This window comes from Desmodus rotundus, chromosome 6 (genome assembly GCF_022682495.2).
Source record: "Desmodus rotundus isolate HL8 chromosome 6, HLdesRot8A.1, whole genome shotgun sequence".
NCBI classification, from domain to species: Eukaryota; Metazoa; Chordata; class Mammalia; order Chiroptera; family Phyllostomidae; genus Desmodus; species Desmodus rotundus.
The window spans coordinates 64064332-64172539 of record NC_071392.1 but is presented as its reverse complement, the minus strand read 5'-3'; the positions used below and the strand labels follow the sequence as shown (position 1 = coordinate 64172539).

Below are 108208 nucleotides of genomic sequence, written 5' to 3'. Positions count from 1 at the left end.
TTTCTGTCCTTCTGATATTGTGTGCTTAAGTTAGGATAACTCTCTCTGACATTAAAGCTTAAGTTGTTAAAAAATATGTATAATTTGAGAATTTTTAAACATCTTATAATAATTTTATTTATACATTCTATATAAAAAACACATTTGAGGTAATTTCTCATGGTAGACTTTTAAATAAAATTTAGAATACCTAACTTAAAAATACTGCTGTTGGCTTTTATATTATCTGAAAAGTCTAAGGATGGTTTCAGTGAGTAGAACTCTGAAGTTATCTGCTGTGTGATCTTGGACAAGGTACTATATTTATCTGAATCTCCATTTCTTCATCTGTCAGTTGAAATAATGCATCACTCATTTAATGTAGAATTAAATGAGTTCCCCATGTAAAGCTTCTAACAGCGGCTAAAGTGTTAGTTTCCTCTTCCTTCCTGAGAAGCTGGTTCTATTACCAGGAAGACCCAAGTTGGGGGACTTCCCCTCTTCAGTTCTTGTTTTGCTCATTGGAATTCAGGCAAGAGACAAAAAGTATAGTGGAAATAAGGCAGCAAGTTTATGAAATACACTTGAGCACAAAGCTGCAAGTGGACACCCAGCTAGCCTGAGTGCCCTGCCCATTGGGGTTTTAGGGGTTATATGCCTGCATCCAGCCTCCAGGCTCCCCCTCCTCCTCCTGGCCTTGGGATTAACACAGAGCTTCAAAAGCTTCCTTTCCTAAATAGTGGAAATAATGTGCACAGAATTTCAAAAGCTCCTACCTCCTGCACTTATCATGGTCTTTCATGTGACCTTTGGAACATGTAGCAGTCTTATCTGCCAAGCAGGAATGCTGAGTTAATGGGTGAGGCATGTCTTCCTCCCCCTTGCTGCCTTGGTTGTCTGTCTCTCCCGCCTAACATTTCCCCCTCAAGTGACACCATCCAAATGCCTTTGGGGTGCCGAAGGTCAGTCTTCCATGTCTACTTCATGCTAATTAGGCTTGCAGAGCTGGTTCTGGGACAGTATCACTTGTTCCTTCTCTGGGCAGGTAATGGTTAGGGTTTTTAACCCCTGATCTAGAGTGTTAAGAGGTATGCCTCAATATTCTGATCAGAAGGCCATTTGTAGGCAAATTGTTCCCAGCCTGGAAAACACAAAATGGACTAGGATATTAAAAATACAAGGTCCAAAAAGGAGTAAAAGAAGTAAGGAAGCCAGTGAGGTCCTATAGTATTGAGTAATGGGCCAATTTGATGGGAAGTATATAGAGTTATATCTTGTCTTAATGCTATTTTAAGTGCTTCTACTAGAAGTAAAGCTGCTCCTGCTATTACCCTGAAGCAGTGTGGCCAGCCTCAGGCCACAGCATCTAATTCTTTTGAATCATAACCTATAGGCCTCTTAGTGGATCCTAAGGTCTGAGTCAGGAACCCTAATGTTATTCTCTGTTTTTCATTAACATATAGTTGGAAAGATTTCTCCAAATCTGGTGGACTTAGTGCTGGTGTCCATGTAACAGCTTCTTGTAGTTGCTCAAGAGCCCTTTGTTGTTTACTTTTCCAATACAAGTTAGTTGACCCTTGTTGAGTACTTTCTTTTAAGGCTGGTCTTTTCTCCAGATCCTAAAATCTGTAATATGCAATATCCATATCCAGTCAATTCTATGAATGTTCAGAGCTGTTTCTGAGTGATGAATTCAAGGAGGCCTAATATGGCCTGTATCCTATTTGAGGGTAACATTCTTTTTCCAGGGGTTAACATAAGGCCTAAATATTCTACTTTTTGTTACGGTATCTAAGCCTTATCCTTGGATCTCTTATACCCCAACTGCCAGAAAATTTAGGGTCTGTATTACATGTTTATGGCCCAGTTCCTATGTAGGGGAACAGATTAGGAGGTCATGTATGTATTGTATTACCTGCCCACTCCCCTCAACTGATAGGCCCCTTAAGTGTTCTGCCAATGCCTGTCAAAATAAATGAGAGCTATTCCCAAATCCTTCTGGGAGGACAGTCCCCTTTGGTTGTTGCTTAAGTCCCTGTGAATCTGTCCATTCCAAAGCAAATAGAAATTGACAAGCTGGGTCTAAGGGAATGCAGAAGAAGGCATCTTTTAAATCCAGCACATAAAACTATTGGGTTTGGGAAGGAATGTGTCCCAAGATAGTAGAAGGGTTAGGCACCACTGGATGTATAGGGATGACAGCCTCATTAGGTCTGTCCTTAGGTCTTGAACTAATCTACGGGTCCCATCTTTCTTCTTAATAGGTCAAATGGGAGTGTTAACGGGAGAATTATAAGCTACTAACAAGCCATGATCTAGGAGTGTAGCCCTAGAAGGGCTATTTGCTGTAGCCCTTCTCTGGTCTCTGAATTTATGGGGTATTGCCCTCTATTAGAAAAACTGGTTGGATCCTAAACACCTGGTAGTGTCTGGGCGTTTCCCAATCTCATGTGCCCTGAGGGGCTAAATGCAGTAGATGTTTGAATACTGGTGGTATTCCCTTCCTGGTCTACATCCACAGGGGCGAATTGTGTAGAGTCCCTGCGGGCAAAGTTGGCATTATGGTTATTTTTATCAGCTTTTTCTATATATTAAACAAATCATAAATGTGTGCTGTAATTTGGGATAAGGGCTCTTATGAGGTACATAAAAAAATTACCCTGATCCCACTTGTTCTATATCAGATTGGGGATCAGTTTCTGGGTTAATGGGGTGGAGTGAGAGGCCCTAAAAAACCTAATTAAAAGCTTTAAAACCTTCCCCTCTATTTGCCCCATGAAAATCTTCCTGGGACGTTTCTGTCCACAGACTGTTAGCAGAGGTGCACTGATGGACAATGCTTACGAAGGCAGCCTACAGGAGGGACAGCCTCTGGCGTTTTGGATAGTATCTCTGAATTTGAGGGGTGACCAGCTGGTTTTATTTTTTGCTGCCTGACATACACAACATCGCCCCTCTTTGCAGCTCCTGTAAGGGCAATACAGATGCAAATAGTAACCTGCCAGAAGTAACCTGGAGTGGAGAGGTGCAGCAAACTTACAATAGGCCAATGATTTAAACTTATGTTTCCCCCAGTCATGTTTTAGAGGCAGAGAAGACTAGGGAATTTGTGTAGTGGGTCTGAGTGTGCTTCTTGTGAATGGGGCTCCCAATGGCCATTACACCTTTGATCATCCCCAACTGTCGTAAGTGTGTCAGTTTCTCCCTGGCTGTCTAAGACAGTCCAGGGGAGCTCAGAGTGCTGAGTGACCAACCCTTATTTTGGACATCCCCAGATGAGCTGAATTTATATTACAGTTAAACCCCAGACATCTCTGCCATCTCCACCAGGCCCCCTATTCACACCCTGCTCACATAGGGACACTTGAGTAGGGATACTTGGACATACCTCTTCAAACTTTGGAGGTTGGTTATTTTATTTAGAGAGAGGGGAAGGGAGGAAGAAAGAGAAACAGCATGTGAGAAAGATATATCCATCAGTTGCCTCTCACACACCCCTGACTGGGGACCTGACCCGCAATCCTGGCATGTGCCCTGGCTGGGAATCGAATTTGGTTTGCAGGCTGGGACTCAGTCCACCAAGCCACACCAGCCAGGGCTCATTTTAGATTCTATCCTTATTTCTGCCTCCTAACAGAGGCCTAGTATGTTTGAATAACCCCCTTCCTACAGTGTTGCAACTCCCTATTCAACTCTGAAGGTGCAATAGACAAAAACAAACAAACAAAACATCCCCAGAGGAACTGAGCTCACTGCATTCAGAACAGCTGGAGACAAAGTATGAGCAGCAATGGCACCAAGAAAGATGTTACTGGGAAGACCCAAGTTGGGGGGCTTCCCCTCTTGCTCCTTACCTGGCTTACAAAGAATTCAGGTGAGATACACTTGAGCACAAAGCTGCAAATGGGCACCCAGCTAGTCTGAGTGTAGGGGCTATATGCCTGCAACCAGCCTCCAGGCTACCCCTCTTCCTCCTGGCATTGAGATTAACATAGAGCTTCAAAAGCTTTCTTTCCCAAATAATGGAAATAATGCGCACAGAACTTCAAAGGTTCCTACCTCCTGCACTTATTATGGTCTTTCTTGTGACCTTTGGAACATGTGGCAATCTTATCTGACCAAGCTCAGGAATGCTTGGCTTTTGGGTAAGACGTCAGTCAATCATCTGACCAGGCTTAGAACTGCCGAGAAATGGGTGAGGCACGTCTTCTTCATCATTCCTGCCTTGGTTTGCTATCTATCCTGCTTAACAGTTCTCTTGGTTCTTATTAGTTGACTTAAAACTTTTTTAACATCTTTCTTCTGCTGTTTTTTATTTTCATGGTTTCAGATTGTGAATTTGCCAGGGCTACAGTAATGCAGGTTAGGCTAAGGGCAAGTAACAGACCTAGACAAGGAAATACGGCGTTCATTGGCTCAAAGCAGATACTTGTGAAACAGCCTTCCCAGGAGTTCTCCTCAGACCTGCAAAGCTGCCATCTGTCATCTAGTCAGCTCTTTCTTCCTCTCTCCTACAGTTACTCACCTGGAAGGCAAATAGGAAAAAAGGACTCATCAGCAAAGGCCAATTCATTGTATATTACACTATTTTACAACACATTATTTATTTATTTTAAGTATATTTTATTGATTATGCTATTACAGTTTTCCCATTTTTCCCCCTTTATCCTCCCTCTGCCCTGCACCCTTGAACCCTCCAGCATTCCCCTCCCTTAGTTCATGTCCATGGGTTGTACATATAAGTTCTTTGAATTCTGTTTCTTATATCATTTTTGACCTCTCCCCATCTATTTTATGCCTACCAATTACGCTTCTTCTTCCCTGTACGTTTTTCCCCCTATTCCTCCCTTCACCCTCCCCACTGAAATCCCTCCATGTGATGTCCATTTCTCTGATTCTTTTCCTGTTCTAGTTGTTTGCTTAGTTTTTGTTTTCATTGTTTTTCTTTTTTTTTTAGGTTCATTTGTTGACAGTTGTGAGTTTGTTTTCTTTTTACTGTTATAGCTTTTGATCTTCAATTTCTTAGATAAGTCCCTTTAACATTTCATGTAATAAGGGCTTAGTGATGATGAACTCCTTCAATTTGACCTTATCTGGGAAGCACTTTATCTGCTCTTCCATTCTAAATGATAGCTTTGCTGGATACAGTAATCTTGGATGTAGGTCCTTGCCTTTCATGACTATGAATACTTCTTTCCAGCCCCTTCTTGCCTGTAAGGTTTCTTTTGAGAAATCAGCTGATAGCCTTGTAGGAACTCCTTTGTAGGTAACTGCCTCCTTTTCTCTTGCTGCTTTTAAGATTCTCTCTTTGTCTTTAATCTTGCGTAACTTAATGATGATGTGCCTTGGTGTGTTCCTCTTTGGTTCCAACTTCTTTGGGACTTCCTGGAAGTCTATTTCCTTCACCAAATCGGGTAAGTTTTCCTTCATTATTTGTTCAAATAAGTTTTCAATTTCTTACTGTTGTTGTTCTCCTTCTGGCACCCCTATAATTCGCATATTGGAATGATTCAAGTTTTCCCAGAGGTTCCTAAGTCTCTCTCATTTTTTTGAATTCTTGTTTCTTCATTCTGTTCCGGTTGGATGGTTATTTCTTCCTCAAATCATTGATTTGGGTTCTGGTTTCCTCCCTGTCACTGTTGATTCCCTGAATGTTTTGCTTTATTTCATTTTGGGTATCTTTCATTTTTTGACCAAGTTCAGTCATTTCTGTGAGCATTTTGATACCAGGACTTTAATCTCTCCATCAGATAGGTTGGCTATCTCCTCATCGCTTAGCTCTCTTTTTTGAGGTTTTGCTCTGTTCTTTCATTTGGGCCCTACTTTTTTGTCTTGGCACACCCGTTAAGTTGTAAGAGGGTGGGGCCTTAGGTATTCACCAGGGAAGGACAACCCTCCTTGCTGCGCTGCATGTGGGGAAGGGGCCAGAGAGGGAACAATGCAGTTCCCCTGATCATCTCTAGCCCACTTTCCAACCAACTCTCTCGTGTGAGACTGGGGGTTTCTCCCACCACAGCAACCCCCACTGTAGTCCACAGTCAGCTCGGAGTCTCAGTTTTCCATTCAGCCAGCTCCACCCCCATGGTTCGCCGCCTTGCCTCGGGTTCTCTCCATCCGCCTGTCTTACCAGTCTGGTTGTTCTGGTTGACTGTTTCTTTCATTTTTTGGTTGTCAGAGTTTCATGCAGTTTGATTTTCTGGCACTTCTGGTTGTTTACTGATTTTAGATTGGTTGTTATCCTCCTTTTGGTTGTGCAAGGAAGCAAAAGGTTTCTACCTATGCCTCCATCTTGGCTGGAACTTCATAACACATAATTTAAAAGGTGAAAAAGCAGGGACCTGGCTGGGTGGCTCAGTTGATTGGAGCATCATTACATGCACCAAAAGGTTGTGGGTTTGATTTCCCACCAAGGCACATACTTAGACTGCCAGTTCCTATGGGAGGCAACCGATCAATATTTTTTCTCTCTTACACTGATGTTTCCCTCTCTCTTTCTCTTTCTCTCTCTGAAAGCAACAAAAAACATATCCTCAGGTGAAGATTTAAAAAATAATAATAATAAATTAAGAATGTTATTAAAATGAATAAATAGGATCTTAGCATAAAGGGATTGTACTCTCAGACTACTAGGAAAGATAATTAAGGTACAAAAATATCTATAAAAGAATAAAGATCTTAGAACAGTGCACTAACATTTTTCTCGTCTTGGTCTTCATTCTATCAATGTCCTATGTTTTACTTTATATGTTATAAATCTGTTATAGACCCTCCATACTATATTATTATTTTGGTTTAAATAGTCAATTATCTTTTAAGGATATCTAAATAATAAGACAAAAAACAAAAGCCCTTGTGTATTGATCTACATAGCTACTGCTTCCAGTGCTCTCCATTCCTTTGTGCAGACCTGTATTCTCAACTGCACCACTTTCCTTCTGCCTGAAGCAAGTCCTTTAACATTTCTTGTAGTGCAGGCTGACTGATGATAAATTCCTTTGGCTTTTTAAGTGTGAAGAAATTCTAATTTTGTTTTCATTTTGGAAAGATATTTGTACTAGATATACAGAAATGTAGGCTGACAGATTTTTCTTGCAGTATTTTAAAGATGTTTCTCCACTGACTTCTCACTTGCACTGCTTCCAGTGAAAAATCACATGTCATCCATATCTTTGTTCTTTGGCTACTTTGAAGATTTTCTCTTTTTCATTGGTTTTAAGAAATTTGGTTATGATGTGACTTGGTATAGTTTTCTTCATGTTTCTTGTACTTGGAGTTCATTAAAATTCTTTGAATTAAGAATTTATAGTTTTCATCAAATTTGGAAAATATTTGGTTATTATTTCCTCAAACATTATTTCTGTTTTCATTTTTTCTTTCCTTTGGCCACTTGAAGTTATCCCATAGCTCCACTCATTTCCATTTTGGATATTTTGTACTGCTATGTCTTCAAGTTGGTCTTTCCAGTGTATTTTTCATTTTAGACACTACAGTTTTAAACTCTAGAGTTTGATTTGTCTCTTTATCAGATATGCCATGTCTTTTTTTAAAGAATTTTTGAAAAATCCTTGCCTAAAGATACATTTGTTGATTTTAGAGAAAGAGATGGGGGATGGGGTAGGGGGGGGGGAGAGAGAGAGAGAGAGAGAGAGAGAGAGAGAGAGAGAGAGATTGATGTGAGAGAGAAATATCAATCAGCTTCCTCCCAAATGTACCCTGACTGGGGCTGAACCTGCAACCTAGGGATGTGCCCTGACCAGTAATCAAACCAGTAACATTTTGATGCTCAGGTCAATGCTCCCAACTGAGCCACACTGACCAGGGCCAAATATGCCATGTCTTTGATTAATCTTTTCACCATATGGAGTTAGTTTTTTTTTAAAGACTTTATTTATTTTTAGAGAGTAGGAAACATCAATGTGCAAGAGAAATATTAATCAGTTATGTCTTGCACTCCCCAAAATGGGGACCTGGCCCACAACCCAGGCATGTGCCCTTATGGGGAATTTAACCAACAATTTTTGGTTTGCAGGACAACACCCAATCCACTGAGCTACAGCAGTCAGGGCTTATGGAGTATACTTGTAACAATTTTATTAAAATTGTTTAAAAAGTGTTTGTTTTTTTAACACAAGGGTCAGTTTCAGGTCTGTTTTATTGATCAATCTTAATCCTCATTATGGGTCACATTTTCCTGCTTCTTTCTATGCCTAATAAGTTTACATTGGATGCCAGATACAGCAAATTTTACTTTATTGGATGCTGGATATTTTTGTATTCTTGAGCTTTGTTTTGGGATATAGTTAAGCTACTCAAAAACAGTTTAATCCTTTTGGGTCTTGTTTTTAAGATTTGTTAAATAGGACCAGAGCTGTGCTTAATTGAGGGCTAATTATTCCCCAGTACTGAGGAAACACTCTTCTGAGTCATCTACCCAATGCCCTGTGAATTATGAGGTCTTCCAGTTTGCCTGAGGGCAACAGGCAATATTCTAGCCTTGCGTGAGCACTAGGTATTAATTAGTTCCTCTAATCCTTAGTTTAGGGTTCCTTTCTCCAGCATTACAGTTTCCTCACACATACACTGATCAGTATTCAGCCAAATGTATGAAAAGGCCCCTCTGCAGAACTCCAGAGTTTTCTCAATGTATAGTTCTCTCCTCTCCAGCACTCTTTCCTATGCATTCTAGCTGTCTTGGTTTCCCCACATTCTCAGCAGTATCTCCTCAGTTCAGACTGTCAGGCTCTGCCCCAGTCTCCCTTCCGTGCACTGTGTCCTGGAAACTCTCTCCAGGCAGTAGCCTGGAACGACTGTAGGGCTCATTTCATTTGTTTCTCAACCCTTAGGGAATCACTGTCCTTTATTGCCTTATGTCCAGTGTCTTGAAAATCGTTGTTTCATGTATTTTGTTCATTTTGTTGTTGTTTTAGGGGTGAGGGTAAATGGACTTACAGTGCATTAAGATGTCCCCCAAATAACTAAAAAAATTATAATACAATGTGTCTTTTTAAGAGAAGTACAGATTAAGTATTATAAGGATTCAAAAAGAGAGAAATCAATTTGCAAAAGGCTATTTTTAGAGAGTCTAGCCCTTGAGTCAATCCTTAAGGTATGGGTGAATTTAGACTTGCAGAAAGGGCATTGTGGAGAGCAGCTGAACTAAGATGGCATCAGTCCTATGAACCAAGAAGCCATGTTTAGAGCGTGCACAGTATAGCAATGACTGACAGGGATGATGCAACCCTTCGAACTTGCAGTACAACATGGTAGACAACATGTGCTCATCTGAAAGGTTTCACCACCCTCTCAGAGCATGAGCAGTACAGGGACATAATCAACATGTGCTTATGAAGGTGGCACAAAACAACGTGTGTTAATCAAAGGCTGATGCAACACTGAATCATACAAAAGTATGAAAGCAAAAGGCTTCGAACAGATAGCTGAGATAGCCAAGAGGAGCTGAAATGGCCAAGAGATGCTCCACTGCTCTGATCCACCCTGCTCTAGGTGATTCTGAAGCCGCTGTAGACTCTGCTTTGCAAGATGCTCACCAGCTGCCTCCCAGACCTGGACTCAACCTGGACTCTTGGGACTTGGGTTTGTTATTCCCTAATTCTCTTGTGTAATGTTATTGCTGATTGTTTCTGAGTGATTACTATTGCTATTGGGTTATTATAGGTTTGGACTGAGCCTGCATTAATAAAAGCTGAGTGAATAGCATAGCACCTGTGTTGACTAACTGTTATTCCTTGGTGCCAGTGCTGCCTATAGGGCTGGTGGTCATGTAGGCAGCCCGGTGCCTCCAGTCTATGGCAAAGGCTAGAGGTCGGCTTATAGGAAAGACTATAACATAGATACTTGTGAGATTAGAGTATCACTTGTGACAGCTGGCATAGTTTGCACTCTAAATCAAATTCAAATTCAAATTCAAATCTGGACTCTAAATTTTCTTTAGCTCTGAGATTTTCAAAAATGAAACTAAAACATGGCACCAATGAATGCTCCTCCAGTCTGTGACAAAGGCTAGAGGCTGGCTTATAGGAAAGATTATAGAATGTATACTCATAAAGTTAGAGTATTGCTCATGTTGATGGGAGAGACCTGGTTCTTCTTGCTGACACATGTAAAGAATTACAGATCAGCAAATCTATTAGTGTGTAATCAGTTTATTAGTGATCCATTCCCATGGAAGAAAACAGGACTGGGTAGAGTGGGGGTGAAAGGCAAAGTTTCAGGGTGGCAAAAGTAAGAGCGGCTGAAGATCAGGGTGGCAAGCCCTTGGGTGGCCTGAGACCGTGTGGCCAGAGGCCCAGTGGCCAGAGAGCCACAAGCACCAAGAGCATCCCGAGTCCCCAAGAGAGAGAGCGTGTCCTTTGTTCTGAGGACTTATATACTTGATGGGATAGGAGAAAAAAAGCTACATATTGATTAACAGGTGAATGTGGTGCCAGCTTTCTGGGGGAATGTGCCTACCCAAACTTAAGTTTGTGTGGGGGTTTGTTAGCCTGAACCTTGTCTTGCTCCAGACTCCATTTGTTCATCTTCTTGTAAAACAAATACATGACAGGAGTCAGTTAATTAAAATTGGGGCACTTCTAAAGTTATTTATGGGTTCTTTCTGTAAGCATTAGAGACTTCCTCGTAAAAACAGATAGTGACCAGAGGTAGACAATTAACCAAAGTTGTTTTATGGGCTTCTTTGGGCACCACGGACCCTCTCCTACATTCTAGGCCCTGGGATGAAAGCACAGTTTCAAGGCTTTCTTTTCCAGATAGTGGAAATGCTACATAGAATTCCAAGGACTTCCCTTTTTTTCTTGCTAACATAGTGTTTCTTGTGGTATTGGAACACCTGGCAATATTATCAGACTAAGCTCAGGACTGCTGAGTTAGTGTGTGAGAATGTCTCTTTCCTCCTCCCTGCCTCGGTTTACTATTTACTCTACCTAGATGGTAAAAGGTGTTGCCTGGCAACCAGGATGCTGGACGCTGATCGGTAACAGCAGTGCAGTCTGAGTTCTTCCTATGCTGTCTCCTGCCTCACTCACGACAGTCACGCAGGTAGAGGAAGAAAAACAAAAACAAGGCAAAGGGGTAAGTATGGGTGAAAGCGAGCCTTACAGTATGGATAGTTTTATGAAAATGCTTCTAGGACTATTTCTATATATTTCACAATTTGGAATTGAAAGTATTCTTCTATGGATGAAATCATCTAATCTTATACTTCAAACACCAAACCTTTAGGGAATGATGGCTGTACAATATGCAATTACACTGCGTTCTGTTCCAGTTTGTTCGCTCTTTCATCACTAAGTATTTATCAAGTGCTGGTCAATGTTCTAGGTACATGGGCTACATTGAACCAAACATAGACCCCTCACCCTATGGAGTTTACATCCTAGGACAGGTGGGCTGCAGGAGGGTCGGAGGGGTGGAAGACAATCAACAATAATTTTGATATACTCATACTCTCTCCACACACTTTCATCATTTTTAAAGGAAATCCCCATAGTTCTTTCACTAAACTCCTTATGATAATTGGTTTATTTGCTGAAGGACTTGTGTACCAGCTTGTTTTTTGTAGGTATTCATAGGTGCCCTAAGAGGGTAAAAAGTGGTGCTTTAAAAAAATTTTTTTACATCCTCACCCAAAGATACTTCTACTGACTTTAAAGAGAGAGAAAGGGAAATAGAGAGAGAGAGGGAGAGAGAAACATTGATTGGTTTCCTCTCATTCACCCCAAATAGGGATCAAACCCACAACCTAGGAATGTGTTCTGACCAGGAATCAAGCCCGCAGCATTTTGGTGCACAGAACAACATTCCAACCAACTGAGTCACCCAGCCAGGGTGGCAGGGTCGCTTTTAAAGAGTACCTAATAAAAATAAGCTATAATACTTGTATGCCTGTTTAGAATTCAAAAAGTTTTACCTTAGACTGCAGATGAAAAGGGCTGTATGAGTGAAGAAACCTGTTGTGCTAGTTAGTAGGTGGTGCTGTAACTGAAACAAAAGTGCAGCCCGTCCTGTGCACTGAACTGTGCTGGCGTCTAACCTGGAAGATGCTAAACATTTAGTAAGAGGAGGCTCCCGTAGACATTCCCCCCCCACCCCCCCCCCCCCCCCCGGCTCTAGCTACACAACTAGATGATAGCAAACAATGCCCATGGCAACCAATGAAGAGTACTCAAAGGAGGCACCTACCTTTCATGGGTTATGTGGCCACCTCTTTGTGATGGAAAATCTTGGAGCCACATTGCCCTTCTGGACATATATCTTAGAGTAAAATATTCTTGGAGATCTGTGAGTTTATAAAGAACTTTTAGGAGAACTTTTGAATTATGTTTTTTCATTCATGTGATATCATGCAAAACTGAGGTACACGCATTTGGGATGATATAGACAGTGCTCCATGATGCATAATTTCTGAGGTGGAACTCATACTGTGCTAATTTGTGCTCCAGGAGAGCTGTTCACAAAGATGTCAAGAAGTTCTCTGGTTCTTGTCATCACCTTAAAACTGTTGGCAGTGAAAGGGCACCAGGTGTTAGACCTCAGTTCAGCAACCTTGGTACTTGAGTTCTGGCTAAGAAAGTTTCAGAACCAACACTCAAACTATAAGAGAAAGTTTATTTAGAAAGTCACAGAGGTAGAAGAACTGAGTCATAGAAGAAATAGGCTCAGGAAAGGAGTTACAGAGGCAAGAGAAGGGCCTTTGGAGCTTGGGGGAGTGAGGGAGAGAGAGAAAGGAATGCCTTGAGAGACAAAAGAGGGAAGAAAGACATGGGTGTACTCTGAAAAATAAAAAAAGAGAGCATGTATGGGGTCTCTGTCTTAAGGGTGTTAATCTAGAGATCTCAGGAGAGGATCTTAATAGAATATTCATCAGCTTTTGAGGTGTGCCCGCTCAGGGTTGTGGTCTCCACTGAGTGATTGGTGCAAGGGCAGGGGGTCATCAGCCAATGCATCTGGTCCAACTGGTTTTGCTGCGTCTCTGGGCCTGGAGCTGAAACACAGCTGAGGCCCAAATGTCATCTCCAGAGGTTAATGCTTAAGAGGGTAGTCATACAAAGGCTTGTAGTTTTTGCCTGTCGCTAGGCACTGAGGGCTCCTCGCCCTATTGACCCTCTGCACCAGACCTACCTAATTATCTTCTACAAAATCATCTATTGCCATAAGCCTTATGGCATAAAGCTTTGCATTTGATTCATTCATTCTATGAATGATTGTTGAGAACCCTCAACAGCAGTCCCATTTTTGGAGCTGGGGATTCAGATTTTCATTAAGACTGTGTTCAGCTAGTATAACAGAAAATCTAAATAAAGTAGTTTAACCATACAGAGGGTTGGAGGGGATCTCTTTTTTCATATAAAAGAAGTTTAGCATCTAGGGCTCAAGCAGCTGCTCAAGGAAAACACCAAAGTCCAGGTTCCTTTTGTGAGGTGCTCTGCTCTGCTCCTGGTACAGTGAGCAGATTTTACTCCCATGGCCGTGAGATGGCAGCCACATCTCCAAGACACAGGTCTACATTCCAGGAAGGAAGAAGGGCAGAGGACAAAAGACCAAAGAGAGCAAATCAGAAGAGTTTGTTTCTTTTAAAGACCATTCCCCAAAGCCCCACCCAGCTAATTCTGTTTACATCTCATGGGCAGCCCTGGCTGCAAAGGAAACTGGGTAAATGTGTGTTTTAACCAGGCATATTGCCATTCCCAGCATACTTTGGGGACTCTTAGAAAAAAAAAAGGGAGGGAGGGAGGGAGAAAAAGACAAAAGATGGTAAAAAAGAGAAGGAAGGAGGGGAAGGAAAGGAAGCATTTTGAGTTGGCAATCTGTGATTGCCACAGTAGTGAAGACAAACAAGATATCTGCCCCCATGCAGCTGACTGTATTATCTTTAACAACTTAATTTCTATCACATCCAGATTAATTTCTAGTGATGTCCAGATTAATTTTGTCACTTTCAGAATTTTTCTTTTTGAAAAAATGTATTAATTTTTCTATAATGCAAGAACTTTATTATTATTGTTCAAGTACAGTTGTCTCCATTTTCCCACCACTACTTTCCCCGACTCCACCCACCCCCACCTCCCACCCTTAATCCTCCCCCCGCTTTGGCTGTGTCCATAGGTCCTTTATATATGTTCCTTGATGACCCTTCCCCATCTTTCTCCATTATCCCCTCCCCCATCCCCTCTGGTTACTGTCAGTTTGTTCTTTTTCAATGTCTCTGGTTGTATTTTGCTTGCTTGTTTGTTTTGTCGATTAGGTTCCACTTATAGGTGAGATCATATGGTATTTGTCTTTCACTGCCTGGCTTACTTCACTTAGCCTAATGCTCTCCAGTTCCATCCATGCTGTTGTGAAGAGTAGGAGCTCCTTCTTTCACTCTGCTGCATAGTATTCCATGTGTAAATGTACCGTAGTTTTTGATCCGTTCATTTACTGCTGGACACCTAGGCTGTTTTCAGCACTTGGCTATTGTAAATTGTGCTGCTATGAACATTGGGATGCATAGGATCTTTTGACTTGGTGTTTCAGGTTTCTTAGGGTATAATCCAAGCAGTGGGATTGCTGGGTCAAAAGGCAGTTTCATTTTTTAGTTTTTCTTTCTTTTCTTTTTTGGTCATCGCAATTAAAGGAAATTGGGGAGGGGGAAGCAGGGGGCAGGTGGCCAGTGAAGGTTGCATCTGCAATATATCATGTGCCAAGATGGAAAAGGGGAGGGATAGAGCTTGAGGCCTTTGTTCCCTATTCTAACTTTCCTGCCTCACTCAACCCCCAACTCTTTTCCCCTTTGGCAAACATCAGTCTAGTCTGTTCTCTGCATCTGTGAGTCTGTTTCAATTTTATTTATTTTGCTCTTTAGATTCTAAATATAAGTAACATTATATTTGTTTTTCTCTGACTTTTTTCACTCAGGAGAATAGCCTCTATCTAGATCCATCCATATTGTCACAAATGGTAAGATTTCATTCTTTTCTGTGGTCAAGTAATATTTCATTGTATATATGTACCACAATTTTTCTCTCCACTTGTCCACTGATGAACACCTGGGGCTTCCAGATCTTGGCTATTGTAAGTAACACTGAAATGAACATAGGGATGTACAAATTCTTTCAAATTAGTGTTTTGGGTTTCTTAAGGTAGGGTATTTCCAAAAGTGGGATCACTGGGTCATAAGGCAGTTTCATTTTTTAATTTTTTGAGGAACCTCCACACTGCTTTCCACAGTGGCTGTACTACTTTGCATTCCACCAAAAATTCACAAGGGTTCCTTTGTCTCTACATCCTCATCAATACTTGTTTGTTGATTTATTGGTGATAGCCATTCTGACAGGTGTGAGGTGGTATCTCATTGTGGTTTTAATTTGCATCTCTCTGATTAGTGACCTTGAGCATGTTTTCATATGTCTGTGGGTCATCTGTATGTCTTCTTTGGAGAAGTGTCTGTTCAGGTCTTTTGATCATTTTTAATTGGATTGTTGTTTTGGTGTTGAGTTGTATGAATTCTGTATAAATTTTGGATATTATTGGATGTATCATTAGCAAATTTCTTTTCCCACTCAGTAGGGTTTTTTTTTTTGGTTTTGTTTTGTTTGTTTTTATTGTTGTTCTCCTTTTCTGTGCAAAAACTTCTTAGCTTGGTATAGCCCCACTTGTGTATTTAAAACATTTTTTTATTTATTGAGTTTTAGAGAGAGAAAGAGAACGAGAGATAGAGAGAGAAACATCAATTTGTTGTTCCACTTACCCATGAATCCATTGTTTGATTCTTGTATGTGCCCTGACCAAGGATCAAACTTACAACCTTGGCATATTGAGACGATGCTCTAACCAACTGAGCTACCTAGCCAGGGGCCATTTGTGTTCTTTGTTGTTTCTTTAGTTTTGTTTAGTTTGTTTTCTTTCCCCAAGGACATATGTAAAAATAAATATTGCCAAGAGAAATGTCAGTGAGTTAACTGCCTATATTTTCTTCTAGGAGTTTTATGGTTTTGAGTCTTACATTTAAGTCTTTAATCCATTTTATGTTTATTCTTGTATATGGTGTAAGAAAGTGGTCTAGTTTAATTTTTTTGCATGTATTTGTCTAATTTTCTCAACACTACTTATTGAATAGACTGTCTTTACTCCATTGTATATTCTTGCCTTCCTTGTCATATATTGACTATATAGATGTGGGTTTATTTCTGGGCTCTCTATTTGGTTCCATTCATCTATATGTCTGTTTTTCATGCCAGTACCTGCTGTTTTGATAGGTATAGCCTTGTAGTATAGTTTCATGTCAGAGAGTATGATACTTCCAAGTTTGTTCTTTTTTCTCAAGATTGCTGTGCTATTCAGAGTCTTTTGTGGTTCCATATAAGTTTTACATGTTCTAGTTCTGTGTAAAACTCCATTAGTATTTTGCATAGGAATTGCCTTGAATCTACAGAGAGTAGTATGAACATTTTCATGATGTTAATTCTCCCTATACATGAGCATGATGTATGCTTCCATTAATTTTTATCTTCCTCAGTTTCTTCAGTGTCTTATAATTTTCTGAGTTAAATTTACTTGTAGGTAATTTTTTATGCCATTGTACATGGGATTTCATTCTTAGTTTCCTTTCTAATAGTTCATTATGGTTATATAAAAATGCAATCAATTTCTGAATATTTGTTATATATCCTACTACTTCACTGAATTCATTTATCAGTTCTAGTAGTTATTTGGTGGGATCTTTAGGGTTCTCTACATATACAATAGTAACCTGTCATCTGCCCCTTGTTTTTCATTAGCATTAATTCTAAGCCCCAGGATTACGCTGTGCTTTACTATTATATGAGGTCTTATCTACCTCTCAGTTTCTGTTTGGTCTATGTGGGCCTTGGCAGCACTGTGCAATTGTCTAATCCTGCTCTTTCGCCATCAGCATTTATTCCACACTAGCTGAGGTATCTCACTTTTAAATGCAGAGTCTAAATTTATTTCTCTGTATCAGCTGCAAAGCTTGGAGGTGCAGCTGTCATTTTGTGACCATGAGAAAACCAACCAACCAACAACAACAACAACAACACAAAAACCACATGCAAATGATGGAGCAAAGAAATAGAAAAAGGCTGTGTCCTTGACATCCTTCCTGAGTTGCTGAACTAACCCCGGAATCACCTACATCTGGAACTCTTAAATAAACAGTAAGTGTCTTTATTGTGTAAATCAGGGTTCCACAGACATTTTCTGTAAGGGACCAGGTAGTAAATATTGTGGCTTTGCAGGATGAGAGGCAAAATAAAAGGTATTTTGTAAGTATTTATATATGAAGGAAAAAACAAATTTTCAGTTTTTTTTTTTTTTACTGACAAAATTCAAAATACAGGGTCCAGCAGAATTAACACTTGCTTGAGTGTTGTTGGTAGGGTATTAATATGGGTGTAATAATTTATAGTTTTAATTTGAACATTACATCTAAACTGTCATATGGTGTGCTTGAGTGTGATATTGTTATGTGACAGAATTACATGCTTATGATTTTGTAATAAAAAGGGGGCATTATTTGTGCCGGATCCTCTATAACTGCCAAGTACAATACAGGCCCCCTGGGTTTGACTTCCAACCAAACTACCATTAGCTGTATGATCTTTGCTGCTTACTGAACCCATCCAGAAGCTTCTATTTTTTCAACTGTAACATGAGTAATAATACCTACTACATAGGGTTGTTGTAGCAGCTAAATGAGCTGACAAGTGCAGAGACTTAGAGCAGTGCATGCCATACTTTAAGCACCTGTTATATGTTATCTTTTTATTTTTTCCAACCATTTAATAATGTAGAAACTCGTCTTAGCTTTCCTGCTGTGCAAGACCTGGTGATGGGCCGGATTTGGGCCATCGTCATAGTGTGTGGACCCCCGGTCTGAGCTACTGTGTTAGACGACTTGCTGCTGAAAGCATCACTCACTGTACAAGAGTAAGGAACAGGGTGCAGGCTTTTCCACATAGCATTGAACTCTCGTTTTATTTACACTTGTCTTGCTGTCTGCCTCCACAGGTCTGTCCTCACCAACATCCCCTTACACACACACACACACACACACACACACACACACAGAGTTTACAGGCTACAGGTCTTACTTGGCATTGAGGGCAGGATGAAGATCTGGCTCACCCAATATTCTTTCAATACATTTGCTGTTGTCTTACAACTCTGAGGTCCAGGCTTTGAATGTAAAATCCAAGACTTTATTTGTCCTTGTTCTCAGTTTGCTCTTGTTCCCCTTAGGCAGTTGCTGCTTTGTGTCTTCTGGTCTGAGTAAGATTTGGGAAGGAGGGGTGAAGAAACAAAAGTAATCAATACTTCAAATATCATCCCACCAAAGACATATACAAGATAATGAGATTGTTGTTAAGTAATATGAATGGAATAAATTGCTAGACTGGCTAGGAAATAACTTGGGTGGGGGAACAGGGAAGACTACTTGAGATAGATCATTTGGGAAAGACCTCAGGAGCTGATATTTGATTTGAGGCCTTAAGAATAGGAAATGCAAGTCATGTGAAGATGCAGTGGGGAAGTGGGTTTAGGGGGGAATCTGGGAAGAGGGAGCAGCATGTACAATGCCCTGCGGTAGAGAGCACTTAATGCATTCCAGGGACAGAAAGCAGGCCAGCACCTAGAAGCCAAAAGGGGGAAAAAAAGAGAGGGATAATGTGAGACTTGGGCAGCCAGAGGCCTTGTTAACAAGGGGAGTTGAGAACTTTTAAGTAGGGAAAGGAAATGACAAGGTATGCAGTATAAAAAGATCACTCCGCTGTGACCATAGGAAATGGACTGGAAAGAACAAGAGTGGAAGCAGAAAAGCAGTTTCCATAGTCTAGGTGTTTTGTATTAGGGCAATGACATTGTGGTAGACAGAAGTGGACTTAAGGAATATTTTGGAAGTCAAATTGGCATGGCTTGCTGTCAGCTGGATGTGGGGGGAGAAATTGAGGAAAATGGGCATGGCTCTCGTCCACTGGACTTGGACATCCAGCCAAGTTCATTCTGTGCTAGGGGACTTTGCAGGAGCTGTTCCCTTGCTACAACTTTTCTCACCTGAGTGTTTTTGACTCCCTCTGTTGCTGGCATTGGTGTTCTTGGATTCCCCAAGATAGGAATTGAGAGGAAGCCCCAGAGAAACTTCCAGACAGATTGTACTAAGCTTATGCTCAAGTAGAAGGGAGGCAGCACAAAGAAAGTTGGATCCTCCGAAAAGGTTTGAGGGGTATGGTGGGGCTGGCTCTGCTTGGCAGCTTTGTGGACTTTTCCATTTCAGGGTCCGGAGACTTCCTTTTCGGCTGTATTGCCTGGTAACTGTGTTTGTGCCTGAGATGTGGGGGCAAGATGGCAGACCATTCATTACCACCATCCTAAGACACAATAGCAGTCAGACCTTCATAAACCGCGCATGCAGGGCAGTAGTTCAATCAGGCAGAAGGGAAATAAAATCAGCTACCTCTAATTTTTGAGTAGGGAGTGGTGGGGACATGGGTGCGACATTTTTGCCTGAGTTCCTTCAGACCACCTGGCATTTTCTATTCCAGGGCCCAAGTCCCTATGCTGTCTCTCTTATTAGTTTACATGCCATCTCTTCAGACAGGCCTTTTCCCTGTTTTGTTTCCCTATCTGGCCTTTTTTTGTTGACATGTGGAGTGCCTGTCTTTTCACTAGCAAGTAAGGACTTCCACTGTCTTATTTACAGCCACACTCCTAAGGGCCTAAAGCAGCATCTGGCAACTGGGAGGAGCTGGAGGAAAATTTCATGAAATAAATAAAATTCTGATTTAAAAATAATAAAAATGATTTAAAAAGTAATTTGCCTTGGCTGGTGTGACTCTGTGGTTTGAGTGCTGGCCTGCGAACCAAAAGGTTGCCAGTTCAATTCCCAGTCAGGGCACATGCCTGGGTTGCAGACCAGGTTCCCATTTGGGAGTGAGCGAGGGGAAACCAATTGATATTTCTCTTCCTCTTTCTCCCTTCTTTACCTTCTCTCTAAAAACAAACAAACAAACAAAAAAATCTTTTAAAAGAATCATTTAACCCCGACAGCAAGGTTCTGCAAAACATTTTTTCTATTAAATATGTCTGGACATTACCTAGATCACAAGACACTAGGTTATAGGAGCCGTGAACTCCCTTGAACTGTATGAAGAAGTACGTGTTTGTTGAGAGATTGGTAGGTGTGTGCTGACGCACATGCATTTTTCTAAGACAGACCACAGCATTCTTCAGATTTTCAAACAACTCCTTGACTTCAAAAATAGTTAAGAAACACTGTACTATTGGCTTGAATATTCCTAAACTTTTCTACAAGTGTTAGTGGGCACTACCCTAATTTATTGCTAAATATTTCACATAGAGAGAATGAATGAATTTCCACATCATAAGGGCTCTTTCCTAGGATGCTAACTATGAATTTTTTTTACCCCCAGAACCAACAGTGTCCTTCTGCTGAGTAACCAAACGCCAAGTCAGGACAAGCCCAGGTGCTCCACGTGGTCAGACACAGCAAACGGTGGCCTCATTTCAGCCTTTCAGCGTCTGGAACTGCCTTAAGCCTTAAATGAAAACAGTGACACCTGCTGGCTTCTCTCAGGAACTGTCACTGGTAAAAATGAACCTTTCTCTGGTAAAAATTTCAGAAATATGTCATCCCATTCAAACATGCTCAGAACACAAACTGCTTTTCCTTTTAGCAGAATCTTGAAGGGCTCAGTGACACACAGAGTGATAACATTTCAGGCCACAGATGATGCCTAACACAAATATGCCTAAGCACAGGATGTTCTGCTTTAGCTTCAGTGATATAAAAATACCTGTTTGAAAAGCATGTTATCTACCTTATTAAACATTCCTTGAGGTGGGGGAGGGAGGTGGGACTGGCTGGGGTGGGGTGGAGGGATGGGGAGAAAATGCAGGCAATTGTAACTGAATAAAAATAAATTAATTTAAAAAATGAATGTGTGAACAACCCCCCCCCCATTCTTTGAAAAACAAACAAAACAATGCTGAAGAGAAAAATGTTTGTAACCACTACTGACAGTTCCTTCTGTGGTCAAACATGTTAAATGTTTTGGGAGGAGAGATCTGTCAATCGTTTCCTTTATGACTTATGAGTTTTGTCTGTTTTTTAGGGAGGTTTTGTTTTTTGTTTTTAAATTCAAGATTATTACTTCCAAAAACATCCACTGTTTAGTTTGGCTAGATCTTTAGACTGTTTGGATTTTTTTTAATTAGATAGAATGGGTAAGGGGTGGGGTTCTTTCTTTTAGGATTAAGTTGAAGGTGACAAGAAACAAAATAGCAGTGGCTTAAACAGGATAGAGGTTTATTTCTCAAGCAGAAGTCCAGGTAGATAGTGCAGGTTCAAGGAGGTATGGTGTCCATAAGAGTGAAGGGTAGGGCTCATGTATCATGTGTCCCTGAACCCAATGGCCCAAGAAGGAGGCATCCAAGTTCCTGGTAGCAGGAAAAAGGAAAACAAGGGAGCACACAGGATTGGAACTGTAGGAAAGTTCTCAATTTACCCCACAACACTTTTGCTTATCCAATTAGCCAGAACTTAGTCACACAGCCACTCCTAGCTTCAGGGAAAGCTGGGAAACGTAGTCTTTGTTTTTCAAGAGCAGATGAGCAGCTAAAAATGGATATAGGGGGCAACTAGCAATTTCTGCCACAGATTACCGTATGGCCTCTGCAAGGCACCCTTCTTACCACACACCAAATACGTCTCCCTTCATTGCAGTCAGCTCAAAGTCCAAGACAGCTGGATGAATGTGTAGTTCTCTTCACCAGGAACAAATGTTATCTCCTCATTGTCCAGCAAACTATAAATTAAAAGGTGTTATCTACCCCAAAACACTCAATATAAAATGTAGATGTAGGAACAGAAATAAAACAAAATAGAAATTACATATCATTATTATTTATCAAATACCACTGTATCGTGGGAACAGTTTTGGACCAAGCATTTAGTACATGGCAATACTTGAAAGAGATTTGATATTGAAAGTTCAACTGTGTTCAGGTCTCCTCAAGCATCCCAGATACGGGGAGGATTAAGTACAGGTATTAAACTGCTTCCTTCCATCTCATCTTCCAGATTAGCTATCTTCAGCCTAAAGACACAGGTTATCTTTCCTATTGTTAAAGCCTCGGCACTCTGCTCTCTAAGGTATTAAGAGGCAAGAATGTCAATGTCATGGTCTATCCAGTGGACTCCTTTCCTTTAGGGGGTTATTTCTGATTGTCACAAGGATTAGGTGCTGCCATTGGTATTTGGTGCCTTGAGGCAGAAGTGATAAATGCACTGCAGAGTACAAAGTTTACACATTGTACCTTGTTCAAGTGTCAGTGGAATTCCTGTTAATGTGTGTTGCCTTTCGTAGCCAAGCAACATTTTAGGTCTTGTTACTCTTAGGACTCCATCTCTGATACTAAATTCTATGTAGGATGAGGCAAAAGTGAGAGATCCAAAGAAGGGGCAGGGTGGCAAAACAGCAGTGGCTTAAATAAGATACAAGTTTATTTCTCATAGTTTGATTAGGCAGTTCAAGACTGGTAAGGCTCTCCATGGTATCAGGGGCTCAGACCTCGTAAGATCTGCTTTTCAATTTTCTATTAGGATCTTAATGATTGTGTTGTAGGTGCTCAACATGAAACCAGAAAAGTCATTCATGCTGCCTGTCACTACCAGAACCAGCAAGTAGAGTCCAGGAATGACTCTTTATGGGCACTTTATTCAGATGGCTGGCAGTTTGAGAAGACAGTGGGTTGTGTCCTCAAAAACCATCTTAACGTCTCATTTCAAGCTGACCATTTATAAGGAGAAGAAAGGGTAGGTAACGGGTTTGGGGGAAAGATTAATTAGGAGTTGCAGTCCTGAGGTAATTTTCCTAGTACTTCTTTACTGTTGGTCAACAATTCTTAGGGTCTTTCCTCCCTGGAACACAATGGCTTAAATGCCATCTCCATTACTTGCAGACCCCCAGACCCAAAGGTTGAACTGCTTGTGCTCTCCTGGAGTCACTGACCACGCATTCCAGTTTTTGGAGTAACAGCTTTCCACATGCATCAGTCACCTAAGCCTATCAATTAAGGCTAAAATCTTTAACTCTTGAGTTCCTCTATCAATTAAGACATTAGGAACATGAACCATTTATCAAATAAGTTGCATTTTTCTTCTGTGGGGGATCTGTCTTTGCCTAGAGCAGTCTAATAAGCCATATAGAAAATCTTAATTTTTGTTATGCCAACTACATTAATCTTTATTGTATAGAATCTGGGGGTTTTGTGTTAAAAGGTCTTCTAATATTCTTATTTAAAAATTGTTACCATGATTTTTTCAAGAACTTTATACCATTAAACCTTGGATCTAATTTTAACTTGGTGGAGATGTGAGGTATGGATCCAGCTTAACTTTTTTCTGCAGCTGGCTACCCTGTTTTCCCAACACTATTTGTAGAGTAAGTCCAGTGTCCTGGAACACTGATCTCCTATATTTTCCTGTGCATTTAGCCTACTGATTTTTGAGGTGCTTGTTAAAATCAGAACAGTACAAAATTATGAAATGTTTTAATGATATTCACTGAGAGTTACCTGTTTTTCTCCTTTATTGTATTCCAGTGATAAGTTCTACTTGGTAATACTATAATTTATTTTGGTTATTACTGTGGTAAGAATTTTTGCTCTTAATTTTACAGGGAATTTTTAAGTTTCCCTTTTTTGGTGCTATTCTGAAAGGTTATGCTAATTTCATATAATAGATTTCCATCTTTTCCTACCACCTAGGATAATTTCTATTACAGAAATAGTTTGTATATGGAAAGTTTTAAAATATTCACTGTAAAATATGGGCCTAATGACCTTTTGTATATTACTTCCTTCTCAGATTTACAAACATGTCTGCATAGGTTGTGTATTTTAATATGCAGAATTTACCAGACATTAAAAAACCTGAATGTTTTAACAAATACCTTTGTGTCTATCACCTGTTTTAAGAATTATATTCTTACAGATACAACTGAATCCCTCTGCTCCCCAGTCCCATTCTTCTACGTTCCTCCCCACATATACTATCCTGATGTTCTAAAAACTCCATTCCATGTCTTATACACTTGCTATTATTAAAACAAAACTTACTCAAAATAGTATACTGTATTTGCCTTTCTGCAACTTTTTTCTCTCTCAACATTTATAGTATGTTGTTATATGAAGTTCCAGCTCATGAGTTTCTAAAGGCTGCATGCTATCCCAATGTTTAACTACAGCATCTGTATTCATTCTGTTGATGGACATTTAGATTGGTTTAGCTTTTTGACATGACAAGTCTCTGGCATGAAATTTACTTTGTTGTCTTTCTCTAGCATAAAGCCCTGAAGTAAGGGAAAAATGAGTGCACATGAGCTTGATTTTTTTTTTTTTTAAATTGCTTTTTCTTCAAGATCTTTTCAGTGTCCTGGAACATTGATCTCCTGTATTTTCCTGTGCATTCTAAAAGAATTAGTCTTCCCTAAGTGTCTAAGTTATACTTCAGAGACCTACAGATTCTTGGTATTTTTCTTTAGTATACCTTTGGGAGAAAAGAAGCAAGCCCTCATTTTCGGGTAGTCTGGTGAGAACTGCCTCAGTGTTTAGGTTCTACTAAGGCAGCAGGTTAACAGCACAAAACTTGAAGCAAAGAGGAAGCAGTGATTTTTACTGTTTAGTCAACAAGACTTTTGGGGGTTGGGTTGGTATCCTTTTAGTAATAGAACTCCTTGGATGTTTATTTGGTTTAAGAGTTGAGCATTTTACAAATTTCCCCAAGAAGTCATCTCAGGCATACCAACTTTGTTTCCTTAAGTCTTCTATCAATTCAATGAGTTTTAACTTCATGGAGTCCTACAAGCTGAGTGCTGACTGATTAGAATGAGTGGCTGATGTAGCATGTGATATGTATGCTTTTTAGTCAGTGATAGTCACAATGCAATGAAAATTGATGGTTTGCAACATTGTATATTTAAAACTAACAAGCACACATTTCTTAGGTTATACCAAAACTAGAGATAAAAATTATTTAGTGTTGTATTTGATTTCATTTTGTACTGACATGTATTTTTAAGTCAGATTTAGTTTTCCACTGAATAATACTATTGAACCATGATGCTGAAGGAGCTATACTAGAAACCTTGATGCTTCATTGAGATACAACAGAATTTTCTACCAGCTGCATGCATGCATACTCACAAAAATATTAGTGTGCTGCATTAGAGTTTAAATCATCCTTTTTAGGAAAACTTACTTAGCCTGACATCACTTTAAAAGCTACCTTAAGTAAGTTAGGCTTTCTGTTAACTTGTAAACAATCTTAAAGTGTTTTATGTGTGTGTTCTCCATGGCACACCTTCCTAAATAGGCTCAAGGTGTACCTAGATACTGATCCCCCTCATCCAGTTCGGGCATCCGGAAAGCAGCCTCATCTTGTTAAGGGACAGGTTCCAGGCCCTGAGCAGGGCTGCTTAGGGCCAGCTGTAGTGTGTGGGTTCTTGGCTTCATGTAAGAAAGATTTCACAGCACGAGGTCAGGTGCCTACGAGGATACACTTATTAAAGCTGGGGGCAGTGAAACAAGGAAGGACTTAGCACAGAAGCAGCAACAGGAGAGCCTAGGCTGGGCTACTTTAGCTCACTGGGAAGTCAGAGAAAAGGGGGCTTTGGGGACAGGTTCAGGGGATCAGCCTGGGACAAGCTGTCAGCTGCCCACTGCTTTAGAGTTTAGGAGACGTGCCTGCGAATAAAGAAGTAGGCGAAGTAGGTGGTAAGAAGGAATGTAATGGCACTGGCTGCTCACCACTGGGGTAGCACGCACACCCTGGGTCCTTTGTCCTGGGGCTTTTATCTCTCTCTTGCAGGCAGGAATCTTGGGAGGTCACAGGAGAGGATTTCAGTAGAATGTTCATCAGTTCTCCAGATGTGTCCTTTCAGGGTCATGGTCTCCACTGATTGGTCAGTGTGACAGGGCAGATCTTTAGTCCCTGCTGCTGGTTCTAGCATCACCCACCTGGTTTTGCTGTTTTCTGGCCTGGAGCTAAAACACAATTGAGGCCTAGATGTTGTCCCCTAGGTGTTATCTCCAGGGAGGAAAGGACAGGGGAAAAGAGGTTATACTGGGGATGAGGTCCTTGTTTTCCCAGTTTTGTCCCCTGCCAGGCACTTGTGAAGCCTTCTGCCCTGGTGACTATCTATCTGCACCTGGCTGTAAATTGCCTGGCCATTGCACTCAGCTATCTGTCTCAGTTTCTCTATTCCACCTGCCAAGCAATTTTCACAGCTTCTCACTATCATTTCTCAATCCAGGCCTCCTATAGTGCCTTACAAATGTCATTTTCTAATGTGAAATGTCATGTTGTAATGTGAAAAGGTTTGGAAAACACTGCTATGTAGTCCCATGAGTTCTTTGTAGGCACCTTTAAGAAACAATTTTATATTTTCCTGACTCCACAATGTCTGAGTAATCCTCTGAACACAGTGTGATTAATCACGAATGACCTGACATTAGTTTCTAAAACCAATTAGACCTTAAAAATTTAACTGGTTATTTAATTGGTGAATATTTTGCATATTCTCCAATCGCTTTTGCAAAATACAATGTCAAATTTGAAAATGCCTACACAAAAAGTTTTGCCTTTAAAAGACTTGTTTCAAGGCCAAAAGTACTACAGTTTAGGAATGTAAGTACACTGTCACTCTGCTTTTAAATAATCTACCATAGAGAAGTGAACAGAAATACACATTCTTCTCAGGATGTTTCATAACATGCATGCATTGCACAAAACACCCATGTTAACTGCTGGCAAAATATGACTTAGTATTTTATACCCAGTAGATGGCAAAGGCACAAACTGATTATCAGTATGAAAGATCTTTTCAAAGGATCTTGGTGTGATTATCAACTTAAAAATGATTTTAACCACAGAAAGGGCCACCCAAATGCTATAGAATTATCTACAGTTGTCCTTATTTACTTCCCTAAGAACTTCACTTTTCAAGAACACTTGTGAATGAGTGCATAAGTAGAACAAATCAGCGTTTTTCTCTAAAATCAAAAAAGAAACATTTGTAAGGAGCCAGAACTTCTAGGACACCTTTCACTGAATGCTCCTGTTTACACTTTAGTTTCCAAAATCCTGAGTGAGGAAAAGCCTCATGAATATCTGTATCACATATTTATCTAATTCATACAAATGTATTATAAACATATACATCCAGGTATAGTCTACAAAAACGTAACGCTAATTGTAATCCTTGATTTCATTATCTTCAGCAACCCAAGGCTCAAGCTCCATAGTTGCTTGAACCCCTCTCCTGTCTTCAATTAAGCCAATCACTCCCTTGGTCACACTTGTTGTTACTAGTAACTTTAACTCCTCAAAATCTCATTTTGAGGCACACACTCTAGCTACCATTTCGTACATTTCTAGATCATTTCTTTCTAACTGGGTCACGCCCAGCCCTAGAACTTCTTTAGTGGGAGGTTCTTAAACAAGCCCTGTCCATTTCCCTTGTCCATCTAGGTTAATATACCTTTGAAATACCAGAAATAATAACCACCCTCAAGAGATCTTAACTAGCCTGTAATCCAATCATCCTGCCCTGCTTTCTTCCCGCCTTCATGTAATTTTCCTTAAAGTTCCCTCCTTAATCTCAAATGCATAAAAATAACTGCAAACTAACATTCTCTGGAGGAGATTGTCGTCAGTTTGGTTCAAATAAAATCTTACAAAAATTTACAGGTTTGGACATTTCTTATGCTGACAATCCATGGATTGTGCCACAATTTTCATGGTCTTTCCCCTCCTGTCAAGCCTTCACTTCTCTGCTTAACTGACTTAAATTCCACAGATTATCATTATAACCTTGCCCCCTTTCCCATTCGGCCAGTCATACTCTCTCGGCAAAACTACTACCTTGGTTAAATTCCATTGATCTACTCTATCCCTGCACCCAAACAACTTTATACAGCTGAAAAAAATAGCCATACTTACTGGTCTCAAAAGAAATTCTTTATCACTAGCCCCGAGGACTCTGTCATTCTGCCTGTCTTTCAAACTGTTTCTCATTCTAACTCAGAGCACTCCTCTAGCCGAAGCCCCCAGTATGCAACCGTACATGGTATTTCCCCTTGCAATCTTAAACCGAGCTCCTGACCAGTCCCTCCCACCCTAATCTTCCCTAATTTTTCAACCCCCAAATCCTTGGCATTATATTTATCTCACATTCCATAACCAGTCTTTTGGTAAGTATTGATTTTACCTTTAACACATATCCAGAAGTCACCATCTCTACAGCCTACAGCTATGAGACCTCAGGCCAAGCCAACATTTTCTCAATTAGATTACTGAAATAGCCTTGTAATTGTTCTCCCTGATACTGCCCTTGCTTCCACACTTCAGCCTATTCAACACCGAGTCCTCGTAAAACTACATCCCTGAGCTTGCGGTTATGCTGGGTTTCCATTCTTGTACTTAATATAATGCTAATAATCTTAGGCCATAAAAGACTACTCTATCGCATAATTATTTCAAAGTATGTTCTGAATTATTTTGATAAATATTACCTTTCACATGCACGTCACCTTAAAAATAGCAGGGCATATTTTCAAGAAAGCATTTTAGATCATAAAAGAGACCCAAAGCAATTGACCACTAAGGGTACAAACTCATGATAGCCCAACTGATACAACTGAGCTAATTAAAGATTCATTTAGTATTTAGTTCACAATCATCATCAGACTACTGAAAATGTCTTAAATTTGCCAATTCACTTTCTTTAGGAATCGTAATATGGCAAAACTTGTATTTTAAAACTAGACAAAACAATTTAATCAAAATTTTCATAATTTCATATATTTTCAATGCATTCAAAGCCCAACAGTGATTTTTGAAAAGAAATTAAATAACATGCTTTCACTGAGAAATTTTTAAAAATCTATACAATTCAAGCTAATGAAATATTTTATTGTACATAATAAAAGTGGTGCTTTTAAAAAAACATATGCAGGTCCAGACATCTGCAGGAGTACGTGAGGAGAGAATTCCACTGGAGTATAATGAGCAATATTCATCTGATGAAACTATAACCCACCCCATTTCCTGTAGTAAGTACTAACATTCAAAACAGGCTGAAATTCCTGTAGCATCAGTAAATGTATTTTTAAAAATATTGCAAACATGCATACGATGCCCAGAAAGATGGAAAAAATTGAGACTGTAACTGCACATTTATGTGCTCCCAGCTTTTCTAACTTATAACCAGTTAAGAATCACAATATTTAAAGAAAGTATTTTAAAATAATGTATGAGTCACTGGTAAGTGGTTTTCTACTCAAGTAAATATGAAAATTTTCATTTTAATGTCACACTGAATTTCAGTACTTTTCAATCCAGGAAAAAAGAATCAACTGAGACAGTCATGAGTTCAGGATTATATATATTACAATCTGCCTTGTTATAATACATTTGTGGCTTTATGATAAAAATAACTCAGGGACATATGGAATTCAAGCTAATTTGCGTAACTGTCACAAGAAAAAAGCATTAAAAGCGTTTCTCAAATGTTTTTTCATTTAATTCCAGAATGTCAAAACTGCATTAGACCTTGGCATTGTTTAAAAAAGTTTAGTTAAACACTTAAGCTAGCTAAATAACCTTCTTGAAAACTCTAAACACAATTGATATACAAAATGCTTTCCCTCAAGGGTTCAGAAAAAGGTAGATAATTTCTTTAGCAGCATATATGGCTAAATCCATCAACTACCTTAAATGAGAATGTCCATTATTGACCCTATTAAAAAGAATTGGACAAATATCAAAAATTACACACTTCATAAACCAAAAGACAACAATTTTAAGGGTTATGGTAAGGAAAATATTTCTGAAACACTTCAAAAACTTTTAACGTTAAACTAGAGGAATCATCTCTTCATTATTAAGAAAGGCATAACAGAAAGTGAAAGACATTTAAACTAAAATGATTTTCAATCCTCTCTGAACAAAAGAAATGAAATATAATTGTTGATTAGCTAAGCTTTGTGTTCTAACCAAACTAATTACAGTGATTTTTAAATGGCAACAGCCCATCTGACTGGGTAGCTTGACAGTTCTGAATACACTTGCAACGATTTTTTAAAAAATGCAAAGACACTAAAATGATCCGATCATGCAATGTTCATCTTATGCGTTCTGCATCTCCTTGCCAATCTTGTAGCTAAGAATCTTGTTCCAATCAATCTTAGTGCGTGTAACTGGCAACTGTCGACGTAAGGCTTTGAACGTAGTGTCCGACATTGTCTGATAATTTTCACTGATGGCAGTCTATGAAAAACAGTAGTTAAAAGTTTAAAGAAATAAAAGAACACCAATTTCTAAAACACATAGATGATTTAGGAAAAACGTATATTTAAGCAGCCTGTTCCATTGCTTTTAAAAGTCAAATAAAAACCTAAATATGGTTTTAGAAGTTATTTAAAAGCAGCTAAAAGAAAAAACTTATAATCATTTTGAATAAATTCAAGAAAATGAAATTGTAAATAAGAGTTAACATGCATGCACCCTCATTTTGGATATATTATTATTCACTCAGAACAATTTCATAAATTACTGTTTGTAAGGAGTGAAAATTGTTCAATCCGCAAATTAAAAGCTTATGTTCAGAAGTCTAGTTTAGAAGCTGATAGATAATATAAAAAGCAGAGTACAAAATAAAATATTATCTAAACAGACTACATATAATCCAAATGCTTTGGGAAATACCTATATTAAAATTTCTGATCAGAAACAAAATAGCCATTTAAGACTTTGGCATATTTTGTCCTACACTCTGAGTTTTGTCTATATGTTCCCAAGTTTGCCCTTGAACTAAAAACAAACAAGTCCAAACACATACCCACTACATCTCATTATAGTGAAACAATGCAAAAAATCCAGGTTTATGACTAGAATGAAAATTTCAGTGTCATTATTTATAAGCATATATAAAAGAATTTTAAAAATCATACCTGATATTCATTTTCTGCAGTTTCTACAATCTTTATAAATTCTTTTGCTGTTTGCACCTCATTCTGAATAAAAAACAAAATAAACCAATAAAATATTAATTTAAAACTATACCACTATTATTTTTAAATAGGTATGCCAATATATGTATGGTTAATAATTTGTGTAATTTAATATACAACAGATGTAAATTATAATAAATAAAGGGAAAATACTGTAAGAGAAATATTCTAAGTCCAAGGGGATCTAGACAAAAATATTTTAAGTCTATAAAATGAGGCTGGTCTCAGTGTTTCACTGGTTAATGAAAGGAAAATTTTAATAATACACAGTGCTGAAAAATGCAATTATAACACTGGACAAATATTCTAATAGGCAATCTTTATAGGTTAGAATTTAGTCATAGATTCATAATTAATGACTATATCTGAACACTGCCATAATAATATATTATAAAATATTACCAATTAGGAAAAGCATATTTTAAAGTTTAAGGTGAATTTACTGCAGTGTTTAAATATTTTCTGAAAATTAAAAAAAAGTCTTCTAATATATGGGTTTTCTTTTGCTAACAGTAAATTTAATGGGAAACTAAACTTTTGTAATATCAGACGGTGGTAATATAAAATTCTCAAGTACTATTTTATGTATTATTATTTGTAGTTGACCCTTTAACATGGGTTTGATATTGTGTGGATATACTTACATTTGGATTTTTTTCAATAAATACAAACAATACTGTGGATGTATTTTCTCTTCTTTATGATTTTAATGTTTTCTCTAGTTTATTATAAAATACAGTATGTAATAAATATAACATAAAAAATATGTGTTAATTATTTATGTTATTGGTAAGGCTTCTGGTCCAGAGCAGCTATTAGTAGTTAAGTTTTGGGGGAGTGAAAAGTTACATGCAAACTTCAACTGTGAAGAAGTTCGGTACCCCTAATCTCCACATTGTTTAAGAGTCAACTATATATTGGGTTGACCAAAAAGTTCATTTGGTTTTTTCCGTAAGATGGCTCTAGTACACTTAGATGTCTTTAACTTCATTCGAAACAATTTTGTTAGATTGTATTGTGACTGCTGTCATATCAGCATGCATTTTTTAAAAAATATCAAAATTGGTGAATATTTGGGTTGCCATTTTAACATTGAAAATGGAAATATACAACATTTTTGGCATATCATGCTTTATTATTTCAAGAAAGGTAAAAACACAACTGAAATGCAAAAAAGATTTGTGCAGTATATGGAGAAGGTGCTGTGACTGATCAAATGTGTCAAAAGTGGTCTGTAAAGTTTCATGCTGGAGATTTCTCACTGGACGATGCTCCACAGCCAGGTAGACCAGTTGAAGTTGATAGCGATCAAATTGAGACATTAATTGAGAACAATCAATGTTACACCATGTGGGAGGTAGCCAACATACTCAAAACATCCAAATCAATAAAGTTATTGGTGAAAGATGAAAGATGCGTCTTTTATTTCACGAAAATAACTAAACGGACATTTTGGCCAACCCAATATATTTACACATATATATTTACATATCTATAATGGGTGCATTTTTCTCTGTCCAAAAACAATAAAACAACTGATAAAGTGAAAACCACATTCCTAAAAAACTCAGCACAAATTGACACATTAGTTTACTATAATAACTACCTCTCACAACTCCAGTTTAGAAAAATGTCTCTTAGGAAGAATCTCTGCCCAATGTCAAGCTCCCCAAAGAGGATAATAACCAAGTATCCTGTTAAGCAAATAATATTGCATGTACTATACTGAATACAATGTCTCATAGTAAAACAGACATTTGTAAGTTGCTTTTACTGGCAAATTTTGCAAGAAGAGTAAGTACCACTTAGCAAAAAAAGCTGAAATCACCTAAGTACTAATGAAAACTTAGAAAAAAACCCAGCTTTCTTCTTTTCTCAGTTAGCATTTGGCTTAACACATTCAGGTATGTTTCTTAATGTTAAATGCTTTCTTAAATTAAAAATGAAATTTTCTTTAGTATTTGTAAAACAGCTAATTTCGTGTATCAGCAGTTGACATTTAAATTATACTGAACGGTACTTTCAGGTACACAACACAAATGTTCACGGGAAAATGTCATGTTATTGTTATATTAACATCCTTGAGGCAAAGCAATTCTACCACGAAATAGCTACACGTGCAATGCAAAAAATGTGTGACAAACTGCAGGGAAATAAAACTAAGTTAAAAGTTTCTTGAATTTGGAAACTGAACTTTAGAAAAACTTCATTAAATCAATCTCAAGAGGGTAAAAAAAGCAAACAATACAAACATAAGGGGTAAATAGAGGATCAGAGATGTAAATTTAAGAGCTAAAGGTATAAAATTCTTAGAAAACACTCAAGGTAAATCTTCATGACTGTGGGTTAGGCAAAGGCTTCTATTAATATATCAAGAATGTAAATAACAAAAGAAAAAAAACAAATGACTACATCAAAACTGAAATCTTTTGTTGTGCAAATGATACTAAGCAAGAAAGTAAAAAGACATATAGAGTGGGAGATAGTATTTGCAAATCATTTTTCTGATGCAGGATTTGTACCCAAAATATATAAGCAACAACCACAACTCAACAATAAAAGCACAAATTATCAATCAAGAAATATGCAAAGGATCTCAATAGAAATTATCAATACATGAGTGACCCACAAATACATAAGAAGGTGATAATTATCATTATCTGTCAGGAATATGTAAATAAAAACCACAATGAGATACCATTTCATACCAACTAGGATGGCTATAACCAAAGACAGACATAAATTTTGGTGAGGATGTGGAAAACTAGAACCCTCGTTTACAACTGATGGCAATGTAAAATGGTGCAGCTGAAACAGGGTGCAGCCAAGAGGAGGGCCCCAAATAGGGATTTATAATGGGGGTCCAGAACTCAAGGTGTCCAGGAAATATTAGAAAAATGTATATAGGATGTCCTTACCACCCCCCCAAGCTTGAGCTGGGGGAAGGGACAAATGGAGCAGGGCCAATGAGAGCTGTTTTGTATAGCAACAGCTGTGCAGCTAACCTCTTCCATGGTCATTTAACATATCTGTAACCTTTAACTGGTTTCATAGACATGTTAAATACCTGTGGCCAGGGGGTGGGAGTGACTTGTGCCCAAGATGTAACTGGGAAGCAACTCCCCCTGATTACAGCGCCTGCGTGAGAGCTTGGAGAAGATTGGCTCCATGCCATGGGGCCACACCTGCTCAGACTTACTATGGCAGCCCAGTAAAGCTGGAAGAATATGAGAATGCTGGCAGGTGTAACTGATTGTAGGAGGAGTCGGAAACGGGGCTGCAGAGGAAGACTGGCGCTGGGATTTAAACCCAGGCGCAGCAGCGGCAGCCACTGAGAGAGAGGACCACGCGGTTTTGGAGGAGAAGAGAAGGGAGAGAGGACCATGCTTTGGCAGAGTGGGGACCCCGTGGTGGCAACACAGCTGATGGTGCCGGGAGCCTGAATCACAGATTTCTACTTCTTTTCCTGAGATATGGTAGCCCAGACTGGACAGAGGGAGAAGGAAGGACTGTGTGCATCTGTGGGTATTCTAAAGGACTTCAGTATTGTAATGAAGACATTAAGTCTGTATAACTTTTAAATAAATAATTTCTTTCCTTTTCACCAGTCTCTGGCATTGAGATGTCTTTCCTCTGGTGGTGGGCAAGGTGAACCTAGTAGGTAGGGGGGACCCCCAGAAAGAAAGGGAAAGTCCTTTCGGTAATAGTAAATCGTTCATCCCCCCAGGTCTGTTCTGTAACACAGCCACTTTGGAAACAGTCTGGCAGTTTTTCAAAAGGTTAAATGTAGAACTACCACGTGACCCCGTAATTCCACTGCCACATATATACGAGGGAGAAATTACAACAAATGCCTGCACAAAAAATAGTACATGAAGGTTCATAGCAACAAAAAGTAAAAAATAACACAAATGTTCAGCAGCTAATAAATGGCTAATTTAAAATGTGGTGTATGGAATATTATTTGGCAATAAAAAAGTATGGAGTACTGATATGTGCTCCAACATGGATGAACCCTGAAAACATTAAACTAAGTGAAAATAGCCTGTCACAAGAGACCATGTATTGTAGAGTTCTGTATGAAAGGCCAAGAATAGGCAAATCCACAGTCAGAAAATCAATTTGTGGTTGCCCAGGCCTGAGAGTGGTTTGGGGAGTGGAAATTGGGAACAACTGTTAATGGGTACTGGATTTCTAGAGGACAAAAATGCTCTAAATTAGACTATGTTGATTGCTGTACAATCCTCTTAATATACTAAAAAAACACTGCATTTTACACTTTAATTGGGTGAATTGAATAGTATGTGAGTTCTATCTCAATAGAACTGTTAAAAAAGGCTAGGTATCAATTTCCATTACTTACCCATCTTTAATCTATTTGAAAACACTTAATCTAAAGCAGAAATATTACTTAAAATGTTACTTCCAAAACTGTTCTGGTATTATAGAAGTATTGGGTTGTTTAAATTTTATTTTATAATTGATTACTTACAGACACTGTTAGGGAATCTTGTATATCTTTATGACTCACTAGTTGAACATTACCATCTTCATAATAATGAACCTATTAAAAAAGAAATTACAGAAACCTTATTATAGGCAAGAACCATCAAGATCCACATGGCTTCAACAAAAACATCAATTGTAGATGATTATCAATTTCAGCTCTAACCTAGACTTCTTTGATAAGCTCCTGACTTTTCAAACCTCAGCAAGACTTCCTGCCCTCAGTCTAGTGAGAAGACTAGATAGCAGTTCCGGCAATTACTCAGGCAAGCCCTCCACTGACCCAACTGATGGACATTTTTATCTCAGATATTCTACTAGTACCTAAACTCAAGATTTCCAAAATTGAGCTCACAATACTCCCTCCTAAACACTGCTCCTCTTTTGTATACTTCTACCAACCATGCAACTTCTCAAATTCAAAGACATGAATTCATTCACTAAACATTAATGGAGTGATTATTACATATGCCTCCTATTAATAAGTTCTAGGGACACACAGCATCTATCTATCTATCTATCTATCTATCTATCTGGAGTGGCTATACTTTATTTTAAAGATTTTATTTATTTACTTTTAGAGAGAGGGAAAGGGAGGGAGAAAGAGAAGGAGAGGTATCAATGTGTGGTTGCCTCTTGCGTGGCCCTTACTGGGGACCTGGCCCACAACCAAGGCATGTGCCCTGACTGGGAATCGAACCAGTGACCCTTTGGTTCACAGGCTGGTGCTCAATCCACTGAGCCATGACCAGCCAGGGGAGGATACATAGCTTCAAAAAGGATAGTTCCCAAACTCGTATTTCAATACAACATAAAAAAATGTACACAGTACATTAGTAATACTCCACACTCTATCTAAGCATTAAAAAAGGACTTCAGAGAAGAGGCAACACTGCACTCAGACTTAGCAACATGACTGACTAACCAGGGAAGATAAGGAAACTGAACGTAAGAGAACAGCATACTTTAGGAAGCCTTGGAGATACTAGTGGATGGAATGTGTGAGGTCAGGGAGGGAGAAGAGTGGCTGGACAAATGTATATAGGTAGGGAACAAATTAACTTTGGGTTTGAATGCCACTTAAATATGCCTGGACTATATAGTAGATGAGAGTATATTGCTAAAATGGTAGCAAACAGGTAAGTAACATCCAGATTTAAATTTAAAAAACCATCTTTCTTGATGGCAGTGTGGAAAAAAATGGGTTAGGGAATGGCAAAAGGTCCAGCAATTCAAACAAAATAAAGTAACAATTATATGCCAGGCATGATGCTAAGTGCTGAAGACAGAACTGTGAACCAGACAATCCTGGCTCTCAATAAGCTCTGGTCCAACTGGGGCATCATTTGACAAATTATTCAGCTAAGAGCTGCTGAGGCCTAACTGAAGGGAAGAATGACAACAAAAATGGCTACCACTCAGTAAGCACTTGATGTCTGCCTCTATTGTAACCATTTTATCCATATAAACTAATCTTTAAAAAATCACATGAGATTTTTTTTTAAGTTAATGAGGAAACAAAAAGCTTAAATGACTTTCTAGTATCATACAACTAATAACTGGCAGAGCTGGGATTCAAACTCAGGCAGTCTGATTTCAAAATACATGCTCTTCATTTCATTTCTCTAGCCCCTGAGGCAGGGGTGTCAAACTCATTTTCACCGGGGGCCACATCAGCCTCTCAGTTGCCTTCAAAGGCCTAAGGGCCAAATGTAATTTTAGGACTGTATAAATGTAATTATTTGACTAGGGGCAAGGAGCGCGGTGCTACTGCTGGGCAGAAACAAGGTGCCAGGCCCGATAAAACAAGGCGGAGGGCCAGATTCGGTCTGTGAGCCTTGTGTTTGCTACCTGTGCCCTTAGGGATGGTCACCAAGACATGAAAGTATTAGGATGTAAGACTAGAAATTAGAAATGTATATTGGAGCTAGATGATAAAGCAGCAGCATCTAATTCATCTTTATTCCTTTATGGCTCTTGGCACAATACCCTTCATGACAGCTGATCAACAAATGTATTGAATAAATGTGTGAATCAAGATAGAAAAAGGTTAGTATTTTCCTTTAACTTATTTAGTAGTATCTATATTGAAATACTTGGTCTTAGTTATCAAATATTATTCTTTATAAACATTTGAACTTACATTAAAAGTCAAGAACTCAGTTCTAATGGGTTTCATATAAAAAGCCAAATATAAGTATAGAAAATACTTATATATGTATTGTGTACATGTGTTAATATACACATAACATACTTATAGATCTAAACATGCATATATTAATATCATACTTCACCCTATTCCACTCGAGATAACAGAAGATGCTTATATGAACAAATTATATAAAGAGCAGACCAAATAATAGCACCTAATTTTAGTTGTGTTTTTAGAATCTGTTGGCTGTCCTCGCAGATTTTTGATGAATATAGAGGATGAACTACATGGTTATTAAAAAGATGAAATCAGAACTACTTGTTTTTCCCATTACCTCAACATGAAGATCTGAAAAAAAGAAATGGTTATTATGTATCATGAAAATGTAAACTCATGAATCAGCTGTTTTTCTATTCAGAATCATTAAGAGATCAATAAACAAATTCTTTTTATTTCATACCTGAATTTTCAAAATGCCAACCACCTGAGCAGTTGAAGGAGTGATTGTAAACTTCCACTCTGACCTCCAACGCCCATTCCTTAAAAATAAAAACAGCAGCTATAAATAGGTAGGGAAAATAATTTGAATAAATCTTAAGTTCCAGATTTAAATTTAATGTTACAGTATGAGAGAATGTTGGGGATGGATGGTGGACATTCATTATACTGAAACACGTGATACTTTTGGAGAAAAAATTTAAGCTACTTCTTCAATTGACTCACTTATGTTTTAATTAAGAATAAAATGAATAAATGTTCACATTATCAGAGGCCTTTGCAAATACAGTCAACACAGTTTAACACCCACTGAGTAATACAAGTACCAAATAATTTTAAAAGATGTAATTACAATGACATTCTTAAGGAGGTTTTGAAGTTTGGAAAGAAAAGAGCTATAAAGAATTATAAGCATCAGATTCGGCCCCCACTCCCCTCCTCTTCCAATGTTGTTAGGTTTAAAGTTTTCACATAAGAGGCACATCTTCCTCCTACTTCTTGAAATGATTTTCAGTATACAAATTAATAGATATTCATTATGGTAGGAAATTGTGGTGTTACAAACAAGCAACAGGTATGTTAGTCATTCTGTCTCCCACAAAATGAACTGAATTTTATCCTTTTTTTCTTAATGGCCTTTTCATAGCAACTCCTTTACTTCTGAACTTTACTTATTCTCTGCATGCTAAAGGTATTTTGACATGCAAATCTGTAACTCTTAACTTTTTTTTGAACAGTATACATTCCTAAAATAATCACAGGGCTAATAGAGCACTATACTGGCTTTGGTATAAAATTATTTATGCGTTCTTTTCAATATTCTTGCAGTCTAACTAATCGTGAAAATCTGTAGAATGACGATATTCTCATACCCAAAGTTAACACTGACATTTGAAAAGTGCTATTATTAGAACAATGTATATGTTGCACAAAATAAAAGAGAATTGTGTAACATATCTTGACTTTTAGTGACTCATCCAAAATTATCCACAGTAGCTCATATGGAACCTAGGTCTCTTCATTTTATTTCATGATTCCAAAAGAAGTTATTCCTCTTATCTGGGTATTAGTATCAAGCACTTGTGAGTTATAGGAATATACCTTTCTGATTTATTATGACAATATGCATATATCACTAATCATGAAAACATGGAAAGGAATAAATTCCAAATCAAACAATGGAACCAATCTGAGAACTATTTCATTTTTTTAATTAATTTTTTAATTTATTCATTTATTATCCTTATCTGAGGACATGCTTATTGATTTTAGAGAGAGGGGGAAGGAGAAAGAGAGGAAGAGAAACATCAGTGGGTTGCCTCTTGCACATGCCCCCACGAGGGATTGAACCACAACCTAAACAAGTGCCCTGACTGGAATAGAACCCACAACCTTTTGGTTTACAAGATGGCGCTCCAACCAACTGAGCCACACTGGCCAAGACTGAGAACTATTTCAAAGGACATCCCAGAAGACAGTATTATATAGCAATAATAGTAAATGATGCCGAGCAGATAGTACCCTTTCATCAATAGTGTAAGCAGTCAACATGTCCTAGCCTTTCATTATATTCTTTCCTTCCCTTCAATTAACGCTGTAATTACGAATGTCTTCATTCAAAAAACCTTTATTAAGTCTCCAATACTGCTAGACATTAGGGAAACAGTAGAGACCAAGAAAAGACTGTCCCTAGTGAAATCTACAGAACATCCATGACTAGTTTTTTCTGATTTTTGTTCTCTCTCTACTTTTGGTGAATTAAAGTGCATTTCTATGTACCAAAATATTTAGATTTTATTGTTTTACTGAGATCACTGTGATATGTATGCTTAGCACTTTAGAATATCATAATTTTTCTCTTTTCCAAAAGCTGGAAATCATTTTTAACTTCAATGATATAATATTCATAGTGGTAGTTCAGGAAAAAAATATTCAGATATGCAAAGTGAAATAATGAGAACAGAAAACTCAACAATAAACATTATATCTTCATTTTATATATGCTAAAGCTCAAATAAATACTTAAAAAATCAATTACTGTATTTTGCTGTGCATAATGCACAATTTTCGCCCAAATTTTAAAATAAGGATGCTCAGTATACATGGGTAGAAATCTATATTTATATAAATGTTTTTAATTCTTTTATTTATGCTTATGCACTAAAAGCATAACTCTAGGAAGCAATAATGATATTCATATGCAAAATAATACCCTAGAACACAATAATCGGTTTTGTCTCTAAATACAAATAAATAAAAAGTTGAATTAAAAAATTAAAACTTAAGATTTTTTCCTGAAAGTTTGGGCCAAAAACATGAGTGCGCATTATACAAAGTAGTGCATTACACATGGCAAAATACTGTAGTCAATTTACTATAATATCTCCAGTACACTTTAAGATAAAACTTAGTAACAAGAATTTTTCCCTTAAGTAGTTTGATTTCAACAAGATTGATTTTATTATACATATCCGGGCACAAAAAACATAACTAATAATGATTTTGTACAAATTTATTTCTTTAGGATACTGGTAGATTAATGGTACAAGTTTTTAAGCCTAAAATGGAGAAACCACCTTTACATTAAGTCAACAAAAGTAATTTTGTACACCAGAATCTTTAAGTGACTGCAGCTTGTCACTATTAACAACTATGTTTACATATGAAATTGATTTTCCCTCAGTGATAATGGATCTGCATTCTTCCAAACGTTCCTGTTTAACCTTGTAACCTTGCATTTATTTCTGAGATGGTTAAGTAATGGAGCAAGCTTGGGCCACAGACCAAAGTGGTCTACAGGGGTTACTGATACCTCAGGAGCACTACCAACCAACCTGGCTAACAAGTCAAAGACTAATATACTTAAAAGCTAAATATTATGCCCATACTTACTCTGATAATGATAGCATGTATTAACTAAAAAGAGGTATATAAAGGTAAGGATTTCATTTAATTCTGAACTTATAAAGTCCTGGAGAGCCTCAGAATTTTCTAAGAGAAGATACCTCAGAAATACTCCTGTCTAAAAATAAAAAGGCCTAATAACTTGTTAGAGATCAAAGATTAACAGGGCAAGTCAGTGCTCTGGGAGACTAGACTTTTATAAGGAATAATCAACTGATTTGTATATACCTTGTAAGGCATGATTGTAACATGCCTCATTGCATAATAAAATGTCATTACTCCCTCACATCGGCCAACCAGGCACAAGGCAATCCCCATGAAAATTATCTAATTCAGAGCCCCTAAAGTTCACAAAAAGAATCATAAATCTTCAGTCTATAATTACCTCTGTTCTCCTCCCCCATGTAAGTGTCATTCAGAAACAACCCTTCTCAGGATGAGCATATGGGCCTCCCACTGGTCTGCTTGCAGGCATACATGTTCCCTTAGGATGCTGCTTGCTAGTCTTTACACCCAACATTCTTCCCATGCTCATTTCATTGAGTGTCAATGGATTTACTGCTACCTTTAAATAAATAGGCTGATTATAGAGCAGATACTGTTCTTGTATCAAAAGTTCCCCCCACCCGCATCTTATTTTGTATGTGTTTCAAGTGTTCCCCTTGATATTTCCAGTATGCCAACTGGCACCATATATAGTTATTGAAATATTATTGATTATATTCCCTATGCTTTACTTACATCCCCATGACTACTTTGTAACTACAAATTTAATCCCTTCACCTCTCTCCCCCAGTCCCCCAACACCCCTCCATTCTGGCAACCACCAATCAGCTTTCTGTGTCTATGAGTCTGTTTCAATTTTGTATGTTCCATGTTTTTTTCTTTAGATTTCACAAATAAGTGAAATCGTATGGTACGAGGGGGGACCCAAACAAACCCCGGAGTTTATTTATAAAATATTATGTATTTATCCTTCTTTAAACTTCAGTCACCTTCAGAGTACTCTCCATTTGATGCAATACACCTATCGAGACTTTTTTCCCACTGCTCAGAACAGGTTTTGAACTCATCGATTTTGATGCCTTTTAGTGCCTCTGCTACTATTTGTTTCACCTCTTCCACACTGCCAAAATGGTTCCTACTGAGGACTTTTCCAACAGGGGAGACAAAATACAGTTGCTCAGAGCAAGAGCAAGTGAATAGGGAGAATGAGGCAAGGGGGTTATGCTGTTTTTCGTCAAAAACTGCTGAACACACAGCACAGCAAGGGCAGGTGCACTCATAAATCATCCATCATAAAATGGACAAATGTATTGAAAGTCTTAAAAAAAAAAACACCTCACTGAAGCCGAATATAGCCTTTCACAACCCCAGCTGGTACACTGATACAGATGGGTCCCTGTACAAGGGGCCTGCCCTCCAGAAGATAGCTCCTTTTTTTTGGCTGGGGGGAACCTCCTCATATTTGTCTTTCCCTAATAGCAGTGAGCATATTACCCTCTTGGCCCACCCATGCTGTCACAAATGGTAAGATTTCATTCTTGTTTTATGGCCAAGTAATGTTCCATTGTATATATGTACCACAACGTTTTTATCCACTCGTCTACTGATGAGCACTTGGGGGACTTCTATATCTTGGCTATTGTAAATAACTCTACAATGAACAAAGAGGTGCATATATTTTTTTTCAAATCAGTGTTTTGGATTTCTTCAGATGCCCAGAAGTGAAACCTCTGGGTCATATAAAGGCTGAAGTTTTATATTATGTTTAGATTGCTCTTAGTCGATCACACACAAACAAGGAATAGGGCAAGAATCTTTCATAAAAATATAAACCATGTCAAAAGTCCCCAATACACAAAAATTTTAACTTACCAAAAATTTTTTGCTTGGAACTGATGGCTTTCTATGCATGCAATAATGGTTTGCTGTCCATCTATTTTCTTACCATATACCTTGACAGCAAAGAAAACAAACATGAGAGTGAATTTAGGGCCACCGAAAGTCCAACTTTAAACATCCACAAAATACTGAAAATTATAAGCACTTTAGCAGGAACGTATAATACTCAAATATGTACACTTAATCACAGATTCTTAGTTGATCATAAAAGAACTTACAATAAAATACAATTTACTGAATAAAACTGACCGTACTCTAAAGTAGTCATAAACATTCTAGACATGCCATACTTCTCATTCCAAACACAAGTATCATGAGAAGTGTAAATATACAGACACCAATCTGCCTGTTTCCACACAAATAAAAACTGGACCTAGATTGTCATTATCTTTGTTTATTTCATAATCTTAGGAATTGCAATTTCTCTGGTCATTTAAAAAAGCATCTGGATAAAGTTAATTTACTTGTAAGTAAGAAAGGTTGTTAAGAAAATGCCTATGATGCTATGATGATGTTATTTTATCTCCTGCCTACTGCTTTAAAAGTAATGATTAAATTGTGCCTTTCAATCCCCCAGCAACAGATAAGGATACTCTAACTCAACCTAATCACCGTCATTTTTTGAGTTATTCTTCCAAAATAATCCTAATCAACAAGGTTATAATTCAAAGAACTTACAAGGTATTTTAGGTTATGCTGCTCTATTTCTCAAATAATTATTGAAAACTAGATACTTAAGAGTACCATATGAATTTTTGTCTTAACCAGGAAACTTCTGAGGAAAATAGAGTTCTGTTGGTAATATTAACAATTATGTTGGGACAGCATAAATGGTCACCTTAGGTTGGGGATGTAGGCAGAGGCCAGGTTCATAGGGCCTTGAAGGCTGTGTGCAGAAGCTTAGTTTCTATACTAAGTGCAATGGGGTATCGGTGAAGGATTTTAAGCAGGGGATTTTCAGGATCTGATTGGCATTTCAACGGATTACTCCGGCTATGGAGATCATAGAAGCACAGACAAACTGTGGGGGACTAAAAAGCCTATCAGAGTGCAAACAATCTTATGAAAGAAAAAAGAAAGCCCTTGTAGTTTCTAACATATTTCATCCCTAAAAAAATAGCTTAAACCTATAAAAGAAATAAGAAATTTTATTATAAAACACATGAGGACATGATTTCAAAGTTTTATTTGTTCTAAGGTTTTGTAATTTAATAAAAAGTTTCATCTAAATTTATTGAAATGAGTCATAAACATGAGATTAAAGGATCACATAATAATCATGCTCCTCAATATGAGAATTTCTACTTGAATTTAATTCAAGGTATAAAAATTTTCCATTTGGGGCTATCATAATATATTCACTATTTAGAATTTCTTGAAAAAATAGTAAACATTCTTAAAAATATTTACTGCAAGACAAAAAAGAATGGCAAGTTATAAAATGTCAGTTCTGCAAGTTACTGTGAATTTCATATCATAAAAACACTGTAGAATTTACATAAGGTAGAAGAAAAAGGTACACACTGATGACTTACAGTGCAGACCCCATTTGGGTAATGTTCTTTTACATAAGCTCGTAGGGCAGTTTCTACTGAAGTTCTCCATGATTCAATTGCGTTCTCTGCTTCATATGGTCTTGGATCAGTTGCTTCCTTTCTTAAGTGATCAAATTTGAAACAGATTCTGTTTTTTGGATCCAAAAACTTTCCATTTCCCACATCACCATGTTCTGTTATCAATACCTTCAATTGTTTTTGGAAAAAAGTATTTAAAATAGCATGTAAATACTGATATATATTAACATATATCCACTTAAACTTTCTACTTAAAACTAAAAAATAAGCCTACTTCAAACAATTGGTTCAACTTAAGGCATAACTACAATATTTCAAATGAGTAGACTACAGAGACAATGAGGCTACTCTCATTCAGTGCATTAGTGGATATGATCTAACCAGCTCCCAGGGGAAAAAATATCTCTAATACATTGTTGGAGTCAGTTTTCTTTTGAGAACCACAAGCAGCTTACTATTTCTGTTATTAGTATGCTGCTCCACAAAACCTAAGGAACTGTTAACCACCTTCAATGAGCACATTTACAGAAATGGTTTTAATCCAGCGAAACTCCTCTTCAGTGTGTCGTACACTGTTTCTGGGGCCACAACCTCACCACTGTGAAGTGCCTCCCTCCCATTTTTATAAGCTAATCATTAATAGTTATTTTCAATGACTTCCCAATTTATTGAAATGTAATTTATTCATTTAAATACATTTACATTACACATGCATAAATTCAACATTTTGTGTTTTCAAAATTTTATTTTTAAAATTACCCTTTTCTTTCCCTTTAACTCTCCCAATTTTTGACTTCTTATCTATGACAGAACTTCCCCACTCTGATGTAAATCACAAAAACAAAGCATGTATCCTTTTTAATTTCTTTCAGTCAATAATCCTACAAATATTCTTTAATACTTTTCTCCTGTTTATTTTTTTCTTGTTAATTTAAGGAGTGCTTTGTTTAAAGTATTTAATTCTACAGTTAAAATAGTTATTATTAGCAAAATATACATCTTTTATAGTTTCTGGGTTTCCAGTCTTATTTAAGATGGTCTCGTTGCTCCTATCTTGTACATGTTTTTATTTAAAATTTTTTTTAAATTAATTTTTTAGAGGGAGGAAGAGAGGTACAAAGAGAGGGAGAGAAACATTGATGTGTGAGAGAAACACTGATTGGTTGGCTGCCTCTCTCACACCCCACTGGGGTCCAGGCTTGCCACTTAGGTACATGCCTGGACGGGGAATCAAACCCTGCAAACTTTTGGTTCGTAGACTAATGCTCAACACACTGAGACACAACAGCCAGGGCTGTTTTTAAAATTTTGGTCGATTTTATAAATTTTTAATCCACCTGAAATTTATTTCTCTATATTGTATGAGACAGAGGTTCAACTTAACTTTTTCTTTATAGAAACCAGTTGTACCAGTATCTTTTATTAGCTATGGCCAGGTAGCTCAGGTGGTTAGAGCATCATCCTGATATGCCAAAGTGGCGGTTTTGACCTCTAGTCAGGGCACATACAAGAATTAATCAATGAATGCATAAATCAGTGGAACAACAGATCGATGTTTCTCTCTCTAAAAATTAACTAAAAAATATCTTTTATTATATGTCTGTTTAAATTATAAGCTTGTCATGCATAAAAATTTTCATGTTTTGGGGGACTAAATATGCTGCTCTGATTTGTCTACTCTATATAATACCACCCTTATTTAAGTATACAAGGTCTGTCCAGAAGGTATCCAGCCATGTAATATGAAAAATAGAGACGTTTATTGAAGACGATACAAGAAACAAAAACACTACATAGGACAATGATGCCTCAGTCCCCTTCTTAGTAGGCACCTTGGGACTAACACAGTTCTCCCAATCACCATTGGCTACCTCATTGCATTTTCCAGAATCTTATCGATGGTTTGAAATCTCTTTAATTTCAAAGGTGATTTTAGTTTTGGGAAAAGCCAGAAATTGCAAGGTGCCAAATCTGGGCTGAGTAACCTGGGTGATTTGATGTTTTGCCAAAAAACTCTGCAGGAGACATGATGCATGAACAGGAGCACTGTTGTGATGAAGCTGCCAATCACCAGGTGCCCATAGCTGTGGCCTTCTGAATCATCTGAATAGTTTCCATGGGGAATGTTCAAGCTTAATGCAAAATTTGATACGTATTTGTTGCTCTACTCACTCAGTCATTTTGAATGTGATGGCCCCACAATACACATGCTTATTCAATAGCACCTACTGCCCTCACTAAGTAGTACAGTGAAGTCATCATTGTTCATGCACACAGATTCAGTCCACTCTCCTTGGCTGCCAGGTTACATTGATGTTGCGCAAACCATTCTCATTATATCAACAATGGCTGGACTTTTGCCAGACAGACTTCATACATTGGTTGTAAAGGATCTTGTGCTATCTAGTAAGGCAATTCTCTTTTACTATTCTTACTATTCTTCTTATATTTTTTCTTGGTTTTTTTTAAAGCATTTATTTTTTCAGGTAAACCTTATAAAAATTCTGACCAATGGAAAAAAAAACTATCAGGGCTATAATCAAACTGCATTAAATTCACATTTTAACTTTTAAATAATTTAACTTTCTATCTTCAAATGAAATGTAGTGTGCCTTTCCACACCGTTCAGATTCCATTCTCTGTGTTTCAAGAAGACAACCATTTTTTCCATAAACCTATTTTTTTCTTGTTAAGATTATTCCTAGGTTAATGTGTAATTTCACCACTACTTAAAATGGAACTAGACCCCCTTCAACCATTTCTAGTTTCAAATATTTGCTATAATAGAAGAAAGCTAATGAGTTTTGAATACTTACCTTAAATTCAGCCATCTCAGGGAATTATTTTAAACCTAGCAGTTTCTGGATGTGTGGTTAATCTTACTAAAGTCTCTCAGTACTTTCAAATATATAAATCATATCACCTATGAGTTTTTCTTTTCTAAAGCTTTAAAAGTTCTCATTCTCTTGTCATATTTCCTACATCTCCATTTATTAGTAATTTCCTATTTTAACTAATATTATTTGTGTTTGCAGTTTATGATATTTACTCTAGGTTTTTGTTAAACAAACCTATTGTATTTAAAAGATATTTTTATATCCATATTTTACTTAAGAGTTTTTGTAATGAACTAGCTGCTGGATTTTTCAAATTCCTTTTCATTGTCTACTGATGTGTCATAAGGTTTTTCTCTTTGATTTGTTGGTCAATAAATAGTTGCTGGTTGATTTGATCAGTATGTGAACACAGTTCAGAAAGCAAAACTGTTGGCTTTGAGATTATAAATGTGATTGTTAAAAGAACTCCTGTAAGCACAAACTGTTCTTTATGTATGTGCAGTGACTCTAAGACAGCAGTTTGTTTTGGGAAGGATTTTAGTGCCTGTTTAGTACAAGTAAGAACTGGCTCTAGTATATAAAACATTTAAACTAAACTGTTACGTGTGATAATGCACTCTGCAAACATCAGTTCTGGGGGAAAAAATAGGCCCTCCAAGCAGGGTTATAAGTACATGTGGGAGTTGTAAACCCATGCAGACTCTAGAAATATGTGTCTTTCAAAGAGCTGGAAATTTCTGAATTAACAACACATAATCAGCGAGTGTGACAAAGAGTTAAAGTATACAAACTTTCACACAGTTTATGATGTAGTGAAGAGGTTTAAGATGCAGACCCAAAATTGCAAACTAAGGGCCAACAGGCTAAATTGGGACCATTGAGGAAAAAGAAGACCAATATATTGCCTTACATAGAACCACTCTTCCATTTCAGTAAATAAATTCTGTTTAGTCATGGCATATTACTCTCTTAATATATGAGGAGGGACCCAAAATAAAAGAATTTATTTATAAATAATTGTATATTTATTCTTACATGTTTAAACTTCAGTCACCTTCAAAGTATTCTCCAGCTGATGTGATACACCTATCAAGACTTTTATCCCACGGCTCAAAACAGTTTTTGAATTCCTTGATTTTGATGCCTCTTAGTGCTTCTGCTGTTTTTTGTTTCACCTCTTCCACATCAGCAAAATGTTTCCCTTTGACTTTCATCCAGGGAAACAAAAAAAGGTCGCTTGGGTGAGATCAGGTGAATAGGGAAGGTGGAGCATGGGGGTCATGCCAGTTTGGGCCCAAAACTGAACACTCAATATGGTGTGGGTAGGTGCACTTGTAAATCACCCATCATGAAATGGGCAAACTTATTGAAAGAGTCTTCAAAACTGAAGCCTCTCGCAACAATACCAGCTGATACAGATGGGCTCTTAGAACACGTACCTAGTGGAGGAAGCCTGTACTACAAAGGACCTGCCCAAAGATAATTTGGGTATTTTTTTTGGGGGGGGTCCCCTCATTTTCCTAAATTCTATTTGTTAATTTCTATTTAAAAGTTTTAAAATCTATAGCCATATGTAAGATTACTGCAGAGTTAGCTTTTTCTTTGTTTTATCTTTATTAGATTTAAATATTAAAATTATGCTATGTTTATAAAATGAATTTGGCAGCTATCCAACATTTTGAAAAGATGTATACCTGGACCTAACAATTTTTTTAGTGATTTACCCTAAGAAAACAACAGTCAATGTACCCAGAAGTACAAAGATTTCAATATAGCTCTCTTTATAACATTAAAAATAAATAAATAAATAAAAATTAGAAACCAAAATCTCGTTAGAGAGAAAAAATTTAGGAGATTAATAACCACATAGCTTTTTACATATGTGTGTGTATACACATGCATAGTTCTATACTTAAGCTATGTTTTCCCTTGAGTTATGTCTAGCCTCTCTTTTTCCCCTGAAACTACAAGACTTCATATTACATAATAAGTAATGCCAAATATAAGCTTTAATATAATTAGCCACTAAGACCTAATCGTTACATTCTCTCATGTTCCACCTACCAGTTCCTTTGTACTCTGGTTTATGAGCCAACATATTCACTTATATTGTGTAAGTTAGCAATGTTGTTTTATATAAACCGTTCTTCACATAAGCACAATATTAACTGATACAATCATGGTTCAATTATTAGTAACTCTAAACCAAAAAAGTAAAAAGTAAGAATGCTAGTTGCCTTTTGTGGCCTTTCTTAGCTTAGCAATTCTAACTTGCACTTCAGGAAAAAAAGATATAATGATTACTAAATGCTAAGTTATTCACATGAAGAACTGTAGAATTCCAGAGCAACCAAATTATGTATAAATCTTACTACTATATATACTAGATTTTGGATTAATATAGGATTGATTTTTTTCTTATAAAAACAAGAAAGCAGGTTTAAAGCAATTATTTTCTAAAATCTTAGAAATTTTTTTATACCACTTCAAATTCTTGCAGGATAACATTAACCATTAAAATTGAAACAAAGAACAGCCAGATCCTGTGTTTATATGAAACATACCTGATCTTCATAACCTTCAATTTTTACTGGAGTAAACTGGTCCAAGTTATACTGTGCAAATGCACTAAATAAGAAAAGAGCAATTACTTAAAATTACTTATTTAATACTCTTAAACATCACAAACTACTCATCTGTCAATAAAAGTCACATAGCAAGTTAAATAAAACTGTAAGTCTCCATTACTGATATTATACTTTTAAAATGGATGAAGATATCCAGCTTTCAATGTTTACCAAAACAAAATTAAATTAGTTAATATAATTGGTATTTTCATTCAAAACTCTGAAAATATAGGTTAGACTTCTGTTAAGAGTCATATCCAATAATTCAGGCATATATTTAGTATACCACATACCAGGAAACCAGGTAGGTGCTGTGAGAGCAAAGAGTAATCAGACTGATCCTATGATCAAAGAGCTTATACAGCTGAATAGAAAATAACAGATAAACATAAATATAGATGAAGTACTATAGAAAGTACGTAAGAGAATGACCAAAAAGCACTATGGAGAATATATATTTTTAAAAAGTACATTCTGCTGAAGGGTAAAGAAGAGAATTAGGGGTTATTTCCTAATGGATATAATACTGAGAAATGGCCTTGAAATACTGGGTAGGCTTGCTGGTCTTGCAAAAATTGGAGGGATGGGGGGAAAAAAGAATATTTCAATTAGAGGGACCAGAATGAACAAAACACATGAGAAGATAGGTTAGATCCAACATCACAGAAAGTACCAAGCTCAATGCCTGGCACATCACAGGTGTTTGGCTGTATTTATTGAATTGACTTGAAAAGCTTGAATGATAGAATAATTTCTTCATTTGGGAGGCAGAGAGTAGTCACAGAAGTTTTCTGAGAAAGGACAATATAGAACTACATCTAAAGAAGATTAATCTGGCGGCAGTATGTATGACAATGAAGCAACTACTACAGAACTGCTGAGTTTGAACTAGAAAATGGTGACAAGATAAATTCAAGAATAAAGCCTTTCTCTATTCTCACTTGAGTAATAATGTATTATGTAATTATATAACACATTTGTAGGAAAAACTCTTAGTACAAATAATTATCTAAAAATATATAAAGATCATACTGTGTTTTATTAAATCTAGAACCTGAGAATTTTCTTCCACTTAACAGAAAAGGTATTGAGAATTTTAAAATTTAGGAATCTATCAAATCTAATCTACTTGGAAACTTTTCAGATTACTCTGGATGGCAACACATCCACTGCATTTTCAGGTATTAGCTACTCTAGAAAGGAATGTTTTGCTAACCAAAGCAATATTGATGAGTTAACAGGAGACTAGTAAATGTAAAAATAACAAAGTAGAATTAAATTACCAGCCATCAAATTCCTGACACTGCATGTTCAAAAAAAAGGAGGGGGGAGGTTAAATATCAAAATGCATGAATGGGGATGGAGAAAGAATATCTATTCACTTCTGATTTTCTTAATTCATTAAAACTCTAATTTTCCTGGGAACAGCCTCAACACAGCCAGGCGCTAACTAACCCTTAAAGGAATTTATCTCAAAAGTATGTTTAAGATTAAAAAAAAAAAAAGGACAGTCATGTGCTGTGTAAGGATGTTTCGGTCAAGGATGAATTATATATATGATGATAGTCCCGTCTTATAATGGAACGGAAAACTTCCGGTCGTCTTGTGATGTCTAATGCAGTGATGCTGGTATAAACAAACCTACTACACTCTAGTCTTATAAAAGCATAACATATATTTATGTACAGTACATAATACCTTATGATAGTAAACATGTTACTCATTCACATACTTACTGTACTATACCTTTAATCATTATTTTAGAGTATACTCTTTCTACTTATAAGAAAACCCATGTCACGTCATGCCAGCAGCCTCACACATCTGGTTTATCACATCCCTTGACTGCATCATTTTCTCTTGTGCTTGATTTAATCTTCTGTTGTTTTGTTTAATAACATGCTGTACACTCAGGTTTGTAGCCTAGGAGCAACAGGCTGTACCATATAGCCCAGGTGTGTAGTAGGCTATACTGTGTAGGCTTGTGTAAGTACACTTTTGCACAATGATGAAATGGCCTAATGATACATATCTCAGAAAATGTCTTTTGCTAAGTGGTACATGACTGTATTCTAAATCATTTAGAATTTAGTATTAATTTTCCAGCAAAAGACATATTTAAATAATAAATTTGTATAGTAATTTGGTCCAAGGCCTTCTACTACCCATAATAACAAACTCCATTTCTCTATAATTTGGGAGTAGATGAATAATAGGAAATCTGAAAAGGAAACAGTACCTATGAATAGATAACATTTTATCCTAAATATTCAAAGCAAGTTAAATAGGTGACAATTATGGAGGAGACTCAGAAAGGTACTCACTAATTTAGGAATCAGAATATAGAATACCTATGTTTTGTTCAAAACCTGTTATTAGCTACAATGGGCTCATTTACCTCATCTTTAAAAAGAAGGGCTTGGACTAAATGACTTCCAAACTCCCTTCCAGTTCATTACCCACTCACCTAACACTTCCCTTTTGCAAATATTAAGGTGTAAAGCATTCTATTAGACATAGTGAAACAATTATTTCTCTGCCCTTATAGAGTTTTATAGCCCACTCATTCATTTCTAAGTCACCTGTTCCTGTATTTAGACTTCTACACCCTTTATTATTAGTCATTCATCCATCACGTTTTACATTTTTCACCATGTATTTCCTTCTGGTTAGCCTCATCATTTCACTTATTTACTATTCAAATCCTATTCATGATTTAAACTGAGCTCAAAAACCAACTCAAATAGAAATTAAAAATGTCTTCCACTGGGATCCAATAGCCTTTGTTATGATAATATTTTATTTCCTTTGGCCTGATAGCGAACATGTCTGAGTCCCCATTGGAAAAATCTCTCTAAGAGCCTTACTTATCTCATCATCACGGTGAAGTCTGGCATTCATGTCTGTTAAACAAAGGCTATTTCTGAATGTTTCTAAGTGTGCTAGAACTGAGAATACCAATTTTTCAATATGTCTAAGTTTACTATAAAACATACTGAGTTTGTGTCATTTAGTCAAGATGTCCAATTAGAATCACTCTTAAATGTTTTTTCCCTCTTGCAAGGTAGAAAGAGAAAAAAATGACCAGAAGAGTTAAAGCAACAGGGAAAAGGTGGGAAAAGGGGGTAAAAGAAGTACATTTATGTGAGAAAGAGAAGTACTGTATAAAAGAAATTCAGCATCAAAAAAAATGCTATTGAAGAAGGGAACTATGACTATCCATTTATTCTGGTGAAACTGCCACTAGGACACATTCTAGATGGTTTTATGATGCCTTCCAAGCATACATACTTTTGCACAGCCTCAGTGATAGGTGATGAATTATCTTTTGAACATGAAACCAGGTTTGAAGTTGTTTAAAAGTAATTCAGAAACAAGTCTAGTGAACAATGGGGGTAACACTATTTTTGCTTTAAAATTATTTCATAGAAAGGACACTGTGAACCAGAGTAATAATTCCAAAGTCAATCAATGATTTAAGACAGCAATTTTCACCCAGTGTGCTGCAAAAACTTTTTAAAAACAAGCAAAACCTGACTCTTTAGTCAGGGGCACTGACCTCTTTTCCTTTAGACTCTCAAATAAAAAACAATGACAACAGCCAACACAATAAATGCCATCCAGTGTGAATGAATCAGAATTATATCTGCTTTTGTTGTCAGAATTTCAGTAATTAGTTTATGTGTGCCATGAAATGAAAAAGGTTGAAATCGCTGATTTATAGTATTATATATTTCTGCACTTCACAATTAAGTATCTACAGAATGAATTCAAATGAATATTTACTTTTAAGAAATTCTGTGCCAAGAATACCACTGAAGTCAACAAAAAGCATCAATATTTTCTCAATTTGTTCAACTGGTTAACAATCATTTAAGAGTGTATAAAAACATGTAAGAAAATCTGGTTTCTACTGAAGGTTAAAATATTTTTTTCTTGGGTTTATACTAAAACATTTTATCATTAATTACTTATTTCCTCACAGACTCATTTTCTAAAAAAAAAAAAAATCAGAATATCAGGCATTTCAATGTATATGAGGCCTGTCTGGAAAAATTCCAGCCACTGTTAACATAATGAGAACTGTTTGCCTGACATCAATGTAACCTGGCAGCCAAGGAGAGTGGACTGGAATGCACATGTGTGAACAATGATGCCTTTACTGTCTAGTCAACGGGGCAGTAAATGCCTTGTGTGAGCATGGGTACTGTGAGCCATCACATTCAAAACGACTCAGCGAGTAAAGCAATGAATCTGCATTAAATTTTGTGTTAAGCTTGAGTGTTGCTCCATGGAAACTATTCAGATGATTCAGAAGGCCACAGCTATGGGCAACTGGTAACTGGCAGCTCCATCATGACAATGTGCCCACTCATGCATCACATCTTCTGCAGTATTTTTGGGGACACATCAAATCACTCAGGTGACTCAGTCCCTCTTCAGCCTATATTTGACATCATGTGACTTCTGGCTTTTCCCAAAACTAAAATTACCTTTGAAAGGAAAGAGATTTCAGATTGTTGATGAGATTCAGGAAAATAAGACAGAGCATCTGATGGCGACTGGGACAACTACATAATGTCCCAAGGTGCCTACTCTGAAGAGGACTGAGGCATCATTGTCCTATGTACAATGTTTCTTGTTATCTTCCTCAATAAATGCCCTTATTTTTCATATTATGGGCTGGATACTTTCTGGACAGTCCTCGTATACCTTTGAAACGTGGACCGCTACTGTCCCTGAAATCTGGTTCATAATACAACACAAGAAAAAATGTAATTCACATTCCAATTGCTTTTCAGAACAAATCCAAGTTATTTAAGTATAACAATCATCATCACTTCTTTGGACAAATAAAATTCAATATTTTCAATATTTTTAAATCAAACATATGACTACTTCATACCATTTACATAATTATATTTATCTGATCTTCATTAAACCATTTTCTGCCATGGGAAAAACTCTTGTCTTTCAACAAGTCAAGTTTCTCATTTTCTTAAACAAACAAACAAGCAAAACCCTACTAATTTTTACACCTAGCTGAAATAGTTCACTAATTAATTTACCACAGAGAAATCAAAGGAAAAGTTTACTTTGAACATTAAAAGCTCATAAATACTATCATTTCTTTACTTTTGTAAGACTTGTCAACATGCTAAATGGTTTTAGAAAATTAATTTTACTTGAATATACAAAATAATTTAAGTAAAATTTATAAAACTTAGGAATAAGCGGCTATTTACTCAGAAGCTAACCACCAAAGTCAAAGGTTTAAAGTTAACTGATTTCTATAAAGCATTTTAATGTACTAATTAACAGGGGTGGAAACAACCCAAGTTTCCATTGATAGATGAATAAAGAAAATGTGATATACATATTAGGTATTAAAAAGGAAATTCTGACACATGCTACAATATGGCAAAACTTTTAAGACATTATGCTAAGTAGAATAAACTAGTCACAAAATGACAAATGCTGTATGATTCCACTTATAAGGTACCTGGAGAAGTCAAATTCATAGACAGAAAATAGAATAGTGGCTGCTAAGGAGCTTGGGGGAGGTGAGAATGGGAAATTATTGTTTAATGGTAAGGAGTTTTGATTTGAGATAATGAAAAATGTTCTGGAGACAGATGGTGGTAATGATTATACAACAATCAATGTGCATGTACTTAATGCCAGAGAACTGTACACCTAAAAGTGGTTAAAAGGATAAATTTTATTGGCAGTTATAAAATAGTCGTGGAGATGTAAAGTACAACAGAGAGAACATAGTGAATAATATTGTAATAACTATGTATGGTGCCCAGGCAGGTACTGGAAAGTATGGAGGGGATCACTTTGTGACTTATAATGATTGACCATTACTCTGTACACCTGAAACTAAAACAAAATAATAATGTGAACTGTAATTGAAAAATAAAATTAAAAAAGATAAATTTTATATCATATAGATTTTTCCCACAGTAAAAAAATAGTAAGGAAAAACTGCTATTGAAAATAACAGGAATTTAATCAAAAGCAAAATCAAATTGATAAAGCCTTCAAATGCTACAAATACAGAATCAGAAAAAATTTCCTTCAGTAGTTAGGATTTTACATGTTGGATAGTGTAGTACAATAAAAGTAGTTAAACAGATAGATACTAAATACTCTTTGTAAGGCACCTAAAAATCTGTTCAATTTCACCATTTTCAAGTGAGTAATGAAGTTGGTTAGCCTACAATATGGGTCTTCAGATCTTATTTTGGAAGATGGCTGTGGGAAGAGAATCAATAATTTCTTTGAAATCCTAAGATAGTTGTGGCAAAGTAATGATTCTGGTCATTAGTTCAAAGATGATGTACTGGGATTTAGAATTGCATAGTTCTCTGAATCACTCACAAATCTGGTAAATATTTGTAAGTAATTATGTGTCAGATACTATGTTAGGTTTTTATGGATGAATAAAATCTTATAACCATCAAAATTCTTATTAGGGTCAAACATATAATAAAAAGTAAAACCTGCATAAAAATAAAAGTAATCATAATTTTAAATGTTTACGTTTCTAAAATAACTTTATCGAACTTAGAAGTCAAAATGTTGCAGTGTGTATAAAAGCCACTGCTAAACATATGATGAGTAGAGAATTTCATGTTATAATTATGTCCTTATTTCTCTCTGTGATAAAAATTTTTCTTCTAGCCTAGTACCTTTGTATAATTCTACGTATTTGAACTTGTTGTGCCAATATCTATTCCAGGGATTAGTGCTTAAAAACCACTTTTAAAACATTTTTTCTAAGTCACTTTATTATGTTAATATAATAATATATAATACTTACTGAGCTGCTCCTTCCCTGAGAAGATTATCATTGTTAAGTAGTAACCGAACATCTGTAAAACAAAGTGTTTTCTATGTTACTATTTTTCTATGTTTGAAATTTCTATGCAATAAATGCAGTTATTTTGGTCATGTTTTAACACCCCCCAACCCTGGTCCAAGATGTAAGCAAGATCAAAATATCCTTCTGACAACCAAAGTAAGCACAAAACATATCATGGTATTAATTTAAAAATTTGTTAGGAAACAGAAGAGGAAATGAAATAGAAATACAAGTTATTTTATATCCTTGATAGTTATGCAAGCAGACTGTAATGTATCTCCAAAGAAACTGAAGATAAGCTACAACAAAAAAATGGTGTGATAAGATCTGCAGATTTATCACAATGCCTATAGTTTGACAATACTATCATGAGTTTCAAATAAACTTGCCCTATAGAAAATTGATTGAACAAGAAACACTTGTGAACAGAGTGCAGACGTATGCATTTCTGTCCTTAAAAGATGAATATATTTAGTTTGATATGGTAGGTGCTTTATTTGATTCATCAATCTCGTTTTGGTTACCAATTCTTAATTCTGTTCTAATTTTTACATAGACATTTGTCTATGAATCATTAAATCATAACTTTAAAATAATTCATTAGAAAATCCAAGGACAATGGAAATTATAAAGAAAAAAATCACAATTTCACCCAAAACAACCAAATTTCTATTCATCTTCATATATATTTTTTCATTATTTTTCCCATGACCTTGGCTGTTTTACATTGTTGTTATCATAAAGTACACACAACAATGCATCCTAATTTTTCACAAAATGAAAATAACACAAGTAACCTAAGTATCTCCCATTAAGAAATTTAATAATATATATAGTATGTTTAATAATATATAAATGTACTATAGTCCTTATAAACAATGTGAAATTGGGTAGTCATTAAAAGTAATATAGATATGTACTTAACAACAATGAAAAACAACCATACTATAACAAACAGGAAGGGGGAAACTCCACACATACATTACTATCATATTTATCTAATGTTATGTGTGTTATCTAAATTGAGAGACATTAGAAGAATTTCATTTAAACAGCGGAGAACTAGAGGGTAGAATTTTGTGTGATTTTTAGGGTTTTTTTTCTTTCGGTAGTTTACAATGGAATGATTTTTACAAAAATAGCAAAGCTATTCCAAAAATAAAAATATTTCCTATTCACATACCTCTTTTTAGTAGGACTCGATTTAAAAAACAATCTCTTCTACTAACCACTAAATTACACTAATTTGATTTTTAAATTAACTGATTTCAAACAACAGCTTTTGCTTAATACAAACATTAACAATTATAGTTATTTCTATCTCACAAACTAGGAAGTTCTCTTTGATTAATACCATTCTTTCTTCTTCAATATTTAAAGCATAATCATTAAATGTGAAATTGCAGGCTAGTGTATCTTTTCCAGTTTTAAATGAAAAAATAATTTAAAAGTAGAAGCTTTATTCTGAAAAATAAGACCATGCTTTTATTTTTAAGATTTTATTTCATTTATTTTTAGAGAGGGGGGGAAGGAAGTGAGAGAGGGAAAGAAATGTCAATGTGTCTTTGCCTCTCACATGCCCTCTACTGGGGACCTGGCCTGCAACCCAGGCATGTGCCCTGACTGGGAATTGAACCCACGACCCCTTAGTTCCAGGCCAGCACTCAATCCACTGAGCCACACCAGCTGGGGCAGACCATCCTTTTAACATAAGCAGAGTACAGTGGAAGAAATAGAGAATTTGAATAAAATACTACTCTAAAGAAGGGATTTTAGGCTGTAGTTCTAAGCCAGGCTATAGGGTAGTGGGTGGGCAGCTTTTAACAAAACAAAGCAAAACAAAACGCATATTTCAGAGTCCCAGCCCAGATCTACCAATTCAATTTTTGAGAATGAAGACCAAAAATCTGTTTCAATGACTCTAATGTGGCTGGTCTAGGAAACAGAAGTTGGGAACCACTGAATTGACCAGATTTTATGACTGCAATTCTAAAATTTGTGGCTTCTCTTGAAATCATTCTGATGCCAATGTTATCAACTAAGATAGAATGAAAATAATTGAATTGCTATGACATTTCCCCTCAAATACTACTTTTTAACTCTAAAATAACCCCTCAGTTAAAACTTTTATAATATTCCACTTTTATTCCATAGCTCACTCTCCATCCCAGACCTACTGAATGGCACATCCAAAATGCCCAAATTTACTGTCTCTCAAACACAGATCAACTCAATATCAATTTCCAATAAGACGTAGAAAAGCAATTTCTAGGATTCATACATTCTTTTAGGCCCTTCTCAGTAACAAATTTGTAGGGCGTTTAATTCAGGGTAAAAAGAGTAAGTGAAAAACTTGCTTAGAATTATAATTTATTCTTTGCTCTATGAGTTGTACAGAAGTCTGATAACCATTGATTTTAGGGCAGTTTAACCATTAATTAAGTTATTGAACATGCCAACTTTTGAATCTCAGGAGAGGAGACTGTGTCTGTCTTCTTTATCTCCTTTAATGCACCAACAATCAAATGTATTAATGTATACTTAGGTTATAGAAGCTGAATATTAAAACAAATTAAAAACTTCAGAAAGAAGAAATACTTCTGAATTCTCCTCAACTTCTAAATTCACTACTACAGATTTTATAACTATCCTAAAAGGCAGAATTATTTTAATTTCCAGAGATATTTTACTATGTAGACTTGCCATTTTTCCTCTAAGTGTACCACAAGTGATTAAGTTTTCAATGCATAAGAAGTACCATATGTGACTGCATAAACTAAATCATGTATTATTATAATTCGTGAATAATTTAAGAGATTTTCAAGGGTATTTTTAACGGAACAATTTTGGCCTCTCAAACCCGATCTTTTCTGAGGTAAGTTTTCCTTATAATTTATACCAGTAATTTTCAATCTTTTCCATTATCATGGCACACATAAACTAATTACTAAAATTCTGTGGCATACCAAAATATATATCTAATTTTTTGCTGATTAGACAAAATGTAGGTATAATTTTTGATTCATTCACACTGGTTGTCTATTATTGTGTTGGCTATTGTCATTTTTTTTTATTTGACAGTCTAAGGAAAAGAGGTCAGCATCTCTCACTAAATAATCAGGTATTGCATGTTTTAAAAATTCTTGTGGCACACTGGTTAAAAATCACTATCTTACAGTAGGAATAAAAACAACTGATTAAACTTCTTAATAAACATGTTTAAATAGTTTACCCCAGGTTAGAATGTTTAAAAAAGAAAATAGAAAAACCTGCATAAATTAATTTTAATTTAAGACACGTAAAGGCCAAATATACCTGAATTAGAAATAGCACATTTAAAGTGTCTGCAGTAGCTTATTCTTAAAATGCTTAAGAAAAGATCTGTAAAAAAGATCACTACAGGCCAATTTCCTGGTGAATGTTTCAAATGCATCATACTTGGTGTTCAAGAGGAGCTGCTGCAACAGTTTTCACAGCAACCAGGAATTGCTGTAAATTTATACAAGAGTTTAAAATTTGATCTACAGGTGAGTAATTATGAAAATGTTTTGTCATTTAGGTTTATAGAAAAGCATACTGTATACTAATATATGAGATATAATTTAAATAAATGTTTTTACATGCAATGTCATCTAAGCATGATGAAACAATGTACCCCTCCCTGTTTTTTGGCTGTTTACCTTAATCTAGTATATTTTTCTTTACAAGAAATACAAAGATGAATTTCCCAATTCCAAAAAATAGTTAAAATTAAAAAGTTCTTGTCTTTTTAAATAACTTTTCTATTAAGAGGATTAACTTATTCAAACATAATTACCATGTATATCAAATACATTATATTCTACCCATTACAAAATCCAGATTGACAAAAATTTTCATAGTATTTTCTCCTACATACTCCCCCTTAGCTTGGTGATTTTGGTTATATCATTTACTCTTTTAAAAAAGAGCTTGGTATATCAAGTCTTAGTGTTATGAATTAAACACTCACCATTAAACACCTCATTAAATTCTCCAGGAGGGGCATGAATGATGAATTTTGCAGCAATACGTACCTAAAATAGAAATGAAGATATAAATGTCCCATTGTATAGGCCTCTAACAAAATAGCAAAAGAAAAAAAAAAAGCAAAATTACACTTTTTTAAAGCTTTATAGAAAATGGCGTAAGAAACATTTAAAGATAGTGACACTTCTTCACTCAAACACCTAAAGTTTATTACTCTTTTAATCATTTACTATTATGTCACAATGTATAGGCTAAATATAAATAAAATATATGTCTGTAATCAACAACCTAACTTTATATCTTGAAGAATTAGAAAAATAACAAATGAAGCCCACAGTTAGTAGGAAGAAGAAATATAAAAAATTAGAGCAGAAATAAATGATACAGAGAAAATAGAGAAGATCAAGAAAAGAGCTGTTTTTTTGAAGAGATAAAATTGACAAGACCATTTAGCTAGATTTAACAAGAAAAAAAAGAAGATTTATAAATAAAATCAGAAATGAAAGAGGAACTGTTATAAATGATACAGAAATACAAAGGATCATAAGAGACTATTATGAACAATTGTAAGCCAACAAATTGGACAACCTAAAAGAAATCGGTAATTCCTAAACACACAAAACCTGCCAAGACTGAATCGTAATGAAATAGAAAGTATGAACAGACCAGTAACAAGTAAGGAGATTAAATTAGTGACCAAGAGCCTTCCAACAGACAAAAAGTTCAGGACCAGACAGCCTCACTGGCGAATTCTACCAAATGTTCTAAGAATAATTAATATCAGTCCTTCTTAAACTCTTAAAAAAAAAAATAGGACAGGAAACTCTTTCAAACTTTTAAATGGCCAGCATTACCCTGATACCCGGACCAGATAAAGATACCACAAGAAAAGAAAATCACAGGCCAATATCCATGGTGATCATAGGTGTAAAAATCCTCAACAAAATATTAGCAAACAGAATTCAATAATACATTAAAAGGATCATATAGCATTATCAAGTGGGATTTATTCCAGGCATATAAACACACATGGTTCAACATCTATCTGTAAATCACTGTGGTACCACACATTAACAAAATGAAGGATAAACATATGATGATCTCAATAGATGCAGGAAAGGTATTTGACAAAATTCAACATCCAGTTATGATTAAAATTCTCAACAAAGCACATATAGAGAGAACATACTTCGACATAATAAACTCTGTATGACAAGACTACAGCTAATATCATACTTAACGGAAGAAGGTGAAAGCATTCCCTCTGAGAACAGGAAAAACACAAGGACGCCCCGCTCTTACCACTTTTGTGTACACGGCATTGGAAGTCCCAGCCATAGCAATCAGACAAGAAATAAAAGGCATCCAAACTGGAAACAAATAAGTAAAACCACCACTATTTGCAGGTAAAACCCCAAAGACTCCATAAAAAAAAAAAAAAAAAAAACCCTGGAAACCTACATATTTTTATTAACTAATGTCACCCCAATAAATTAAATAAAACAAAAAAAATTACAATAATGTGACATCTTTTAGGTATAGTCGTATAATGGTAGAATAGAGAAGCAAAATCACACATACCAGTTAGAACAAACAGATTTCATAAAGTTGCAGGATACAAAATCTTACCCAAAACTCTGATGCATTTCCATACACCAGCGATTTTCAACCTTCTTCATCTCCTGGCGCACACAAACTAATTACTAAAACTTCACAGCACACCAAAATATGTACTATATTTTTTGTTGATCTGAAAAAATATAGGTATAATTTTGACTCATTCACATCAGACAGCTATTGTTGTGTTGGCTGTTGTCATTTTTTATTTGACAATCTAAGAGAAAGGTCAGTGCCCCTGACTAAACAGGTATGGCATGTTTTAAAAATTCTTTTGGCACACTGATTGAAAATCACTGCTATATACTAATAATGAATTGTCAGAAAAAGAAAGGTAAGAAACAACCCAGTTTAAAACGACAAAAGAATAAAATATCCAGGAATAAATTTAACCAAGGAGGTAAAAGACCCGTATATTGAAAACTACAAGAGATTAATGAAAGAAATTGAAAAATATAGCAAATAAATGGAGAGAGATTCCATGCTTATGTATAGGAAGAATCAATATTGTTAAAATGTCCATACTACCCAAAACAATCTATACAGTCAATGTAATCCCATTATAAGGTATCAAACTTTCAATGACATTTTTCACAGAAATAAATAATATTCCTAAAATTTGTATGGGACCACAAAAGATCCTGAATAGCCAAAACAATCTTGAGAAGGAAGAACAAAGCTGGAGGCATCACACTCCCTAATTTCAAATATTACAAAGCTATAGTAATGAAAGTAGCATGGTATTAGCATAATAAAGAGAAATATACAAATGAATGGAACAGAGCAGAGATCCTGGAAATACAACCCACAGGTATGGTTAATTAATTAAAGTCAAAGAAGGCAAGAATACACAATGGGGAAAGGACAGTCTTTTCAATAAACGGTGTTGAGAAAACTGGACAGTCACATGCCAAAGAATAAAACTTGACCACTACTTTACACTACACACAAAAATTAACTCAAAGTGAATTAAAGACTTGAATGTAAGACCTGAAACCATAAAACTCCTGGAAGAAAAGACAGACAGTAAGCTCCTTGACATAGGTCTTGGTGATGACTTTTTAAATCTGACATCAAAAAAAAAAAAAAAAAAAAAAGGGCAACAAAAGCAAAGATTACATCAAACTAACATGCAAAGGGTATCATCAACAAAATGAAAATACAACCTACTGAATAGGAAGAAATATTTGCAAATCTGATAAGGGGCTAATATCCAAAATATATAAAAGAACTCGTAACAACTGAATAGCAAAGCCCCCCAAATTATCTGATTATAAAATGGGCAGAATATCTTTATTATGTCCATTTCCACCAAAAAGGGCATAATAAAGATGGCTACCATGAAAAGATGCTATCTACGTCACTTACCATCAGGAAAATGTAAATAAGAACCACAATGAAATATTACCTCAGATCCATTAAAATGGCTACTATCAAAAGGACAAGAAATAACCGTTGGTGAGGATGGGGAGAAAAGGAAATCCTTGTACACTGTTAGTAGTATATAAATTGGTCAGGCACTACAGAAAACAATGTGGGGGTTCATCAAAAAATTAAAAATAGAACTATACCATATATGATTCAGCAATTTCTCTTCTGGGTATTTATCCAAATAAAATGAGAACACTAACTCAGTAAGATATCTATCTATATCCCCATATTCACTGCAGCATTATTCATAACAGCTATGGCAGGAAAATGACTTAAGTGTCCATGAATGAATGAATAAATGAATGAAATTATTATTCAGCCATGAAACAGGTGAAATTTTCCCACTTGTGACAACATGGATAAGCTTCAAGGACATTGTGCTAAATGAAGTAAATTAGAAAAAGACAAATGCCTTATGATCTCTTTTATATATGGGGTCTAAACCAACCAACCAACCAACCAAGAAAAAAAACCCTCAAGTTTCCAAGTTTATAGATATAGAGAACAGATTGGTGGTTGCCAGAGTTTGGGGCTAAAGGGGAGGTAGGAGGAAAATTTTTAAAAAGAAAAAATATATACATATATAATGTAACAATTTAAGGATTCAAAGTGGCCTACATATAAATATTTTCTTATAAGCACATTTTTCTTTTAAACTAAAATGGAAAAAAATTATCAAGAAAATCTGTTATGTGTGAAGAAATAAGTACATTTAAGTACAACAAAGATAACATATAATTATATGCTTATAAAGTCATAAATTAGTGAAAAATATAGAAAGGAAGAGGGGAAGAATGGTTAGATCTGACTAGATCTTAGGAAACTTTAGCTGAAAGATAAGTGAGACAGAAAATATCAACTGTTACACTGATAGGCATATTTAATAGAATAATGACTGTTTGATACAGAGATCACCAATCACTAACAAAAATAGATCTGAGAGGTTAAGTGACATGCCCAATAGTATAGTTTAGTGAAGAAGTCTTGAGCATTTGTTTTCCAATCCCTACACAGTCACCTCTGACTCAGATGAAGCAGTGTTCCTCAAAGTGCAGTCCTTGAACAAGCTGCAGCAGCAGCAGCAGCAGCAGCACCAGTGAATAAGTTTGAAATGTGCATTCATGAGAACCAACTTAATTAGACTCTGGAAATGAGGCTCTGGAAACACTATTTAAACAAGCTTTTCAGGTGACTTTTTAATGCACATTCAAGAATTTGCTGAATTAAGGGACCACGCTTGACAAAAACAAAAGCCTTGGCTTATTTTCTTATTTCCCACTTTACTAGCACTGTGATTTATTTGATGTGGGAACAAAAAATAATGGTAAGAATAGAAAATATGAGGTCTGTCCAGAAGTCCAGCCATTGTTAATAACAAGAATGGCTTGCTGGGAGAATTCAAGATGGAGGTGTAGGCAGACACATTGCGCCTCCCCGCATAAACAAAATAAGGACAACAACAATTTAAAAACAAAAAACAACCAGAACTGACAGAAAATCGAAACGCACCTAAGTCCAACAACCAAGGAGATAAAAAAGAAACATTCCTCCAGACCAGTATGAGGGGTGGAGACAGGCAGCCGGGACAGACGGGACTCGTGGCACCGCGGCCGGACCCAAAGACTGGTGGATTGTGGAACAAATGGGGCAGGCAGTGCAGACCCCGCAGTCCCACATTCGTGCATCGATAAACCGGGAGGGATGGTGGAGGAACGAAGCGGACCGCGCAACCCAGGGCTCCAGCTCAGGGAAATAAAGCCTCAAGGCTCTGATTGAAAACACCCATGGGGGTTGAGGAGGCAGCAGGAGAAACTCCCAGCCTCACAGGAGAGGTCATTGGAGAGACCCACGGGGTCCCAGAATGTACACAAGCCCAACCATAGGGAATCAGCACCAGAGGGACCCAATTTGATAGTGGATAGCAGAGGGAGTGACTGAAATCCACCAGAGTGGGGAAGGCGCCACTGCTCCCTCTCAGCCCCTCCCCCACGTACAGCTTCACAGCACAGCCACCAGCATTACCCCGCCCTGGTGAACACCTAAGGCTCTACCCCTTTACAGAACAGGTGCGCCGAGACAACAACAAAAACAAAAAGGCACAAATGAAAGAACAGATCAAAGCCCCAGAAATAATTCAACTAAGCAGTGAAGAGATAGCCAACCTATCAGATGCACTGTTCAAAACACTGGTAATTACCATGGTCACAGAATTGGTTGAATTTGGTCACAAACTAGATGAAAAATTGAAGGCTATGCTAAGAGAAACAAAGGAAGATGTACAGGGAACCAATAGTGAGGCGAAGGAAACTGGGACTCAAAACGGTATGGACCAGAAGGAAGAAAGAAACATCCAACCAGAAAAGAATGAAGAAACAAGAATTCGGAAAAATGAGGAGAGGCTTAGAAACCTCCAGGACATCTTCAAAAGTTCCAACATCCGAATTATAGGGGTGCCAGAAGGAGAAGAGGAAGAACAAAAAATTGAAAACTCATTGGAACAAATAATGAAGGAGAACGTCCCTAATCTGGCAAAGGAAATAGACTTCCAGGAAGCCAAAGAGTCCCAAAGAAGCTGGACCCAAGGAGGAACACACCAGGGCACATCATAATTACATTACGTAAGATTAAGCAGAAGGAGAGAATCTTAGAAGCAGCAAGGGATAAGGACACAGTTACCTACAAAGGAGTTCCCATAAGGCTATCAGCTGATTTCTCCAAAGAGACCTTACAGGCAAGAAGGGGCTGGCAAGAAGTATTCCAAGTCATGAAAGGCAAGGACCTACATCCAAGATTACTCTCTCCAGCAAAGCTATCATTTAGAATGGAGGGGCAGATAAAGTGCTTCCCAGATAAGGTCAAGTTAAAGGAGTTCATCATCACCAAGCCATTATTGTATGAAATGTTAAAGGGACTTATCTAAGAAAAAGAAGATAAAAAATATGAACAGTAAAAATGACAGCAAACTCACAGTTATTAACAACCACACCTAAAACTAAAACAAAAGCAAACTAAGCCAACAACTAGAACAGGAACAGAATCACAGAAATGGAGACCACATGGAGGGTTATCAACAGGGGAGTAGGAGGGGGAGAGAGGGGGGAAAGGTACAGAGAATAAGTAGCATAAATGGTAGGTAGAAAAATAGACAGGGGGAGGGTAAGAATAGTATAGGAAATGTAGAAGCCAAAGAACTTATATGTATGACCCATGGACATAAAATATAGAGGAGGAATGTGGGAGGGAGGGGGTGTGCAGGATGGAATGGAGTGAAGGGGGGAAATGGGACAACTGTAATAACATAATCAATAAATATATTAAAAAAAATTTAAAGCCAGTAAAAAAAAAAAAGAATGGTTTGCCCAACACTGATGTAATCTGGCAGCCAAGGAAAGTGGACTAGAATGCACATGGATGAACAATGATGACTGCACTGTGCTAGTCAGTGGAGGTGGTAGATGCTGTTGAGTGAGCATATGTACTATGTGGCCATCACATTCAAAATGACTGAGCAAGTAGAGCAACAAATATGCATCAAATTTTGTGTTAATCTTGAATGTTCCTCCATGGAAACTATTCAGATAATTCAAAAGGCCACAGCTATGGGCAACTGGTGATTGGCAGCTTCACTGCAACAATGCTCCTGTTCATGCATCATGTCTCATGCAGAGTTTTTTTGGTGAAACATCAAATCACACAGGTGACTCAGCCCCCCCCTATAGCCCAGATTTGGCACCCTGTGATTTTTGTCTTCTCCCAAAACTAAAATGTCCTTTGAAATTAAAGAGATTTCACACCATCAATGAGATTCAGGAAAATACGATGGGGCAGCTGATGTTAAATGGGACTACTGTGAGAGGTCTTAAGGTGCCTACTTTGAAGGGGGCTGAGGCATCATTGTTCTATGCACAATGTTTCTTCTATCTTGTATCTTCTTCAATAAATACTTCTATGATACCTTCTGGACAGACCTCATATATGTTGTGTATGTTCACACATGTAAGTTTTTAGAAGAGACAGATGAAAAAGGAACACATATGGCTAGAATGAAGATGTTCCTAGTTAGAGGCCACATATGTGACAGGGCCTTAAAGAGGTTAGAAAATGTCAATTAAAAAAAATCAATATTTAGTGTCTGGAACACTAAAAAGTTTAAAGCAAAATCAATAGTGTTGGATAGCACTGAGCAATTAACAATGAGGATGGTGACAAAATTAGGATGCTCTAATTAGTGCTTACCAAGCCCTTTACATGGATTATGTCATCTATTCTTCACAACAACCCTATGAGGTAGTTACTATTATACTTGCACACTTTTAGATGAAGTATCTTCAACAGGAGAAGTACCGTATTTTGCTGAGTATAATGGGTTCCTGTGTATACTGTGTACCCATGTTCTTGGCCCAAATTTTCAGGAAAAAATCTTTTAATTTTTTAATTCATTTTTTTATTTATTTAGATTCTTGTTTTTGTACTATAAAGGAATTTTAGCATTTATTTTTGAACATATTATGGTACAAGAAATTTCATGTAACAAATAATTATAAAACACAAGATACAAGGTATTTCAAGTACTACCCATGTATAATGTGCACCCAAATTGTGCCCTCAAAAATTTGAGCAAAAAAAGTGCGTGTTATACACCGCAAAATATGGCAACTATCAGTCTGATTCCTAAATATACACTTTTATTTACATCGTGCTGCTTCTCAGATATAAAAGTTTTGGTAGAATGAGTAAAATCCAGCCAGCCAAAACCAAACAAGGCAGAATGTAACAGTGTAGCCACCAAACAACTGCCCAAATATAAACATTTTTTTTGTTATTTAATATGTTAATAACATTAGTAAAACACAAATTTCTTGAAAGACACAAAAACCGTAGTTCACTCAAGAAATAGACCATTTGAATAGTCCTAAACCTATTTTAAAAGTAGAATTTGTTGTTAAAAGCCTTCCAACAAATAAAACTGTTTTCTTACACCTAACATTAAAAACAATACCAATTATACACATTTTATTCCAGAAAACAGAAGTGAACACCTTCCAAATCATTTTAAGAGAATAGCACTATCCTCTATCTACCAAAGACTAAATAAATGGAGCCACTTTAAGATGGAACTGGAGCTGCCATCCCAGAGGAACTAAACTGCCTTACAGGAATTATGCCTCAAACCTTTAGAATGTTAAAACAGGGCAAAATAACCTTTGGACTGTCCCAAACAACTATTTGGAAAGATAACAAGAAAGCAGGTATTATGACTACAGGAACTGAAAATTAAAACATTGTTTAGAATTAGCATTGTTATGTTAGCTTATCTGCACCAATAGAAATGCCTCCTTCTACTGATGTAATTGTTCCCCTTCCCTTTTGCATAAATAACCTTTGTCTCCTAATTACAACACTATTTGGATTTCTGCCTGAATCAGTGCTTCCAAAATAGCCATTTTTCTTTCATCTCAGATAATGCTTGTTGAATCTCACTTTGGTTATATTTTTGGTTTTATTTTTAGGTTAGCATGACTCACAGACCAAAATCTCTCAAGAACATGGATGCAGAAATCCTCAATAAAAAATCAGTAAGTTGAATCCACATGTCCAACAAAGGACTTGTATCCAGAATATATATTCTTAAAACTGAAAGTTCAGAAAACAGCAAGCAAGAGACTAGAACAGACACTTCCAAGAGGATATACAGAGGACAGATAAGTGCACAAAAGGATGTGCAATATTGTTAATGATTAGGAAAATGAATACTGACATCATGAAATACTACTACATATATAATAGGATGGATAAAATAAAAAGAGTGATATAACCAAATGCTAATGAAGGTGCAAAACAATTGGAACAGTCCAGTCAATTACTAGATACATTCTAAGGCTCATTACTAACCCAGAAGAGAACAGCTTGGCAATTTCTTATGAAGTTACTCACACACAATATGATACAACAATCCCACTCCTAGTTATGTGCCCTAAATAAACACAAATCTATGTTCACACAAAAATCTATTCACAACTGCTCAACCCAATGCACAACCCAAATGTCCAGAAATGGGTATATGAATAAATAATTGATGGTGTGTCCACACAGAATACTACTCAATAGAAAGGAACACATTATGAATACACGCAACAATGTGGACAAATTTCAAGAGCCTTAGGCTGAATGAAAGAAACCAGTCTCAAAAAGTTACACAGAAATAATTACTATTATATGACATTCTCAAATAAACAATATTACATCAATGGAGAAGAGATCAACTGTTGCTAGGGGCTGCTGGGCAGTGGGGTGGGGAGGGTAATAGTTAAATCTCCCTCTCTTCTGAACTTCCTTTCTCTTATGTAAATACTTAATTTCTCCAAAGGGAGAAACGAGGGGAAGTAAGAAAATAAGGAAGTTTTTTGGGATGATGCAACTGCATGAGAGCTAGATTTTGGTAGTGCTTACATGAATCTATACACGGTTGCAAGTCATCATAAAAAAGGGGGTGTTCTTTTACTATATTCTAATTAAAATATATTTATGTTTTCTAATTATTTTTTAAAATATTTAAGAGGACTACTAAAATCAAAAGGCAAAATATAAATAATTGATTTTAAATAGTCAAGGGTGGAGTATGTATGGTATGGAAGATAGTGCATGCTAAATATATACTGGAATCTATTATGATTATGTAAATGTCTTAATTTCCTTCCCTTTCAACTGAGGTAAGGAGTTGTTAAAAAGCACTTAAAAGAAAATCTTAATCATTACCACAGGCAACAAACATTTATCAGCAGGTTACCACAATTTTTATCAAATGTTTCTTTTTAAAACTCTTAATTAACTTATACATTACCTATGAAACTGGTAAAAAATTCAAGTATTGATAGTAAGCAGTATGTATGTATGTATGTGTGTAACATATTTAGTGATGTGATTAACTAGCTGTTGAGCTTTAAAAATTCTAGTTGATTTCCCCAAACCAACTTGGATTACAACACCTATGCCTAAAATCTGGTCTCTGAATTTCACCAGCTAAGAAGAATTTGATTTCTGGATCTTTCATGTGCTAGAGAAAAAAATTGTGTCTGGCAAAGCAATGGCTCCCTAAAAAACTGTTTAATTACCAAGGTATGTTCTAAACATTGATATAGACTCAACATTCCCCAACATCTATTTTTCCTAGCTAACATTTTTAATTTCAAAAATTATTTACTTTATCCCATTTCTAAACCCAAGGAAGAAGAAAGGTTATACAAGAGGTTCTAGAATGAATTTCTGAAAATAACAAAACATATTTTCCCTCTAACACACATGGAATTATACTTTATTTACCCCTAGGAATACTATAGGTTTTTGTTTTTTTTTTCCTGGAAGAGCCCAGTGAATTATGAGATACATTCCTAGGTCCACTGCTAAATCTTCTGCATTACCCATCTTCTTCCATATGATATTATTTGAAATCGAGTCCTTCTAAATTGGAGTCAGATTCAAGAAAGAGTTGTTAAGTAGCCGGTAGGAATGAGCAGCCAGATGGGAAATAAAGACAAAACCCTCACCATTAAAATCTAACAAAGAACTTAATACAGGAGATTAGAAGCAAAAGGAAGACATGTCTAACCAATTAACTCAGCAGTCCTGAACTTGGTTTGATTAAGACTGCCAGGTGTCCTGAGCATTACAAGCAAAAACAGCACAGGGGAGGGGAGAGTCCTTGAGACTGGGCTGAGAAAAGGGGCTTCTGTAACAATCTTACTAAGATTACTGGGTATAGGATTGCACAAAGAAAGAGGGAGCCTATGAGAGGGGAAGGGGGCCTCTGTGACAATTTCACTAAGACAAAGAGCCTTTACTAACAGTGAAAGAAAGCCTTTGTAACTGTATATTATCCCCAAGGGGAGAAGGCAGGGGAATCTAAAAGCTGACTGAGGTATATAATCCCTGAACCCCAATAGTCAGGGTACTTAGATTACCTAAATACCCACCAGTAGCTTTGGCTCAAGTGTATAGTACAAACTTATTAACAAGCTTACTAACAACTTTATGGGTGCCTGCTTGCAGCTTTGTGCTCTTGTGTTTCATAAATAAACTTGCTATCTCATTTCATTTCCACTATACATGTATGTCTCTCACTTGAATTCGTGTCTTGCAGGCAAGACAAGAACCGAGGTAGGGGAGAGAGCCTGTTAACTCGAGTCTCTCTCCCCATCTGTAACAGAGTTATTACTTTTATTGAATTTCTGAATTGCAATTCTAGATTGCAGGTGGGGGTGCCTTGGTTTTCTTGGGAAGGTGGCTAGATGGGAGATTAACTCTTGTCCATGTTAGTTACCAGCAGCTGACAAGTGTACCTCTTAACAGTTGTACCAAGAAGTACAGTTTTGAAAAGTTAGCCTATTAATTAGAGCTTAATGTATTAACCTTGGTTAAAAGCTGAAAGAGCTTTTTTCTTTTCTTGGATCCCAACATTATTTTGTATAACATACACAAAAGAGAAACACAGCATAAAAAGTATGTTCCATTATATTGTGCTTGTAAAACAGTAGGTACCACAAGTGACTATATAAAGCCAAGGATATACAAAACACATGTAACACATTGTCTTTTTTTAAAGATTTTACTTATTTATTTTTAGAGAGAGGGGAAGGGAGGGAGAAAGAGAGGGAGAGAAAGATCAATGTGTGGTTGCCTCTTGCACATCCCCTACTAGGGACCTGGCCCACAACTCAGGCATGTGCCCTGACTGAGAACCGAACCAGCAACCCTTTGGTCTACAGGACAGCATTCAATCCACTGAGCCATACCAGCCAGGGTACACGTCATACATTTTAATAAATTCCAAAAATGCTTCTGAAAAAAATGTCTAATGAATTTAGCTGTCATCATTCAGGGAGTAATTGCAAGAATGTAACTTGCTCAAGGAACTTCTGAATATTCAATAACAACAGTAGACAGCAGGAAGAGATAACTACCCAGTTACCACAGAGGTGCTAGCTAACACTAAAAGAATACCAATGTTAAGTAATGTGACATTAAATTAATATTCCATTTCTTCTCACAAACAACTTAATTTGATTAAAGACTTTCAATGGCAAAAATTCTAGTAGGGTTATTTAATCACTGTTGCAGTTCACCATGAGCCATTGTCTCTTTAAAATCAAGTTAAGCAATTTTGGGTTAAACAGAATATTCTAATTACTTGAGTTCTAATTAAGATATGATCACATCTACCATTTTTGTTTACAACTGTTTGAACCAACTCATTAGTTTCGAGACCCAAAATCAAATCGTTCTAGTTTAGACTTTATAAAAACAAAGTAAATGGGTGATTTTTTTTTGATGCTTCTTCTATGGTTAAACATATTTAACTTCACTTTAAATTATCATTAAACAACTACACAAATTGTGCTTGAGGAGGGCTGTACTGTTTAATACAAATTTTCATATGACAAAAAACTTGTCTTTCTATACCCTACCAAAACTGTTTATTTCAAAAGTTCTCTCTTCTGACCCAGCAATTTTATAACTAAGTATTTACATAATAGAAATAATGCTTATGTCCACAAAAAGATTGCACAAGATTTCAGAGCAGCCTTACCCCAAATGTACATCAAGAAAAAAAATGGCTAAGTAAACTGGAGTACTCTTACAAGTAATGCCATTAATGAATCTCAAAAACATGCTGAGGCCCTGGTCAGGTAGCTCAGTTGGTTAGAGCATCGTCCCAATAAACCAAGGTTGTGGGTTCGATCACTGGTAAGGGCACATACAAGAATCAACCAATGAATGCACAGATAAGTGGAACAACAAATCAATGTCTGTCTCTCTCTCTAAAAATCAAGTAAAAGAAAAAAAGAAACATAACATACTGGGTGGAAAGGAATCAAACATACACAAAAATATATACTCTATACACTGTATGCCATTTATATGACATCCCAAACCAGGGAAAACTAATCTATGGTGATAAAGAATATGGTTGGGAAAAGGGTGTGGGGATTGATCAGAAAGAGGAATGAGGGAACTTTCTGAGGTGACAGAAAATTTTCATCTTATTTTGAGTGAATGGTGTGGTTGCACAGGTTTATATAATTCTGAAAATCCATTGACCTGAACATTTAAGACTTGGGCACTGTATAGCAGGCAAACTATATCTTAACTTAAAAAATGCAAAAGAATTCTTTCAAATATAAGATAGTATATCTTATTTCTAATTCTTTATGTATAAATGTTTAATTTAAAAACTTGGTAACCATGATAATTAAGGAATTAAATATTAGCTTGTTTTCTAATAAAAAATTATTCACAAACCTTTTAACATAAATTTTTATTGCTAAAATTTCACAAAATGTATTTATCCAACCCTTGATTTTCTAATGAAAAACACAGTAAAAAAATTAAAGATAAAGTGTTAAAGAAACAAAATACAGGACCTTGCAACTTCTGGCCAAGATGGAGGTGTAAGATAGATATGCTGTGCTTCGTTGCACAACCAAAAGAAAGACAACAACAGATTAAAAAAAAAAAAAAAAAAAAACTGACGAAGTCAAACTGTATGGAGTCTGACAACCAAGGAGTTAAAGAAGAGACATTCATCCGGACAGGCAGGAGGGGTAGAGACGGGCAGTCAGGGTGGATAGGACATGCAGCAAGGTGATGGATTGGGCAGGCAAGGCAGTGGCTGGTGGTCCAGGCTGTCCCAGCTGTCCCATGTTTGTATGCGGATAAGCTGGGAGGAACACCTCGGAAGCCAGACAGACCGCACAATCCAGGGTTTCAGTGCGGGAAACTAAAGCCTCAAAACCCCTGGCTGTAAAAATCTGTGGGTGTTGAGACAGCAGGAGAAACTCCCAGCCTCATAGGACAGTTCATTGGAGAGACCCATGGGGTCCTACAATGTATACAAACCCACCCACCCAGGAATTAGCACCAGAAGGTCCCAATTTGCTTGTGGGTAGCAGGGGAAGTTACTGAAAGCGGGGTGAGAGCTGAGCAAGTGGCACAATTCCCTCTCTGACCCCTCCTCCACATATAGCACTACAAAGCAGTAAAGTAGGTTCCCTTGCCCTGGTGAATACCTAAAGCTCTGCCCCTTACAACATAACATTTGTGCCAAGATAAAGAAATATGCCCCAAATGAAAGAATAGATCAAAACTCCAAAAAAACAACTAAGTGATGAGGAGATGGCCAATCTATCAGATGCACAGTTCAAAACACTGGTAATCAGGATGCTCACAGAAATGGTTGAGTATGGACACAAAACAGAGGAAGAAGTGAAGGCTATGCGAAGTGAAATAAAGGAAAGTGTACAGGGAACCAACAGTTAAGGGGAGGAAACTGGAACTCAAATCAATGATTTGGAGCAGAAGGAAGAAATAAATATTCAACTGAAACAGAAGAAACAAGAATTCAAAAAAATGAGGAGAGGCTTAGGAGCCTATGGAACAACTTTAAATGTTCCAACATCTGAATTATAGAGGTGGCAGAAGGAGAAGGGGAAGAATAAGAAATTGAGTGAATTAGAAAAAATAATGAAGGAAAATTTCCCCAATCTGGCAAAGGAAATAGACTTCCAGGAAGTCCAGGAAGCTCAGAGTCCCAAAGAAATTGGACCCAAGGAGAAACATGCTAAGACACATCATAATTAAATTACCCAAGATTAAAAATAAAGAGAGAACCTTGAAAGCAGCAAGAGAAAAAGAGTTACTTACAAAGGAGTTCCCATAAGACTATCAGCTGATTTCTCAAAAGAAACTTTAAGGCAAGAAGGGCCTGGAAAGAAATATTCAAAGTCATGAAAGGGAAGACCTACATCCAAGATTACTCTATCCAGCAAAACTATCATTTAGAATGGAAGGGCAGATAAAGGGCTTCCCAAATAAGGTAAAGTTAGGGATTCATCATCACCAAGCCCTTATTATATGAAATGTTAAAGGGACTTATCATAGAAAAAGAAGAAGATCAAAACTATGAGCAGTAAAATGACAACAAGCTGAGAATATCAACAACTGAACCTAAAAAACAAAAACAAACTAAGCAAACAACTAGAATAGGAACAGAATCACAGAAATGGAGATCACATGGAGGGTTATGGGGGTGGGGGTTGGAGAATGGGGGAAAAGGTCCAGGGAATAAGAAGCATAAATGTTAGGTACAAAATAGACAGGGGGAGGTTAAGAATAGAATCAGAAATGGAGAAGCCAAAGAACTTATATGTATGACCCATGGATGTGAACTAAGGGGGGGCGGGGGAGGAGACGACAGAATGCTAGTGGGATGGGGAGTGCAGGGCAGAAGGGGATAAAGGGGAGAAAAAAATGGGACAACTGTAATAGCATAATCAATAAAATACACTTAAAAAATTAAGGACCTTAGACTTTCATTCTGAATTACAGTAAGTAGTATGTTGGCATAAATCTTCCTTTGTAGAACATATTTGCCTTGGTCTCCTTAAAAAATATTGGGACATTTTTTGCTTAAATTGAGGACTCTGGTCCGATAATGTTTTTATTTGACTCACCATTTCCTTTATCAGTGTACAATTTATAAGAAGGAAATCTCAGGCTCACACTGAATAAACTGAAGCTGACCATTTCATACATCATCTTTCTAAAAAATCTCATAGCAATGAAATTTGTACACTTTGAACTCTTACTGAGTTTTCATCAACTAGCTTCTGTTTGCTGGGAAGATTTAGCTGATCATTGACGTATGACGTTCTATAGAAGACTGCAGACCAAGTAAGCAATATAATGCATGAGTAAAAAAATCTAAATCACTGAACTAAACTATAAAATTTGAGGTGAAAAGGCTATTTTATGTTTTCTTTATTAAAATACAGCTGAAAGAGTAACAATACAAAACAAAATTCCTATAAATATATTATGGTCATATTTATCATTCTATAGGCAAATATGTTAAAATTTGTTTTCAGAAAATTATGTTAAAATCTCATATCAAATTAACTTTTTTTCAAAAATTGGCTAAATTTCCATCCCCTCTGCTTCCAAAATCCTCAATGACTGGGAAGGAAAAAAAAAATCAAGAGGGAAAAGAAAAAGAAATCAGAAGGGGAAAGAGACTTTTGCCCATATACTGCCATATTTGAGTGCTTAGAATCAATCATGCCTGGCAAATAGAAGGTTCTTAAATATTTGTTGAATAAACAAACATTCAATCTCCCTGGGATCCCTGTTGTCTCTGCCCTATACTCTTCACTTAGTACATAGCTATCATGCCTTGAATAAATCTATAAGAATAAACTCTCATTTATTTAGAACAATCAGGGATGTAGTATTTCAATGAAATGAACATTCTAAGAGTTATTGCTAATGCAATTTTACATATAGGCTGTTGATTTTCAAATAACCTATACTCAAAATCACAAAAAACTTATGCTAATATAAAGCATGATCTCTTGGAGCCAGATTGGGTTGGATTTTCATCTCCACTATTCATTAGCTATGTGAACTTGGTTAATAATAATAGTATTAACTATTTTTACTAATAATATTAGCAGTAATAATAGTAGATAATAGGTATACTTGCATTAGTATAGTTCCAGTATTCTTAAAAACAGCTCTGAAATAGACATTTTCACACTACGTGTTAGTGTTTTGGTGCCCTACAGTGAGTGCTACAAGGCAACTCATGCCCACCCATTTGTGTTGTTGCAGTGCATTCACTTCCCACACACCGAATTCCTTTCTCCACACTTGGAAAGCTCACCTCAAAACCTAGTGATAGCAACACAGGAGAAAAAGCTAGATTCCTAGCTGCACGGTGGCAACGTGCAGTTAAAATCTGGGTTTTTACTTAAGCCAACACAAATAACCAGCATGCAAGTTTTAATTTTTTAACTTCTATATACCTGTTTAATAGGCAAACTCAGGGAGATGAAATATATCATTTCTTAACTTTCTAAAACCTTTGCCTTTGTTAGAGAAAATATTATCTACAACTGCTCTCTGAAAGACAAAACAGAGATCTAGAATGGGGATTTGAATTAAGAAGTCCAAGGCTTTTCACAGAGCTGCTTTCCAGAAGATAGAATGGGACCCAAAGAAATCCCTGAGTAAACTCATCTACCCCCACTGCTCCTATTTACCACCACACAACAATAATTCTCAATCTATACACCTCCTAGGGATCGCATCCTCTCTCAAGATCAATCAAGATCCATTTTTCTGAATATAACTTATCTATTAGAAATCTCTACTACAATGCTTCAAAGATACCTAAGAGACTCCTCTCACCTAACCCCACACTCCCTTCTGTTGCTGATAATATTGGCACCACCTACAAATCATTCCACACTTTTCCCCCTCCCACCATTATTCATTAGTCACATGAATAATGAGCGTCTGTCTCTCTTGTGCAAATCCGATTCCCTTTTCCTTGATTCCACTCCATTCACAATCGGTGACTTTGTTCCTAGGTTGTGATAACAGCTGTCCTGCCTGCAGTCACACCTTTCTCTAAAGTTCATTTTTCTGCCCTTGTGGGGTGGCTCATTGTTTGGAGCATCTGTCCCAGACAGCAAAAGGTTTCAGGTTCAATCCTCAGTCAGGGCACATACGTAGGTTGCATGTATGATCCCCAGTTGGGAGCATGCAGGAGGCAACCAATTCACATTTCTCACATTGATCTTTCTCTCCCCAGCTCCCCCCCCACCTTCTCCTCTCTCTCTAAAATCAATAAAACATATCCTTGGGTAAGGATCAAAATTCATTTTCCACCCTGTCACTAGACTGATGTTTTTCAATGTAAATTCTCATTTTTTTTTCCTGTGTAAAATCACCTAATGGTATCCTACTGCCAACAAGATGAAGTCCACCAAAGTCCTTAGCATGACACATAAGGATTTTCCATATCTGAAAGTTATAGAATGTAACTGTTAACAACATAAACTCTTAAACAAGACTATGGATTCAGACTACAGCTCTATTGCCCACTACCTATATTACCACAAGCAAACAAATTCAGTTTCCTCATTTGCAGTAAATGAAATGACATTTAGAAAAGTGCTAGACACAAAGTACTCAGATAATACCTATTAACCTTTTAAATCTTTTTGCCACTTTTTAGCTCCTACAACCTATCCACTCTTCTTTTTATTCTACATATACACAGTCCTGAAGCCTCACCACTTCCTTTACTCTCTCCAACAAGAACTCTCGTCTTTCAAGTCTCCATATTATTGAACATGTATGATCTGGCCATTTTTATTTGTGGTGACATTGTACACAGCAGCAAAATATCTTAAGTTTAGCGAATGTCAGAAGTTCATACAGAAAGGAAAACTCTAAGATCAAATTATGCTACTAAAAACTTCCTGATGTATTCTTTACAATACCAATCACTAGCAAACACTTCATTTATAAAGGATTAATACTTTTGAGACCTGTGGCCCAAAAGCCTAAAATTAAGGGCCAAAATTATGTGTGCGTTGACATCTAGGGAAAACTGGGAGAGCCTTGAATGGCCTAACAGCAAGTTCCCCTTCTCACTCTGCTCCTGCAGATAAGGGGTTCCCCTGGCCAGACAGTCCTCTTTATCACAGGGAACAGGCACACTTCCTGCTTAACCCTGAGTAGCAGGCAGCCTTCAGGATTATTAAAACAAGTCAATCACATTCTCTGGCAGGAACCAGGGATCACTCCAGCTTCTTGATACTATGAAGCTTGCCTTGCCTCCCAATGGCCTCTGCTTGTTCTTTCTGTTCCTGAAGGCAGACCCCACATGGCCCTGCATTGCATGCTGTATTTCCCTGTCCTGGGCTGTTGAGCATATGTGATTAATAAACTGCTGTTCATCTCCTTATACAGTGTCAGCTGTGTATTCAGCCACCCCTATAGCCCTATGGGAGGAAGCCCACCCTTACAAACAGAGTGAAGAGGAGGCAAATAAAACAAAATCTAACTTATAGGGAAAGCTTGAATTTAAGATATGTAATTGGGAATTAGAAGCAATGAAGTCAGTTAAGCAAACAAATACATAAATATGTATATATGTGAGAAAAGATTCTTCACAGATCTTTGTTATTTTTATTTCAGGTATAAATTTACAGGTGTGGTTATCTAGTTTCCTATCCTCCAATGGATTTGAAGGGAGGATGGGAAAGGTTGATAATTACATTATAAAAAGGGAAGAATCTCAGCCTACCTGACAAAGGCTGCAGGAAACAAAGTTCCTTTACAAGAACGATCAAGAAAACAAAAAAAAAATTACAAATCTAGTCCTGAGATTCAGAAACTAAACAAACTTCTTGAAAAGAGAGCTCTAAAATTCACAGTATATGAACTGTTATTTAAGAATAAGTACAAGCTTACATCAATAACCTTTTCAGATGAAAATAATGATTAGGATTTTGAATTACAAGATGATGTAGATTAAACATTTCAAAACCTCCAGACCTACTGACACCTCTACTATGTGATCAAATAATGGGAAAATCTTGTGATGTGGCCAGTGGAGTGGAAGAAGATGAATTCCACAGTTTCAGGCAACCTTTATTCACTCTTCTCTATTGCTTAGCCTACAGAGAACTCCTTGCCAGTTCATAAATTAGAACATAAAATTAAGTTTACTAAATAGTGAGAATAGTGTTTGATGAAACAAATTAGAAGACCTAGAAGTGATGGACTTCCTCAAAAATGACTCTGTGCTGTTGTAGTAGTTTGAGACTGTTCAACCTTCTCTGGATCAAAATTCCCACAAATATCTGAAGAATGTGGACAGAATTCAGTTGTAAATTATTAAATTTTCAGACAAGGGAAAAAAACAAGGATATTCATCTTTCAATATCAGATGAAATTGATTCCACTATTCTTTTTTTTTTTAATCCTCACTCAAGGATATATTAATTTTAAAGAGAGAGGAAGGGGTGTGAGAAAGAAACATTTATCAGCTGCCTCCCATACACGCCTACCTGGGGATCAAACCCACAACCTAGATATTGTGCCCTGACCAGGGATCAAGCCTGCAACCTTTTGGTATACAGGACTATGCTCCAACCAACTGAACCACCTGACCAAGGCTGATGCCACTATTCTCAAAGAGAATTCCCCAAATCTTTTCTGTAGGAAAAAGAGGAAAGGATGCCATCTTGTCTATCCAGTTCATTTTGATAAACCGCAAAGGAAACTGTCTCCTGCTTTCTACCAAGCACTACTTTCTTTTGTAAATGTCAGGAGATAATCATTTAGGAACAGAGAGATCTCAGACTGCAACAGTGGAAAAACTATTATGCTAATGCTGGGATGCTGCCGGCCACAAAGTTGTTCCTCATGTGCTAGCAGACAAGAGACAGGATGCCCCTCATACCATGTAGACCATGCCTGCACCCTGAGCCTACAGACCAAAATCAGTATCTCCAGATGATGAGAAAACTGTAATGACAGGTTCTGTGGCATTTGCATACATGTTGAACAAACATCTGAAGAAGCCAAACTTTTATGTCATTGATGGGAAGACCCAAGACCCAGAAAGACAACTACTTGGGGCTAAATCCTGTGGAGCAGTGGGCTTGATTTTTCTTAAAAGTTCCAACTCCTTGGTTCTTTCAATGTTAAATGGAAGATAAAGCACATTTGGTATAAGAGGCTGTGATAAAAATTCTTGGTGTCATTATGGCATGCATTGATGATCCAAGTATCAACAGAGTATTGGAATTGTTGTTCTTGGTCTTGGGTGATCCCCCAGAAAAATTAGTACAGCATATCGAGTTTTTACTATTCTGTTACCTAAATCACAGAATTTGAAAATGTGTAATCTTATCTTAAACCTACAATGCTGAGTAAGATTGAAAAACTTCTCAGGGAAGGAAACGAAAGGAAGGAAGGCCAGATGCTCAGGAACTCCACATGTAGGTCTCTGCCTTGCAGTCCTTGATTCTGTCACTATCTGCATTAGTGCTTACAGAAGATACCTTTCTCAGTCAAGCCAAGCCACATGGTGAAATGCCACAGGCAGAATTAACTAGAAGCCTATGTTGCCTCTTTAAAATACATCTATTACTGGAAGAGGTGAGCATCTGGCAGTGCTATTTCAACTTCATGACTGCTAGGTACAACATGAAGGAACAACAGGGTGGGAGAGTTCACTGTAGGCTGTCAATTAATTGTTGGAACCAATTTATATAAATTATTGGTAAAATTAATGTTACTTCAACTATCTGTGTCTTTGTATTCTCCAGATTCTTCTAATGCTTTTGCTGGGCACTGAAAATTGGCAAGATTTTTACAAACATTAAGGTAAAACTTTAGTCCTAGATTTTAAGACTGTCTGAAAAAAAAACTTTGATTTTTTAGCAGGAATTGGGAGTCTTCACCAACAGAGCTATAAATACAGTAAGTTGACAAAAATTTTAAAAAATGTTTAAAAGCCTTGAGCAACTTAATAAAAGAGAGGAGATGAAAGTTATAAAAAACAGTTCTGGCTGGCATGGCTCAGTGAACTGAGTGCCGGCCTTCGAACCAAAGGGTCGCCAGTTCGATTCCCTGTCAGGGCACATGCCTGAGTTGCAGGCCAGGTCCCTGGTGGGGGGTGAGAGAGAGGCAACCACACATTGATGTTTCTCTACCTCTCCTTCTTCCTCCTTTCCCATCTCTCTAAAAATAAATAAAATTTTAAAAAATCTTTAAAAAAAAGATTATAAAAAGCAGACACACACATCCCCCCAAAAAGTAGCTACCTGGAACCAAACAGTCCTGCACTCTATAGTCATCCAAAAGTATACTGCATGCAAAATAAACTAAAAATATCTGTAATTCATCTTAAATCAAATTTAACCAGGAATTTTATCTGAGAACCCAGCCAACGCCACCTCTAACCTCCATATGTTGGACATTATCCCATATAATTATATCCTCCTTGATCAAGGCAGGACACATTAGGGTAGAGATTTCCCAAATCTGGATGTCTATTACATGCACTGGAAAGCTTTAAAAACAAAACACCCCAAACAGATTCCTATGTCCCATTCCTGACGTACTGAATCAATCTTCAGAGGATTAAGACCTAGAAATCTGTATTTTAGAGACTGCCCCCCTTCCCCAGTGATTCTGATGGGTGGCCAGGTATTACACCCACTGCCCTACAAGGGATTGTATGTAGATGCATAATTTGATGTGTTTGGTTTTTATGAAGAAAAGAACCATAGGATTTAAGGAATATGATACCGAAAAAAGGTAGTAAGGATGTAAACAGCTACTAAGTATCTTCTTCCCACTTCAATAATAAGAATTATTTGACATCGTTTCCTTGTAAGCCTGTAAAAATTGCCTATGCCTTTTTGAGTTACAACAGAAAAACACTTTTAAAAACTGTACCACATTTAGTTTATGATCAAATGATCACTACCGCATGTCTGTGTTATAGACTAATTTATTTTGAGTATACTTAAGAGTGGTAATCTGTTTTAGTAAGTTTTCCTTAAGGATTTTTTTCTTTATACTTACCATTTTGAATGGTAATTAAAAACAGAGCCCATTTTATACTAGGTAATCTCCTGAAGTCAACATTAATTTTTCTTTAAATGTTTTAATCATTTTTTTAAATACTATAAGAAGCCCACAAATCCAAAGGCACTATCATTAACTGAAAACTTATATAAGCTATTATTTATCCTACATTTTCTATTTCTTTCTCTCTTCTGAACCATTCCTCAGCCTACCAATACTCCTAATTTTAAAAAAAAATGAGCAGGAGGAGATAGCTTTCTGCTCCCCTCTGTGTAGAGGGAAAGGAGAGGGGAGTTTATGAATTTACCTTTATGCGGTTTCCATTTAAACATATCTCATTAACCATCTCCTGAGAACAGGACTAGTAGATTAAATATGTGTGACCACTGCTCAGGAGAGAAATTAGGGCTGAGTTATGCACTTGAGACACATCAACAAAGATATATAAAAGTTGAAGCTATGGGAGTGGATCACTCTAATCACTGGGGGAAGGTGGGAGGGTTTACAGAAAGAAAAAAAGATCCCTTTCAAGCAATACTGTCTTCCTTCTGGAGTTTGGAGTGACTTCTTAGATTTTCTTACCTGGAGAGGGGTTTGGGAATGGTTCTTTTCATTTGAGCCACAATTTCATATAATTTCAAATTCACAAAAATGCTTCACTGTACAGCACAACAAAACTGCTTTCGGCTTAGAGTTTCTTTATGTAAAAGAGTGTGTGGGACACACTGCTAGGCAAAGGAACAACTTTAAAGAAAATCACTGTGCTGCTCTGGCCAGTGTAGCTCAGTTGGTTAGAGCCTCGTCCCAGGCCGGCCTGCCTCTCTCTCTCTCTCTCTCTCTCTCTCTCTCTCTCTCTCTCTCAAAAGCAATGAAAAATGTCCTTGGATGTGGATTTTAAAGAAAAAAAATTTTAAAGAACATCACTGATAATTTATTTCTTATTAACACTGTGTGGCCGAAGAACAATTTTACATGACTTAAAAAAGCAACGACTTAATTCTAGATTAATTTCTAAACTGCTTCTTACCATAGAGCACACGTGAAACTATACCAGTAGAATATAACTGTTAAATGTGTTAAATATTCTTTGTTCTAAAATGATCAAAACACAAATTAAATTTAGAACCCAACACTATTTAATGTTTACTATTTACAATTTTTATTAAAAACAAAAATAACTAATGGTTGTCCTTTTCAAAATAAGCTGTCAACAATTCAAAAACAAAGGGATATAAACCCAGAAGAGGGTCTTATCATCAAATGCTTAAGGGAGCATACTGTCACAAGTGCATCAACTTTGGAGTTAGACAAATGAGATTAAATACCACCTTTGCCACTTCCTACTTAAGTTTCCTTGGGCGAATTACTTAAAGCTTTTGCAACCTTATTTTAGTTACTGTGAAATGGTAATAATACAACATACATCCAATATACAATAAATTAATGAACGTACAGTCTAACTGAGCCAGGTGCATACAAAGTATAGCACTATAGTTGTGAGTGAGAGAGCAAGGGCTGTTAGGAAGCAAGAGCCAAGAAATGCCTACATCAAAGGAACCTGTGTCTTCAGGCTCTTTGGACACTGATTCTGAGACTGAGGCTGACAAAAAGTTAAAGAGGAAAAGGCAAATTACTACAGAAAAAAACTGTAAAGAAGCAAAAGACTGGTGAAACTTCAAAAGCTCTGTCATCTTCCAAGCAGAGCAGTAGCTGAGATGCTAACCTGTTTCAGACTGGGAAAATGAGGTATGTCAGTGTTTGGGGCATTCTCTAATTGATATTAGAGAATATTGGATGGATCCAGAAGGTGAGATAAAAAAGGAAGAAAAGGTACTTCTTTAAGTCTTGAGCAACGGAGCCTGCTAAGAAACAGATTTCTGACATTGATGATGCAGTAAAAAAAAAATGTAAAATCAGAGCCATATAAAACTTCTACTGTTTCTAGTTGTTTTAATCTGTCTTTTTACATTGGCTTGTTTTCTAAACATTTTCCAAGGTATTGTGCATGAGTTGGATTGCAGAACAATTTGTAACAATACTTTTTTTTTTAAATGTGCATTATTAAAAATGTTCTGAATAAAGCTCACTGTAAACTTTGTTAAGGACAACTGCTTTGTGCCCACCACCTAGTGTAAAATAAAATCAAGCAATACAATCTTAACTGTTGTGGCCTTCTTTGATCAGAAGAATTGGCAGTATTTAAGGCCTGAAGTTTATAGACCTTTTAATCTCAACTTGGCTTTCACATTCAAAAGGATTTGTATGTAATGAATTTACAACCTTTTGATTTGTGAAATTCACAGTTGATCTGTTTTCTTCTAAACAAATGTCCAGTGACACTTCAGTTTCCCCTTTTTATCTTTACTTGAATTTCCTTTAATAATTTGTTCATTTTACTCTTTTTCTTGAATATATTATGCTACAACACTAACTCTACTGTATTAAATATTAACAGGCGTAGTTTGATAAATAACATGGGTTGTATGAAAACTCTGAGCAAGCAAGTATATGTCATTACCTGCAGTCCTGTGGAGTAGTTATTGCTTAGTCTGCAGAAAACAATGACTGGCACGTCAAATTTTTCACTTATTAAACATGCTCACCATAGGATGATGTCTATAAAATCAGATATTGTTAAATTATACCAGGATTTAATAAAAATTGTAAAAGCTTAAAAAAATGTATCGTACTACGTAAGTCTTAACAGCTTCCCTTGCTTAGATTTGCAATCAATAATGAAAGTTCCAAGAGTTTAAAAGTATTAAAAGCATATTTTTGAAAATTACAGACATGGTAGCAGAAAGAGTGACATGATATAAATAGTAGTTTAAAAATGTCACCTTTAAATTCTATGTCTGATTCCATACTAAACATCCTCTTCTCAAAAGATTAAAAGAACATTTAGAGAACTGAAGTGACAAGAGTGTTAGAATTCTATGGCATTAGTTAACTTGAATTTAATGCAACAGTTTGTTTAGCATTTTTCTTAAATTACTAAATATAGTAATGAAATCTACATGTAAAAAAAACATAAAAACGAAAACACCAAAGTCCTTCAAATTAGACTTCTCATTCCTTTACTCTTAAAACATTGCCTTCCACAAGCTTAAAGACATACCCCACCTCCTTTATGCAAATGCCCTGAGAATGCCCCATTATAAGCAATCTTGTTATCTAATTTTGAAAAAAACTTTGCTACTTTAGGCCTTTACAACACAGGGCAGGTCTGTATTAACTCTCCCACTGAGTACTCTCCTCAGCTAGATTTCTAGCGGAGTGTGCTACTTAGTAATTACTACTTAAACTTTTCAGCACTACTTAATTTTAAAGGTGTGTACACCAGCACACATTTTCAGTCACTAGCTTATAGTTATTTACCAATATTACACATGGGAAAACTGCACAGCAACTTTTTGTATAAAGGGATCTATCTGCCTACCAGGTTCTGGGTTATGGAGAATCTCATTGCTGTCCCTATTTTGTTGATTATCACTTTCAGCAAAAAGCACAGAGAAAAAAGATTTTCAAAACGGAAGATGATTATGATCTGCACATTGACATGGGGAAGTAAATGTAACATTACATTCTGGGGCAAGAACACAGGATATAAAAACACTTGGAGCAGCCCTGGCCGGGTTGGAGCTTTCCCCCTGCACCAAAAGGTTGTGGTTAACCCCTGCTCAGGGAGCCCGAGAGGCAAGGATGGATGTTTCTCTCTTGTTGGTATTTCTCTTTCTCTCCTTCCTCTCTCTCGCTCAAATCAGTAAACATACCCTCGGGTGAGGATGAGAAATAAATAAATAAATATACACTTGGAGTGGAGAGCTGCAACAGAAAGTATCCTTAGGCTCACCCTAGGCCTTCTTAAAACATCATGATGAGTTTGTTTCCTAATTCGTACATGGCTGCACTGCTTTGGAACTCAAAAAAGTAAAAGACTGTCAAATTAAGACTGCACACTTGAAACCTGCGACCATCTTATTTCCAGGAAAACAACTCAAAATTAGCAGGGTTCTCCAAACACGGGGGGGGGGGGGGGGGGAGGGGGCTCACAGTAGCCAAAAGAAACGGAGAAAAGAGGGAACTAGTTAAACGATCAGATTTCTTATTTTAAATGCCTGAGAACTTAAGTCGTTCATTTGATTCCAATGCTGTCACAGCATTTAAGATACAGTAAAAGGAGTTGCACAATCTCCCCTCTTCGGAAAAATTCCTGTCAGGACGATGGGGCGCCACCAAATCAGCCCCAAGGAGGGCTGTTGCCTACCTGGGCAGGAAACTACTAGGTAGGGTTTGTGTTTGTGTGTGTGTGAGCAACTCCCGCTAATAACGGGACCTACAAACCTTAGAGCTAAAGACGAAAAAAGAAAAAGAGAGAGGAAAAAGAAAAGCCCCAAGTACCAGGGAAAAAAAGCATTTTGTTTCTGGAAGGAGGAATTAGAAGGGAGAAGTGAAAGTCTGCCTGCTAGGCGGGTTTTCCCCTTATCCCTCACTCCGGTTACACTGGGACCAGGCCGGCCGGCCCACTGGGCAATGCCCCGGGGCCTCCCTCAGGCCGGGACTACACCGCAGTGCCCACCCGGCGCGGGCCCGCGGCCCAGGCGGAGGGGCAAGGTCCACGGCGGCACTGCCGCCCGCCGTGCCCACGCCTGTCGCGCCGCTCCCGCTTCCTATTTTCAGAGCACACGCCCTACAAGGAGCGGAGCGAACAGGCCAGGCAAGGACCTGCCCCCGCGCCGGGCCTCGGGTGCCTAACAGGGACAGGCACTTGGGCGCAGAGAAGGGAGGAGGAAGGGCAGCCGAGGGCACAGACCAATGCCCTTCCCTGGCGGCCGGACCCGGGGCTGAGACCCCGGGGCTCTACTGGCTCCCGGCCCCACGGGCTCCACCCTCCCGCGGCTCATACCTTCTCCTCATCAGACAACTGCTCCTCCAGATCCGCCATTTTCCTTCTGGCGACAAACCGCGGCGGTAACGACGGCGGCGGCAGCGGCCACCTGACTTCCCCCTCTCCGTACGGTCCTCAGCGCCGCGCGCCCCCGACGAGGGAAGGGCCAGCAGCCCCAGCCGCCGCGCACGCGCCCCGGGAGCTCCGCCCATGGGGCCGAGCGTGGCTGTGCGCGTGCGCGGGACCCGGGAGCTGGAGGAGGAAAGGGGAAGAAGAGGAGGAGGAGGTGGAGGAGTTGCCAGCCGCCGCTTGCAGCCGGCTTATCATCATCCTGAGCCTGGGAGTCTTTCCTCCCAACTGACCATATGCACCCGGTCAGCGACAAGTACATTCTGCTCCCTTGGTTATGTTCTCATTAATCCCTGAACTCTGCCAGCTAAAATGTGAAAAACTGTACGAATAGGAGCTTTTAAAACATTATGTTTTTCAAAAAATTGCTAGAAAAATAAGTCAAGTTTCATTACAATACACACACAACCTAGTGTGCAGTTGGAAGATTGCTCCAGATATATTCATTTACAAATGAAAGAATACTTATTGGTCCTTTATTGTGTGCCAGAAAATGTGTTAGTCTCTGGGAATATACAATGTTAAGCAAAAAAACAAACCTGTTTTCAAACATACATTGATCAGTTGGGGAAGGACTGTGCTATTGCAGGGGAATACAAAGTTAAGTCATACGTGGATCCTATTCTTCTGAATTAAATACAGAACGCCTAGTAAAATGTGGATTTCAGATAAATAATGAATACATATTTTAAGTATAATTATGTCCCATGAAGTATTTGAGATGTATTTATACTAAAAAATTATCTATTGCTTTCAAATGTTATTGGACATCCACTATTTTTATTTGCTAAATCTGTCAACCCTACTTCTGAAGCTTGAAGTTTAGCAAGAGAACCATGATGTAGTCAAAGATTTGGCTAAGAATTTGCTGACTCAGTAGGTCTAGGATGGGGCTGGAGAGTCTGCATTTCTCACAAACTCCCACAAGGCCTTAGAGTTTACATAGGAGTTAAGACTTAAATCATTATGTTCTACATTAAAACTAATACAGTGTTATATGTCAGTGCAGATATATATTAAAAAAGACTTTAGTAGAAAATTGACAACTTTTAAACAGTGACTTAACATCATCAGAAATATGTCCTCAAAATGGATCTGACAGCTGCATGTAGATGACATGTGAGAAGGCAACAGGGGGACTCTCCCCGGAAATGGGAAGCGCTGACGAAGACACAGGCGTGCATCGCTCCAGCAACCAGGAAGATACATGCATGGCAGAAAAAAAGAGGTGCACAGGGTTGGTGCCAAAAACCAGGAAGATGACAACCTGGATAGGGGTGACATACCCTCCCATCTATTTCCCGCCCTGTGGGGGATTATGGGAAGGGTCTTTAAAAGGCAGAGCACAGGCAAACACCATGCTTTCTCACTCCCCCTTCCCCTGACTGGTGGGTCTGAGGCTGGGGTCTGAGTTTCCTGAGCTGGGACCTAGCCATGGGGATTTCCAGTATCCCCTGCCATAGCTCTCTGGGACCTGCCTATCCCAGAGCACAGCAGGTTTCATGAAGGAGGGTGGGGCGGGGTGAGGGGAGGCTCCGGCCAGTGGGCTCAGGCCAGCAAGCCGCCGACCCTTCCCAGGTGGGGAACCATGGTGGCTGCTGTCCACTTGGTGGCCCACAGCAGTGCAGGCCAGTTGGCCAGTGCAGCCAGGGAGGGTCAGGCTGGCGCTCCTCCCTGAGCGCTTCGGGCCTACCCTGGAGTTCTGCAGGTGCTGGGAGCAAGATCAGTAAGAAGGGGGCCTCAGGGAGGGGAGATGATATTTGGGCTGGCAGGTCCCTGGAGGTAGGTCCTGGGATGCGGTGCGGCCAGGTAATAAGCCCTGTACCCCTTCCCTGTGTGCAAAACCTCAGGGAACTGCTGCGGCAGCCACCCACCAGCAGCCTGCTCACTCCTCCGGGAGTGGGGGTAGGGTTGGCAACAAGAAATCTACTGTGTATATCTGTAAGTAAATAAAATTCCATTTTCCTTTCTACTAGACTCTATCTCCAGAGTTATTGCCTCCAGGGAGCAGCTGGTGGAACCCCAGTAGTTCGTTACAGTAGTGGCGCCCAATGTGGGGCCCTAGCTGATTGTGGCAGGTCAACACCCCCTGAGAAGTGGGACTGTAGGGCTTCCCAAGTGCTGAGAATTTCTCTGCACACCTGCTAGGGGCATTTGCCCTTTAAACGCACCTGGCAGCTGGAAAGGAAATGGGTCTGGGAAGGAGAAAGGATCACCTGAGGTTTAGGGCTGCAAACCAGGGTCCAGGTGAGAGCTGGCTGTTTTGGGGGAGGCTGTTGTTTGGGTTCACTGATTGTGAGGTTGATAGAAAGCTTGCTTGTGAGTATTCTTGGGAATAATGGAGTTGTGGGTTCAGACTTTACCTATATATTCCCAGTTTGCCTGCATTCTTTTGGTCATAGCTTTAGGCTTGTACATCTGGGCCAATAGGGGCTGTTCTGTGTTGGTTCCTGGCTCACTGGGTAGAATTTTAGCAGACTTGGGTACGTATAGCCATTATCCAAGGTCCAAGGAAGCATTGGTTCATTACTGTAATACCGTGTGGGCTATGTACATTTTGGATTGTGGGTAAAAGGGGCCCATGGATGGTTCCCTAGATTACTATACTATTATGCAACTGGAACAATATTGCCAACAGTTACATAAATGGGATGCAATCTATTATGTCAAGGCATTTATGTCATTGCATAAAAGGATTTCACCAGAGACAAAGATCCACATGATGGTGCAGAGAAGACAAGGGGCCTTAAAACCTCTTCCTGATAGTACACAGGAAAAGAAGGAGAATGAGGTAATAGGCCTCATTAATGCCCTGAACTCAAGGGACACAAGGTTCATAGCAGGAGGACCCCTTCCATCATCATTCCCACTGCAAGCTACCCCTGAAATAGAGCTCAAAGAGGCAATGGCCCCAGCCATGTATGATGAAGGATTAGTCTCCCCTTGAAGACTCATCAGGGCACCCAATTTGGCCAGGGAGCCTCCCTATCTGGGTCAAGGCAGTTTCCTTTGAGGCAATTTGCTTTGATAGGCAGAGCAAATCAGGAAGGCCAGCCTGCTGGCTACTACTGGGCCCACACTCTGTTGTCCATGTCAGACTTACTAAATTGGAAGAATTCCAACCCCTCATATAGGGAGGATCCTCAGAGAATAGCATATCTTATTGCCTCCATTTTTGCCATTCATCATCCAACATGGGCAGATGTACAGGCTCTCCTTAATATCTCCTTAACAGCAGAAGAGAGATGGTTGTTTACAAATATTGCTAATGAATAGGCCTAAATCTCCACCAAGAGAATCCCAATGGGACCCCCGACCAGGTGGGGCAAATCCCTTGACAGAGCCTTGACTGGAACTCAAATGGTGGAGGCCTGGCCTTCCTGGAACATTGCAGAAAGTACATACTAGAAGGGCTTAAGAAAGGGGTGCCCAAGAAAATGAGCCTAAATATGACACAGGCCCTTCAGCAAAAGCCAGATGAGAACCCTTCTGAATTTTTAGAAAGGATCTATCAGGCCTATTGAAAGCACTCTGGTGCTGACCCACAGGCACCAGAGAATGTGCAGATGGTGAACATGACTGCTGCTGGGTAGAGTGCCCTGGATATCAGAAAGAAACTCCAGAGTTTACATGGGGCATTGGGAATGAATCCCTCTCAGCTGATGGACATAACCTTTAAAATCTACAATGGTCAGGGAAGCAAGGAAGATAAAGCAGGCCACGGTGTTCTTAGACACAGGGTGGTGAGACCAGAAGAAGAGGCAGGACCCTAAAGAAAAAAAAGAAAGGCCCACTAGGCACCAATCAATGTGCCCATTGCAAGGAGGAGGGCCATTGGAGAAAGAAGTGCACAAAATTCAAAAGAGGAAGTAGGGATGGAAACCCTCACTGAGAAATGCTAAAAAGGTGAGGGATGTGTGATGACAAATCCCTTACCTTTTTTCCCATCTCCAAATGTGATGTCCGGGATCTATCTATGATGTCCCTTGGACATCTCCCCACAGGAGCCGTGGGTACAGTTGATGCTGGTGAACAAGCTAATAGAGTTTCTAGTAGATAATAGGAGCAACATACACAGTGCTGAATACAAGAGTAACCAAGGAATGTTGGATACAGTAACGGTTATTGGAGAGACTAGACAATTACAAAAACAGGCATTCCTTCAACCCCTAGAATGCCAGGTTGGGAATCAAAAGATTGTACATAGTTTCCTCTATGTGCTAGGCTTCCCTATTCCATTGCTGGGCCCAGATTTACTTTGCAAATTGCATACACAAATAACTTTTTCTCCTGAAAAGCAGCAACTTTGTATAGAGGACTCACTGGAACATGCTCTCCAGCTCCAGGTGCTCCTGACTTGCCTGGAAAGTCCTGGAGGTGAAGTCTTCCCACCTGAGATCTGTGAACAGGTTGACCAAACAATTTGGGCTGATGGAACCGCAGGTAAAGCAGTCAATGTCCAACACATAAATTTAACCTAAAAGAGGAGGCATGGACCCCATGGAAGAAACATTATCCTTTCAAAATAAGAAGAGGCTTTAGAGGGGATTCAGCCAGTATTGCAGAAATTCTTAAAATGGGGACTATCTCAGTCATGCCAGTCTCCTTATAACACTCCCATTTTGCCAGTCAAATAACCTCACTCTGATGACTATCAATTTGTACAGGGTCTTAGAGTCATAAGAGTTGAGGATGTTCATCCTGTGATGCCCAACCCCTGTACTTTGTTGACCATAGTGCATGGAGATAGCAAATGGTTTTCAGTCCTAGACTTAAAGGCTGACTTTTTCTGCATCCCAATAGATGAACAGGCTCAACTACTGTTCAGTTTTAAATGACGGGACCCAGAAACAAAAGCCATTCCCTAATGCTGAATTGTGCTGCAACAAGGATTCAAGAACTCCCAGACTTTATTTAGTAAGTATTACCTAGAACTTAAGAAATATTCAATTGAAATCAGAAGTTCTTCTGCAACATGTAGATGACCTTGCAAGGCCCAGATTTGCAAGCGTGAGGTGGCATAGCTGGGACTGCAACTGAAACAGAGCACTAGGAGCTTGATAGCAGATAGAAAGCAAGCCATTGCTACACAAAAATCCCAGAAAACTGAAACTTTGTGGGTTCTTAGGATTACAGGGTTCTGCTGAATTTGGATTCCAAATTTTGCAGTCATAGTGAAACTACTGTACGATTCCTTGAAAGGACTGGACTCTGAAACATTAGAATGGACAAGTGATTGTTAGGTAGCATTTGATACCTTGAAGGAAAAGCTGTTTTTGGCTTCCATGCTAGGAGTGTCCAATTTACAGAAGCCTTTCAAATTATACATTCATGAAAAGCAGGGGATTGGACTGGGTTTACTAACCTAAACTCTGGGAAACATCCCCATACCCATAGCCTATCCCTCAGAGAAGTTGAATCACATGACAAAGGGATTGCCACCATGTCTCTGAGCAGTGGCAGCTACCTGTGACATCTTACAGGAAGCTGTTCACTTTGGGACAGTCTACTACAGTATTGGTGCAACACCAAGGCTAACTCTATTAGAACAGAAGGGAGCGTATTGACTGATGGCAGAGCTCGTGGGGAAATATCAGGTCATTCTATTGGACAACACAAATATTACCTTGCAGACTACTACAACTTTGAATCCAGCCACTCTGTCCCAGACACAGAGGGAAACTCAGCCCTCCAGCATGTCTGCTTGGAAATCATTGACTAAGTTTATTCTAACAGGCCAGATCTACTGGACCTGCTGCTGATAGCACCAGACTGGGAGCTGTGCACAGATGGGAGCAGCTTCACAAACAATGGCCAACAATGAGCCAGCCATGTGGTAGTCACCATAGCCAAGATAATAGAAGCCCAAGCCCTTGCACTGGGAATCTGAGCACAAAAGGCTGAAATGATAGCCTCAGGAGAGCCTTAGTACTGTCCCAGGCAGAGAAGGTTAACATCTGCATAAACTCTAAATATGCCTTCATGGTAGTCCATGCCCATGGAGCAATATGGAAGGAGAGAGTGCTCTTAAACTTGGGAGGAAAGGATGTTAAACATGCAAAGGAGAATTTACAATTGCTTGTGGCAGTGAATCTACCAGACCAGGTTGCCATTATGCACTGTCCAGGATGATGAAGGGATGGTTCTCAAACAAGCCAGGGAAACCAAACTGCTGATGAAGAGGCAAGACAAGCAGCTGGAGGGCCACCACATTTAAGGATTTTGATCCCCTGCTTGGACTTGTCAAAATTTAAACCTCATTACACAGAACGAGATGAGGAACAGGCCCATGAATGGGGATTCTCTAACACTGATCCCAATTCCATATGGAAGTTCAACATCCATGGAAAGATCTTACTTTCCAAGGCTCTAGTGTATCCCATCCTCAAACACCTACATGAAGGGAGCTATTATGAAAGGGAGCTATTATTATGCTTTGATGGACCTCATTAGGCCATGTCTGAAGGACCCCCATTTGCAAAAGACTGTTCAGAGGATTACCCAAGCCTGTCAGATATGTGCCAAAAACAATCCTAAGACAGAATGCACCCCAGTGAAAAAGGGAATACAATATAAAGAGTTATGTCCATTAGAGGGCTGACATGCAGACTTTACACAAATGCCAAAAGCCAGAAGGAATTTCAAATTTTTATTAGTTTTTGTGGACACTTTTACTGGATGGGTAGAGGCATACCCTACTAAAACTGAGAAGGTGACTGAGGTAGTAAAACTTTTACTTAAAGAAATAATTTCCAGGTTTGGACATCCTCACAGCATTCAGAGTGACAACGGACCATCGTTCACTTCGGAGATGTCCCAGAAGGTTGGACAGACACTGCAAATAAGGTAGAAGCCAAATGCATTTTGGATATCTCAGTCTATGGGAAAGACTGAGAAAATGACTCACACAATAAAGAAGACCCTGGAAAAATTTGCCAGGAAACACATTTGAAATGGGACCAGGAACTTCCCATTGCTTTGCTCCAGATTAAGGTAGCACCCAGAAGTGGACTTAAGCCCTTTTGAAATAGCTTATGGGAGACCCTTCCAAATCTCTGTTCTTGGAATGCTCCCACAACCCACCCCCATATTTGAAGCATGAATAGAAAATTAAGCCATATGTACAACATTTAGGGAAAACACTAACAATTCTGCACAAGTTTGCTCATTGCAGGTCTACCTACCCATCTGATGCTCTCTTACACCCCTTCCAGCTGGGGGACTGAGTCTTAATAAAGACTTGGAAGACTCCAGGAGCTGAAGAGCAGTGGAATGGTCCCTACGATGTCCTACTGACAATATATTCTTCTCTGAAGCTTGCAGGATTTAAACCTTGTATCCACCACACAAAAATAAAATGAGCACCACCTGAGGAGAATTTGAACCCTGCTGCTGTAGTTGATGCTGAAAAGGAAAGCTGAACCTATACTCTGGAAGGAGATTTGAAATTTCTCTTTCATAAGAGAGTGGGCCCCAATGCAAAGTGACAATGTTCCTTTACTACATTTATGTGTTTGCAGATTTAGGAATTTTTAGCAGCCAGATACTGAGTTTGAGTGTTGTCCATTCCATCATTAGAAAGAAAAAGGATTGAAACTGAGATATGGTTAATCCTGAGTGAGTAAGAAAGTCTATGAAGGTTGCAGAAGGTGTGTAGAAAGTTGTAAGTCATATAGAAAGCTGAAAAAAAAAAGGGAGGTGGATTGTGAAGGTTGTAGAGGTCATAGAAGGTTGTAAAACTTATTTTTTGAAAAGAAAGAATCCTCAGTGCTTGGGTTGAGTTATTCTTTGCCTTTGTTTTGTTTTGTTTCTTTCTTCCTGATCTCTTGGGGGCTTGGGGAACTTAACTTCTTTGTTTACACTAGGAATCCTCTGTCTCTGCCATTTGAGGTTTTGTGCCATTTGGACCTAAGAAAGTTCATGTCAGTTAGAGCTGGCTGGGCAAGAGAGCATGTCTCTGCCATGAGACCAGTTGGTGAGAGCTCATGTCTCTGCCAGGAGACCAGTGGATACACTGGTAGGCGAGAGAATGTCTGTATCATTGGGGCTTCATGCCATTGGTGCTGGGTAGAATCTAGCTGAAATGTGAACACATCTCTGCCATTTGGGGCTTTGTGCCATTTGGACCTAGGGAAGGTCATCTGTGTGACTGGTTAGTGTGAATGGTTGGTGTGAGACAAGATTCTCAGGTTAGTCCCCTCTTATTTTTTTTCTTTTTGAAACTCTGTCTTTCTTTGGGTTTTTGTTTTCTTTATGTTTTGAAAAGAAATTGAGGTTCCTAAGGTTTAAAACTTCACATTGGGTTAGGAAAAAAAGTAGTGAAAGGCATAGAAATGCAATTTTGGTGGATATTGGAAGGACAAGGATTTTCCTTTTTGCTTTGTATTTTTATCTCTACCTGATCCCTCTAGAATTTGGCATTCTTAATGTGTAAGGAAATAAAATTTCCTTTGCATGAAATCAATAAGACCAGTTTCAAATTATGGTTTTAATAACCAAGACTTTGCTTGGAATGTCTTGCCTGAAGTAGGCATTCCTGGGCTCTGGTCGTTACCAGAAAATCTTGAGGAGATGAGATTGACTTCAGAAGCTAACAAAAGCCCACTGGAGAAATGGCCTGGTACTTTGTTTAGTTGTGTGGTTCATAGAAGTATTTCTGGGGAAGGAACAAAAGTTGCTTTCCTGAAAGATGGCAAAGAGGAACATTAAGACATGATGGGAACCTCGAAGACTTGAGGAATCCTGGTACTGCAGGCAGAGCTGAATGGCAGTTGTGGGGCTTGGCTTCTGTGCCCTGAAGGGCTGTGTGAGGGTCAATCTGAAGATTCCTTGTGGAAGTTCCAGCAAAGTAGATTTAAAAAAAGCCTATGTGTTCAGTGCTGCTCTTGTTGTTTTTATGCAAATGATGATGCAAAATTGAAAACTGGCAGTCTTTTCAGGCAAATGAGGGTGATCTCAGGGAGAGGAATCAGGTTTTAAGGAAAATCAAAATGCTCAGTCATGAACATCAGACTTTAGTGCAGCTGTCTTCAAAATTTATTTTCACTTGAGAGTTGAACTGATTTAACCTGATGATATCAAATTGTCACTGCTTAGTATCATTTCAGTAAAGGCATTGAAACTACACATCTTCTCAAAAGATAGTCTTGTGGACTCAGAAAAGGTGTAGGCCCCACTTGAGAAGTCCACCTGCATTGCCACCTCCTGGGACACAATGGTTTGGCTGGACTAAAAGATTGAGTTGGTGAAGTATTGGACGACCTATTGGCTTTGCTTTAAAACTGCTTTCTTTTCTGCTATTATAGTCTGGACAGAAAGGGTCTAGAAGTAATAAAGGGGGGAATCTCAGGATATTCCCCTCAGCTTAATTTAAGTTTAGTATAGTAGGCCGTAAATCTTCAGACAGGTGTGACACGTCTTGCACACCTTCCTACAAAGAAGTCATTTTTTTTCTTAATCAGAGATATGTAGAATTAATTTCTACCTTTGTCATTTAGTTGTTAGGTTTCTGATTGTACCTTCTAACCCTCTTGTAAAATTTGTCATTTCCGAAATACACCAAGGGTACCAACTCATCCAGTAATGCCATCCTTTGGACATTGTGTATGGCGATTTCCAGGGACAACCAACTAATCTGGGCTTTGCAAGATCCTTCTCCCTCATGTGAAGGCTCTCCTCAACTCCAGACCCCCTTTGTTAGGGACCTCCGGACAAGAGGATAGGCAGGACTATGCTGTTTGGCCAGCAGGAAGTAGTTACAGAAGAATGAGGCCTTTGTCCATCTGCCCTTGTAAGATTACAAGTGTTCAGAATGTTAAAATGGGGAATTATAATGGGCGGAACTCCACATTGGGAAGAGGAAGGGGTGGAGAAATGCTGAATACAGTGTATGTGTGTGTCACCCTGGCAACTGGGATGATGCACACATGACACACAAAAAAAGAAGTTCACAAGGCTGGTGCCAAAACTAGGAAGGTGATTGGATGGGAGGAACATATTCTTCCATCTACTTCTGCTGCATGGGGCATTATGGGAGGGGTCTTTAAAAGACAAACACCACACTTTTTAACTTCCTCATCCCCTGGCTGGTGGGTCTGTGGCTGTGGCTGAGTTTTCTGAGCTGGGGACCTAGCCAGAGGATTCCTGGCTTCCCCTGCCATAGTGCTCTAGGACCTGCCTGTCCGGGACTGCAGCAGGTTTTGGGTAGGAGGGCAGGAGGGTAGGCTTTGGTGGTGGGCAGGAGATTGTGGCTCAGGCCATCTGGCTTGGGGAGGCTCGGGCTGGCAAGCCTTGTGCCCCTTCCCAGGCAGAAAGCTTGGTGGCTGCTGCCCACCAGTGCAGGCCAGTTGGCTATAGCCCCAGTGCAGCTGGGGAGGGTCAGGCCCTGAGTCCTGCCCTGAGCTCTTCCAGTCTGACCAGGAGCACTGCAGGTGCTGGAAGCAAGGCTGGTAAGAAGCGGGTGGTGAGATGGGGAGAGCAGATTTAGGCTAGTAGATCTCAGGAGGCAGGTCCCACAAAGCAACATGGCTGGGTGACAAGCCCTTTGTTTGAAGCTGAGGGAAACGACTGCAGTGGCCACCCACAAGCATCCCGCTTCTTCGATTGGTGGTGGGAGTAGGGGTGGGCATCAAGAAATCTACTATGTACATCTATAAATAAATAAAAATTCTATTTTCCTTTCTACCAGACTCTCAGAGTTGTTGCTGGTGGGCAGCAGGCATAGGACCCCACTAGTTCAGTTACAAGAGTACCATAGAGAGTGCATATCTCTATAGGGTGCAAATCATCATTTCTTGTGGATGCAAAGTGAGCAGAAAACATGCCATTGAATAGCTCAAAGTCCATTTGAGGAGAGAACAAGAAGGAGAAGCATGCTGATACATACAGGAAAAAGCAGATGTCTTTTTTTTTTACGTTTAAAACAGCACCTATTTTATTTTCAAGCAATAATAATCACCAAACTTCCAGTATGACTAAGCCCTCCATCAAGTCTCCTCACACAGGACTGGGTATAGGGTGTTGAAAGGAAGCTGTTTCTGGGGAGGTTTCAGAAACCTTAAAGGTAGAGAGTTTTGAATCCAACATCCTTAAAACCAAGAAATAGTTCCAAATAAATGGAAATATTTTCCTTAGCCTTCAATTCATAAAGTATCTACAGTGGAAGAATCCATGCTGATGTGGTACAATTCTCCTCACACACAATTCACTTCAAATGAGAGGAGGGCCTAACTACAAAACATGCGATTTTTAATGTACTCTCATTATCTGAAGTGTTCAAGAATTAAAAGTCCAGTTGATGCAGCAGCATGTGGTGTGAATAGAATTTACAGGATGGGAGAGTAATCACCTTCATTATTTTATTTTGTGGGGAGTGCCTAGAATTTATCTTAAATGAAGATGCAAGTTCCAAAAGCTTTTATTGTTCGACTAACAGATACACAAAACCAGGCAGAGTCCTCAAGAAGATGATGGCTAAGTTTCACTGTTGTTTGCTCTTTGGTCCTTCATCTTCTAAGCACTTAGTATATTTTCTTTTCTAGATATTAGACATTTACTTTGATCATAAATGCAATCCACATGTGAATAAATAAATGGATTATCTTTTAACATCACCTCCTCCTCCATGTTCCTTTAAATAGAAAAAAATGCCATATATCTCTTCAGTGGCCTATTTGGCCAAAGTTGTCCTACCTATGGTTTTTAAAACAGACTGCAACTTGTTGTTCTGAGATCCTTTCTTGGACTACAACTCATTCTTTTAAAGAAGTCCTATTGGTATTGTCAATAGTCTCCAAAAGATAGGATGGTAACTGGCCTGAAGGCAAATAGGAGGGGTCTTCAGCAAACTGAGGACTTCATGTTGCCAGGATGGCTTCTGTTAAGGCTTCACTCCTGATGGAGGTCCAGGGGTCCTCCTTCCCTCTGATTTGAACCATACCGCAGTTCATCATGGAAAACAGACCTTCCCACACAGCAAAGCTACCTCCTAACTGCAGAGCCCTGGTTTTAATAGCTGTCAAATTGCCTCTTAGTCTGTGGTTTACTCCCATTGGGCAATTAAAAACCCTTTGACCGCTTGAAAGATACCACTACCACATATGGTGCCCATTGTGAAGGCCCCACCATGGTCATCTACAATTTGACAGGGGCAGGGCTCTGGTACTAGTCCTCCACCTTGACTCTAGCACATGAGCTATTCTGGGACAGTGGGCAGCAGGTGTCCTGGTGAAGATAAATGGTGCAGAGAAGACATGGTATAGAATAAACCACAAAATTTGGCCAAGGACCTCACAGGATGTAAATAAGTAATATTTTTACTCATTTACAGTTTACAAGTCATTGCTTCATTGTTCTCACTGCAACTACATGAAGTATTTAGCAGCATTATTATACCCATTCTACAGGAGACAAAACTAAGACTAAATATTTGTTCAAGGTTGCATAGCTCCCAAGTGACTGAGTTGGAATTGGAACCCAGGCATCTAATTCTGTATCCTATGTTCTTCCCACTTTGAGATATTTGTTTCTCTTTAAATTCACTCTTCACCAAATAAAACTTAATGAAGATGATCACTCTCCCATCCCATCAATTCTGTTCACCACTAGATGCTGCTGCATCAATTGGACTTTCTTTTCTTCCTCCCTCCTTTCCTCTCTCTCTTTCTCGCTTTTCATTTTCTTCTGCATTTTTGTTTCTGTTTCCTTAGCCACATCAAATATCAGTAATTTGTATACAATGGGTACTCAGTAAACATTGTTGCTTGACTAGTTGGCTGCCCTTTAGAAACCTCTAGAATCCTCACCCAAATTTGGTAATGTTTTGCAATAACTTGAGTCAGACTTTGCTTATAGTGGTAACCTTGGTGATACTTTACATGTGGCTTCCCATAGTGGCACAACCCGGAATTATGTACACTTTCTGATGATCCTTTCAAAATTTTCCCAATACCACTCTCTCATACTGTTAGATAGGCCAAAGGTCCCAAGGTCTGGGTAGTTCTAAATGTTATTACTAAATGTTATTCTTATTAAATGTTAATAAATAACACAGTGTTTTGCAGATGAAGCTGTAAACAGAATGAGGAAGAGCCTGACAGGAACTTTGAACAGGATAAATGTAACCAACTGCAAAGAAGAAATTAATGTGTAATTGACCAAAATGGTGTATGTAAGTGGCTAAGCCTCCCTTCAGGGAGACAGCTTTGGATATGAGTCTCCTGTCTCCTTTACTTGCTGCAAGTTAAATAAAACTACCTTGCCACAACCACGTCTGTTTCTTCGGTAGAGCACCCCAAGTGGTGAACTCCTTGAGGTTGGTAACAATATAGTACACAGAATTATAGAATTCATGTAAGGTAGGAATTCTGGGGAGATTTTAAGGCATTATACAAATTAGGTATCAATATGGAATGATCATTATATGAATGCAAGTAGAAATGTGATACTGGTATTGTTGGTAATCAGATTTTTTATGATTAAGAGAAACAAAACAAAATATTCCTCCCACACACAACTTTAACTACTATGTGAACATTTCTACCCCTTTCTCATTTATTTTTTTTAAATATGTTTTATTGATTATGCTATTACAGTTGTCCCATTCCCCCCCTTCACTCCACTCCATCCTGCACAGCACCTCCATCCCACATTCCCCCCCTATAGTTCATGTCCATGGGTCATACTCATAAGTTCTTTGGCTTCTACATTTCCTATACTATTCTTACCCTCCCCTTGTCTATTTTCTACCTACCATTTGTGCTACTTATTCTCTGTACCTTTCCCCCCTCTCTACCCCTCCCACTCCCCTGCTGATAACCCTCCATGTGATCTCTATTTCTGTGGTTCTGTTCCTGTTCTAGTTGTTTGTTTAGTTTGCTTTTGTTTTTGTTTTAGGTGTGGTTGTTAGTTACTGTGAGTTTGCTGTCATTTTTACTGTTCATATTTTTTATCTTCTTTTTCTTAGATAAGTCTCTTTAATGTTGCATATAATAAGGGTTTGGTGATGATGAACTCCTTTAACTTGACCTTATCTGGGAAGCACTTTATCTACCCTTCCATTCTAAATGAAAGCTTTGCTGGAGAGAGTAATCTTAGATGTAGGTCCTTGCCTTTCATGACTTTGAATACATCTTTCCAGCCTCTTCTTGCCTGTAAGGTCTCTTTAAGAAATCAGCTGACAGTCTTATGGGAACTCCTTTGTAGGTAACTGTGTCCTTTTCTCTTGCTGCTTCTTGTGGGGAACTCTTCCAAGCATGGGAAATGTGGCTCAGCCCCCACTCAGAAAAGCCAGTGGGGAGCAAGGTTGGCAGGCAGGATCCACGTCCATGGATAGGTTCTCCAGTGGGAAATCAGGCCTGCATTGTACCTAGACTGCTGTGAGACTTGCTCTTGCTAAAACTCCCTCACCCTGAATTGAGGCAGCAAATGTGTACTGAGTATCTTCATCTTCCTAAAGTATATGCTAAACCACCCAAGTATGGAGTGTGATCATCTTCCCCCCTGAGCTGTAACATCCTTCTCTTTGAAGTAATTAACAGTGTTCTGTCCTTTGTCATCCTTAAAAGGTAATCACCTGTGGTGAACCTGTGCATGGTAAATGAGGATCACCCTCAATGTAATGTGCCCAGAAAAACAATAAAAGCCTGTCCAGGCATGGGTCAGGGGCCCTCTCTCTAACTTGGAGAACAGCCACGCAGCCCCTTTTTCGCCACAGGATGTCTGTACTCCATGTGTGTGTGTATATTGCAACCACAACAGATCCTGTTGGCTGGGATCTGCGTCAACTTCTAAGATTCTCTCCTTCTGTTTAATCTTGGATAACGTAATTATGATGTGCCTTGGTGTGTTCCTCCTTGGGTCCAGCTTCTTTGGGACTCTCTGAGCTTCCTGGACTTCCTGGAAGTCTATTTCTCTTACCAGATTAGGGATGTTCTCCTTCATTATTTGTTCACATAAGTTTTCAATTTTTCGCTCTTCCTCTTCTCCTTCTGGTACCCCTATTATTTGGATGTTGGAATGTTTAAAGATGTCCTGGAGGTTCTTAAGCCACTCCTCATTTTTTTTGAATTCTTGATTCTTCATTCTTTTCTGGTTGAATGTTTCTTTCTTCCTTCTGGTCCACACTATTGATTTGAGTTCCAATTTCCTTCCCATCACTATTGGTTCCCTGTACATTTTCCTTTGTTTCTCTTAGCATAGTCTTCATTTTTTCATCTAATTTGCAACCAAATTCAATCAATTCTGTGAGCATCCTGATTACCAGGGTTTTGAACTGCGCATCTGATAGGTTGGCTATCTCTTCGTTGCTTACTTGCATTTTTTCTGGAGCTTTGATCTGTTCTTTCATTTGGGCATTTTTTTTTTTTTGTCCTGGCGCACCTGTTAAGTAAAGGGGTGGAGCCTTACGTGTTCACCAGGGTGGGGTAACACTGGTTGCTGCGCTGTGATGCTGTGTGTGGGGGAGGGGTCTGAGAGGGAGCAATGGTGCTTGCTTCACTCTCTGCCTGTTTTCATTCACTCCCCCCACTACCCACAATCAAATTGGGTCCCTCTGGTGCTGATTCCCTATGGTTGGGCTTGTGTACATTCTGGGACCCCGTGGGTCTCTCCAACGAACTCTCCTGTGAGGTTGGGAGTTTCTTCCGCTGGTGCATCAAGCCCCACGGGTATTTTCAATCAGTGGTTTGAGGCTTTATTTCCCTACACTGGAACTCTGGGTTGTGTGGTCTGCCACCGGGTCCACCAGCTGCTGCCTCGCAGGCCAGCTGAAGCCTTGCCAACCCAGGTCCACAATCCCCCACCTCGCTGGGTCCACCAGCCTGCGCCTTGCCAGGAGTTCTCTCTGCCCGGCTGCCTGTCTCTGCCCCACTGCCTGTCTCCGCCCCTCCTTCTGGTCTGGATGAATGTTTCTTCTTTATCTCCTTGCTTGTCAGACTTCCATACAGTTCGATTTTCTGTCAGTTCTGGTTGTTTTTTGTTTTTAAATTGTTGTTGTCCTTTTGGTTGTACGAGGAGGCACCGTGTGTCTACCTACGCCTCCATCTTGGCCAGAAGTCCTCCTTCATTATTTTTTCAAATAAGTTTCACTTTCTTGCTCTTCCTCTTCTTCTGGCACCCCTATGATTTGGATGTTGGAAAGTTTAAAGATGTCTTGGAGGTTCCTAAGCCTCTTCTCATTTTTTTGAATTCTTGTCTCTTTGTTCTGTTCTGGTTGAATTTTTCTTTCTTCCTTCAGCTCCAAACCATTGATTTGAGTCCTGGTTTCCTTCTCACCACTGTTGGTTCCCTGTAGATTTTTCTTTATTTCACATAATGCAACCTTCATTGCTGCCTGGGTCTTTTTTGTGTGGTTGAAGTACCCAGTGAGTTCCTGGAGCATCCTGATTATCAGTGTTTTGAACTGTGCACCTGATAGGTTGGTTATCTCTTCATCACTTTGTTGTATTTTTCCTGGAGCTTTGATAGGTTCTTTCATTGGGGCCATTCCTTTTTTTTGTCTTGGTGTGCCTGTTATGTAGTAAGGGGCGGAGCCTTAGGTGTTCACCAGGCAGGGCAACCCATTGTTGCTGCGTTGTGACTCTGTATGAGGGGGAGGGGTTTGAGAGGGAACAGTGCTGCTTCCTCTGCTCTCTGACAGTTTTCAGTCACTTCCTCCTCTACCTACAATCAAATTGGGCCTTTCTGGTGCTGGTAACTGGGTGGGTGGGTTTGTGTACATTCTAGGACCCTGTGGGTCTCTCCATCAAACTCTCCTGTGAGGCTGGGAGTTTTCCTGCTGCTGCCTCAACCCCCACAGGTGTTTTCAGTCAGAGGTTTGAGGCTTTATTTCCCTGCGCTGGGAACTTGGGATGTGAGGTCTGTCTCGCTCCCCAGTTGTTCCTTCTGGTTTATCTGCCCACAAATGTGGGACTGCCCAGACTGCCGCCCAATGCTTCACTGGGTCCATCAGCCACCACCCCATCCACCCTGGTTCTCCAACCACCGCCTTGCCACAAGTCCTCTCCGCCTGGCTGCCCATCTCTGCCCCTCCTACTGGTCTTGATGAATGTTTCTTCTTTAACTCCTTGATTGTTGGACTTCCATACAGTTCGGTTTTCTGTCAGTTTTGGTTGTTTTTTGTTTTTAAATTTGTTGTTGATCTTCTTTTGGCTGTGCAAGGAGGCAGAGTATGTCTACCTATGCCTCCATCTTGTCCGGAAGTCTTCCTTTCTCATTTAATTTCTAAATTTGCTTTTCTTCTGCTCATTAGTATTGTAGTATTGACCTTTCCAAATAACTGGACTAGAACCTGAATTTTAAAAAAGTTTTTCCCTTTGTAGCACAGGTGGCAAACACAAGGCCCTCAGGCTGGATTTGGCCCTCCACCTTGTTTTATCTGGCCTGGCACCTTGTTTCTACCTGGTGGCAGCACTGAGGTCCTTGCCCCTAATTAAGGAGTAGTTACATTTATACAGTCCTGAAATTGCATTGGGCCCTTTGAAGCCTTTGAAGGCAACTGAGAGGTTGATGTGGCCCCTGATGAAAATGAATTTGACACCCCCATTTATAGTGTTAGTTTTTAAGTTACTTGTATGTTTTTAAATCTGTTTTCCTGTGGATATGCTATATGTCCTCAATTCGATTTTTTAAGTTTGTCAAGGTCATAGAATTTCAGAGAATAACAATCTTAGGGTCTATCTAGTGCAAGACTATCATCTTGCAGGTAAGTTAAGCCTTAAATAAACCAAATGATTTGGTAAAAATTACACATCAGGTTGATATTATTTTAGAACCCAAGTATCTTGATGGTCAGGTTCATGTTTGATTCTTTGTATGATATGTTATATGTAGATGTATACATACATATGATATAACATATATATGTAGATATCTCATCCATATGATGTATAATGAAGTGCTAAATACTCAGTATTACTGAGTGACCACTAAATGGTTGTACTAAATATAGACTTAGTAATATCATGGTATTTAAGTATTTCTATACTGGAAAATTAGTGTATGTAGTTTAAAAGTAGAGCTTACCTTACTTTTGAGAAAAACTAATAGTACTAGGAAACTAATTTTTTGTTTGTTTGTTATTGTCTCATGTTAAGTGAACATAACTGGTTTCCAATAATATTCTTTAAGGCCTTAGAAAAGTGTCAAAAACCATGTGTATTTTAAAAGTAGTTGTCTTTTTAAATTAAATAATTGCCTAAACTACTGGTTACTTGTAGTTAAGTGTGTCCTACATGTAGTGCATTTCCTCAGCTAGATTTTAAAAGGTTCACACAGGAGGCAGCCCTGGAGAAGACCAACAAGTATCTCTCTGGAGCTACTAAGGTATTACTAAAGAAGCTTGTTTTTCAATTCTTCTTCCCTTCTGAATATGCTATAATGTCATTCTTATCGACCTTACCAAATTTACAGCTCCATATGCAGACATCACTGAAACACACAAAGCTACTTATTTATGTATCACATTTTCTCAAGCCTCTGTGAAAACTCTATCTGAAATATTTTGCTTCCTATCTATCCTTTAAAATTAAGTTCAGTTATTTCTTTTTTTAAAGTTATATAACAACATGTTTTTAATTGACTGTAAAATTTTTGAATATTGTAAACATATCATAATTAGTTAATATTTATATCTCTTTTGACATAGTTTAGTATTTTTAGATGTTACTTATTCTCTTTATTGCATTAGGTATTAAAATCTTAAAGATAATGTGAAAAAATGCAATTTAGTATACAGTTGGGAACTTTTACATATTTATTTTTAAATTTCCAAGTTAGAATTTGACCACCCCCTCTAAGAAGCCTTCTCAGATTCCTTAGGAAGAGTTGCCATTCCCTTTCATAACTTCTCATGGTCTTTATTTGTGGCTCTTTTATGGCCATTATCAACTTGCTTTATATATGAGGCCTGTCCAGAAGGTATCCAACCATGTACTATGAAAAATAGATACATTTATTGAAGAAGACACAAGAAACATTGTACATAGGCCAATGACGCCTCAGTCCCCTTCAAAGTAGACACCTTGGGACCTCACACAGTTCTCCCAATTGCCATCAGCTGCCCCACCATATTTTCCTGAATCTCATTGATGGTCTGAAATCTCTTCCCTTTAAAAGGTGATTTTAGTTTTTGGAAAAGCCAGAAGTCACAGGGCACCAAATCTTGGCTGTTGGGGGACTGAGTCACCTGAGTGGTTTGATGTTTTGCTAAAAAGCTCCGCAGGAGACATGATGCATGAACGGGCACATGGTCATGATGAAGCTGCCAACCACCAGTTGCCTATAGTTACGGCCTGCTGAATCATCCAAATTGTTCTGTGGAGAACTGTTCACAGTTATTTCTTTTTCTATGAAATCTGCATTGAATCCTCTAGCTAAAGCTGGTAATTTCTTCTCAGTTCCCACAGAAAGTTTTCCATGGGTTTTTGCCATAGGGTAAGGAGTACAGATTTTATAATCAGTGAGTCCTAGGTTCTGATCTTGGTTCAGATCAGAACCAAGCTACAGTTAACTTGGACAATGTGCTCTGGAAACTTTGGCTTCTTCATCTATACATTGGGAATAATAATGATACCTCCCTCATCAAGGACTGTTGTGAAGATTTAATGAGATAGTGCAGATGAAGTGTTCAGCATAGGCCTTAGCAAAGGTCTCAATAAATGTTAGCTATTATCATCATATTATAATACCAATCTACTCTTTGACCATATCTTAGCTCTCTGACAAA

The 108208-nt window shown here is 37.9% G+C and overlaps 1 protein-coding gene and 3 pseudogenes across 1 annotated transcript; 2 read left to right on the top strand and 2 right to left on the bottom strand.

The window, feature by feature from the left end:
• Positions 1 to 29362: 29362 nt before the first annotated feature.
• CAPZA2 (capping actin protein of muscle Z-line subunit alpha 2) lies at positions 29363 to 88545 on the bottom strand. The gene is made up of 10 exons (XM_024555769.4): positions 88375 to 88545; positions 60955 to 61018; positions 56922 to 56973; positions 50030 to 50093; positions 44590 to 44796; positions 43028 to 43107; positions 38208 to 38286; positions 35582 to 35653; positions 31030 to 31092; positions 29363 to 30346 (listed from the first exon to the last, which is right to left on the bottom strand). Exons 1-10 carry the CDS (start codon positions 88411 to 88413, stop codon positions 30206 to 30208), a joined length of 861 nt encoding a protein of 286 aa, XP_024411537.1. The 5' UTR covers positions 88414 to 88545; the 3' UTR covers positions 29363 to 30205.
• On the top strand, positions 76717 to 82211 carry LOC139440998 (RAB11-binding protein RELCH-like; annotated as a pseudogene).
• Positions 84942 to 85395, top strand: LOC112300417 (activated RNA polymerase II transcriptional coactivator p15 pseudogene; annotated as a pseudogene).
• Positions 88546 to 100254: 11709 nt separating the features above from the next.
• Positions 100255 to 107913, bottom strand: LOC128781264 (mitochondrial import inner membrane translocase subunit Tim17-A pseudogene; annotated as a pseudogene).
• Positions 107914 to 108208: the final 295 nt, after the last annotated feature.

What these genes read in the sequence shown, in the direction of transcription:
- CAPZA2 (XM_024555769.4), bottom strand. Translation starts at nt 88,413, where the DNA reads ATGGCGGATCTGGAGGAGCAGTTGTCTGATGAGGAGAAG. An exon ending in ATTTAATGAGGTGTTTAATG is followed by an intron (nt 56,974 to 60,954) that starts GTGAGTGTTTAA and finishes TTTGTTTTACAG; the next exon opens with ATGTTCGGTTACTACTTAAC. An exon ending in TTGGCATTTTGAAAATTCAG is followed by an intron (nt 35,654 to 38,207) that starts GTATGAAATAAA and finishes CTTTTTTAATAG; the next exon opens with GTTCATTATTATGAAGATGG.